At 37.2% G+C, this 139,324-nt stretch overlaps 2 protein-coding genes across 6 annotated transcripts; both read right to left on the bottom strand.

Annotated features, from left to right (window-relative positions):
* Positions 1–28,158: 28,158 nt before the first annotated feature.
* SNCAIP (synuclein alpha interacting protein) lies at positions 28,159–135,505 on the bottom strand. Of its 5 annotated transcripts, XM_087715842.1 has the most exons (13): positions 134,841–135,502; positions 120,520–120,556; positions 82,047–82,149; positions 69,896–69,968; positions 62,148–62,995; positions 57,674–57,853; positions 53,816–53,929; positions 49,109–49,234; positions 46,697–46,866; positions 40,174–40,266; positions 37,737–38,784; positions 35,549–35,619; positions 28,159–28,751 (listed from the first exon to the last, which is right to left on the bottom strand). In XM_087715842.1, exons 3-13 carry the CDS (start codon positions 82,101–82,103, stop codon positions 28,667–28,669), a joined length of 2,865 nt encoding a protein of 954 aa, XP_087571968.1. In that variant the 5' UTR covers positions 82,104–82,149; positions 120,520–120,556; positions 134,841–135,502; the 3' UTR covers positions 28,159–28,666. The 5 variants fall into 5 exon arrangements, with proteins under 5 accessions (XP_087571968.1, XP_013911462.2, XP_087571967.1 ...); XM_014055987.2 differs by lacking the exon at positions 120,520–120,556; XM_087715841.1 differs by lacking the exons at positions 120,520–120,556; positions 134,841–135,502 and adding an exon at positions 90,779–90,919.
* On the bottom strand, positions 88,039–91,452 carry LOC148045387 (uncharacterized). The gene is made up of 2 exons (XM_087715844.1): positions 89,753–91,452; positions 88,039–88,424 (listed from the first exon to the last, which is right to left on the bottom strand). Exon 1 carries the CDS (start codon positions 91,290–91,292, stop codon positions 90,306–90,308), a length of 987 nt encoding a protein of 328 aa, XP_087571970.1. The 5' UTR covers positions 91,293–91,452; the 3' UTR covers positions 88,039–88,424; positions 89,753–90,305.
* Positions 135,506–139,324: the final 3,819 nt, after the last annotated feature.

The following is a 139,324-nucleotide window of genomic DNA, read 5'->3' as shown; positions in this document are numbered from 1 at the left end:
GCTGAGTTCCTTCCTTTGACCTTTTTGCTGGAGGATTCTTTTATCCATTCCAGTGTTATAAAACAGAAGGTATTCCAGCTGCAAAAAAGACAGCTGCAGGATTGGGGAAGCAGGTTAGAATTACAGTTAGTAATTTTAAGGAACAACTGGTTGCTTTGCAAGTGGTCAAAATTATGACAACCCCCCCTCCTGGTTCTGAAGTTCCGACAACTGCACAAACTCCTGTGATCACAGGACTGCATTTCAGGTGCTTGGCAACTCTCTTATGGTTATGGCCAGATGTAACATTCCACAGTCACAGAATCTTGATTTTTTTTTTTGCCTGTTTGGTTGGTTTCCAATAAAAAAATGCTTAAAGGACTACCTGAATGTAGCTTAGCCAGGTAAATCCCATGAGAACTATTCATTTTTTAATCCAACATGTGCTTGAATTGCCCATTTCCATGGAGTTGTGGACTTAAATTGATCACGGGAGAATTTTAAAACCTAAATGACACAATCCAAATCACTGCTGCACCTGATTTTTTTGTAGGACAAAGTTCTTTAGAAACACTGCAGGAAATGTAGGGACAGGTAAGAAATAAGTATTTGATAACCTCAGGTACATCTTCTTAGTCTGCATAATACTAAGGTGCAATTATTGTTGTTGTGACCTGTTAGCGGCCAGGAGGAACATGGTCTAGTCCTGGAGTCTGGGGAAGGCTCTGATGAGGGCTCTGTGTCGGAGGCAAAGAGGGGGCCAGAGCCTTATGCCACTTATCAGCTGCCTTCAGAGGCAGACATCAGTGAGGCAGACAAACAACTGGAGCCTGGTCCCAGTGTGCCCATGCACAGAGTTGCCATATGAAGGGAACAGCTAAAGAACAAGGGTCGACTTGGGAGTAAGGCCACAGGTGGACGATGAATGGCGCCAGAGAAATAAAAGAGGAGCAAAAAGGGAGTGGAGTTTGCAGGAGACAATTAGTTCACTTAATTGGTTTGTGACTCTCCGAGACTCCTTGCCAAGTTTTGCAGATATCGGCCTGTCAGCTCTCCAAGCCAGATAAGGTCTGTGACTGTAAATCCTCCCTTGAAAGACTTTGCTGGATGTGAATGAGCAGAGTTAACAGTAAATTAATAAAAGGGTTTTTTGTTGGGACAAGGAGTTTGCTTCATGCTCTTGGGAAGCCTAGGTCAGAACAATTGTGCTAAATTTCATAAAAAGATAGGAATGTCTCCCTTTATCTTAGAGAAAAAAAGGGAGAATTTCATCTGAGGGGCTTTTTCAAGTTATAGTTCTGTCCCGGACTCAGGTTTCTTATATCTGATCATTGTCTTCATTCTTCTCCCGTTGTTGCAGCTCTTCCTCCTGCTATTATAACAAGTTATTGTTTCCACACATTATACCTTTTGATTCTTTATCATTTGTGTGCTTAGTAATGGTGTAGGTAGGGAAAGTTGAAGCAACTTGGAATACTTAATTCTTATTTGCTGAATTCTGCTTTTCTGGATATTTTGACTCTTTTTCCCTCACCTTCTCAGACGATATATTTGGTTTTTGCCAGCATAAAAATATGAGCAGCTTTTAGGAATAAATTATACATTCTCCTTGGCAACTGGTCTTTGGCAGTTCCAAACAATTAGAAATACTTTACGAAATGACTGCCGAGAGTAAAAAGTGTGGATTTTATGCATTTATGCAGTAGGGCCAAAAATATTTCTCAGCAGACTGAGCTGCAAGCCTTTTTCATTCAGTTACATTATTCTTATTTTCTAAAATGTTTGCAGAAATAGACCAAGCTTATTTTCTTTAGTGACCTGATTATACAGCAGAGGTGATATTCAGTAGGTTCTGACCAGTTCTGGAGAACCGGTAGACAAAATTTTGAGTAGTTTGGAAAACCGGTAAATACCACCTGTGTCTCTCCCAGCCCCTATCTATTCTCTGCCTCCCGAGTCCCAGCTGATGGGGAAGGAATGGGGATTTTGCAGTATCCTTCCCCTGCCATGCCCACCACGCCACACCCACAGAACCAGTAGTAAAAAAAAATTGAATCCCACCACTGTTATACAGGAATAGGCTGAGTGAATAATTTCTGTAATACACTGTTCCCATTATCACCAGTAAACTCAGCTTTCAGGATTTCATTGAAGATTTCAGGAGACACAGGTCTGCAGAGCCCTTTTCCAAAGTCCCAACTGGAAAAGTTTGGCCAGTTTTAAACCCCAAGTTCAAACATTGATCCCAAAGTTCTGTCATTTTTGGGTCACTAACCACTTCCTGCACTAAATGGCCATTGCTTGCCTGTAGCTACTGTGTTCCTGGAATAAAATGGAGGCACTCTTTTAGCAGGCCTGTTGGAGCACGGTGGCACTATTAAATTGTGGCATCAGGCAAAAACAAAAAAAAAGTTTGGTTTTTTTTTGCTGCCAGATTCAGCTAATTATTGATATAGATGGTTGTCCTTTAAAGGTTAAAGAAAATGGCACTTGATATGATTTTATCGTCAAAAGAACTGAACTTAAATTGCGAGGGCATTTTTGGAGTCCTAATAAATGTATCATCATCGTCATCATGCAAAAATGATACTACAACCAATTTGTAATGTATAGCTAATTTTCAGCATCAGACTTTCTGGGGATGAATTATAAGGGCTAAAAAATGTAGCTGGAGAACCCTGTACGTGCAGGCTATGGATCAGATCATCTGCTATATACTTTAGAAAATGTAATGGCTTTGCTTTGCTGGCTGAGGAATTCTGGGAGTTGAAGTCCACAAATCTTAAAGTTGCCAAGCTTGCAGACCCCTGAACTAAAGAAACCTAGCTCATTTCACTGAGTAAGCATCTCAGACAAGACTCTCCTTCGTTTTCACAAATATAAAGGAAAGTGGCAGTGGGAGGAGGGGTATTGCATCCAGGCTTCGAAGATTCTATTATTATAACCTTATTCTTCTCCTATTGGTATCATGATTTATCAATTATTGTAACTTATGATTAACAATTGTACTTGCTGTTTATAAGTACACTGTAAAATAATGCACCAGACAAATTCCTTGTGGGTCCAATCACACTTGATCAATAAAGAATTCCATTCCATTCCATTCCATTCCAATCCACTCCACTCCACTCCACTCCACTCCACTCCACTCCACTCCACTCCACTCCACTCTACTCTACTCATACTATTAGGCTGTATGACTTTGGTTTCCTAGTCTGGTCTATCTTGAAGGACTGACGGAAATAGGCAAAAGTACTCTTACACTTCAAAGCATTTTTGGGCTGATTCCCATATTAACTTTTTTTGTCCTTAGCAAATAGAAACAGCAACACACACACACACACACACCCTTAAGACCCAGACTCCACCCTTTTCTTATGGTAGACCAGTAGCTGAAGTAAATAGATTGAGAAAGAAGTCAGAAAACAAGTGTTAAAGAAAATAGAAGTTTTATGGCAGAATTCATAAATTGAGATTATAAGACTGCAGTTGGCCCATTGAAAACTAGAATATAGCACTTCCTAACGTTAGCTTAGAACTGTAGTTTTTAATGTAGAAGGGGAAATTACTAAATGCATAGTGAATAGTTATTACATGTATTCCATTAACTTAATTTAAATTAGTATTTAAATTAATGTGTCTTTATATATTTAATTTAAGTTCTATTAAATCAAAATTAATTGTGACCCTGGCTTTAGCCACTACTCAATCCCGGCCTCTCTCACTTCTTCAATTGCAGTTTTTCTGTTCCTAGACATTATTCAAAACCTAAATATTGCCATACCCCCCTCCCAATATTGTGTCTTTCTATTTTACTGGCTTGTGAGTAGGACCAGCATAGAAGATCAAGTGAAAGGAAAGCATACGTTAGCCAACAAATCAGATACATTTTAAATTACACCATATTTTCTGTAAAGCAGGAACTTAAAAATTTTAATCTACAAGTGAAGGCAATACCAGCCCTGAATTTTATTCACACTGCCCAGGGACCCAATTACCAGAATATGGATCAACCATTTTCTGGAGGGCAGAAATGGACCCAGCTTTCTGTTAATCCCCCCTTTACTGTCAAGGAACCTTGGGGTACGTTAATCTAATTCACTTCTAAAGAACACTTTCCCACAATTAAATTATCTTTCTGTGTTTCTGTCTATTTAGGACAGTGAATTTCATTTTATTTCAAGCTGATCCCAGTTGTTCACTGGCTAATTTTCAAAGGAAGAAAAAGCAAGAAATTCAATGTTTACCAAGCATAGCTTTATAATTTCTTGTACTAACAATGTTGAAAGGGTAAGGGAGTTATAATCTTTGCCCACCATGTAGAAGATGGTTAGTTTCAAAACATTGCAAAAATGCTTTAAAATGCTATTTTCATTTTCCTACGCTAGCTAGTTTCTCCCTTTAGAAAAAAGTCCATGACTTGATCTTTTAACTAATTTTCCAAAAAGTCGAGATATGAAGAGTTCACTCCCAAATCTTAAACAGCCCAGAGGGCAAATTGCCCTTTTAGGATTTTTTTTTTAAGTGGTGGGTTTTGAACCCCTTGCCAAATAATTCTCTGGTTGATTTGCTGTAAAATCTAAGAAAATACAGTGTGAAACCTAGCAAATCCTGCAACCAGGATTAAGAATAACAATAACTACTGGGTTTTGAACAAGCAATCCTCTATTTGATATGCAATTATCCTAGTCCCTTGTTACTTCAGAATTGCTATTACGAGGAGATTTAGAACCTATTAGAGTGCAACAAGGTAGAAAGAAAGAATTTTTCATTTTAAATGCAGTTGCTGTACATGTCTATATCTGCATGTTGGTGGTCTAATCTTAAATGTGTGTTTAAATGTATGTGGCAGTGGTGGGTTGCAGGCGGTACACCCTGGTACATGCATACCGGTGCTTGCCAGAAGCAGCAGCCACCGTACCAGAATGGTGCTTTGGAGGGCCCGCCTGCCCACCCGCCCTCGTTCCTTACTTGTATTTGAAGGAAACGGACCATACACGTGCAGCGTATGGTGTCTGCGCAATACTCTGCTGAGCAGCTGGAGCATCGCAGGCGGTGGGTGCACATGCATGCACATCGCACATGCCTGTGGTGCACGCCCAGCTCCCGTTGCAGTGTACCGGTTGCAACGGGAGCCGAAACCCACCACTGGTATGTGGATACATGCAAAAATATATATGTTCAAACAGAGGAAGGAAATGATTCACAATTGTTTTCCTGGAATGAAAAGGTGAAAAGGTCATTGCAACAGGAGAAAGTGGGATCCTGAAATATAGACTGAATATCCTGCAACGTGTTGTTACAGTAATCTCAGAATAGGATTTTCTTAAGCAGTTTAGAGCCAAATTGGTATATGGGCAAGTTAGGACTTTCTTAAATGTAATTGTGCCTTGTTTCACTTTCAGAAATCAGATCAGTTCCTATTTTCTTTTTATTACCACATAGTTGAGGCTGAATTTCCTCTTCACTACTTATTACTCTATATGTACTTATTTCTTTTTAATATGGAAAATTCATTGTTATCATTATCTAGCTCATTTTTGGTAACTCAGAAAGCTCTTGCCCAACACATATGAAATAAGAAATTGCAAGTGACTGGATGTAACTAACCCTATTTACTGCTGTTATAATTTTCCCTTTTAATTATTTAGAATCAAATAGAATATCTATTAATGACAGTCTGTCTTGTGTGAAATAGCAAATAATTTCTATAAATGCCTCCTATGATTAAATATTTTTTTAAATGGGACATTGTGAAACAGCGTAAGACTACTTGATGTAAATAACAATAATTTATTACAAGATTGTTTGTATCTTCCTGTTCTAATTTAATGGCAGAAATCCAGCCAGAGCTATTATTCCTGAATTTCCTTTGCCTGTGAAAACAGGATGTGACAACCCCCTAATATTATTAAGCAAACATTTTAGCTGCTTGTTACTGTAATATTGCGTGAATGGATTGAAATGCTCCAGCCAATTAGCCAATTTTAGTCAAAGGTTAGAGAACAAGTAACCAGGGACTACAGTAGCCAAGCGTGAAATAACACGTTCCAGTGCCAACAGCTTTGATTGCATCTGAAAGGAGAAGGGAAACAATGCAGTTTATGGAACAAAATCCTTTGTACGTGGTGTTGTTTTTCATCCTTCTCTATCAAGAGAGTGGGCTGCCTGCCTCAAAAGGTCTTCCAAGTGGAGATTACTGTAGTGAGGAAATCTTCTCTGAGCCTGAAAACTCAATCCACAGAAGCCTGCTTAGTTGAATTATCTGCCTCCCCTCAGGACCACCTAACCATCTGCCCTGCCTTGGTATGCCTATTGGTTTTTAAATAACATTTAAGCTCTGTGCACTTCACATATAAGGCAGTCTGGGAGAATAGACAGCCCGAAAAGCAGAATATAAATAATGATAATAAAGAGTGATAAATAAATGTTAAACAAGTGTAGATGTCATTAGCATGTTTTATGGACGCATCCAAACAGACAAAGCATTAAGGCAACACCTTTTAAATAGCAATTGTAGCTTTTCAGTTCATCAATCAAATTTGCTCTCATCATTGAAAGATGCACGGGTCAGGGTGCCCCTCCTCCCATGGTTGCACTGAATTAACCTAGCTCTGTGCAACAGAGTAGAAAGGCAGAGAGAGATTCTACTGTGGGGAAGCCAAATGGACTCTTCCTTGGCCTTCCTAGGGTGCAGGTAATTTTGTGGCTGGCTGGCAGAAGAGCTGATGCAATGTAGAAAGAAACAATCACTCACTAACTGAGAAATGCTGATCTTGTCTCATGTTAAGCATAATATTTTGTGTTAGGGGATTGAGTATATTGACTACCCCTGTGCTAATTTAGAATAATTGCTAATTGAGAAATAATTGAGGCATCGCAGGTATAAAGAAAGGCCTTTACTAGATGTTTCAGGGCATTGACTATTCATCTGTCTTTTTTCCTTTGAAGGGCTGTGGAAATGTAGAGATTTCATGTCTTATACTCTATACATGCTTGAGATGCATGAACTAGAAAACACACACACACACACACACACACACACACAGTGAAAATGCTCCATTGGTTGATTTATGAAACTAGAATTTATCCCGACAGCCCTAGCACTGGTAATATTAAGAGTTAGTTGTAGAGCCCGCTACCAACACTACAAATTCTGCAAGCACTTCTAGAAATGTGGGCGCATCTTAGTCTTATGCGGTAAAACGAATGTAGATCTCTATGGCCTTTTGAAATTAAAATATGGTTAACAGAAGCCTTTCAGACCATGGGGGTCCAGGAAAACACCTACCCTAATAACACTTTAATTTTAAGATGCAAGAAAGATATTCCTTTGATTTGTAACAGCAGCATAGAAGGCAATATTCCGCTATATGCATGCATTCACTCTTGTCTTGAGGGTGGATAATTGATTTCTCCTCCCTAGAGTGGAGTTGGGTGGGAGGTGGAAGCATAACCCAAACTTTTTCCTTGTCATGGATTAGTCCTATTATAATCTAGCAGAAATGCTTCTCAGCACAATATGGTCAAGAATAATCTGTGTGTATGGCACCCTTTCATGCAACGGGAAATATTAGCATCAACTGGGAGACTTCTGTTTTGCTGGTAAGTTATTGAATAGTGGAGCAGAATATCCTGTGAATTCTTTATTCCATAAATTGTGATGGAAACTACCCATAGCTTCTCCTCTCTTTCTGGCTACCAATGGCAGCAGAAGAGTAGGTAATCATATGGTGCTAAATCCACACGCCCCCTGCATTCTTTGAACACACCCAGGAAAACAGTGCATATAATCCTTTGGGGTATTTCAATGAAATAAGCCATATCTGAGGAATTTACCTTCTATGATATAATGAGAGGAATTTTTCAAGAACAAAATCAAGGACTTGATAATGAGGTTCTTCACAGTAGGGCTCTAGCATACACTTAAGTTTCTCGGGTATTTGTACAGCTTTTACAGCAAGAAGATTAGGTTAACATCATTATTTATATTTCTCTTATGTCTTTACAAATCTGAGCAGATATTCTTTCAAGATTCATTAAGTGTTGCTTTTCCCATCACTGAGTTATCTGCAGACTAAAGATTCTTGTCAAGATGCCATCAAACATTATTCTTGGTGAGTTGTAATTGCATGTGGGGATGCTCTTGGAAGAGTGGGAGAAGAAACACAGTCAAGGGAACAGTCAGATAAAAGACAATTTAGTCCTCAGCAGGAATATGGGCAGGGATTCTCTCTAGCATCTCGGGCAGTAGAGGGGAGCGGGGTGAGGAAGAAATGTATTTTAAGAGTTGCAAGATTCTGTTAATATAACCTAACAATAAAGTGGAATTAGACCCATTGGCCGTGTTTCTTGCCTGATGTACCCCAAAAGGTGATAACAGTCAAGGAATCAAAAGCAAAGGAAGGACTCTGCAGATAAGGCATTAAGTGGTAGATCCTATTTGTGTTAATTGCTGATATTTTATGAACAGTTAGGATACCATTAAGCCTGTCTCCTGAGGCTATATCAAGTGTGTGAAATATAAAGCTCTACCTCTATTTAAACAGTTGCATATTTCTTGATTACATCCTAGTAAATAATGAATAGTTGAAGTTTTGCTTCATGCTCACTTAATAATATTTTGTTTGGAAAACTGAGAAGGAAGTATTGACACCTGGGCCCTTGTATCTGCCTGGGACTTACTCCCTGAGTTTTGTTCAGAAAATTTAAAGGTTTATTATATAAATGAATTTTTCTAACCATGTAACCTTTCAAAATACAAGGTGAACATCCGATGGAAAATTGTTATGTGCAGTTCTGATTGTATGTTTGGTGTACCAAAATGCAAGCATGATTCTTACAATTGCCTCAGCAGCCCTTTTTAATCTGGTGGGAAATCTAGAACTATTTCCCCTTTCCTGCCCTTTGAAAGGGTGGATATGCAAATTTCATGGAAAAATCATAAGCATGCCTTTCAGTGCAACGTATGAGAGCTGGCACAAGACAAGCTAGCATTTTCTTGGCAGTTGATTACTTGCAAAGCCCGTAGGCATTTTAATTCTTATTTGACAATGTACTATCTTATTTCCTCTTTTCCACGGCATTGAGGAAATGTTTTTGTGCTTCGTCCAGCTCCTATTAAAGCTTCACCAAACACCCACTTGCTTTCTTGCTCAAGAAATATAAGGGGCTCATTTACCTTTTACAGAAACAAAAACTGAAATTATTGATTAGCTGTTTCCTCTAGGCGGTGTTGTTAAACTGCTTCACTTCCAAGCTGGAGAAACTGCACAAAGCAGAAAATCCCCCTGAAAATGTAAAAAGGTCAGTGGTGCATTTGATGACATGTGTGCTTATGAAGCCACATAATTCATCATTTGTTGTGACAGAGCATGCTCCTGAGGGGCTTTACATTTGCCAATAAATATACTATATGGTTGATTCTGTATGGAGATCTTTTTCGAGAGTTACCTTTTGTAATCATTATAGGAAACTTAGGTATGAGTAAAATAGATCAAATCCACCAGGACTCCCTGGACTAGAGAGTTAGAGGGTGACATCATGTCTTCCTCAAAGTCCAGGAGTTCATTAAAAATGTGTACTCTCAAAATATATCTTCTGCTTTTGGTCTGCAGCCAAATCTCCAATCCCAAGGAACTCAGTGAGGAGAGGATGCACCCTCTGAATTTCTCCTCAGAAACAAACCTAAGGTAAGAGAAAATGGATGCTTATTTTCTGGGGTCTTGTTTCCCTTCCTGGTTAGAGAAGCTAGCAGTTAGTTAGCAGTTGTATTTCTTCCAGAACTATTGCTATTATTTTCTAAGGATGTCCTAAAATAATAATCTATTGTATTGTAATCACAATTAGAGGTAAACTGGGTGTTAGGGTTCCATCCAAAATTAAATCAGAGTCTAAGGCAAAGTAAGTTCCAATTTATTAAGAGTCATGTTGGAACATCTGGGGAAACCCGAATCTGAGCTTCCTGGGGTTTCCCCAGCCAGTTAAAAATTCATGATCTTGTCCCCACACCCACAAGTCTATCACATGGTCCAATATTCCACTGCCATGCTGGCAGTTCCACCCATCCAGTTCCGGTCAGGTACAGAGGTGCAAAAACAAAAGATGACCTTGGCTTTCTAGAAAGGAATTTTATTTTGACCCCTGACATTAACCCGAATCTCCCTTAAAATATTTCACCAGATGCATGGGGTGCTGGGAGGGGTGCTAACTCCCATCACTGACCCAACCTGGGTCAGCGTAAAATATCAGCGAAGATGAAGATAGAGCCTTTGAGAATGGAAGCAGATGATGAGTTTCTTCTCTGCAAACCTTCCAAAGTTGCAAAGGAATCTGTGGAGGAGGAAAACTGGGGATTTATAGCGTCTGGAGATATGTGGTCACCGCTGGAGGGGGTTGAAAGGGCTATTTCAACACATGGCTTGAGAGGACAAAAGCAATCACCCAGTAGCTGACCAGATGATTGGAGCCTCCCAGACCAACTTGTGCAGCCGAACGTGAGTAACCCCCCCTCCTTCCCTAGCAAAGGCTCTGCAATGTACTGGAGTAGAGATTTTTACTCCTTACACACAGCGACAAGTGAAATGACCCATTACCCTGCAGCTGAGCTTCAGACAGATCCCCCATCAACATGGGGAATTCAATCCAGCCAGAAGAAAGGGGCCTGGGGCACATTTCCCCTTCCCAGGATGGTTGGCCTGCAGCCTGTGAATCAAGCACCACCAGGGTGGGCTTTCTTCCTGGGTCACGGATGGGCCCAATACCAATGGGCGCCTGCCCCTCCTTAGCAGATGGCACTATTTCAGATATCTTACCCTGGCCAGAGCCAGGGACTGGGGGCCCCACCGGTTCCAGTCCCCCAAGCAATGACTCAAGAGGCTTTTGCACAACCTCTGCCACTGGGTGTGGCTTAACAAATAGGCCTACCACCCCAAGCAGTCGGCCAATGTCCCACTCTGTTTCAACCACCAGCCCTGCCGGCTCCCATGCCCCCCCAGTTCTGGACAATGTTTGATGGGACCGCAGAGAAGTTGGCTTACTTCCTGAATCGAGTCTGGGCATACATTGATCAAGTTGGAGCACAATACCCTTCTGACAGAGAGTTGATTCAAGAAATAGCCAAGGGGATGAATGAAAGGGAGGCTGCACATTGGATAGCAGAGCTCCCTGACAAGGTGGCTCCTGAGCTAGAAGATGCAGCCGGGTTCATCCAACTGATGCACGCTCGATTTAGCGATGTGGCCCAACACGTGGAAGCAGAAGAACAGATCCATGGATTGTGACAGACTGGTCATCCCATGAAGGAGTGGATTGGTACACCACTGCAATCATACTGGACCACAATCTTAACCCAATCTTAACCCTCATTGAAAGCCTGCTGCAGAAAACACTGCTAAGAGACCTTTGGCCCACCTAACACAGCTGCTGCAAGCTGAGAAGCTTCCACCCCCCCCCCTGTCCCTCACGGGGGAACAATAAAATGCTACCAATGCAGTCAGCTTGGCTACAGAGCATCAGAATGTCTGGCTCAGGCCCCAGTTCCACAAGCGCACTCACCACCCATCAGCCCAATGAAGAAAAAGCCCTGAAAGCCACCAGAAAAGAGTCATCTGGTACAACAAACAAAGGAGATGGAGAGTCCTACCATTGGGAAAGCCCTTACCACCTCAGAGGAGAGGAGGAGGAGGAGGAAATTACCAAAGATGACCCAATGGTGATTGCACCTATCTGCCCCTTTACTATAAAATCCAAACTCCAAGTGCCAAAAATGGAGGTGGAAGGGGAAGTTGGGGCAATCGTGGACACCATCTGCACCTGATGCATCTGATGCTTAATAATCAAGTGTATTGTGGAGCAGCTAGGCATATGCACAAGACCCCTAACCTATCCCATTCGGTTTGAGCAGGTGGATGGAACACTAATTGGAGTGGGAGGGGGGGGGGTCAGCCATGCATATTACTGAGTTGGTAAAGTTAATGTTAGGCTGACACTATGAATTCCTCAGATTCATCGTAGCTCCAAAAATGCAGGAATCAATTATATTGATATAATATCAATTATATTGGACAAGTGGGAGCCTACAATAAAGTGGGAGGACGGAGTTAGGAAACTGATTATTGGCTCTGGCCCGTTACCACTGGTGGAGCCAAAAGGTCACCCAGGGACGATTGAACCCAATAGCCCAGACCGTCTAGAACCTGCAGCACCTGCAGCAGACACTAAACCCCCAGGGATTCAATAAGTACCAAAAGACTACTGGGACTTGGCGAAGGTGTTCAGTGAGGAAGATTGCAACTATCTTCTCCCTCACCAGCCCACAGATTGTGCAATAGAATTCAAACCTGGGGCTACCCTACCAAAGCCAAGAATGTACTCCATGACTCCCAAGGAGATGGTTGAATTGAGGAAGTACATCAACACCAATTTGAAGTGGGGCTTTATTGAACCAATGAAGTCAAAAGTAATGGCCCCAGTGCTCTTCAGAGAAAAGAAAGATGGCGGTGTTTATCTCTGTATTGATCTGTGAGCCTTGAATGCAATATGCATGAAGAACACATATCTCCTCCCCCACATGAAAAATATGCTGAACCATTTGGCTAAAGGCAAAGTTTTCACCAAACTGGACTTGAGAGAGGCGTATTACCACATACAAATCAGAGAGGGAGATGTATGGAAGACTGCTTTTAACTGCCCCCTTGGCAGCTTTCAATTCAAAGTCATACCATTTGGGCTACAAGGAGCACCTGCAGTCTTCATGCAGTACATAAATGAGGTGCAGTACATAAATGAGGTGTTACATGAGCACTTTTACCGTGGAGTACTCATTTATTTTGATGACATCTTGATCTTCTCTGAAACCCTGGAAGAACACGTGAAGGTGGTATGGCAAGTCCTGGAAAAACTTCTAGCTGCCAAGCTATATGCAAAGTTGTTGAAATTTGTGAATTCCACAAAACCTCACTAGATTACCTAGGCTATTGCATCTCCAACGAAGGGATAGAAATGGACCCAGGAAAAGTGAAAGCAGTGTTAGACTAGAAACTCCCAAGTACTCCCAGACAAGTACAGAGCTTTCTTGGATTTGCAAATTTCTACAGGCAGTTCATTGCCCTCCCATTGACTGAACTACTAAAAACAGAGCCTTCCTAACAAAGCCAAAAGCAAACCAACTCCTAAGTGGACAATTGACTGTCAAAAAGCCTTTGAGAAATTAAAATTGCTCTTTGCCCAAGAGCCGATACTGCAACACCCCGACCCAGAGCGACAATTCATAATCCATACGGATGCCAGTGATGTAGCGGTAGCAGCAGTGCTACTGCAAAATAATAAAGAAGGCCACTTTTTGCGGTGCGCTTACATCTCCAAAAAACTCGCCACTACTGAAAGGAGGTGGTCCTTGATCACTTGGAGACATTTCCTGGAAGGGGGCAGTGAGCTGTTTGAAGTCTGGACTGACCATAAAAATCTTGAAGCTCTCAAAGCCCATTGAAGACTATCTCCGAAACAAGTTTGCTGGGCCCAATACTTCCAAAGGTTACAATTTGAACTGAAACATATTACTGCAGGGAAGAACTTGTTAGTGGATGCCTTGTCAAGAAAACCGCAGTATGACAGTAAGAAGGAAGAAGTTGTTCACTTCATCCTTTCTTTCTCCCACCAAAAATCAGCCCAAGTCACCACCCGAAGCCAGGATAAACTGACAACAGCGATGAAATCAGTGCTCCCAGCAGACCTGTGGTTCAACAATAACAAGGACATCCTAACAATGAACGATGGCTTAGGGTGGAAGGGGTCCAAACTGTACATCCCCATGGGGTTGAGGCTGGAAGTTCTACAGTGAAGCCATGATGCGAAACTAGGAGGCCACTTTGGGTTCCTAAAAACACTCCACCTCACCAGGCATCAGTTTTGGTGGCCAAAGATGAAATCGGAAGATTACGTGAAAAGCTGTGCTACCTGTGCAACGATGAAAACACAATCAGGGAAGCCCCCTGGACTACTACAATGAGTGGCCAGCCCTAGTCGACCATGGGAAGAGATCAAAATAGACTTTATCGTCGAGCTCACAGACAGCAATGGAAATAGTATAATCTGGATGGTTATTGATTTGTTTTCCAAGCAGGCACATTTAAACCTTTAAGGCAGTTAAACCTTTCCCCATTCTACTAGTTTCCATACAGGAATCACTCTCCTGATATTATTCCTGAAGGTGTTGATTACTATAAAAAATTTAAGTAATTATCATGTCTACAAACTGTTCTCTCCGGCCCTGTTTCTCTGGATGTTATGTGCCTTCCTTGGTAGAAGGGGCTTGGAAGATTTGGTGACTCCTGTTAAAGGACCAGGTTGTAACTACGGAGGTCTTTGCACAGCTTCATGTTGTGCACCAGTTGCACCTGTTCTTGGATTGGCAAGCTCTGCTCACAGTCACTGGTCACCTCCTGATTGGATTACTTAATGTGGGCTGCCTTTGAAGAGTATCCAAAAACTTCAGATGGTGCAAAATACAGCAGGACTGACAGTTATTAGAACAGCACATATTACACCTCTGCAAAATGCATTGGTTGCCAGTCTGCTTCTGGGACCAATTCAAGGTGTTGCTTTTAACCTTTAAAGCTCTTCATGATGTGGGGCCAGTTTTATTTGAGGGCCTGCCTCTTCTCAATTACATCTGCCAATCCCATCAGATCTGGTAAGAGAGGCATGCTTCTGGGTCCCATCTGCCAGGGAACTATACTTTGTCCACCCAAAGAGGTGGGCCTTCTCCGTCATGGTGCCTGCCTTATAGAACATTCCCCTCCCAAAGTGAGGTCATTTCCATCCCTACTTATTTTCTGTCTATGTCATCAGACATTGGTGTCTCAGGAGACTGGTGAGATCTTGCAAATCTGGCTGACTCCCTTGCAAATCTAATCTCTTGTGTGTTTCATGTTTTTAAAAAGCGTTTTAATATGACAGGGTTTTTTTAACATTTATGGTTTTATTTTTTGTTGTATACTACCCAGGGTCACTTCTTATAATATGGGAGCCATATAAATTCAATAATCAATCAATCAATCAATCAATCAATCAATCAAGACTTCTGGAATAAATGGAATTTAATAGTGAAACAGAATGAAAAAGAAAGTTATCAATCATGTTCTCCATGTGTTGGATCCTAATTTGGATTGGTCACCTGCTTGGAAGCCTTTTCACAATACACACACAGACACAGACACAGACACAGACACAGACAGAGACACACACCTAAAACTATTGTGTCTGTTTGTAACCTTCAGTTGAGAAAATTTGGAAGACGTAGAGCAAAAATTATTGAACCAAGGAAACTCACATGGGCTAATTTACAGAATGTCGGATTCCACGACTTCCAAGGGAATGAAATTTGAAAAGATAGTGGCTGCTTCAGCATCACAGAACCTTCTGACTACACTTCCTAGAAAGTCATAGATTTCATGACACATGAGAAGATAATATCCTTTCCCTCTCTCTGATCCCTTCCCTCAATTGGCTGGCAGCAATTCTTTGTTTTCTATTGTAGTATCACCTGGTATTGCCCCATCAATATATCCATTTCTTTTCAACCACAGTTTAAATCTGTGCACCAAGATCTTATCATTTTGTATTTGGAAATCTCATAATACTTTAATCTGCTCATTGTTGACTATTTTTTCAACTATAAATTCTCATCAGATTCCATTACTGATGCATGATAATTTTTAAAGAAGTTGCAGTGAATTATATAGATAGATAAGTGTTGTGACTCAGCAGATGTCTGCTGTGACTCTTTTCGGGATACAAGATTCATTATGCAGCCGGGGCTTGTAGAGGCAGGTTTGGAGATAAAAGGACGGATGCTGCCACACCCTAGTCGCAGGAGTCAACATACGTTCCTTCGTGTGTTCTTTGTTTGGTACAACATTGCTTGATTATTAATCGTGATTTATGGAAGATATACTTGGATAAGTGCTTTCTGTTTCTTGTAACCCTGATTCAAGGCTACACTGGAGAAGTGCATTACTTGCAAGAGTTTTTGTTTTGCATTCTTGTCGGAGACTTGTATTTATGTTATTTTGGGGCTCGAAGCCAGTTTGAACTGTGAACTGATAAAGAAAAGTCCTTTTAAGTTTGTCTGCCTGTGTTTGTTAAGAGCCATGAAGGGGGGGGGGGCAGAACAGATAACTTAACTTTAACTTAATTTTTAATAGATTTATATGCCACTCAATCCCGTAGGACTCCGGGCGGCTTACAGATAAAGTTAATATAAAGAGTTAAAAATAAAGAACAATTTAAAAAGAAACAATTTTAAAACAAAACACCATACACTCAATCTGAGTGGGGCTGGACCTCATTCCTGAGTCAACAGCCCCAGGCCTGCCGGAATAGCCAGGTTTTACTGGCTTTTCGGAAGGCCGAGAGAGTGGGGAGGGTCTGGATCTCTACGGGTAGGTTGCTCCACAGGGTTGGAGCACCTACAGAGAAGGCCCTTCTCTGAGGAGCTGCCAGCCGGCATTGTCCGGTCGACGGCACCCGGAGAAGGCCCAGTCTGTGAGTTCTTATCGGCCGTTGGGAGGTATGTGGCAGGAGGCGGTCTCCCAGATATCCAGGTCCTAAGCCATGTAGGGCTTTAAAGGTGATGACCAGCACCTTGTATTGTGTGCGGAGACTGATCAGAAGCCAGTGCAGCTCACAGAGGATAGGTGTAGTATGGGTGTATCTAGGTACACCCATAATCACTCGGGCGGCTGCATTCTGGACTAACTGTAGTCTCCGAACACTTTTCAAGGGCAGCCCCATGTAAAGCGCATTACAGTAATCGAGCTTGGAGGTGACAAGGGCATGAGTCACCATTCGAAGTGCCTCCCAGTCCAGATAGGGCCGCAACTGGTGCACCAAGTGAACCTAGGCAAAGGCCCCCCTGGCCACAGCCGATAAATGATGTTCTAATGTCAGCTGTGAATCCAGGAGGACACCCAAGTTGCGGACCCTCTCTGAGAGGTGTAAAATTTCACCCCCCAGGCTAAGGGATGGAATATCTGGATTATCCTTGGGAGGCAGCATCAATAGCCACCCGGTTTTGTCTGGATTGAGTGCAAGCTTGTTTGCTCCCATCCAGACCCTGACAGCCTCCAGGCACTGGCCCATCATTTCTACCACTTCGCTGAGTTGGCACGGGGTGGACAGATACAGTTGAGTATTGTCCGCATATTGATGGTATTTGATCCCGTGCCGGCGTATGATCTCACCCAACGGCTTCATGTAGATGTTAAATAGGAGGGGGGACAGGACCGAGCCCTGTGGCACCCCATATTTAAGGGGCCTAGGGGTCGACCTCAGTCCTCCAACCAACACCGACTGCGACCTGTCTGAGAGGTAGGAGGAGAACCACCGTAGAATCGTGCCTCCCACTCCCACCTCCCTCAACCGTCGCAGAAGGATACCATGGTCGATGGTATCGAAGGCCGCTGAGAGGTCAAGAAGCACCAGGATAGAGGAATGTCCTCTATCCCTGGCCTTCCAGAGATCATCGATCAGCACGACCAAATCAGTTTCGGTGCTGTAACCAGGCCTGAAACCTGACTGAAAAGGGTCTAGATAATCTGTTTCATCCAAGGGCCATCGGAGTTGAAAGGCCACCACCTTCTCAACAACCTTCCCTACAAAAGGGAGGTTGGAGACTGGATGATAGTTGTTAAGGATAGCTGGGTCCAGAGAAGGCTTCTTAAGGAGGGGTCTCACCACCGCATCCTTCAGTGGGTGCAGGAAAGATCCCTCCCATAGAGAGGCATTGACAATCATCTGGAGCCAGCCTCGTGTTACCTCCCTGCTGGTTGAGACCAGCCAGGAGGGACATGGGTCCAGTAGGCAGGTGGAGGCACTCACCGCTCCCATGGCCTTGTCCACTTCCTCAGGAGTAACAAGTTGAAACTCGAAATCCGATCAAGGCCCTTCCCCGGCATTTCAGCAGGAACTGCCCAAGTGGAGTCCAGGTCCGTCCGAATCCGAGCGACTTTGTCCGACAGAAACTGAACAAATTCCTTGGCTCTACCCTGTAAGGGTTCACTCGCATCCCTCCCTTTCAAGAAGGAGCGAGTTATCCTAAACAGGGTGGCCGGGCGAGATTCTGCGGATGCAATAAGAGTGGAAAAATGAGCACATTTTGCTGCCCATATCGCCACTAAATAAGTCCTAATAAAGGCTCTTAGTAGTTAGATAGATGACATATATATATATATATATATATATATATATAGATAGATAGATAGATAGATAGATAGATAGATAGATAGATAGATAGATAGACAGACAGACATAGACATAGACATAGACATAGACATAGACATAGACATAGACATAGACATAGACATAGACATAGACATAGACATAGACATAAATATTTGTTTTTGTAGATTTTCAAGGGTGTAGGTATGCTGGTCTTGTTGCATTCGGGTCTTTTCCCGTGTAAGATTGAGATTGTCTTGGCAACCTTTCGGCAAGGTCTCACTTGCCATCTTCAGGCTGGTGCTTTCGGCTTTGTGTTTGTACAAAAGGCTCTTTGTTGTTGTTTGTAGTAATGAACAACATTACGGTTGATAGGCATGGAATATGGTCCATTGTTTCTTCTGCTTTTTTGCTTAATCTGAACTTTGTTAATCATTTGTTAATTTTTCAGTACTAAATCCACTTCTCCATTTCTGAGCTCCTTATCTATCCCTCCATTGTGACCTGGCTGGTCCTTTTCTATTTGTGGTCTTTTTTTCTCAAATCTTTACTCCATTCCTTTTGTGCAAGCTGATAGGCTTCTTCTGCTCTACTCCAAGAGGTTTCATTTTTCTTTTTTGTAATTGTTTGTAATTGTTCCTATATTATCTCCTATTTTAAGGAAGCTCTGTCTTGACCATTTTTTTCATTTGGTTCCTCCTGTAATGGAATGTTACTGGGGGTGAAAACTTACCTTTGCTACCGGTTCACATATGTGAGCACACGTGCCACCTCCACACATGTACAGGACCTTCCGCGCATGTGCAGAGTGTCAAAAACGGGACATGATGATGTCCGGGTAGGTGGGTGGAAACTCCCGCCACTGCTGCTACCAGTTTACCTGAATTGGATAGAACCGGTCAAATTTCACCCCTGAATATTACTTATAATTGTTCTGTTAACACCCATTTTTTCTGAACTCAAAGGAATGCATTCTCCCATATGCAGTCTCATTTTTGCTTAAACCAAGCAACTGCACAATAACAAAGTATTTGAAAGGGGCACCTCGTAAAGTACTTTGACACAATTGAAATGCCCTTGCTCAAACTGCTAAGGTGTGACATCCTTGAGAAAGCTTGATGAGATTTCTCTAATGGTTTTCCTTGGCTGTCCTTGGCACGTGCCCACACAGACATAGACACTAGCTGTGCACGGGCACACATTCACCCACTAATCATGGGCAGCCTTCAGATCAGAGTGGTAGAATCTTCTGGAAGAACAACTTTTGGAACAGGTATGCTTTCTACACTACTTGCTTTGCAAAATAGTACTTTGAGATTCTTTGCAGAAAGCTTTCACAAAATCATTTCCCCCTGAATTTCCTATTTCTACTTGCTCAACCATGTCTTCCCTGCTGTTTAGAATGACATAGCAGAGGAAAGAGGAAAAAAAACATTCTTGTATTATTTTCCTGATTATTTGCCACAAGAGAATAATACAAGAATGAAATAGCTGTTCATGTTTTGCTAGTTTTTCCAATCTATCCATTTAAAAAGCATGGCATCTGCAAAATTTCTAAAAGTGACAAAAAACATTTATTTTTTAAAGTTGCACCTGCTTTTTTTTAACTCCCTGGGATTTTGCTTAGGAAGAGAACCAGAGGGGAAAAATACTTTGGTATATTTACCATAGACTAAAATAATTTATAAAGAGTCGTATAAAACAAATGGCTTTGCTGTATGGAGAAATGAGTGATGTTCATTTTTACTGTTGATGCCATAAAACAGAACCCAGGCCTAATTTGGGTCCTGGAGTTATAGTCGTTTAATGGTAGAGTGCTTATCCTCAATTCCTGATGAAAAGCCATTACACAAAGAGGCTCCAGGCCAGACACAATTTCTTCTTATCAAGCTCTCTGATTTTACGACAGTACTTTTACTGCTAAATATTGTCAAGGAACTTTGCATAAACCCTTCATCAACCAGCTGCGGTATCACTGTTACAAGAAAAAAACAGGTTGGAACCACTTTATACGGTACAGGTAGTCCTCAACTTACGACCACAATTGAGCCCAAAGTGCTAAGTGAGGAATTTGTAAAGTGAGTTTTGCCCCATTGTTAAGTGAATCTGGTTCCCCCGTTGACTTTGCTTGTTAGAAGGGGATGACATGATACTGCAAGTATGAAATATGAAACACTTCTCAAGCATTGGAGTATAAATCACGTGAACCTGGTGATGCAGCAATGGTGATAAGTGTGAAAAACGGTCATAAATCCCTTTCTTCAGTGCCGATGTAACTTTGAACAGTCACTAAATGAACTGTTGTAAGTTGATGACTACCTGAATGTATTTTGGTACTTCCAAATCTAATCCTTCATATGCAAGGTTCACTTTTGGGATAAGATTTAGGTAGTTTAATTTTTTGTTTTGTTTCTAAAACAGTCACACTGGCCATTAATAACACATGGTGTTATTAAGCCCAAGCAGATGAAACACATTTATGACTTAGCATGATGTGATAAATCCAGTTTGTTTTGTTTAACACATTGATGGCTAATGTCAGAAATTAACCAAACAGCTTTAATGTTTCTTTCTTTTTATTATGGGATGCTGGGATACATCTACTGAGATGTGATTCCTATCTAGAAAGTTTACCTCTTTAAATTCACATAAAGAGATCAAATGAGATTTGTACCAGAGATGGTTTAGCTGAACAGGGGTGTCTGCTGGGGGGAAGGGAATGTCAAGAATGTTAAGTTGGCAGTTGTGACTCCATAATCAAAGTCCTGGGCCCTTTTTTTGGTTGTCATTACTGCCATCTTGACTTTCTTGATCTGCCACTTCCTCCCTGAAACAATCCTGTATCTGAGATTCTAACACAGAAATAGAATTGGTAATCACTGCTTTGGGATTTTTCTCCTAAAATGCAATTAGTCTCCTGACTAGAAATTGTGGCAGAAGAAGGATATGGATGAACTGTACGTGAGGCAATTGAATAAATCTAGTCAGCTTATACAGATAGTCATAGACCTATGACCACAACTGAGGCCCATATTTCTATTGCTAAGTGAGACACTTGTTAAATGAATGTTGCCCCATTTTATGACCTTTCTTGGTACAGCTGTTAAGTGAATCACTGCAGTAGTTAAGTTAGTAACACAATTGTTAAGTGAATCTGATTTCCTCACTGACATTTCTTGTCAAAAAGTCACATGAGCCCAGGACACTGCAACTCTCATAAATATGAATTAGTTGCCAAGAGTCCAATTTTGATCACATGACCATAGTGCTGCTGCAATGGTTGTAAGTCTGAAAAACTTCATAAGTCACTTTTTTCAATGCTGTTGTAACTTTGAACTAAATGGCCCAAAGGTGCTTTTTCAAGAGACAACTGGACTTTCTGTTTTTTTTTCTTTGAAGATGTTTTACTTCTCATCCAAGAAGCTTCTTCTTCTTAGATGACAAGCAAAAAGTCTTCAAAGAACAACCAGAAAGTCCAGTTGCCTCTTGAACAAAGCAGGGACTACCATGACCTGGATGACTGAGAATCTCAATAGACTGTCACTAAATGAATTGTTGTAAGTCGAGGACTTCCCGTACATCTTTTTACTTGGTTTTCTCATTACACTAAGCTATAATTTCATGAATTAGGTATTCTAAACACAAAGTATTAGCAATGTTCATATATTTTGCTAAGCCATACCTTACAGACTACAGCAACTTGGTACATAATTTATACTACATTATGAACAAACTATGTTACAATTTTTATGTGATGTATAGCCCAAGCCATAACGTTTGGGTTTGCATACCGCAAAGCTAAATCTTGTTGGGGTTCAACCTTTCCCTTATATATTTAATCACTCATAGAGGTGAAACAGTATTGTGAGAAGAAGGATTATATATATTTTATAATCCCACCCACAATTTGCTGCAACGGGCTTTATCTAAATTTTCCAGTTGTAACGTATTTCTATTTAGAAAATGTGATTTCTTTGCAACAGATAAGATGAACTGTTTGAAAGGCATTTGGATTCCACATAACATAACAAATTCACATTTGTTGCCCAATAAAATAATAATTGGACAAGCTCAGAAGACAGCATTGAAGCTTCCCAACAGAAGGGGGTTGATCAGCAAGCCCCCCTCCCACCATCTGCTTTGTTCATGTCAGCTGTAGTCTGGTTCTAATCTGGAAAACTGTTCAGAACAGATTCCACATATGTTAAGCATATCCAGTTTGGGGCCTATAAATATTCTGCCAGAATATAGGTTTTTCTCAACCTCTCATTACTGAAAAGAGCTGGAACTGAAGCAAAAAAAAAATTATTGATGATTCTTTATAGGGACATCCTTCTGTTATGATATATATCTATGTATGTACACGTGTTTGTGTCTTATCTTTCCCATCATGGCTGGGGGCAATTACTAGATATCATTTCAAGCTATATCTGTTTTTCTTTTTATATCAGGGCAGAAGCTCAATGGATACCAGATTCTTTGAAAAACTATCCATTTCCAGATTTTTTGAAGAGAGGAATGGAAGTTCTACTTCACTCTGCCCTCTCATTTTCTTGTGGTATTGGAGTTTGCCAATTCTGAAATGAGTTCAACTTTAGCTGATGCCAACCCACAATCATCTTTACTTCTGCCTACTACAAACAGTTGAGAACACCCTGAGCCAATCAATGGTCCTTCCAGCTGAAGGGAAATGCAAAATATGCCAATGAATCAGTGATTTGTTACTCTCTTCTGGAATGTTTTCTAACTACCCAACCTAACCTACAACCCTGGACTTTCCTGATGGCCTCCCATTTAGGTATTAACCTGGTACAACCCTGTTTAGCTTTTTTTCAAAATCAGCCCAGATTAGTTTTGAAGCTGCCAGTTGCAGTGAGAATGACTCAAGAATCAGACTTAATTTTAAAGAACCTTTTCTTAATTTGGCTTTGAGCTTTGTTGCAGAAGTTAGATGGAAAAAGAATAAGGGCTTGCTTTACAGGTGGTGGGGAGAAGTCTGCTACTTGGTTTTAGATATCCATTTTACTATACATTGCTGTATATGCCTCGATCTTTTTCAATTAAAGTGGTGTCTGGGGAATTCTGGGAGTTATAGTCCATCCATTTTAAAGTTGCCATGTTTGAAAAATTCTACTCTAAAGAAAATCGACTTTGCATTGACTTTTCAGCCATCAAAAGGATGGTACGTTATTAATGTCCATAAGGTTCATGATAAATTAACATTTTAGTTAGTGATTCAGAATCTTTAACATTGGAGATTTTACTGTTAAACAAAGTAGAATTATAAAAGCAAATAACTATTTTTATTCCAATAGAAGAGAAAATATGTAACTCAGGGTTGAATAGTGTAAAACTGTGTCCTTGGTATTTTCTGAGCTTAGTTTTCTTGCAGTTGTTTCATTACCCACTACGTAACACCATCAGTGTAAGTGAATGTAGGGTTGTCTCTCTGTTTATTTTTCTTATTTTTTATTTTTTTTACACTCTATCTTATATTATTATTTATTAAAATCTTTATATCTTTATATGCTCTTATTTACTATTTAGATATTTATTTATTCTTTATCATTTCTTTATCATTCTTTCAAGTCAACAGAATTTTAGGAAAAATTACATAAAGGGTCTTGTGGGGTTTGCTCAATATATTGAGCAATATACTCAATATAATGATAATGATAATGCTCCCCCCAAAAGAACCTATATGAATTCTAATGTGGGGGAATAAGTTAAAAAAGTAAAATCAGGGATGGGAATACCACAGAAATTCTGGTATCCTTACCAGAGAGATGGTGGGTAGCAGCTCAGAATTGTACTGAGTATTTCATTCTGAGCATTCTTTCTCATCTGTCCCAGAACAAAATGTATGCAGCTTACCCCTTGCTTTCGCACTGTACGCAAAATACAACAAGTCATTCCATTACACAGAAGGAAATACAGACCCTTCCTATAGCTGCTACTATTTGTTCAGCTGAGCTTCAAAAACATTGCAACAACAAAACAAACCTAGCTAGATTATTAGGAGAAAGCTGTAAATGGAGAAAGAAAAGAGAAAACCTTATATTAAACAATCAAAACAAAACAAAAATAAAGGAAGGAAAAAAAATAAGAAGGAAAAAATAAAACGACAAGAAAAATACCAGAAAAAAACTGCATTAAAACAATAATGGCCATACTGATAAAAATGATTAAAATACATCTAAGATTAGTGTTATTAATGTTATAAGTATTGATATTTAAAGAGAAGAAGCCATTTCAATCTATTCCTTGTTAAAGAACCAAGTTTTTAGCATTTCAGAAACTAATTAAAGGTTATGATGATAACCTGCTGACGATGTTACCTAGTCAGGAAACGAAACATCTCAGAAACTGAATTGAAACAAGCTTGGAAAGCAAACCACGGCCAAAAACTAATTAGAGGCCACTGATTCTGACACTGCCATTTCTGGGCTGCAGTTCATTCCATTGTCTGCACTATCAGGCACAAAACTTCATTAAAATACACCCTTGCAATGCTACAAGACACTGTATTGAATAATGTAATACTTTTCCTAGTTCCCCTAATGGGCACTTCGTATTGATGCTACATCATCCAAACAGCAAAGAATATGAGCACCACATCAGTGGATCACTAGTTAAATATGCTTTGAAACAGGCAGGGATATGAATATAGCAGCTCCTTAGACTAAAACCGTCTTTACCCAGGATTTTGCAGCAGCTGCTGAGCTTAGCCACACACTCCTGCAGAAGGAGCTCTCTAGCTTATATAGTTGTAGAAAGGTGTTACATTCATTCACACTACTGCACTCTCCAAAGATGGATGACTGTAATAAGCATCCTTTCTGTGGGGCTGCTTAACCAGTTTCAAATTCACTGTATTGCACTATTCTCTAACACACATTGATCTGCCTTGCACACAATAACATCATAAGAAACTCTGGAAAATGCTAGATTGAGATCAAGGCACACTACACCCACAGCATTCTCTTTGTGTATCAGACTAGTCCCTTGGTCATAAATAGAGACAAGTTTGGTCTGACATGACTTCTTCATTTCCAATCTTTTGGCTGCTGAGCATTTCTCTGTGTGTTTTCAACGATTATAGTGGGTGATTCTGAATGTTTCTGCCACTTTTAACATCTTGGTTGGTACATCATCTGGCCCAGGAAATTCATTTGAACTAATAATTGGGGGGGGGGGGGCGGAATTTATGTACTTTTATCAATCTTGAAACATGCTCCTTCTTTTTCCAATCCTTTAAGAGACTATGCAGAGATGAAAGGCACAAGTAATGTGTTAAGAAGTTCTGTCTTCATCCTATTACTTCAGATTACTACCCAAAAACAGAGAAGCCTATTCAACTTTTCTTTAAGTGCCAATGTCTCTCCTGAGTCTCTTACTACATTTGGGATGCTTTCCAGCCTCCCCTCTCTGAGGTTCAGCCTAAAGTACATTTCTACAAGCCTGAGCTACCAGTTTGTATTCCTTTGTTATGAAGGCGTTTTTATATACGGTACCTCCCTTTTGCTTTTCAGCTTGACAGTGAACTGAGTGTTTATAGCTCTTTTAAAGCTTTTCCCATTTTTCTTCATGTTAGGATTATTTACATGCAGGCTTTCAGCAATTTGTTTTTCATGCTCATCCAATCTTCTTGTTTATCTTTCAGGATTTTGACCCATGGTGCAATGCTAGCCTTTGATCTGGATGTATTAAACCTTCCTCAAATTCAATACATGTTCCAAACTTTTCCTGCCCCAGTTATTCTAAACCTCAGCATGACATGGTTGCTTTCCCCCATGGAGCCTGACAATTGCACTCCACAGATCAATTCCTCTGTTGGTCAGAGTTAGCTCCTGAAGAGCTGACCTCTTTCTTTTCTGTTTTTTGTACCTTAACAAATCTTTGTTATTAATTGAAAAGAAAAAAACAAAGAAACAAATAATACAAGAAACAAAAACATGCAGAACAAATACTCACAGAAACACATACTTACATAAATGTTCTACAATAAATATTTCAAAGAATAAAAATCACAATTCATTACAATTTTTCATAGCTAATCTATTTTGATAAGATATTGATTCATATGTTGCTGGAAATATCAGATCTATAGTCTATTGCAGTGTTTCTCAACCTTGGTAACTTGAAGATGTCCAGACTTCAACTCCCAGAATTCCCCAGCCAGCAGATGCTGGGTGGGGAATTCTGGAAGTTGAAGTGCGGACATCTTCAAGTTGCCAAGGTTGAGAAACACTGGTCTATTGGAAGTCCTAAATTTATATTCCCAATGCTGAACAATGCTTTTAGCTGTTAAGTAGGGTAACCACATAGATTTTCTTTGTTCAGATGTCAACTTGTGATGGGATAGGAATGAACTTCAAAAGAATGTAGACTTCTGAAAATATTGAATCTCAAAACTGAACTTTCCCAAATGGAACAATTCTTGGACTCTGTCGAAACATGTGTTTAAATAAAGCATTAATTTCATTGCAGTTCCAACAATATAACTATTTCTATATGCAGTGAAGTCCAATAAATATGAAATATTTGTTGTTGAAAAAGATGTAATCTTAGTTCTATTGAAGTTTTTGGTATTTTTCCAACATTTTAATAATTCTTGTGAAAAAATATGGAAAAACAAAGTGAAGGGAAAAATACATTTACATACTTTAAAAAATTTCTCAAAATGATTTTAGAAAAGTTAAAACAAACTCAGTGCATGTGGATCAGTCCAACTAATCTTTCATGCCACTTAAAGCAAGCCAGGATTAGATAGTATTTATCAGTAAGGGTGCCTAACAATATAACCAGTTAGAAAATCACAATTTAATGCCATGCCTGGATGCAATCAATCATTGAGTTTGGTCAATTTTTTTTTGGTTGAATATGTTACAGTATGTGAATAACCCATTATACTTATAGAAACTATAACAATTTATGGCTTAGTCTAGTAATTTAGCCAGATGTCATTTAGAAAATAAACCACAATTTGATGTACCCATGGCTTACAATATGTGACCTGAGTTAATTATTTAATCAAACTCAGTTTATGTTGAATGGCACTATCATTTTTCCTAGCCTTGTGCAAAATTCTCAGACATTGAATATGACAGAGTAACTGCAAGAACTAGAAATGACTATGATATCACTTGATCTTTCGGTAGTGAAATAATGCAAATGTTTTAAGTAAGTTTTAAGATGACCAATTTGGAGTATATATATGGCATTAGGCTAAACATTGTGGGACTATGAGTTCTAGTCTTGCCTTAGGTACAAGGCCAACTGGCAGTCTGACTAGTCATTGTCTCTCAGCTCTATGACAATGACAAATCACTTCTGAAAAACCTTGCCCAAAAAATTGAAGTCTTGTCCAGGCAGTTGCCAGGAGATAAGACTGAACTGAAAGAATACACAAAAGCCTTCCTATATAGATTATTTCTTTTAGACTGAATTACTTGCTTATAAAATCCATCCAAAGTTGTATTTAGATATTATAATGCAACATCAAGCTTAACTCCTTGTTAATACAGACTGCCTTGCTGTATTAATGTTTTAGGTAGGTGCTGCATGAACAATGGAACACAAGTTCATTTGACTTTGGGACAGAAGGTGTATCTACTCAAATAGATTCAATGTTGTTGTACTTGAGCTGTTATCTTACTTTATGGACTCTATATCTACTTTTCAATGAGCTGTCTGAATACTAGTGGAACAAATCCTCATTCTAATTTATATAGTTTTTGATGATGGTAAAGATGATGATGATCAGAGGCCAAAACTGCATCAAACAAAATGATGATCAGCGGTCAAAACATCAGCATCCCTATAAAAATGATTTAATATAAAAACATCCTAACCATAGTTTAACTATGATTATTTAAATAAAAGACACAAAGTGTTTAAAATGAATTGGATCACAAAGATAATTAAAAGAAATGAAGCAGAACACACATTTGATCATGTATGCACTTTGTTTTGGTTAATACTGGTTTATTTTCTTTTATACAAACATTCAGAAAGAGTGACAAAATATAGGGACCAAAAGAAGGGAGGGAACCATTGCCCTTGGCTCAGCATCAATCTGTACTTAGAGCCTTTCTTTCGTCTTCTTCCTTTTTTAAAACAGTCACAAGTAGGTTTTGAAAAAGAGAGATACAGACACGTTACATTATACCCATGCAACAGATAATGTAAAAAATGGAGGTCAGATGATTATTTGGAAGGATCCTTGCATCACTGGGTTTCCAATCATGGCTTTTTTCATCCCTGCCTTAAACAGAACACTTTACAAAAAGTGACATAGACACATACATGATTAATTTTTGTATATTGTCTAATGGCTACAAATTTAAGGCATCCTAAAAGTTTGTTATTTTGCTGGTGAAATTAGTATCTCATATGGGTGAGTTCCAAGAGGGAAGATTTCAGGCCATGTTTGGAGGAAGACTATGAGATCCAATGAAATGTTAAGTCAAAGGAACAATTCTTGAAGCTCTGGTTCTTCAAAACAGTTTTTGCTGTAAAAACTCTGAGGTTTTTCATTGTAGCTGTTATGCCTAGCGAGAAAAAAAGAGAAACATTTATGATCAAATAACCTGTAGTTAATCATAATCCAAAAGTAGCATTAGTCTTAGATTGGCACAGACATTTGGTAGACTATCAAATATGTAGATAAATTTTAATCTTATAGCTAGTAAATACCACAGAGATTATTTGTATTCCAATCTCCATCCATCCTGCTGTCAGAGACAATTACAGCATACCGTATGTGAATTCACTTGGACTATGGCAATTACCTTGTGGGAAAATCCAACTTTTATAAAAATTGATTTATTTCCACCAAAGCAATCTGGAATAAATATCTACAATTGGGAAATGAGAAATGATTTTAAATTCCAGTAAATCCCCCCCTCCACATACACATCATAATATGCAGAATGATAAACTATGTGGAGTTAACAGATCTTTCAATGCTGAACTAAATTTGAATATGAGAGGTTCTTCTATTATGCATGTGGATATTAAAAAGTATGCAAATAATAAGCAGAATTTTTCATAATAATTTTATTCTGCCTAAGTAGACACTAATTGTAAAAATATGCTGTTTATCCCCCAATGCATAGATCATTAAGATTATATTATTCAAATACAATCATAGTATTAAAAAACTGTATACTATACATATATTTGCAAAAATGGTTTTGCACTGTATAAATAGCTGTTAATTAAGAATTGAATTTGCATTTATAGAGGAACTATGGGGAATATGTAAGTAAAGAAAATTAAAACCTCTTCCATGATATATTTCAGAAATATTCAGTAACTTTACACAGTGCTCTGTACTTCTACGGTTTGCAATTTGGACAGAAAACTAGCTAGGTCAACTGTTTCACAGTAGGCAACTTTCAACACATGCTCCCTTCCTCATTGATAATAGAAAGAACAATCTTAAATAATAGCACCATCATAAAATCTGTAATGAACTTGTCACTTTCCATTTCGCTCTCCATATTTTCTAATTAAATATGAATACATTGGTGTGACAAAAAGTTGCCACAAGCAGCTTGCTGTTTTTTTTTAAACAATAGCACTGCTAACTGCACCATGCAGACAACTGAATTTCACCTCTGAAACTTATATATAGCATTTTCTTTGTTCTCAAAACCCAATCTAAACAATGCTTGTCAATTATCTCAATTAACTTTCCTTTTAACCGATTGCCTGATTATGTGGTCAGTTACTATTGTCTATAGCAGGGGACCACAACCCTGCTAGAGTTGTCCAGCTGCTATAGTTGTGAAGTTGCTAAAGCTGCTAAGGTTGAACACCCCTAGTCTATAGTTTGATGTGGTGGTTAAGGTGCTGGATTAGAAATTGGAAGCACGTGTGTGCTTGTCATCCCTTAGACACAGAAACCATTGCTCAATTGTTTTCTCTTAGCCCAACTGACTTTGCAAGATTTCTGTTCTGAGGAAAATAGGAAGAAACATTATGTAAACCTTCCTTGAATTGTACAAAAAGAAGATAAACAATAAACAAAAAGAAATAATATGATGCTGTTTGATTCACTGCAATTTTGTAAACATTGTAGTCACTACTGTTCAAATGAAGTTCATAAAGTCTTTCTGTTCAGTTTTTAGCCTCCATACAATTGCATCAAATTCATAAATGATTAGGTACAAAAGGCCCCAGGTAGCTTCAGGTTTTTGGGTTTGAAGATAATTTCCAAATGAAAACAAAGTATTAATAAATGAAATATCCCTATCATTTCTACAGAAATATGCCTAGGAGGACATGCAATATAGACGTTCCCTGATGGCTATGCTGCTATTTTATGGGAGTAATGCAAGAAATCCAGCATAGTAACACATCAGTTCTTGGGATAAATAAAAGCTGTGGTGAGGATTTTGGGGTGTGTGTGTGTGTGAGATCCATCACACAGAAACCATGGTTTAATCTTTTTATTCCATGTTCTGTGATTTTGATGGCAATTTTAAAGAAGAAGTTGTGGGTTATTTGTTTAAAACCTTATAGCTATTGTAAGTTTTGGATGCATACATAAACATGCATATTGTATAACCCCTCCTTGCAAATATGATAAATAGCATAATTGAAGCTAAAACCCATTGCAATCATTTTTAACTGACAACTTTGAAGGCTCACACTTTCAGGCCAGTCCATTCCATTGTTGAAAAAATGTTTATGAAAAATGTTGTATTCTAGGGTAGGTCATCTTGTTCTTTCTATTTCAATACATCGGGACTAATTCCAAGATTTTTACAGTCCTTTCTGGAATTTCATGCAAGCAAAGTATGTGTTTTAACAATGAACAATACAACTATTTATTAGATAAACTATGGTTTTTTGTGTGCCGATTATATATAAAGTGTTTTGTACATAGACCCCAAATTGGAAATTTAACCCAGAAATGCTTGAGTTGGATATAGCAAATCTGTTGTTTTGTCTTGTTTCTTACTACATTTTCAAATAGTAGGTTACTCAAGTAACTGACCAAGAAAAACACTTCATACTCAGCATGATTGCTTGTTCTATATTTAAAACAATTGTGTATTTTCTAAGCTAATCTTCACAATGATCTAAACTTGTCCAGTTAAGAAGGCATCCTTGCTCAAATGTTTTCTATCTCACAAATATTTTGTTTGCTGTAATTCCAAGCCACACCATAGACACACATATTACATTTGGGATAATGCTTGCAAGCACTTTTGGGATGGTAATATTAACTAAGAAAACCCTCTTTTTTATGGTCCTGCTTATATTGATTGCAGACAAAAGACCAAAAATAAAATTTTCTTCACACTTTTTTCTCCTTAAGATTTACCCTATTTTTAGGATAAGCCATTATTGGTAGTTATGAAACTGAGAGATGAATTAACACAACCTATGAATTTTATTTTGTTCACAGGATGTTCTACCGCAAAAGCAGTGGTGATACTATTTTTACCAACTCTCCCACTGCCAACTACCATGAGGTTCTGGAAAGTATCACGTTCTTAGGAGCACTTTTTGAAGTGTTTGAAGTCCCATACTATACTTTAGAAAACTATTTTCCTCTTTTTCTCCTGGAAGGACTTTCACTGGATCCAAATGCTTTCTGCAAACAGAAGCTACATTTCATTTATAGAATAGCAAGTTTCAGATTTAAGCCAATGTATAGTCAGTGTTTCTCATCAAATTATAAGCAATCGTTTGTGAAAATTCTGACCTAACTTGGTTCTTATGGCTCACATTAAATTCTAAAGAGATGGGAACAAGCTGCTCTCAGATGAAGTGAAAAATGAAAAAGTTGTTTCATATATTGGGAAAAGCAGAGACAGTCTTATCCTCTACTCTGCATATATACTGTATTTTTCAGAGTATAAGATGCACCAGAGTATAAGACACACCAAGGCTTTGAAGAGGCAAATTAAAAAAAAGTTTTTGCACTTTGCACACCTCCAAAAATGGCCTGTTTTTCGCAAATATGGGCCTGTTTTTTTTAAAGGGCATGAATAGCTTTTATGAAGCTTATAGAGTGCTCCTGGGGGGGTGGACCACCCCAAAATTCAGCAAACAATGGTCCATTTTCTGTCAAAAAAAATAGCATGCATAGCCTTTAGGAGGCTTATAGAGTGCTCCTGGGTGCTGGGGGGGGGGGGCAAAATTGAGCAGAAAACAGTCCATTTTTTGCTCATTTCTGCCCCTCCCAGCCCCGAAGGAGCACTCTGCAAGGCTCCTAAAGGCTATGCATGGCCATTTTGTTGAAGGAGGTGGGGTTTCGGGAGGCAAAATATGCTGTATTCAATGTATAAGATGCACCCAGATTTTCAGCCTCTTTTTTGAGGTGAAAAGGTATGTCTTATACTCCAAAAAATACGGTAATCTGTTTAATTACACCTTTAAAGGCAGTGGTGGGATCCTGCTGGTTTAACAATCAGTTCGGTGATCATGTGCTTTGCTCCATGCACAGTTTTAAGAATACTTACCTTTCGCATTACTGCTGGGGAGTAACACAGCTGAGGTGTGGCAATCCATTTTGCCGTGCAAATCAGCTGAGGAGATATAGGTCAGTATAGCACAGGGGCAGGCAGCCTAGCCCACCAGATTGTTGGAGTGAACTGGTTCACTCCCAGCTGATCATCGGAGCTACCACTTTATCCTAACTGGCCCTAACTGGTAGAATCCCACCAATGTTTAATGATGTATATTAAAAGATTGCTACTGTCTTCAATGGAAGTGGTGGTGAAGTAATGCAAAAATAACAGCTTCTGTAAAGATGCTATAGTTCACAGCAGCATTTATTTAAGCACAAAGTTAATATCGTGCCCGCTACAAATTGTAGCCATGTGTAGCCTTCCTTCTTTCCTACAAGTAATTCATACCAAGTTTGCTTGCTGATAATAATGTGTTCAGATTACTAATGGATATTGGTAATCTGAGCACAAATATCTAATGAAAAAAGGAGTATTCATTTCTAAAAATGACTAACTTTGAGGGCAACAAAGTTGTAGATTCATTATGATTCATTATGCAGTAAGTACAAAGGTAATAAAAGTAATATAATAGCTTTCATGAGAAATGTAATTAAAATACTCATCACAGATAAAACATGATAGGTAGGTAAATAGATATAGGTATCTATCCATCCATCCATCCATCCATCCATCCATCCATCCATCCATCCATCCATCCATTCATCCATCATCTATCTACCCTAAAGTTGCATATACTTTTTTTTCTCTAAAAAAGGCATATAGGATGTATGGAATTTAAAAAGCTATAATGCATTTCATAAATAAAGACATCTACCTCCAAATCTGTTACTAAAATTATTTAACTTTTAATGTTATTGCCATTCTTGTTTTACCATTGCCAACTTCTTTGTTACATTGGGTGATAAGCTGCTAAAATAACTGAGTTCCAAGAATATGAGCAACTATAAAATTGGTGCTGCATTGAACCTTATGGACAACTTTATAGCTCACATCTTTTCCAAACGAGTGGCCAGTAAAAAATGAAATTTTGAGTTCGATTCAGACCTGTAGTAAGTGGAATTTTAAAATGTAAGAGGAAGGGGGTTGTGGGAGCCTTTTTGTTGCTTTTATGGTAGCCTTAAAAAACTACTCCAAAAGATCTCTGGGGGAACATACCATATTTTTTGGACTATAAGACACACCAGTGTATAAGATGCACCAAGATTTCGAAGTGGTAAGTAAGAAAAGAAGTTTTTGCCTTCCTTCAGCTCCCTGCAGCACTCTGCAAGAAATGCCCCCATTTCTGCCTTGCCCCAACCCTGCTGAAGCTTACAGAGGGCTGCTGGGGGCTGAGGAAAGGCAAAAAAGCCTCTGTTTTTGTGAAAAATGACCCATTTTCACCCATTTTTCACAAAATGGGGGCATTTTTGCCTTGCCCCAGCCCTGCTGAAGCCTGCAGAGGGTTGCTGGGGACTGAGGGAAGGCAAAAAGCCCTCTTTTTGCAAAAAAGGGACAGTTTTTCAAAAAAATGGGATGCAGGGGGCGGGGCTTTGGGAGGCCAAAAATGGCTGTATTTGGTATATAAAATGCACCAACATTTCCAAGCTCTTTTAGGGGGGGAAGGAACATCTTATACTCTGAAAAATATGGTAGTTCTTGGAATAGAGGTAGGCATCTTGAAAAGGATGCCAATATATACACTCTGGCAGTACAGTCATCTAAATTTTCATCCTGGTACAATTCCTACAAAAACATATGTGCTTTTTTCTGCCCTTGGGGTACCAGTCAAGCAGAGATCATTCTCATAATCTCCTCCCCTGTCCCATTGATGATAAAATCAGGGTCAAATTAATGGTGGTAGAGGAACTCAAGGGCTCCGTCTTTGAACATCCAAATTCTTGCAGATATTTTTAACTGATAGTGGTTAAGTTGCTTGTTTTATTTTGTTGGCATTTAAAAATATGAAGGCATTTTTAAAGTTCCTAACTGTAGTCCTGGTTTTATTTTGAACTGATTTTCTTATATCTAGCATTCTTTTTATCATTTTTCTTATTTTGTCTTCTTGTATTGTACGCTATGCTACATTGTTATGACTTGTGATTACAACAATAAGCCTATTTATATAGTTACTACTCTGGAGAATTGAGAAACTTTCCAAAACCATGTGAGAGGAAGGGCTGATGGCTGCAAGGAGAAAAGATATTTGGCAAAAATTGTTTACCAGCAGAAAACGTTTCTTTGATTCTCTCTCCAAACAGAAGTAGTATTTCATTCATTCATTCATTCATTCATTCACAGAAATGCAAGTCTGGTTCCAACCAAATATATTTACATTTATGAAAAGAGAAAAACACTTTAATTTTGGCCTACTTAACATTATTTTTGCATTAGAAAATCAGAGTTCAAAGACAAGTTAGAAAGACATGAGCCAATAGAGCATGAGGCACACTTTCTCTGAATATAAGTGGAATGACTTGGCCTATGCATAAGAGGAAATTTAATTTCCATCCTCATCTGCTGTTTGACTTCTATTCAAGAGGCTACACAATGCCAAACTGAACTAAAGGGCATTTTTGAATTTATGAGTACTAGTGTTTTTTATGCACATTGTGCCATGGAACCATTAAGCTAGTTCAGCTATGAATACTAGCAATGGTTTTTAAGAGTTTATGATATATTTTTATCAGACCAATTTCGTTGTATTTAAGTACAATGACAATAAAGATTATACTTATACTTATCAGATCAAAATTTTCTTTTCTTTTACAGTTATCATTAATTGTTGCAGTAGCTCAAGTTGTGAACAGTTATAAGTTGTAGATGCAATGAGAAAATAATAAAAAGCAATAAAAATGTTTTCAGTCTACATCAGGACATACCATGCATTGTTATCGAGGTGGTCTTCAATCTGCATGCGAGTGGAAAAACTGATGTAGCTGGAACAAAGAGCCTAAGGAAGGGCAATGCATTTGTCAGTTGAAGGGCCATGCAGCAAGCTTCTCACATGCACAATATACAGACAGCTATTAAAAAGGTAAGCCTATCAACAAATGGCCTGAACATCTATATTATAATTTGGCATTGAAATAGGCATGCAGCTAGAGAGCCAGTTTGGTGTGGTGGTTAAGGCATCAGGCTAGGGAGCAGGAGATGGTGAGTTCCAGTCCCATCTTGGCTACAAAGTTAGCTGGGTGACTTTGGACTAGTCAATTTCTCTCAGCTCTAGGAAGGAGGTAATGGGAAAAAAATTGCCAAGAAAAGAGCAGGGACTTGTCCAGGTTGTTCCCCAAGAATTGGACATAATTGAATGGAAGAAAGAAAAAAAAAGCATGCAGAATCTTCAGTGTCTAACTAGAGTCGTAGATGGAAGGGAGAGCTGTATCTATTGCACCTTAGATCAGGATGTCCTTTTGGCACACACTTTCTTTATATCAATATAATATAATTATCAATATAATTCTTGCTTTTTCTTGGAATGGGACTGTAAAATGTGATCCACTCAGTTATTTTATCAAAGCTGCCTCCCAAATCTCCTGATCAGGAATATGCAGCTTCTGTTGGGTCAAATATTATTTGATCTGCATGCCAATGGATGGAGCTAATACCTCAAATGGACATGAGATTTTTGGAACATTGCTGTTTTAAATGGAGAAAAGGGTGCCTTAGGCACCAACCATTTTCCTACTTAAAATCAACCCTCTCTTCCACCTACCCCCCCCCCCCCCAATATATAGACTGAACAGTTTTCTTTTTTCCTATCATTTTCAGTGGATTGGGATTTGGGATCTGGGAAAGAATGCTGGCAAAATGAATCTACCCTATAGTATTGGCACCTCTGTCAGCACCTTAGACAAAACTTTTTTTTATACCACTATTTTCTTTCTTCCATAACTTTCATCTCTGTGGCAGAATTTTATTTGGAAGTGTTTCCCCTTTCTTTGGATCTCTAGAAGCAAATTATGTGCTCCACAAATCCCATAATCTGAGTGTTTTCTCTGGTAGTCATCATTCTTATAAATAAAGGTTGAAATTTAGCTTCCTAATTCTGATCCTTTTGCTTCACTTCTGGTGCAGCATTACCCAATGCTTTATACCTACCCTATTCTTGTCCATCACCTATCTCTTTGTAAGCCAATCACATTTCAGTTGCTTTACGCTCATACACAATGTTCAACATAAGTAAACTCTTTTAAATAATTCTATACAATAGCTAGTAATGTCTTAAGTAAGTCAGTGTGCTTCATAACTGGGATATGGTTTTTTTTTGCTCCCCTAGCATAAATGCTGAAATAGAAAGGTTTGCACTTGTATAGAACAGAAAATCATTCAAAGCTGGAACATGTCAGTCCATATGAATGTTTTAACACATTATAATAGCTGCCAAGCACAGCATTTAGGTAAGGGAAACAGAATGTAACACCATGCTTGGCTCCCCTGGTGCTTCATGTATTTATAGTTTAGATTTTTTTTTCACATGGCTGTATTCCTATTTCTGGTTTTAACAGCATTGCATGGATATGCCTCCCTAATAATATTTCTATAATGTATTCCAAATAAAATATTTATTCCTCTTATCCAATCATCTCTCTCCCTCTGCATATAAGAAATATAGAATATTTTATCTTTTGCTGAGAGGTTTGGATTTTAAGAACCATCTACATAAAAACTATTCGTAGTCTGAATTCATACCAAAGCAAAATGATGAGATATTCCTTTCATCTCTGACCTATATATAAAACAAAACACTCTGATATTTCTTCTGTGCACTAGAGAATGCAAGCTGGCTTTTACTGTCATCACTTCATCCAAGCAAATAAAAAAGTTTGCATTATGATCCATATTTTGAAAAAAGCTGAATAAGAAATCTTTGGGTTACACCCTTTCCAATTTTTCCTTGCCTCCTTCCAGATGTTACCACATCATCATTTACCTCCCCTAAGTTTCCCCAGTGATGAGCTGATATTAATTTAACCCTGCAATGCATATATCATTATTCTGGGCATTCATTTTTGGCATAAATTATTGATGAAAGCACAAGGATTCCCTCAACCTTTTATAATAACTCACTGGTTTATTTTTTCCTTTTGTAGAAGTTGCTGAATTTCCCTTGCTATCTGTGGCTTTTCTTCCTAATGAGGTAAAGGGTGATGAGGTCTTGATTAAACTGGAAGAGTGATAATTATTATTATTGTTCTGATTGCCACTCAGTGTCTCCATTATGGATCGAAATGTTCCAAATGGACGTTTCTGCTGGTCCCCAGTGTCAGCATTAGGTATTGGCCGTGGAAGAGATTTATTCTGCTCTTTGTCCTTCTCTCCATTTAAACCAATCTCTGTTTGCTCTAACTGTACCACGGGCTCCTCAAATGTCACCCTGAGTTTTGAATTCTGAGCAGTCCTGCGTTTTGAAGAGGGAGACTTGAGGGCACTCTTGGGACTCGTGGCTATTTTGGGAGCAATCGTGGTATCAGAATTGGCGTGATTGGGGTCTCCCCCAACCTGGCTTTGAGACACGGTTCCAGTCTGATAGTGGGATTCATTATCAGGATCACTGCTTTCGGAAGTGGGAGAAGGGCTGTGACCATCCACTGATTTTGAGGTTTTAATTCCAAAAGGAAACCGGCGTCCGGATGCCAAAGCATGTTTCTTAATCATGAGATGCAAATTCTCAGTGCTTTCAGTATTTTCCACTATAGGCCGTGGCCTGGGCTTATCAATTCTTTTCACAGGTGTGTTCTTTTGGTCTTCAGAATTATTTGAATCTGTGTCAGATTCACTGAGGGACCTCTGCATTAGATGCTTCAGTCTTGCTAATTTCAGTTCCTTTTTCTCCAACGGCACCTTCTTTGTATTCTTGGAAGCTTGAACATCCTGAAATTCTAAGGACAGTTTTTCCTGCATGCAGACATTCTCAGAGATTTCTTTCCCCAGCAACTGGCGCAGGATTTTGTCAGATTCCTCCTCTTTCAACTTCGGCCGAGTAGGGTGATGAGTTCCTGCACTTCCATGAATCTGAATCCCATCATGAGTGTTCAGTTTACTTTTTGATGGAGTCACATCATCTGTATCAGATTGTTTCCACTGAGGTTTGCCAGAAATGGGTGATGATGGTGAACTTCAGTGGACAAAGAAAAAAAAATAGTACAGAAGGTCAGAATCAAAATTATACAGACACAACATGGATGTTTCCATTACATTTTCCTCCCCTTTCCTATGCATCCCTATTGCCTTCTATTTTTGACCTCATCCACTTAGAATATATTATGGACTTGCACATTTATGCTACATTTAAGAATGTAAGTCTATTTGCAAGCTAGGATCTATTATTTCCAGTTTTTGCTAATCTCCTATAGAATAATTTTCTAATAAACATTTATATTAGATGTTCATAGCTTGTGAATTAAAATCTAATATTATACTTGATTATAATCAGCATAGTTTTGACTTCATGGGAATAGTAATAATATTATTAATATCAACCACAATACTAACATCATCACCAGCAAAGACAGCAATGACTATGCCTCAGAATTTACAATTCAGTTGATAGCCCTTATGTTAACACTGGAAAAGACATTGGGAAGGGGGAAAGGAGCAGGATATCTATAAATATTCTTCTCACCGTTATATTCAAATTTAATATGAGTAGAATAGCATGACTGATTTCCACTCCATTTTTACATATTTACAGAATGCTTCTGAACATTTTGAGGAAGTTTAGATGAAGACGTTAAAAAGTGATCTGAAGCAGCCGTCTCCATTTTGGCATGGAGTGCCTCCAGATGGGCAGATCAAGTATCAGGTCAGAATTCTTAGCAATGACCAGAATTCAGCTAGAATGTTAAAATTTACACTTTAGATGGTAACTACATTGGTATGCTGGAATCTGCAGTTGAAGTGTGTGTGTGTGTGGGTGGGAGTTAGGAAGCTGGCTAACCTACAATCCATGAAGGGTAAGAAGTGATGGTGAGCAGAACTTCCTAACCCTGAAGTGCTTATCTGGTTGTTCTATAGTGATTGCAGTTAGTCTGGTGAGGCTTTTGTAAATAGATGAATAGAAATAGACATACTGCTGTGGTTAATTAGTTTTCTGATTCGTTGCACCTGACATTAATCTCACCAGACTAACTGCATTCACTACAGAACCAAATAATGTGGATTTAGATTCAGTTTAGTAGCTTGGATCTTCTCAAAACTTTATGTATGCTACAGATACATGATACTGGAGAAATTACTATTGAGATTACAATTAATGTTGAGAAAGTCTTTTTCTCAAGTTTTCCTTTTCTATTATGAATTTCTGTAGAAGCAAAATAATCATAGTTTTGCATTTGACATATCAGAAACTCTTTCTTTTTCCTTCAATATGAATTTCTATTGTATATTTCTGTTATAGTTTTTAAGAACTCAGATTAAAATTTTAGTTGAAGCATAATTTAGTTGTGTAGTAATTATGAGAAATATCTATTCAGAAACTGAATCCCACTTTTATAAACCTAGTTACCTTGAAGATGTTGACTGTGATTTTCCATCTGCCCTCTGAGTTGCTAGAAGCTCCTGGAGTTGGTTCTGTAAACCCACACGCTCTACTGTCTGCCTGGAAGAAATATTACATTGTTACACTCTTTTTGTTCCTAAAAAAGCTGTCCATCAAGGTACTAAAGAAGGCACAATTGTTTTAGTAAACACCCCTTTAAAAAGGGCCCTGCTCATTTATAATTTAAGAGCTGCACTCAGAGAACATACATATACAAATGCCAACATACACAAAGGAGATCTCTGTTTTACAAATTGCTTCTAATCCTTGTGACAGCACTTTGATCATTTTATTGAACCCTCTGAAAGTTGCCTGCATTATATATATATATTATTTATTACTAGCAGTGATGTTGGTGTAAACCAGGGGTAGTCAACCTTTTTATACCTACCGCCTACTATTGTATCTCTGTTAGTAGTAAAATTTTCTAATTGCCCATCGGTTCCACAGTAATGGTGATTTTATGAAAACCTAATGAAAATGTTTTTAAATAATGCTATGATTTTTTTAAAAAAGTCAATTAAATTTTAAAAAAGGAAAGTGCTTCAGTATCAGACAAATTGAATTGAATTTGAATTGAATTTATTATATTTCTATGCCGCCCTTTTCCCCAAAGGGGACTCATAAAACCCCTACTGCCCACCATGAAAGCTGGTGGGCGGTAGGAACCAGGTTGACTACCACTGGTGTAAACTGTGAGATTAGAATTTTAAGGAAAAGATTGCCAGGGCTTTGGAATTCATAACTAGGAATTTACTGGTGTCTGACTAAACTGGAGTCACTGAAATTTGGCAATACTTTTCTTTAACACTTTTATCAATGACATGAGGAAAAAGTTAAATTTAAAAGTTACCCCCCCCCAATTTTATTTAGGCAGTATTTTTTTACTTGATAGATGGACAGGTAATCCTCAACTTACAACCACAGTTGACCCCAACATTTCTGTTGCTAAGTGAGATAGTTGTTAAGTGAGTTTTGTCCCATTTTGCAACCTTTCTTGCTGCAGTTGTTAAGCAAATTACTGCAGTTGTTCATCCAGTAACATGATTGTTAAACAAATCTGGACTCCCCACTGACTTTGCTACAAGGTCATAAAAAGTAATCAGATGTCCCTGGACACTGCAACTGTCACAAATATGAATCAGTTGCCAAGCATATGAATTTTGATCATGTGACCATGGGGATACTGCAACAGTCATAGGTGTGAAAAACAGTCATAACTCACTTTTTTCACTGCTGTTGTAACTTTGAATGGTCACTAAATGACTAAATGTAACTTGAGGACTACCTGTACACAGAATGGTGTAAATAATTCTTTACTTGCTTTTTAAAACTACAGACCATGTAAAATAGTTTATAGTGTAATGTAAAGTAATTTGGAAGGGTCATAGCTAACTCACCCCAGCCGATCAGACCTGGCCATTTTGCGGAGGAACAACTCACCACAGGATAACTCAAGAGAGGGTCAAGTGAATTGCAGCAAGCCTTGTCTTGCTTTGGTTTTGAACCATATCAAGTTAGAAGTCCTCAAAACTGGGGTGAACTGCAATTCTACTTGTGCCTCTCTTGAGTTACTCGCATTGAAATATCCCACGGTGAGTGGTCCTGTGGTGAGTTGGCCAGGGAAGTTAACTGGGATCCATTGGCTGGGGTGAGTAGGCTGCTGTGAATTGTCCCATTCTTATTTGGAATGTAAAAACTTCAGAAACTTTTGAAAGACTTGCATTTTTTTAAAAAATTGTGAAATGTATTTCTCCATTTCCCTCATGGTAGACAGTCATTTAGTAGAAAGCAAGTACACTTATTCGGCATTCATTTGGAATGATGTGACTCAACAAACACAAAATGAGGATGAACTTATATGCTTATAAGTCAAAACTAAAGAAACGAAAACAGTGTACTTTATACTAAATAAGTTTATAGAGTTGCCAGCAACACGGAAGCGATATCTAGGTTTTTCTGCTTCATACATTATTACCATTTCCATATTTAACATTAAGTGGTCAAGTATCATGTGCTAGATTATATATTTTATTTTAAAATATGACCCTTATTTTAGCTTTCATTAACAATATTTAAAAGAGATATTCAGAGATATCAGAAGAATAATTAGGAACACATAATTTTAATTTTGAAGGCAAGGATAATAATGATTCACATTTAGTGAAGATTGGATCTCATCTGAGAAAGCCAAACAGGTACCCAATTCTAATTAACTATATAACTATCTTGCAAGGTAGCATGACATTTAAATAAAATCCATTCACTGCTCATTTGCTTGGTGAAATGTCTATGGCAATGTGCCCAAACCTTTCCAGTCAGCCATAACAAAGGCCTGAGGATAAAGTTTGTATCAGAAACCAGCGCTGATTGATTAGACCATGTCATGTGACATCAAGACAGAATCTGCATTCTCCTCCCATATTTTTACAAATCTGAAAAAAACTCTGTTACTTTCATACTCAAATAGCAGATCAGTATCTTGGTATGTCTTAGACATTACTAAAAAAACAGGCACAAAATCAAGAAGAAACATCAATCTATTGGTTCTTTCCAATAAGATTTATGTTTAATAAAACAGCAAGCTTTCTATATAAATCCTTTAAAAAAAATCATTTTTCCAGTAAATGACAACTGTTTCAAGCATTAGAACTGATGCTATAATCCTTGAAAGTCTTTCTTTTGCTGTTAGCTATACAATACTTTGGAGAAGTGATCTCTTTTTCTGTATTTAAACAAAGATTTTACTGCCAGGGATTTAATTTTATTTTCCCTTTTTCCTACTGTTAAAAAGGACTAATTTTAAAAAATAATTGAATTACATAACATTATTTGTGTGTGTGTCTGTGTGTATGCCTATGAATTAGTCTTTTCTTTCTTTTTAAAGTAAACTATATATGGATTTTTCTCATAAATATGATTTTAGGTTTTAGACATTTCTTGAAAATCCATTCTAATGGGATATTTTAGGTAAATACTTTTAGAAAGATTTAGATTTAGTTATGTAAAAAATAAGTAAAATTAAAACACTAGCATTTTATTTATTTTATTGACATTGTTACTTATTTAGGTATAGTTATTGTCTTATGGGTCATGGTGGCTCAGTGGCTAAGATTCTGAGCTTGTCAATCAGAAGGTTGGCAGTTCAGCGATTTGAATCCCTAGCACTGCATAATGGAGTGAGCTCCCATTTCTTCTCCCAGCTTCAGCATTTAGTCATGCCGGCCACATGACCACGGAGACGTCTTTGGACAACACTGACTCCTCAGCTTAGAAACGGACATGAGCACCACCCCCTAGAGCTGGAAATGAGTAGCACACCTTTACCTTTTATTGTCTTATGATGCCATATTTCCAGAAGTTTAGAAAGGGATAATAGCAATAACACAACAATAATAAACACTACAAAATGGAACTTTGACTAACTCACTTATGCCATAGCTATATAAACAAATAAAATAGGCTTTAAATGGCTAGTTATGGTAAGCACACCCTTCAGCAACTCCTTTAAAACTCTCACCCCTTTCTCCCCTTTCTGTTCTTTCAAATTCTTTTTCAGAATGTTATAAACTCCATCCAACATATCTTATTCAATCTTTCCCTTTCTTTTGACCCATCTACTCTACATTTTTAACAACTTGTTACAAGAGCAAAAATTTGGGTACTTCATGCCTGGCATAAAACTATAGTGTATTTTTCAGGTTTTCTCATTATCACCTCTTTTACTCTTTCAATCAAAATCCTGCCTAACATCCTCCCAGGCACACTTAACAAACCCATCCCTTTGTAGTTATTACAGTCACTTTTGCTACAGGGGAACAATAAAAGCATTCTTCCAGTCATCAGACACAGATGCAGCCTTTGCACACATGTTAAGCAAGTTGCAAACCACATACATATTTCAACATTTCTACAGTTACACTATCTCTACCTGCAGCTTTACATCTGTCAACATTCTCACATTATGACTTCTCATTAACCTTTTCTTGACATTTATAACAGTTTTTTTTAATTATACTCTTCACCACATAACTCACATTCCCATACAAATCTCCAAAGCACTCCTTCCTCAGGCTGGTATCCCAAATAATTTCACCATTTCATTTTTAATTCCATTCACTTAGCTCAAGTCTTTTTGTTTAGTTCTTTTCACCCACTTCCAAAAATTGCTTTGCATTTTGAGGAAATATGGTGTCAGATTTTGGAGTTTCCATTCTCTTATTTCTTCATGTTAAGTGAGTAACAAGCAGCAGAAATGTTTGCAATTGTTACAGTAAGAAAAGAAAAGCTTTTTTACAGACTGTAAAACTATTTGGAGGAGATAAAGGTAGGTGACATGAAACCTCATTTCTAAAATTTAAACAAATTTGCAATCTGCTTAGAGACCTCCGGTTCCTGGTTAGACCAAAAATATTAAAATTACTGTCAAGAAATTGAGTTTTATTTGTTAATGTTTTAATTTAATTCATTTACTTTCCCCCCTCCCTCCTCCACTAGATTTTTTGCCATTTTTTGCAAGATAAATTGATTAATGTTCAATGATATCCTGTGAGGGGCTACAATCTGACATAATTTATACTATTATAAGTGTTAATTGGCGATCTGATCTCTGATGAAAAAGATGCAAATATAGTATTGATTTGTAAGGAAAGAATGACATATAATTTATGAGGAGGTATACCAGGTCAGAATCCTACTTTTACTACAAGGAGTGGGATTTTGATATACTTGGGAACAAGGAATAGTAATGAGCTTGAAGGCAGTTGGATCTTTGGCTTGATGTAACAGGACTCATATTTTCTTTAGGTAATCGCTCTACTGGAATACACAGAGACATATACGAAGTATCTTAAATTTATTGTGCTTCCTATAAATGGTTTGGAAATTGACAGCTTTCATCCATCACACATTTGGCTAGTGGGCTGCTACATTCTACACTATAGTACCTTTTCTCTCTCTCCTATAAAACCTTGCCTAATGTTTACCTTTGAAATAGAAAATTTCCAGAACAGCTATATTTTTCCTTCCCTCCGTTTAAAGCCATATGATACTGCCAGAGTGTGCATAAAAATGCAGCCACCTCCTCATTACTGCTTTCACTTTCAGAATGATTTGCTTAAAATGTGGAACAAAACTGACAGCACAAGTCCAGCTGTGGTATATTTAAGTGGATAATTTCCTGGCTCAAAGGACATAGATTATTAACTCGCTTCACAGTTGTAGAGCTTTTGAAAGGACAAATTTAAAGCTAGAAAGCATCCACATGATTTCAACCATATGTAGGCTGAATCTGTGGTACTTACAAATGGAAATGCTCATAGAGCATAGCAAAGGATCTGGAAATGGCAAAACATATTTTAAATGGTTTACCACTAGCCTAGTTTGTAGAACTAGAAACACAGAATATTTTCCCTTTCTTTCTCTTGCCTACCTATTTCCTTTTTGTGCTATTTGTACACTTACTATCTGTCAGCACTGGTTTGTAACACAAAGTTCCAAGATTATCTCTTTTTCAGGTTTCTGAATAATTTACAATTATTATTTCTGACTATTGTGGTACATAATCATGGCGCCATTGCACTGTGTCTTCATTTTGGCATCATTGTAATTTTTTTAGCATGCAGCTGACTTCAACTTGATTAAACAAAATCATATCTAACTAACTGGGCAGCATAGAAATTAAACAAACAAACAATCTAAAGAACTAGATTGACTGCTTCTCTGGAATCAACAGTGCTTTCTTCTTTTCCCGCAAGAAACTTTGTTGTCTATCAGTCCCAACCCTGAGTGTTAGTTGTGGCAGTCTCTTTAGTATGCTTAACAATCTTAGAGAACTACTTGTCAATAAAGCAGTAGAGCTATGTTTAGAAAGGCATTCTCCTTGTTTAATCAAGCAACTAGGATGAATCTGCTTTCCAATTCTTATCACTGAGCTAGTGCTGAATAGGAAAGTTTTGAATAAATTGCAGATTCTTAGGGAAAAATTATGAATAATTTAATAAGCATGTAAATGCTTTACATCCACATTTCTATATAGAGAGAGAGAGTGCAGTGGCATCATGAAAGAAATTGAGATTTGATGGTGGATAAAATTAGTTATGAAAAAAATAGAATTGAAAGTAAGAATTCTATGTTACAAGTGACATTTTATGTGTCTTTAGTCTCACATAGTCTAGGAAATTCAGGTTTATTTCAACATGTCTTGCTCACATAGCATTCCTGGAGAACCTTTTCACAGTTTACTCTTATGCAAGGAACATGTTTTCAGTATGTCCATCAGATGTCCCAAGGGGACATAAACATAAATAATAAGATATGCAATTAGCTAAGGACTCACTACCTGTTGACTGGTAGTACATCTTCAACTCAAAAGTATTACATAATCTACCACAAAGATATGCACGAACCATAAAGTAGCGTAAATTATATACAACATTAATAAAGCCCTGTTTTGAGAACAATTGGAATACCGCAATTAATTAATACTTACTCTTTTAGTTGTTTTGTTAACTTCACAACCTGGGATGCCAGTGACATACATGTCTCCACCACTACCAAGTAACGTGAACACATGGTGTATCCCTGCCGTTCAGCACTCTGAGAAGGTTTTTCTCCAACATGGTTTTGCATAGTTACATTTGCTCCATATTCCACCAGAGTCTAAAAAGATATAAATATTAAGAGCAGCTATTATGTTGAGTGGCACTGAGTTCAGTATGTATTAGAGAACTCTATGGCAGCCTTCCCAGTTTTATTCCCACCAGATATAATAGGTATACAACTTCAGGAATTAGCTAACAAAACCAACAGACATTCTGTCTGGGAATCATGGGAGTTGTAATTCCCCACAGAAGTTAATGAAACCAGCTTGGGGATGTCTAGCTTATCCAAACTATTACTGTAAGAAGAGATATGGGAGAGTGACACTTCTCACACTGCTAGTAAAAAGGAAAACAAAATAAGCACACATTTCACCATTTCAAAAACAAAGCACTGAGGGAAACGAGGCCAGCTCCCTTCAAACAGGGGGCCAAGTGGATTATTACGTAGAAAAAGAACAAAAATAAAGCACAAAGGCATTCAAACTGCTTTTTAAAAAAATGAGTAAAGTTAGTTTCTGAATATAGCTAATTGACGTTGCTGAAATTTTTTGGGTTATGGTCTTCTTTCGTCAATAAATATTAACTTTTTCTAAGTTCTTAGATTTTCGTGTGAGGTTCTAAGCGGTTTCAGTCCTGCTTGATTGGATGAAGCCAGACATGATGAATGCAGCAAGATTCAGGGGAAAGGAGCATAAAAGGAACTAGTATAAGCAGCATATTTTAGTTATTTGGTGAAAAAAGGATGAGATATAGCATTTGTGCTGAGAAGGTTACCATAATTTTTAGATGATCTTTAGAAGCTGAATGAACTAGGAGAATTAATGATTTGTTCCTTCAAGGTCTTTCATGTGTTCTTAACTTTAAAAAGCTTCAGAGAATGTGATGTAATACTTTGTAATACTTCAGAGAACGTCATGTCAATGATGGCCTTAAGCTTTTAATGTTAAATAGCTCACCAGGGATACAAAAGTTCCAATTTCATTTTCCGGTTGTTGTAATTTATTTAATAAATACAACCGACTGAGTTACTATATTGTAATTATTTTGTTAGCTGAAATACTATTGAACAATATACTATGTAGAGCACTAGCCAACCTGATAGTATTTGTTACTAGTGCAATAACTAATCCATAGAGTTAAAGGTGAATTCTTTGATCGAACTATTATTAATAAATAACCGCTACTATAAAATAAAAAGTTGACTGCCCTTTCCTTATTGGGAGTTTCAGAAGCTCCAGGATCATAGTAATGTTTAGCATTTACATAAACACAGCATCCATAGGAAATCAGATCATCAGACATAAGCATTCCACTTAAAAGATATTAGAGGTGAGAGAGAACTGCAGTAATTTAGTGTGTGTATATTTTTGCGACTTTCAATTTCCAAACATTAGGGGTGCTCAAATGTTTTGACATGCTTTGGGGATTGTAAAGATATTTTGGTTACTTTAATATAATTTAGATGTGCTTGGTAAGTAACTACCTAAATATCATAACTTTTAACATTTTGTTTCATTTTCAGTATGATAGATCACCTAGTTCCGTGCACACTTTTTAATGAAAAATATCTATTCCAGAATATCATTTAAAATTATGTACAGGTCAGTGATATGAACACTGTATAATGTTTTTTTCCTGAATTAGATGACCAATATTTTTTCTTCTTTTTTTGGGGGGGGGAGGGGGGGATGTAGCTCAACATCAGACAGTTGAAATCTTGCTTCATGATATCAACAGAAACTCAAAAGTTCCAACATAACATTCCAAGTGTTCTGAGCTAGAAACAATATATCTCCATTTTGTCCATATCTTATGCAAAATCCCATTTCTCCTGCAGGCCAAACATATTGCCTCATTCTGTTCTGAGTATACTAGAACAGTGTTCCTCAATCTCAACAACTTTAAGATATGTGGATTGCAAATCCTGGAAGTTGAAGCCTACATACCTTAAAGCATGGGTGTCAAACTTGCTGTGTCATGTGATGTTTCGTGATGGATTTCCCATTCGTGGGCATGGCCTGCACATGCCGTATCTGGCCCACAGGCCACCAGTTTGACACCCCTGCCTTCAAGTCAATATATCTTGCTGAGGTTGAAGAACACCATAGCATACATCCAATGTAATAGATCTAATGTTTCAAGTTAGCAATATTTCACAATGTTGTTATTTGTGCCTTTCCAAATGTTGCTGTCAATTGCTAGCATCCCTTACCATATTGGTTGGGACTCCTAGGATTTGTAACTCAGCAACATCTGGAGGCCACAAATTTGGCAAGTCTATTCCTGTTTTGATTATTTACCTGTATACACCCTAAGTATCCATGCTGAGCAGCAACATGAACTGCACTATTACCATCCTGATCAATTTCATCCAAAGAAATCCCTTGCTCTTGCATAAACTGAAGAAGCCATAGAAGTATTTTTTCCTATAGGGAAAAAGAGACATTTTATAAATTATGTAAATAACAAGATATGCACAGTAAATATTGATAATTAAAGTGGTGTGACATATACATGTATAAAATAGCACAATACGTTTAGCAGCTACTTGCACAACAGAATTTAACACCAATTGCATTTTAGTTCATAGAAAACCCATATTAGATGCTATTAAAATTCCACTGAGTATTAATACATTTTAAATACTCCTATCCTACAATTGGCAACTTTTCCATATGGGGAGTAAGCATTGTTGAACTGTGTATGAGCCAATATGCATATGGTTTTGTGATACTTCTAGGGTGATTCTTTAAAATATATGTGAAATCAAAACTGATATAGTTAAAATATCTATTTTTTTCTTTTCTTGGCATTAAATATTTGAACTAAATAGGAAAAAATTGTTGGCTATTTATCAATAAAAAATTAATGTTAAAAAAATGCAAGATAGCATTGTGAACATGTGTTATTGATTAGTTGTGGTTTCCTATCTATAGCATTCAAGTTCAGGCAAGATTGTTATTAGCACCTATCCATTGATGGCACATGTTGCTTCCCCAGTTATAACAAATAACGATTGGTCTATTTGTATAGCAATCCATGTTCTATAATGATGTGTTAAACTGATTAGTCTATTTATATTTGGCTATTTGGATTATTGTAATATCTCTTCAGCATTTTGATGTTATTTTTTTTAAATGAAAAGAGTAATTAAATGTTGGGAGTAATAGGATCAACTTTAATATGTCATGGGGCAGCATTATCAAGCTGTTTGGTGCCCTAAACTGAAATCAATCATTTTCACAGCAGAAAAGGATGGCGTTACAAGAATTTTTGAAGCTGAACTATTTCCCACTTAGAACCTCTTTATCTGCCAACACATTATGTCAGAGGCATTTTAGGCTTCTTTCTAACAGCCTTCCTATGATGTAGTGAGCAGCTGAATCTTTTAACTGTCAATGAATAAGTTTGATGTTCACATAGACACTTCCTATGTCTTGATCAATTTGGAAAACTACCGTTAAAAGCAGATATTTTCTTAATGGACTAAATATTCCTGAATCCCCAGCCCCTATCATCTCACAGTTGTATATTGCAATGTGGTCTACATGGGTTTACAGCTGCACGGTAGTTCTTGGGCCCCCTAGAGTGACCCATGTAACACTGCTGATTTGTGAGCTGTGCTGGTTGCCATTTTGCTGCTGGGTTTAATTCAAGGTGTTGATTATTACCTTTAAAGTCCTTTAAGGCATTTCCCCAAGCTACCTGAGGAACTGTCTCACCCCAATGGGATTGGCCTACTCCACCACTGCTGGCAGACGGGCCATGCTGCAGACCCCACTGGCCAAGGAATTCTGCTGGGAGGACTCCAGGAGAAAAGCCTTTTCTGCTATGGCTCCTGCTCTCCAGGATATCGTGCCCTTTGAGGTGAGGTCCACATCCATTTGCTTGGTCTTCTGTAGGGTCCTTAAAACCTGGTTCTGCCAGTTGGTATAGGTCCCCGTTGGGGGCATACCGGAGGTGGTTATTGAACTGAGGGGAAGTTTCTACTGCACTCTGAAGGCACTTTTCTCCTGCCCTTGCTACTTTTGATAATTTTAATCTTAATATTTTTTATCTTAATATTGAATGCTTTACCTTGCTGTTTTTAACTCTGCTATAAATCACCTAGAGATGCTTCTAAGTGAGATGGATGGAATATACATTTAATAAATGAATGAATGAATGAATGAATGCACAAATTCTGGTGACATTTATGTTTTAAATATTTAAACCCTATCTCGTATCTAAGTAGTATGCTGAAGCTCCACATTCCTAAAAAGACATGGCCAGGGACATAGCAAAAAAATAAATTTGATGTAAATCATATTTAATTAAAATTAATTTAAGTAAAGATAGTTATTATGATGATTCTATGTCTTCAAATTATAAAATGGCAAGGGGCCTTTTAGGCCAACCATGTTCTTATTGAAGGAATCCAATTTAAAATTCAAAAATTCTTCTTCCATTTCCCCCCACAATTTCCTTATGAGATGGGTTGGGTTGAGAGAGATTGTTTGCCCCAAAGTCAAACAGTGAGCCTCTGAAGGGTAGACATTCCTTCAAATATTTGTGAAAGGTAGTATATGTTTCTTTATTCATATTTCATTAAGATATATTCAGTTCTCTTAGTATCTTTAATATTTTCTACTTCTTATATTGTAACTATGTTTAGATTTAGAATTCCCCATGAGTTCTCAGCAGATTCAGCAATACAGAATTATAGTAAATAAATAAAATCATAGAAATCTATTTACGCATTGATCAAATTGATGAATTTGCTTCTAAATGCTACAATTAATTATATTTATAACCAGTTCTAGTAACCAGAATTTCTAGAAATCATCAGTGAAGCAGGCAAAATAAAGGCAGTGAACTGCAATAAACCTATACTTTTCCCCCAGATAAACTCTTTTAAAGCAATGGAAGAATGAGATTAGTAAAATTGTAATAAATAAAATAAAATAAAATAATTTGTAAGTGCTATTGAAGCAAAACAGTTGTTGCTGACATATAATAAAATATAGAAATAGAATGATATATGGTCAAAATATATTGCAGCAAACAAAGTCCTGGAAAAAACTTGGTAGAGCTGAAAGCTGATTTGGTTTGGATTATGAGAAGAGCAATATGAGTTAATCAATATAGTTTAGAATTGTTACACCAAAAATCTGTAATCAGTCAGACAACAGATTTTTGAAAAATATTCATTGGAACAAGTACTTAAGATTGTTCAGAAACCAAATGACTAAGATGGAATGCTTCTTACAGATTTGTATGTTGAAGAAAAGGTTTATGTAATCTAAAGTTAGTTTTTCTTCAGAGCTATACTTTTATGGTAGAAAATCTAGTTTTTAGTTAGTGACTATTTGTCAGTTTTCTACAATCATATATAACCTACATACACTGAGCTTTTTGAATTAATCACTCTTAACAAATTGAAGAAGACGTTGCCAGTGAAAAAGGTGCCAAAATGAGATCATAGGTTGGAGATGGGGGGATAGATTTGAGCAACTTCAGAGTAATTCCGAGGTTTGTAGAAGTATAAAAATATTTTAAAATACTAAAGATGAACTCCACATCCACCAAACAGGTCCCACTTGTACATTAAAATAAAACACAGGATTTATTTCCACTATTTAGACCAAATATGTGTTTGTTGAGCCAGTATGTTTGGCATACAGAGTTGGAAAATAAATAAAGCTCATTTTTGTTATTAACATTTTCCCCAGTCTAAAGATCCACATTACTGGGGAAGTGCACAATCTACATCTCCTTCTGATGTCACCATCTGGCAAAGATCCACCTGGCTCCTTTACGCTTTCTGAGAAATTTGGGGTTCAAGGATATTCCTTAATTCAGACCTTGAACTAAGGCAAGACAAGAGCTCCCCCCACAACCCCCCCAAAACATCCTGTACAAGCTTTGCAGGGCAACATTGACATCAAGGGGTCTATTCTTTAGTGTTACCCCCACTCTTTTTAAAAACCTTTCCTATCATAGGAAGTATTTACTCAAAAAACAGATATCATGTGTGCCAAGTGCTAGAGGAAATAATTGTGTATTGAATCCATTCAAAAACACTAGTTCCTTGTAAAAATATTTCCCTTGACCTGCAGCCAATTCTGATGTTTATATGGGTTATCTTTTGATTGAATAACTTTTGAGTATGTTAAAAAGTATCTTGCAATTCTTATAGGTTAGAATTGTTTTACATTTATTTCTGCAGTTAACAACACTTAAAAAGACTTTGCGTTTAGGCTTCACTTCAGGGTTGAAAGTAAATTTCAGTTCTCAAGATATTTGCCTTATTCAGCTCTTGGCTTGATTTGTCTGAGGATTCTAAGACATGACTCAGCTTGATTAGAAATTTCATTGCAAGCAAGAGCAAAGCTTTAAACAGAGCAGCTGACTTGCCTACAAGCAGCTCAAAGAGGTTAGAGTCGGTCTTCTATAGGCCTTGTGCTTGTCTCTTCTTTTAATGACTGTGGAACACAACTGATGGGTGTTTACACAACGGTTCTCTTGAACTTGGAAACCACTGGCTCCAGTTGTGCCAGTATCAACCTTCACACTTACCATAAAATGCAATTAAACAATGCACAGTTAGTCCCTGATGTATGGCCACAATTGAGCCCAGAATTTACATTGCTAAGTGAGAAATTTGTTCAGCGGGTTTTGCCCCTTTTTATGGCTTTTCTTGCTACATTTGTTACACAGTTGTTAAATTAGTAACACGGTTGTTGAGTGAATCTAGATTTCCCCATTGATTTTCCTTGTCAGAAGGTAGCAAAAGATGATCATATGACTCTGGGACATTGCAGCCGTCATAAATATGAGTCAGTTGTAAAGCATCTGAATGTAGATCACATGACCAGGGCGATGCTGCAATCATCATAAGAAAAAAATATCCCATTTTTGGTACAGATATTCCCATTTTTATTGATAAGCAGAATACATAATGCAGTGAGGACAGTCTGAATCAATTATTTTATATACATATGTATATGATATCTGTCTTTCTGTACCTGCCCATAGCATCCAGCATAATGGATAAGGCTTGGGTGATCCTTAGAGCAACTCAGTTCTGCAATAGCTTCTGTTTCACTCACCATCCATCGCACACACTCCAGCTGACCATTCTAAGAAAAAGAAAGAAAAGGAAGACTTTTTTTCACCCCAGTTCCGCTTATTTGTAGGCATACCATCATCACAACCACAAACACACACAAATAAATATCTGTCCTGATCGTTCACACGCCAGGCTGCTTTCTTATGTGCTTATTATCATAATGGCACTGACTGCAGACTTATTTACAATTTATGAGTCATTTCTGCTGTGCAAACATCATTTGCTTCTAAGTGGCCTAAGAATTAAAATAGTCTTGAATGCATCAGTGTTTCCTTGATGGCATGTTTGCAGGAATTCTTCTGTAAATATATATTTATTTCACGCAAACCCTTAGCAATCACTGCTGCTTTCCAGATGTTTAGGACTACAGTTCCCACATTTCCCAGACAGGATGGCTGCTACAGTTCTAACATTCTGGAAGCACCATCTTCTCCCAATTCATGATGTTAATATTAAAAATAATGTAAACATGAAATTGACATTGTTTAATAAAATGCAGATTTTGAGGGAGAAGAAGATAATAGATCATAGGATATTAATTGTTAATTCAAAGGGAACAATAGTTTTATCTGGTAAGGATTTCAGACCCAAAATATCTGCTCTTTTTTTACTTGACTTTTTTCCAATTTTTCTGATTTTGATTATAGGGTCTGTGGTTAGAAAAATCAAAGGGTTAGACAACTGTGTTTTTAATCTTGATATTCTAGTAATAATACCCACAACCAGGGTTAGATAATTCTCATTATATATTTATAGCATTTTCCCCCATACTTTTAATAACAGTCCAATGTTAGGTGACACTACTATATGATGCAAGGATATCCTGCAAGGATATCCTGCAGCAGGTTTATGAAAATAGGTTACTTTCTGAATAAAATGTAAAGCTTTTTTCAGTGTGATTGTATAAATAAGGATAAATAAGATGAAATAAGTACTTCTTATACATCTTTATTTCAATGTGCAACATTTAAAACTAAGACATCTTAGATATTAAAGCTTTCTTGCATTATCTCATGAAAATAAACATACTCTTTCAAAACCTAGCTGGCATATAAGAACAAAAAAGAGCTATATTCCTTTGTATGCTTATCTTGCAGCAAGTCTCACTGTAGTCCAAAGGATTTATTTCTTAGTAGACATGCATACTAATGCATTGAAAAATAACACATTTCTTTATAGCTGACAGCTATAAAATACAAGAAAAAATTACATTTTATAGTATTGCTGAGTACTTGTAAAATATAACAGCATACACAGAAGGACTATGTTAGAATGCAACTTCTGCAGCTGAAGAAGACTATGTCTGTTTTGTAAAGTATTGTAATGAAGACAGACAATAAAGCAATTAAACATGATATAATATATTTAAAGAACATTAAGATCCAATAAAAACATTAAAAATGCCCTTCCCCTCCCAAGAGCTATATGTATTGCAAAATGTAATTTTGGAGATTGGTTACTTGATAAGGGCTGAATCATAATGCAGCTGAGCTGCACAAACTAGAGGTATATGCTTATATCTCCCCACCACTGTCAAGTCTTATGCAAATATAAGGTCAAGAAATCATAAAGCCCATCTACTGGCAATTTAAGGAAAATATTAAATTGAAATCTTTTGGGTGGATCTCCCAATTGTACTCGGTAACATAGTTTATTCATCATTTTCATAGTCATTAAATGCAATTGTTTTAGAAGTGATTCAAAGACAGGATACCCATATCTTTCTAGATATTCTATTTAGTCATTTTGAGGCAGGAGCTTGTTTATTAGCCTTACTAATACATTATTTTAAGAATCCTATAATGCACAATTACAGTACTTGAAAATAATACTCTATTAAGTATACAGACCCCTCTCCAAATTAAGTGTGTATTAAACACTAGTATTTCTGCTTAGGTTTATCCATGAGTTCAATAAAACTAGTAAGCCCTCATGGTTTGTAAGCTAAGGCTGCATTCTTATGCAAGTTTATGTAGGAGTAAAATTCTTTGAACATAATATGAATTATTTATTTGAATAACCATACATTGTGGTTTTCAAATTAATTTTATATTTTCTGCTCGGTCCAGTGAGCACTGATGCTAAAGAGCAGCCAGAGAAGAGAAACACTCTATGGTAATAAAGACCACAGAGCAGCAAGTTGAAGGTTGCTTCTTCCTCATTGTGCACAAGTCATTTTCTTAACTGCTGGCCATTTGACAGTATATGTGCCTTTATAGTACAGTTCATATTGTTCTTGTTTTTAGTAAAAAGGTATTAGCAAAGGTTTCTCCTGTCAGCTTGTGTCTGACTCTAGGGGATGGTGCTCATCTCTGTTTCTTAGGTGAGGAAGCCAGCATTGTCCGAAGATGTTTTTGTAGTCATGCGGCTGTCATGATTATACAGAAGGGTGGACTTCAAAAATTTTAGCAAGGGGTTCTCTGCTTGATTGCTGGGTGGGCATGGCCATGGTGGGCATGGCCTAGCTGACATCCTGCCCCATGGTGTGGGGAGGGGTTTGCACCCTGGGCTCCAGAGGCTTTCTTTGAGTCTCCAGGAGGACAAAAACAGCCTCCCCAAGCTCTGGAGACCCTCTGGAGGTCAGAAACAGGCCTGTTTCCAGCCTTCAGAAGTTCTGGTAGGCCCATTTTCCACCCTCCCCAAGCCTATGCGCATGCCCTGCATTTACCTGCATCCAAAACAGGCTGTGTGGGGTCTCCTGGAAGAGGCGGGATGGGCCAGCCAGGAATGGGATTTGGGGTTTTCCAAACTGCACAGAATCTTAGTTAGAGGTTTTCCCTGCAAACCCAGCAGCCCACCCGATTACACACCATTTGCAGCACCTTCCTGTAATGCTCCGGTGCTTCCTTCCCACATATTTCCACTTTGAGGCAATAGGCAAAATGGTGCCTAGTTGTAGTTTTGTTTCTTGCATGTTATTGAAGAATGAAAGAGACTAGACTGACTTTCCATTAATTTATGGGTGCCTTTCCAAATACTGACCATAATCTAGAATAGCCCTATCTGGCACAGGACTAGATTATTTGTGGAACCACCTACCCAAGGGTATCTACTGGTCCCACCCATTCTAAAAGGCAGATTTTAGATTCCCTCCTTGAAATGTGGTTACCCAGAAGGTATGCCTTTTGTCTAGCTATGCTTATCCTTTGGAATGATCTTTCAATGATCTTTCTATTGTCATTTAGAAAGACTTTAAAACTTAGCTATTCACTCTGGAACTGCACTAAGATGAGTGAATTCCTAATCAGGAAAAGTATGAATGTGAGCCAGATCTGCTACCCATCAGTGTGAAGTCACAGCTGCCAGTTCTTTAGCTAACATTGCCCTTTATATCCATTAAGTTCTTCCCAAGAACCTAGGATGACATAATATATTGATGTAATATATATAGTATATGGATCTAAGCAATGTGTCTTTTTGAGATTGAGAAATGGAAATTTTATCAATGTACAGATATTCTAAGTACCATCCAAGACTTTACTAAGTGTCAATAATAATTTATGCCACAACATTTCAATTTCTATTTTCAGATCTTGAAACGTTGTGATATTTTCCAATTCTCCATACTTCTCTTTTTCAAAAAGCACAATTATACTTGGGGTATTATGAGTGAAGACTTTTATGTTCACACCAGTTTTTCATTTCATTCTTATGGTTCATTCAATAATATAGTCCATATTATTATGTCTAAGGAAATGTCTATTGACAAATGGGTACCATGTCTCTTAAATATCATCATAGAACTTTATATTACCTTTATTGCTAAGCCCGCTGGAGTTAGCTGTTCGCTGTTACGCTCATTCAGGCAGTCTTCACCCATCAGAGAAGTAAGATGCTGTAAGCACTCAGCATGTCCTCTCGATGCTGCAACATGTAAAAGATTGTTGCCACTTTCATCGTGGATTTTGTCCAGATTGTCTGCTGCAAGGTGTGGCTGTGCAAAAAGATAAAAACTGGAAGCGTTAATTCATTAATTCAGATAACATACAGATTAACAGAGTTGGAAATGATCTTGTAGAGATCATCTAGTCCAACCCATCCGCCCAAGCAGGAGACCCTACACCATTTCAAGGTCAGCTTTTTTAGCTGCTCCTAAATTTATTACTGTATATACTCAAGTATAAGCCTAGTTTTTCAGCCCACTTTTTGAGCTGAAAAAAGCCGCCTCGGCTTATACTCGAGTCAGTGAAAAATTTGCCCGAAATGGAGGAGAAAAAGGGGCGGGGCCATGCCGCTGGGTGACGCTCGTGAATGGCCCAGCGCCCCTGAGTTTCCCCTCCCTCTGTGTCAGTTTGCCGCGCAGCGTGCACCTCACCATCCCCCCTCCTCACGTTCTAATGTAATGCTGGGCTATCTTACGATTCCCCTTCCTCCCCCTCCTGCCGCTCTGCAACGATGTCCCACCTCCTCCTTGTTATGGCAAGCAGCCACATAGCGATGTCCCACCTCCTCTGGTACAGTGATCCAATGATAGGAATCACTGTGCCGTGTGTCATAGGAGGCGGGACATCATCATCACAGCGGGACATCAGCATCATGAGGTGAGTGAAGTATTTCATTGAATACACCGGTATTGTGTGATAATAATTTGTTATGCAGAGCAAATTTTTACAATGGCTACTGTATATTTAATGGGCACAGGCAGGCTGTATATGTTATTCAATGGGCAATGGCATTATTGGTATCTATTTTTATTTTTGAAATTTATCGGTAGCTGCTGCATTTCCCACCCTAGGCTTATACTCGAGTCAATAACTTTTCCAGTTTTTTGTGGTAAAATTAGGTGCCTCGGCTTATATTCGGGTCGGCCTATACTCGAGTATATACGGTAGGTTAAAAAATACAGATTATGTTTATTGGATGTTTTTATATTGATACAGGTGATCCTCAAGTTACGACTGTAACGGATCCTGTTAGAACTTGTGAAAGTCGTAAAATAGTTTGGTCGGTCATGTGAAAGGCCCGGTTTTATGACTTTTTGTGCAGCTCGCGTTAATGATCACCATGATCATTAAGGGAATGCCATGTTTGTTATGTGAACTGATTATTTTCTATGGGCGTGGTTTTGCCAAAAACTGGAAGTAAATGCTGTTTTTTGGCAAAACCATCATAAGCACAGTCATGTAACTATGGGGCATTGCAAATAGGTGTAAGTGTGACCCAGTTGCTGATCACTTGAATCACAGTCATGTGAGCATCGGGTGGGAGGGTGGATGCTCAACCCCTGAAACTTCAAATCTGAGTTTTAAGTAACCCCAGGTAGATCTGCCTGGACTAACCCTGTCAGTTGCTAAGTGAGCAGTGTAAGTTGAGAACTACCTGTATGTAATTGAACAATAACTAATTTGTGAAATTTAAATACATTTTTTTTAAATTTCTAGAAGTTATTAATGAGAGTCAGACCAAGAATGGATAATGTTAAATGACCAAAACCATGCTTTCGAAAATTTCTACTCCCACCCACCCTTCGTGTTCAAAAGCTGCAGGGTTGTGATATAATATTATAACTATATGAAGGAATAGGACCTTTAGGCCTTTTTCACTTTGAAAGCTTTTTTTTTTTAAAAAAAAGAAAAACGTATCTGTCCAAGATTTAATACATCATGTTTCTTAATGGGTTTTTTTCAATAAAAATCAGTAGGAAATTTATCCTGGGTTTGCTGAGTTTGGGCTGCCTGGTCCAGTAAGAATTTTAAGAACAATACATGGATTAGAAAACTGTTTTTGTAATATTTGGTATAATTGTCATTTTATTTATGTATACCTTATGTTTCAGAATGTGAGGGAAGCTGAACTGGTTTTCTGTGTTCTGGAATGGGTTTCCCTTAGACTTACCACCTCCTTGCTGACTTTTAAGACATTATTGAAAACCAAATTATTTCAGAGGGTACATTCTTGATGGAATGTATTGCACCATTTTAAATTCTTTTTGCATTTCCCCCATCACTGATATTCACTTAATTGCTACTTTATTATATAACTTGGAAGCTGCTTACAGTCAATTGACTACAGTGAGGTATAAGTTTAATAAATGAAAGAAATAATGCCCTAATTTTGCAGATTTAAATCTTCAAAAATACTCTAAGTTAGAAAAGACCAAATGGTGTATTCTTCATTTATAGCATTTTGTCCTCTCCACCCTAATCTTATTCTTTATTTGAAATAGATTTAAGAATTTATTGTACAAACAAAATTCGTAACCGCATCTGCATAATATCCTTTTTAGGAGCAACAAAATGACAACAAAGAAGACAGAACATTTTCGGATTCTCCATAACTCTTAATGATATAAGATATTATTTCTAATACTAGATGAAGCCTAACATTTATTACAACTACCAATTACTATTAACAATTTAATAAACATTCACCATAATCAAACTGATTCTGAACTTCAGTGTTTCCTAACTGGTTTCTCTCCATCATTTGGTTTTTTAAATAGCTGACCTATGGAAACATTCTAAAAAACCAGAAAGCTTTCACACATCTTTGTATTATTTCGAATGATTCTAATAAAGAAAGCTAATCAAACAGTGGGGGTTTTTTTCCAGATAGATCAATAGGGGTACAACTTTTTATTTATTTTTTTCTTACACATAGGTTCTTTGAACCCTGGCTTCAAAAATAATTAAAGGCTTTCTGTATTGATTTTTCCCTTTGTAGCAGACAATATCAGAAATATTTAGATCTGCATACATTGCTAGAGTGTTACAGTTTTTATAAGCTTTCATGTATATCAGAATAATTAACTGTTAAGGTAACAGTCATGTCTAAGTATCTAAAGAATCGATGGAATTAGCCTTAAATGAACAGTATAAAAAAAAGCATCATCAAAAGATTGGAAATAGTAAACTAGAGCTTGGGACACAATGTCCAATATCATGTGTCCACATATATCCATATATAACTCTTCAAACAAAAGACAGAAAATAATTGGAATGCCCTAGAGGATTTAAAAAACAGTGTTTCCGTCTAGGCTGGTGAGGCATAAGACTGAAAATTAATTGCATAATGCCACTCATTTTTTGAAGGCAGAGCTGGTCTAGGCAAGGATGAATATTGATCTACTGTAATACAATAGACCCTTGTTCCTAAGGGATTCCTTTAGAACAATATAACACTACATTGTGTGGTTTATTTTGTGTCTACTAGTTCATCAGATCAAGCAAAAATAAATGCACAAGCTCATTCCACTCTGTGATTGTAACATTTATCCTGCAGTTTTGCTAGTTGCATTAGAATTTAGTGACACCATTACTGTTTTAGGATTAACATCATCTTCAATTTTTCAGTAATAATATGACAGAAAACATTGGCTTATCTCAACAGGGAAAAGTCAGCAGTGAATTAAGGTATCACAACTGATCTTACTGCTAAGAGAGAGAAAAAGCCCACAAACACTAAATAGCTAAATAAATAAATGGAAAGAGAAAAGGCAAAAGGGAGAAAAATTAGGAAAATACAGATAACTGACAGGTTTAGGCTGTCAGTAAAATATACTGATATTGGACTAAGTCCCACTGAATTCCAGGGCTTCAGCTGAAGAGATAAGGTTAGGATCAGCCCTTAGTGACACTCAATACTTTTATTCAGACAACCTGTATCAAATAACACAGAGAAAAGAATAACTCACAGCTTTTACAATTGCAGTCTAATAAAGTAATAGCATCTATTGTTTTGTGCTGAATCTAATTGACAACTGTACTGTTTTTGAAATCATCATCTAGAGGAATCAAAGCAAAACCAGGTATAAAGTGAACAGTGCATATAAAACTTGTTTTCCCTACATCAACCTTATTTACTTGCGTACTGTTACTCTGGAAATGTCTGATCATAAAGCTGGGACTCTGTGGGTTAGAGGCCAATGGGGGCTTGTGTGTGAACTCCTGTTCATGAAAGCTGTTGCAATAAGCTGGGATAAGCACTCCTGAATAATAATTAGAACAAAACAGAAGACTCTCTGTTTCTATCGCTGGCCTCTAAATAGAAATTGAACTCAGTAACTAAACAACTGAAACTGTACCAATTTGAAAAACAGAGTTACATACAAATTACAAAGGTAGAATATATCTTTTGCTAAATAAACCACCTAAACATACCTTCACTGCAGGCTACAATCAATGTATATTTTGCAGATTACATTGCATACATCATTTGTATGCAATTAGGGAAAAATGTATATTTCTGGCTTTGTCTTGAGTGCCTTATGAATTATTTTGAAAACTTACCAGAAGTGAAATTTGTCCCTCTTTCACAATATTTAAGATGCTCTTAGTTTTTTTCACATCCTCATTCTTTTCTTCTGAATTTCCAGAACTGTTCCAATTCACACTGCTGCTCAGTTTGTCATGCTTGCTTTCGGTACTTTGCAGATGGAAAGTCCTCAATTGGCAGTGGGATACAGACTTCTCCATTTTTTCAGCCGAAGTTCTATTGAGGAAGCCCTTGCTGTGGGCTTCAGGTTCATGGACTGAACCACTTTTAATGAGTGGCTGTGGAAACTCATGTTCTTCCACTAATTGCTTATGCTGATCAGTGACAATGGAGTGTGCTTTTTTCAACTGAGAGCCTTTCACAGGGGACAGAACACAGAACTGCGTTGTTCCTGTTGGGGCCTTTTCAGTGTCCCCTACAGGGCCGGACTTGCTGCTAAGACCATTCAGTGTTGAATACACATTCAAAATCCTTTTCTCGGGAGCTGCCTTTGAAAAAGTGGCAAGCTGCTGGTTCGATTTAATATAAGGCACATCCAAAATTTCATCCATGTCCAAATCATAGTGCTCCAGCTCGCCGAGCAAAACTCCTGGTTCAACACATTTAGTTTTTAGACTGTCACCATTATCTGGAGTTTGATCATCATTCTGAGTCATGGATGGAGAATCATCGCCTTTCTTGTAGTCCACCTTTTGATTCTTTTGGTCATCACTCTCATTGTTTTCAGAGCTTTCTGGTTGGTGCTTAAGTGGTGAAACCCTCTTTACTGGTCTGAATTTGCTATACATGTCTGCAATGCCTGTTGGTTTTTGTGTGTTTCCAAGGAGTGTTGAAACTCCCGAGTTCCAGTTTGTGGTGGACACTAGAAGACACAAAGACAATTTAGAACAAATCCTCTTCCATCATTTTGTGGTTCATGCTTTATTATCCTGCAAACTTTGAACAAAAACTAGAATTGTTCTTAAGCAAAATACTATGGATAGGTTTCCTTAACTACCTTTATATCTTTATACATATATATTTGTAAGCAAGAATTAGATGTAAATTTGAAAGGAAGTAATAACGTTGATGCTTTAACTAATCTGGTTAAAGAATGGGATTTAGACTTGAATAAAACAGAAAACAAAAAAATGTACATTGTAACTTGAAGTACTCCGGATTTTATTCCTTTTTTTTAATGTAATGGTGATAGTTTGAAAGGAAATGAGGGATTCAATGTATATTGGGGCAAGTGATAGTGGAAGACTTCAAGGCGCTAGTCGTCACTTATAAAGCCCTTCATGGTATTGGACTTGGGTACTTGAGAGACCGCCTGCTGCCAATTACCTCCAATAGACCGATTAGATCCCACAGATTAGGCCTCCTCCGAATTCCATCCGCCGGCCAATGCCGACTGGCGACTACCCGGAGGAGAGCCTTCTCTGTGGCTGCTCCGACCCTCTGGAATGAGCTCTCCATGGAGATTCGAACCCTCACCACCCTCCAGGCCTTCCGCAAAGCCCTTAAAACCTGGCTATTCCGACAGGCCTGGGGCTAAAGAGCTGTTGCCCCCCGCCTCGAATGGTATGACTGCTGTGTGTTTTTAAATTATGTATTGTTATGTTCCGTCTTTTTTATTTCTTGTCTGTACCCCCCTCCCCTGATTTGAATTGTGAGCCGCCCTGAGTCCCCTTGGGGAAAAGGGCGGCATATAAATGTAATAAAATAAATAAATAAATAATAAGACATTGCCGTTTTTAAAAAAATAGCCATAGGATTAAATGTTAAAATCAGCAGGTACTATCACAGCAATATTTGCATTTAGTCTGAAAGTGGTATAGTTAGAAATGAAAATTGAGAATGTTGGGTATTTCATTTTATAAGTCACATTTAACATCCACGACTAGCATAGTAATGTTCCATTTGCAACTGTTTTGCACTCATGTTCAATCTCTGAGAACATAATTTTTGAAGAAGCAATTTGAATAAAATTGTTTGCAGAGCAAACAGTAAAAAACTACATATTTAAAACCAGAAACTGATTATACGTTACTATGGCTCCAAAAGCATTTACAATGATATAACTTGATAGTATTTATTACTCCATCAACAAAATGCAGCTTACGAGTTATCCTAGATCTCATTCATTTTAGACATTATTTGTATATTGTGTACAATCTTGAGTTCAAAGGGCAACACGTTTATGAAGGCTTTATTTACATGTGAAATTTTTTCCAAGTGATAGAGGGAATGGATACCACATGTTTCCCAGCTGTTCCTTTCTGACAAAAAAGCCTCTTAAGCTTTGCAAAAATGAATTCTGTCCAACATTGTTGAAAACACTTTTTTTGACATAAGGATCTAGGCAAGTAGATGTGACAAGCCATCAATACTTAGTTAGTTTGCACTTAACTCTTCATCACTTTTAAAGGTAAAATTAATATTTCATATTTTAGAATATTTGACTAATAAAAAAAACCTTCTGTGTTAGACAGTCTGTCAAATTTATATTGAGAATGACCATACTCCTAGGCAATGGTAAAAAAAACAACAACACCTTTCCATAATCATGAAATCAAAGAAGAAAATTCATCTTTTTCTTTTCTTTTTCCTGGACAAAATTTTTCCTGGAGATGAATTCTGAGGAACATATTTAGCTATTACTTCCAAACTGTGAGCTTTGACTTAGAGCATTGAAAAGGGCTGTGATTTTTCAAATATGGAATGGGACTTTTATGATTATCTAGTTTCATTGATTTTAGGCATGACTAACTCTAAAGTCTATACAATATATTCAATTATATTACTTTCTATATTTAGGCTTCCTTTCTTTTACTATCAAAAGGGTGTTGAATTCATTATACATAATTATCTTGTCTTATTTTCAGAACAAAGTTCTGAATCTGGCTATTCGGCAAGATGGTAACTTGCCTTAAAAAAGCAAATTGATACTTCTTATATACTGACACATTTGATAAATCATAAGGTTATGTAGACTAGGGTCTCATTTATAAGACAGATGAAATGTTATTCTCAGTCAGCAGGTAAATTTTCTATAGGTTTATTAAAAAAACAAATGATTGAATAAAAAATATAATAAAAAATAGACTAACAATTTATGCTAAAGCTAAAATTTCTACGAAATAACATACTGACAAGTCCTGTCAGCAACAATCAATGACAATTGAGGACTTAATTAATCTAGTAAACTTTCTGATTATGTAATATAAGAAAGAATGCTGAATGCTGCAACCCTGGGCTTTCTACTCTGGTTTCCAAAGTCGGGCCGGCTTAAGGGAGGTGAAGGTTTCTACCAGCCCACATTTCTCCAAAGGTTTCCTTATCTCGTTTTCTGGCATTCCCTGTGAAAGGTGGGCTAAGGGGGAGTCATTGTTACACACACACATGCATGCGTACATACATGCACATGCACATACACGCACACACACACACCATTCCAAGTATGGGGACTTTTATTTGCATCCGATCTGCAAGCAGCCAATTGTTCCTGGGGAGAAGGCCCTCTCCTTCGGTATGCTGCACTAAACCTGTTCCCAAGTGGGGAGAGGGGCAAGCAGGAATGGTGACAGGACTTGCTCCCAACATTGCCATTAAGCAGGGGTGTCAAACTAAAGGCCCGGAGGCCGGATCCGGCCCATGGGGTGCTTAGATCTGGCCCATGGAACCACCCTGGAAACAGCAAAGGAGTGGCCTACGGTGCCACTGTTAGCAAAAGCAGCAGAGGCAGGAGGCCATCACAGACAAAAACAGAGTTTGTGAGGGCTGTGGGCAGCCCTCCTGAGCTTCATTTTCACTGGCAGAAGGTTGCAAGAGGCTGTTGGAACCAAAAACGGAGCTCAGAAGCCTGTTTTCTCTGGCAGAGTACTCAGGCCTCCACAGACACCCCCGACACAAGTGAAGGTGAGCTGGCTATGGCCACCCTGGCCACATCCACCCTGGCCCCCTGAGGACAAACACAACCCTGATACGACCCTCAATGAAATCAAGTTTGGCACCCCTGCCCCTTCCCGCTTCCCACTTAAGAGTCCAGCCTGAAACAATGCTTCCTGCGTAGCCCACTTTTGCTGTCAAGAGTGAGTTGCTCTGCTACTGTCCCTGCTTGTCCCTCTCCCCAGTCAGGAGCTGCCAGGGTCCAGTGCAGCCTGCCAAAGGAACAATCTTTCTCCCCAAGCCAGGGCATGACTGACAGCTTGGCAGCTCAGATGCAGATAAAAGTCCCCAAGCTCGGAATTATGTGTATGCAGAACAGTGACTCCTGCTTAGCTTGCCTTTCATGGATGGAAGTGCTAGAAAGCAAGGTGGGGAAACTTTCAGAGGAAGAGTACAGGCGATGGGAACTTTTGCCTCCCTTAAGCCAGGCTGGCTTTGGAAACCAGAGTGTAAGCCCCAGGGTCCTGGGGTTGTCCCCATGGTGAATTGGCTAGGGCAAGTTGTCCTGCAGCGATTTGGTCACAATGAGGGAAGAGGCAAACCACTTCTGAAAAACCTCATCAAAAAAACTGCAGGCAGCAATCAGAAGTCAATAACTGACTTGAAGGTACAGTAAATAAAATAAACATGTATTCTCTAACTTTTCTTTCTGCCTACTGACTCTATGACAAAGAAAGCTTTACTTTATGAACATTTATTTATTGTACACCTCTTAAAAGAACCGAGGTGGTGCAGTGGTTAAATGCAGCACTGCAGGCTACTTCAGCTGACTGCAGTTCTGCAGTTCGGCTGTTCAAATCTCACCGGCTCAGGGTTGACTCAGCCTTCCATCCTTCCGAGGTGGGTAAAATGAGGACCCAGACTGTGGGGGAAATATGCTGACTCTGTAAACCGCTTAGAGAGTATATAAGTATATGCTGTATATAAGTCTGCTATTGCTATTGCTATTAAAAGACACAGGCGGCTTTTCAAAGTTAAAAAACCAATTGTATATCTTTATTTGTTTGGACTGCTAACATAAAGCTGATCCTTCCTCAGCCATAAATTTGACCACCTTGTCTATGAAAACTTTGCAAGTACAGGTGTTAGCCTTTCAAGAGGCAAAATCTAGAAGGAAAAAAACTAGTCTTTTGAGTTCTGGATCTGCAATTTCCTGCTGAACTCCTGCAAAGCAAATTATTATTATTTTGAAAAAAACCCTACCATTTATTTATAGATGTGTAAGTGTGTCTGTATGTATAAAATCTTTTCTTGAAGAAACTGAAAATAAGCATCTTTTGATCTTTCAATATACAAATTATGAACTAGAAATATAAAAGATGATCCTGATCTATAGCAAGAATAATTCTGGAGGGAGGGAGGATTATTCTATGAGTGTCCCTGAGAAGGATCACTACCTGATTTTTCCATGGGCTGAGAGCCTCAGTATCCCCTCTTTTGATGCCCTCAAATGTCCAGTTATAGTCTAATTGAAAGGTGCTGTGGCTGCATGGGAAGTAGACTAGGTGTATACAATTCTGCCTCTAGCCCCTTCATCTTTTTTTTCCTGGAGGGCAATCAGCCTGCACTTATAGTATAATAGAGCAGGTTAAACTTGCTGCTCATGGTGAGATACATTTACCATCTTGATGCACAATTATAGGCTAGTCAGAATGGAAACTAATGCCTTTGCACACAGGTGTGTGTGTCTCTCTCTCTGTGTGTGTGTGTGTGAGGGAGAGAGGGAGAGAGAAAGTGTATACATACTTCAATTATAGGAAGTATTACTGAAACTGTTTCAGTTTCTGCCATAATTGGCAAAAATGTTTCAGATGCTGATAAGGAGCAACTGCCTCCCATAACTTTGAAATATTCCCTCTTGGACTGGCATGAAAAGACTGGAAGTTTCTGCTTATATTTTAGTTTAATTGCAGTTTAGCATGATCAATCATCTTGCAAAACATGTTTTGAAGTTGGCTAGATAGTGAAGTCAGGGTGGTGTGGTGCTGGGAAGACCTGGGTTCAAGTCCAAGGAAGGTCACTGAATGATATGGGTCTGGTTTTTCTCTTGGTCCAACCTACCTCAAAGGATTGCTTTTGGAGGGTGAGGGGGGAATGTGAAGAGAAAGTGATGGGTTAAGATATTGAATGAAAGGCATGATATAAATTAAAAAGTAAAAGTGGTTTATGTGGAACAATGGAACAACTTGCCTTCAGAACACTGGACATTTTAAAGAGGATGTTGGATATCCATTTGTCTGAAATGGTGTAGGGTTTCTTGCCTAAGCAGAGGGTTGGACTAGAAGACCTCCAAGGTCCCTTCCAACTCTGTTATTCTATGTGTATATTTATGGGATTTTTTAAAAATTAAGACTCAAACTCCCTCTATTTTATTGGCCCTTGGGCTGAGAAGCATTTTGAGGTGGAAATGTTTCATGATTCCTTATAAAGAAGCAAACTGTGTAAAAGAAATTATCTTCTGAATGGATATTGTAAGTTTTCTGCAATATCATCATCCCAAGTAAATCCACTGGCTGATGTAGATTAAGACCTATTCATTGAAGGGTTATGGACAGTAATCTACCACTCTGATCATGTTGCTAAATCAAAGTTTTTGGACTTTCCAGACTAGGGCTGAAAGAAATTGACTGGCCCAAAGTTACCTAGTCAGTTTCCATCCCTAAGGGAGGGAAAGAACTTGGGTACCCCCCCCCCCGCTTCACTATACCACAGTGATTTTCACACACACATATGCACCAACTAAACATACACAGACAGATCCATACAACAAGCATTCACACTTTAAAAAGAAAAGGAAAGCAGTTGAAACTGATTTAATCATTATAGTTATATAAGGGTAGGGAGATCTCACAACAACTTGAGAAAAGAGGAAGATATTGGTTTTTGTTATTCCCTTGTGAGAGACTATAAAAGGGATGGGCAATTTAGTCATTAATGGCTGTGGCAAAAGAATTCAATAGAAGAATTCTGTAGTTACAATTGTTGGCAATTTTCTGCTACATGAAAGTTGATACAGAAATAAAATACTTGCAAAAGCCTAACGTAAACTGAAGCTTCAAATCACTACTATGGACTTTTCACATTCTAAAATATTAATGAAACCACCATTTGATTTATGCATAATTAGGTTTTCAAAGCACCATGCAGTTATGTTACCCTCATCCATACCATTTGCTTCATGTTGTAGGAAAGAAACAAAAGAGCTTAATCCGATTTACAAACTAAAAAACAACACTGAATGCACTTTTTTTGGGGGGGGGGAGGTCTCCAGCTGTTTCTCATCTCAGTGCCATGACTCTTCATTTAGTTTACACTATTAAACTCAAAAACTTTGCTTTCATCTTAACTGTTACAGCATGCTTCAGAGTAGATTCTATCTTGTAGCATTCTTGATAGAGTTTCAGAATTTGGCAAAACATTATGCTTCAAACTGGTTATGACCATCTGTGCAGTAAATGTATCCAACATTTTTTCATTGGCGCCTGCATCATTATGTCTTGTCACTAATGGTTTCTCGGGTTTTTCAGTAAATTGTTGCATATACTGTGGTTTGGAGTTGCTGAGATTAAACTCTGTGTTTTTCTGTCTAGCACCAAATCCTTTTATGGAACTTTTTGTTGGTGCCGTTGCTAATGATCTAACATCTTAAAAAAATAGAGGGGAAAAAACTGAGGTTAGGTTTGGGGTTGGATGGTAGCAACGAAGAAACCCATTGTTACGGAAAGCTGTCACACAAAATGAGCTGCAAGAAGACTGTTAGGATGAGGGGAAGGGGGGGAACCACCCTGCCCTATATCAACTGTAAAAGTAAAGTTTCCAAAAAGTAGAATACCTGTTCTGTCTTCATTCTGTGAATCACACTTCCTCCGTAATTCTGGGATGGTCTTGAAGGAAGTTACCGAGTACTGAAAAATAAGAATTAAGCATCACTTATTAATTGAAATCCAGTCATGCTGCAAGTAAAGAAACTGCTTCTTTTTAATGGAATAATATATTATCCAGAGGTTTATTATGCAGTGTATGCGTCCATTTTGCTGGTGGGCAAACATAGTTGGATGCAGCTCAAAGTTCTGCTTTTAGACATAGGGATTCATCTATCCGAAAGAAAGCAAGTCTGCATGAAATTCAACCACACCAGGTCAACTGACTATAATGTAGAAAAATTAATCCAGTGCATGTAAATTTCCCACAGCAGATTTCAAAACCAAACAAAGCAAAAGGAGTTACTCACATTTCCTAGATAAGCCCAATGTGATCAAAGAAATAAATGAGGGGAACATCCAAATGGCAAAATGTTTCCTGGCTTGTTTGCTTTTAAAAAAAAATAAAAAGTGAATCCATCTAAATTGCAGTGTAATTATCTAGTCTTTTAGGAATATCATATTAAACATCCAAGCAGGGATTGTGGCTGACATAATATGAGTAATGGATACATTGTAGAACTCTTAGATCATTGTTGCATTGATTATGGATTTTGATTTCTGTTTACATAGTTTGTGTTTTTAAAGTGGTGTGTCTTAGAAATAGAAAAAATACAGAAACATTCTCTGCTATGCTATGATCTTATACTGAAAAATAAACCAAGTTCTCAAGGATTAAGTATTAAAACAAAGATTTCTTTCTCTTTTGATACAGCCTGAGGTTCATGAAGTATCACTGGATTCACTTTTAAACAATAAAATACCTGATAAATTGCAGAATTCCTTTTGGGAAGTGTTTAGTTACTCATATAGTAAGGAAACATAGTAACTCATATAGTAACTAGCATTGTTAAACTAATCTTTGTACAAAACAAATCTTATACTATGCATATTGCAAAACGGGCAAAAAATACTGCTATAGTAGCTAACATACAACATATTAAATTTAGTCCAGTACAGAGGAAGGAAGGAAGGAAGGAAGGAAGGAAGGAAGGAAGGGAGGGAGGGAGGGAGGGAGGGAGGGAGGGAGGAAGGAAGGAAGGAAGGAAGGAAGGAAGGAAGGAAGGAAGGAAGGAAGGAAGAAAAGAAGGAAGGAAGGAAGGGACAATTCCATCTATATCAACTATATCTTACCCCAAAATATATTAAATTAATGGAGTGCAAACCAACCAAACAGTTTAAGCTTTTTTGAGATATAGAAGATCTGATATTGGCTGGTCCAATTAGTTAATACTAAAAAGTCTTCATTTTTGTGGCAATTAATTTCAGAACATAAGATATAGGTCCAATCCTTTTTATATAACCATATTCTTATGAATAGTTGGGAAATGCCGTACATCTGAATGGTTTTTATATAATGCATATGAGGAGAAACAGATATTAAGCTCTGTTTCTGTGATATCCTTCCTTTTTAAGCACCATTATGCACATAAACTGCATACCCACCTACTAGATTGGAATTGCAGCACTTGAAAAAGAGTCAATATTAGATAACAAACTCTTGGATGAGCTGAAATTTTTAGATGCCAAAATACATCTCAAAAATTGGATTTGGCTTATCTGCAGAAGGGCTGATCCACAAGTATATACTATAGTAATTTTTAAAAGTACCCATATTAATCATGTATAAGCCCTTCCATAGATAATCAGGCCCTCAAATTTTTAACCAAAATGCTATGAAAAGTGTGGCTCGGATTACCTGGCATATACATGATGTACCACAACAATCAGATTAATTTTATTCTTTTATCAGACAACAAAACTTAACATCACATACATTGCAGCTAAAAAAATTATTTCGGCTGTTCTGTAGCAATTTGTTAGTGTCCTAACAAATTAATGCAGAATTAGATCTGTTTTAACAAAGAATAAATATTATCTCCAGGATAAAGGACATTACATGTTATGTCATTAGAATTTGATGTACCATTTCAAATTGGTGGTTATATGCTATATTATTGAAATGTAATTTTGCTGTCCAACTGTTTTATTGTTCTGATCATTGATCAAATAATTTGTATGTTTATGTGTCAGGGGAATATAACCACAACACAGATACTTGAATTATAACATGAAAAATAATGTTCCTATTTATTAACTCTAATGGCATAGCCAGTGATGATTCAATTATTGCCAGACCCCACATATTCCTGGAAAAAAAATGTCTCAATTCTTACAGTATATAATCCTAACTTTCTTAAGAACAGTATACAAAAAGAAACACAAAACACACAACATACCACTCATATAGTTGTGGTATAAACGCCCCACACATTCATCTTGGGAAAATAGTCAAAGCTGACTTTGATAGAAAAAGACTTTATAGGTAAATAATCAAAAGTAAGATATAGATTAAATGTAGGCTGTTCACATACTGTGCTAAACTTTATTCACTATAAAGAGTTCCAAAAGAATTATCATGTGTTCTGATAATTCACCTTAACACATTCCATATTCTCATATCATCTAGATCAGTGTTTTTCAACTTTGCACAAAAAAGGTTGAAAAACACTGATCTAGATAGAGCCAAGGTGGCGCAGTGGTTAGAGTGCAGTACTGCAGGCCACTTCAGCTGACTGCTAACTGCAGTTCGGCGGTTCAAATCTCACCGGCTCAAAGGTTGACTCAGCCTTCCATCCTTCCGAGGTGGATAAAATGAGGACCCAGACTGTGGGGCCAATATGCTGACTCTGTAAACCGCTTAGAGAGGGCTGAAAGCCCTATGAAGCAGTATATAAGTCAAACTGTTATTGCTATTGCTATTGCTAGATCAGTGGTCTTTAAATATTTTCAGCCCATGGAAATTGTTGGTATAATAATCCCAGAAACCTTGATAAAAATAATGCTTTTCTAATGGCAGAAAATTGGTTATGTTCATGTGATTTGTTTGTTTGCTCTTAGACGCTCATGGAACCTCATCACGTTCTTGGGGAATTCCACAAAACAGTTTAAAAACCTTGATCTAAGGTTTTGCTGTGGTGAATGAATCAAAGGAAAAACTCCATATTTCATTTGTTCTAACTCCTTTTTTCATTCTTTTGTTCTCATCAAGTATTTCATGTTAGCTATCTGAATTTATATCTCCACTTTACTAAATTTTCCCATTTATTTTAACATTTTTCTCTCTCTATGTATATATCTGTAACTTTTGCAAGACTTTAAGCAAACTTTGGAGTAATTTGGGCAATTTGCACATTCTCCTGCACCTTTCTTCCTCACTGTAGGATGGATATACACTGAACTTGATAATCTCTAGGTCATGCAGTCATGTTTTCCATTGATTAACTCAGAACCATAAGCACTTTAACGGCTTATTCTACTGCAACATTAACAGTATACTAATATTTCATTTATTATTTTTAGTTTATTACATCACACTTGGATTAATTGTGGCTCCTTTTGTAATAGAGATGTTGTCTGAATAAATTCTCTGTCTACAAGTATTGTTGTTTTATCATCTGAAGAGTTTAGGTATAATTGTTCATATTCCTTTATCTGCCTCCTTTCTTTCATAATTATTCTTAGATATTACCACCCTAGACCTAAATTTTCCTGTGACATTTTTGAGATTTCTGAAAATATCTCTCCTATTTATTTTTTGTTCTATTCCACCTCTTTTGAATGTTTTGCTTGATATACCTCTCATAATCCTTGCTCAATGATACTGGGAGTCTGTTTTTAGTTTTCTTCACACTTCTTGCTGTCCTAAACTTGCATCCTCCAGTTTTTCTGGTGAACATGCTAGTTGTCTACAAAAGTTGGTCAATTTCCTTTTGGGGATTTTTTTTCTCTTTTGTTTTTTTATTGTGCCTTTTGTTTTGTCCAATAGCATTCACAGAGTACAGAATAACAGAGTTGGATAAGAACTTGGAGGTCTTCTAGTGTAACCCCTGGCTCAAGCACTCTATAGCAGGGCTGTCAAACTCGCAGCCCATGGTCCATATGTGTCATGTGCTGGCCACTCCCATGCCTGGTTTAGCAAAGGGGGAAAAAGTCACAATACATCATGTGATGACACCGTGATGATGTGAGTTTGACACCCCTGCTCTATACTATTCTGACAATTTGTGTGAATTAAATTTATTCTTAATTTCTGTCTTATGTTCTGTATTCCATGGGTTATAAACTTGCTGAAATCGCAACATTTTAATTTTCTATATTTAACCCTTTATTAGAAAACTGCTGTGATAACCTTGGAGAAAGTTTTAAAGACAGACCCCTAGCAATACATGAACTGAAGCTGGTTAAACGAAATAGTCAAGAAAAAAAATGCATGTTACTCTATCTTTCTTGATATAAGAAGGAGAGAAGAGGAAATATTGTTCAATTTTCAAGATTCTGTTATTATAGCCTATTTCAGTATATCTCAATTTCAATATTTCATGTAGAGTCCTGATCTGGCCTAGTTTGAAGGACTGAAATCCATATATTTGACACTTAATAAACCATGGTTGGTTTTAAAATTGGCTCTAGAAATGTCCTGGGTTGCACTTTCCAATCTACTATTTTGTATTATGTATTTGAATTGCTATTTCTATTTGATTCACAAGATGTTCATCTGGTGTTTTCCACATGAAGTGTCTATGTTTATGTTGTTCAAAGCAGATGTTGGCAATAAAGAAAGAAGTCCATTAATTCTATTAAGTGTCTTTTGCATCATTAGATTCATTTACTCTAACTCTTCTGTTAATTCTTTCTCAGACTTCTACATGCCAATAGATAAACAGATAGCAATGTCCTTTTGTAAATATTCCATCCCACTCTGTCCTTATACTTATAACCTAAAATGTTGGCATCATTTTGGAGAATAGAGCTTTGTAACTGGTTTTCATCATGACAGTTCTTTTATGAATGGATAAGTTTGACACAAGAAAGCAATTTGCAAAAATGCCCACAATATTTTCTCAACATCCAAGTGTTTCCAGCAGTCCAGAGAGTTTGGGGGTCATTGCACATGCACAAACAAACCTCAAATATAAGCACAGATATTCTATCAATATTATGAAGCAAACATCCGCATGTTCCTAAACAATAAGGTTTTTTTTAATCGATGTTTCCCAATTTTTTCAAATATGAAGGACCCTTTTCAACATTAAAAAACTGTAAGTCCCAACAATAGTTAATTGTACTTTAAATGCCTTGACTGAAATAAAACACTAACAAAAGACTTCAGAGATATTGTTAAATGAATATTTTGTTAATTTATTTAAAACATATAATTATAACAGAGTTCACATAGAATTAAAATATTATAGAAAGCCCCTTCTATAGAAAGTTATTTTCTCTGTTCAGAGGAGAAAACCTTCTGGCACCGTTAAAGGTGCAAAAGGCATTTCCCCCTTTCCATTCATGAACAGATTAGCAAACAGAATTTGAGACTATTGGGTTAAAGTGTAGCCTCAAAACAGCATAGCCTTTTAAAATGGATTAAAGAAGTTTCCATTTGTAGATTTTAATAACTGAAGAATATGTTAAATACTTGCTTAACTGAACTGATTGCTGATAATTTACTAGTAAAAAAAGCTACAAGAGAAAAGGACATCATGTTCTTATAGAAACTTTTGATTTGTTGAATGTAGGTAGTGTTGTGCATTGGAATAGAATTTATATACAGTATTCCACTGCAGTCAATTTTGTTAGGCCAAAACTTTTTCCCCCCTGTATATTGTTTTCCTTCTCATGGAAAGACAATCCATTTCATTTTAACTGCATTAAAATATATACAATTATCTGGAAAAAAATCTATTAAACATGTTATAAAATTTGATTGCAATTTTAATGATGTGTGGTTGATTGCATTAACAGATTTTATTCTGTTCTGATCTTGAATCTCTCTCCACCCTCCACCCATATGAAATTTAAAATATCAGCCATTTCTGTAAACAGAGTAACAGAATTTCAGATTAGAAAATCTATTAAGTAACCAAGAAACAACATTACTCACTTCTTTCCTAGGTAACTAACAACTTTTCACTTTTTTTCCATTTTTTAGCTTCTATCCAATTTCATAGGAAATGGCTAAAAACTATCTTGCGACAATTTAAAACATTGTTTTGCCCTATTTGCTTAATCTTATAATTGAGAAACACTATTTAAATGATTCCACACAATATGAAGGAAGTTAATTACAATCCCAGCAAATGCTGTATGGCTATTATATTTTTCTTTTTAACTTACTCAAAGAGCTTTGTTATTGTAGAGCAATTTTAAAATAAATTATACATAGGTGGTGGATTTTTAGTCTTTGTTTTCTATAGAATATGGACTGATTACTGATAGTTTACCAGTGAAAAAGCTACAAGAGAAAAAAACATCATGTCCTTATAAAAACTTTTGATTTGTTGAATGCAGGTAATGTTACACATTAGAATATAATTTATATACAGTATTCCACTATAATGAATTTTGTTAGGCCAAAACTTGTTTTCCTGTATATTATTTTCCTTGCTTCTACTGAATATACATTTGACTAGACTGTTTCGTTAACATCCAGTTATTTCTCAGCACAGAATTCAATTTAGTAGAAACAATACCAGAACAGCACCAGTATGATCCAGAAAACAAATAAAGAAATATCTTTTAAAAGTCCTTATGGGCAGTATGTATTTTTTTTAATCTGAGAGGCCTGGGAGTCTGATAGATTGGCACAGGATCTTAGCTATTTCTAGCATTGCATTCTTCTGGAGAGAGAGCTCTCTGATATTCTTGAGATATGTTGGAGCCATTCTCCCAGTTTAGGAATCTCAGGCCTAAGGAATCTACTGGGGTTACCTTGGCCTTTAGTTTCCACATCCTCTCATGTTCCCACTTCAGCCCTGGAACTTCTCCAGCTTCTCATATTCATTCTTCCTGATGTTGCTGCTTGGCACTGCTACATCTATCACTACCATTGTCTTCTGGTCTTTATCTACTACCACAATGTCTGGTTGACTGGCCAGTACTTGACTATACATCTGGATCTAGAAGTGTGTGGAATTTTCTATCTGGACGGGGGGGGGTGTCTAGCCCATACATTGTACAGATGTTCTTGTACCCAATGCCAGCTACCTGGTTGTACCATGCAGTTTATGATTTTCCTGCCTGCATCTTACACCCTGCCACTATGTGTTGGGTTGTCTCTGACGTCTCCTTGCACAATATGCATCTTTGATCCAGGGGTGGGTTCTGGCAGTTCGCTCGTGGGTGCGCCATGTGCATATGTGCTTGATGCACGCTGTGTGCACATGCGCAGTACAATAAAAATTGTTCCGCACATGTGCAGAAGCAAAAAAACAAGATGGTGCCACCCAGAGAACCAGTTTGGGGGTGTGGCAGGCCTGGGTTGCTGCTGATTCCAGTAGGAACTCACCACTGCTTTGATCTTAGACTAGGACAGTAGATCTTTGTTTATATGGATTCGGTTCTGAGGGCCTGTCCTTGTGCTGCTATGATGTGTCTCTATGCTGTTTTTTAACCCAATCCCTTACAGCTACTGGTAGGAATTTCCAGTGTCTGCCATCTCACCTATCTTTCAATAGTATATCCCATGCAGAGTCTTGTCTTGCCCTGGCATTCTCTGCTTAATCTTCCTCTCATGTCTGCTGCTGCCTCAGGTGTTCTCTTAGCTGCTATTCTTCAAATGTTACCTAACTTATGTACTCCTGAATGTTTGATTTCATCCAGGACTGTGACTTTGACACTCCCCAAACCTTTGGTGTCCTCCTTTGACCAACACACTATACCAGCAGAGTATCTGGTGACTGGAAGGGCATAGATGTTGATGGCATGGATCTTGTTCGTCCCATTGAGCTGGCTCTTCAGGGCCTTTCTTATCCTTTGTGGTACACTCAAGTAACATCCAAAATGTTGCTGTCTTGCTTCTCTCTTCATTGTATATGGTCTGTATGTCTACTATGTGGCACGCTTGTAGTCCCACCCATCAGTCTTGATTTCTTATTCTCTCTTGACTAATATCTGGCCACACATCTCCAGTCCAAATGACATCCCACTGTAGATCTGTCTTAACTGGATCAGAAATTCAATGTCTCATTCGTTCTTAGCATACAGATTGATATCATCCATATAGAAGAGGTGGCTAATGGTAATTCTACTCTTGAACTTATATCCATATCCAGTCCTGATTATCTAACTGACAGAACTTTCCATGTTATGGGAAGGCAGGCTAATGGCTGGTAGTTGGATGGAGCTGCTGCCTTGTCTTTCATGATCAAAACTGTTCTTCCTTGTGGTAGCCAGTCTCGGTAGGAGCTAGTTGCTAGAAGCTGATTTATCTGCACTGCTAAATATTAATGCAGTGCTATTAGTTTCTTTAGCTACTAGGTGTGAATCATTCCTGCACCAGGAGCTGTCCAGCCCTTCATTACAGGTAGTCCTTGACTTACAACAGTTCATTTAGTGACTGTTCAGAGTTACAACAGCCCAGAAAAAAGTGACTTACAACCATTTTTCATACTTATGACCATTGCAACACCCTCATGGTCATGTGATAAAAAATCAGATGCTTGCCCACTGACTCATATTTATGAAAGATGCATGTGATTCCCTTTTGCAACTTTCTAACAAGCAAAGTCAATGGGGAAGCCAGATTCACTTAACAACCATGTTATTAATTTAACAACTGGAGTGATTCTCTTAAAAGCTGTGGCAAGAAAGGTCATAAATGGGGCAAAGCTCACTTAACAAATGTCTCACTTAGCAACAGAAACTTGGGGCTCCATTGTGGTCATAAGTTGAGGGCTACCTGTATTTAGTCATTGTTGGATGTTTGCTACTGTGATGATAACTGGTTCCTGTTCTTAGAGGTTGTTGTGGTCTTCTCAGATCCTACAGCCACTTTGTACTGATGTTGTTTCTTGTTTTTCTCCTATATATTATTCCAGTACTGTTATGGTGGCTCTGATGTTACTGTATGATTGCCCTGCTGTTGTATGGTTCTTTGGAGAACAGGACATTTATTTCTTGGCCACTGTCTTTTTTAGTGTATCTTCTTAGTCTGGTAGCCAGGGCTGTGAGCCTTTGTTCTTCATGACTGTGTAGCCAAACATCTCCAGGATTATAGCATGCAATGATTTCAGTTATAGTGGTAGTAGGGACTGCCGTGAGGGCTCTCTTGGCATCTTTTGGTGTATTATATGATGGTACTTCTCCATGACCCTTGGTAACTGGTTTTGAGGGTTGACTGTAGGTAGTTTGTCCATCATCTTATGCCTCATATCAGCTACTGTGCTCTGTGATGGAGGAAGGTGTCAGTGATGTTCCAGCATCAAGTGTTGGCTGCATATTCAGATGTCTTTCCAGGTATTCTTGAGTCAGGGATTTAAGGTGTAGTCGGTTTTCCCCAGGTTGTGAAAGCATCTTCTTCACAATTTTGAAGCATTGGTAACTAGCTGTTTCTCAGTAAGTGTGAATGCAAATATTCTTTCCACCCCTAGTTCATTCATACCTTTCATATATCTTTTCATTAGGATTACTGTTGTAGTAGAATTCAATCAATTCCAGTTTCTCTTGCTCATCCATGTGCTGCATGCTTTATTCCAGTAGCCCACATTGTCAGATTTTTCTAGTTCCCCAATATGTGACATGGACCTTATTAATTTGGGCAATGTCCAAGCCAGCATGATTCTTCTACTTCATGTCACTCTCATTTTTTAGTTAAACAGGTGAAATGTTAGGAATTAGATCTGGTGAGTTTGATGTTTACGTCCTGTTTAAATATAGTAGTTTGCCCTGCCAGTGTTGGTGAGGATGTGGGTTTCTTCTTGGTAGTTTCTTGACCAGGGTATTACCTTGAAATACTCTAATCAATGAACTACCAAGGAGAAAACAATACCCCACCCTCACTGGCATTCTTGGGAAGACACAAGACTGCCTTATTTAATTGCATGTCATCAATGGTGTTTTACGCACTCATTATGAGACTGGGAAATTTGTATTACCTATTTCTAGAACTGACAGTAACATTCATTAGTGAGATGCTATAGGAAAAAAAGGTTGCTTTGTTTTATGCTTCCATAGGTTCTGGGATATGTTCCTTTATCCTACAGTGATAAACTGACAATTATTCTGAATACATTATACTATGAGCACTGGATAACTGTCTAATAAATTTGCAGTCCTTGCCTTAATTAAACATCGACATAAAGAAAGAAAAATTGTTCAGAATTTGTTCTACATTCAAGCAAATGAAAATTAAACAAAAGAGAACAATGGCACATAAAATCCAGAATAAAAATAGAAATTCTGAACAAATATGTCTAATACCCTCACATTGAGCATTTAACATTTATTTGATTTAAAATTGTTACTAGTATTCATAACATAAAATAATCTGTAGTCACAATCTCATTACGAACAATGAAATAAGATGCATCATTAGTTCTGTAAGATTTTGCAAAGTGTGTGCCTTGGAATGATAGCATTTTAATAATGGAATAAGAATTGATTACTGAATTTAGGTTTGCTAAATGTACTACAGGCTAAATGGATTCTTAATTCCTATTAAAGTGAATCACTGAGCTCTCAGAATTGCAAACTTTGGATGTTGCTGGAGGGGGTTGGAATAAGGAAATGAAACCACAGAATATATATGTTGTTTATTCAAGATACAGCTCCATATTTCCACATCTTGAATTTAGTTATAAAAACCCCTCCAATAGGATTGTCACATAACTGCTCTATTCAGTTTATTCTTTTTCCCAACAGTGAGTAGTCAGATATAGTAACTTAGGCAGTTTCACCACGAGGGCATAACATCCCACCCATACTTATGGATAATAAAAACATTCTTGGAATGGGCAGTTTTTGAAGAGTGCTTGGATTCTTTCGTATTTTAATCTGTTTATTGGCTGATGCCTCCTCAGAATTTGCCTGTACTCTAAATTAAGATAATAACTTTAAACTTTACTCAAGTGAATCAATAGAGCACTGTCTAGGCTCACTGCAAGTTTTAATCATATTTGAAGTAGATAATTAAATATTGGATTGTGTGTTTTGGAACATATATGGTCCAGCACATCAATATTACAACTGAATCTCTCTTTTTTTGCCTTAACTATAGCATAGCTTAAGAGAGTTATAGAATCTTGACATGTCATGGATCACGGCTTCAATTGTGACTCGTCACTTATATTCTGTTCTGATATAACGAATCAGGGCAGAATTTCAGGCTATCCTTAAAGAAGAATAACGTTGATGGATTAGGAGAAGCAAAGAGCTGATCGTATATTAAGACAGTTGCCTCAGAACCCTCAGAGCCAGGTGCCAGGCTCAATGGGCTTTTGCACCTAATGACTCCATCTGATCTATGAATTATTAACAATAAAGAAGAAGCAGCAGGTATTTCAAATTGTTTCTTTCTTCTGCTAAAGCTTAACCTGCAAATGTCTTCTGAATTATATGGTTCATGAGTAATACTTGTTGAACTGTAGCACAGCTCTTGCTAGTTGTAACATTAGCTCTTCCAGCAAAGTCCTGACTGATTTTGAAGAGCTCAAGAATAAGTATCACAGCACATATCAAACCATCTAAATTTAATAACCCGTGACTTTGTAGAAGTTGCTCAACCTCAATTCCATCAGCAGGACTTGGTTGATAAGAATTATTGTCTACTAACATAGGGAGGGTTGTGCTTCTTACATTGGAACAATGAGGGAAATTAATCATTACATGGACAGCTGGCTTGATGTAAGTCTCATCTCCTGGAGATGTGGAACATGCTGCAAGTTTTAAAATGTTTTAATTAAAAAAAATGAAATATAAATTTATATCCATGTCACCATATTTCCTTAAGAGGTGTGGGCTTCTCTTTGATAAAGTGCTCTAACAGCAACCTGACAGTTGTTTATTGATACTTCAATTTGGATTCCTGCATTGAATGATGCAGTGGACATAATGGTCTAAGTGACCTCTGGGTAGAGTAACAGTTTATTTTTTTAACCAAAGATCAAACCAAAAAAATTGAAGTTTTTCCAACATTTGTTATTTGATGAAATAGCTGGATTATTCAGGCCTGCATTTAAAGGAACAACAATTGCACAGAAATAAACAGAAAAATCTCATACTTACAGAAATATCATCACTAAAATCTATTTCATCCAAATCTAGGTACTCAGGAGGTTCCATTATTCTGCTCTGCACATTTTCATTGGATTAGCTGAATACTGAAGCTCTGTTTCAAAAGAGAAAAAGATAAAGATAAAATTGAAGCAATGTTCTTAAAAGTAGACATGATAGTTGAAGTTGCAACTGCTCAGTTTGCAAAAAAACTGTACACTGATCATGACGCTGGGTAAATGTTCTCAATAAGTTTTCAGCAGAGGTTTATCTATATTTTGAAATTCTGCTAGGCTCATGAAAATGGCCTATGTGCACGAGTATCACTGGGGAATTGTAGTTACCAGCATCAGCTGGAGAAGAGCTCCTTAGAGTTTCAGCCACCTCCCTTTTTAAAAGAAAACATATCTCAGATAAATTAGATATTGGACATATGAACTTAATTACATGTATTAATTATTAAAAAAGGAATAATCTCAAAGCTAAGTGGAAATAGTGGCTTTAGTTTTGTAACTTCCGTTTTTAGTGAGATCTCTAAATTCTATTATTTAATATCAATAAAGGCTTTTATTATTTGAAACAGCTGAGTTTCAGTGTAAATTTAAGAAGATCCTTTCAAATTTTAGGACCAGGAGTATTGAGCGAATGTCTGTGGAGATTCTCAGTCATCTAGGTCGTAGTTGTCTCAAAGGTGTTTTGTTCTTCAAAAGGCAACTGGACTGTTTTTTCCTTGGGGAAGAAGAAAACACTTTGTTTCTCACCCAAGAAGCTTTATCAGTTCATGAACTGTTTATGTTCAATTGTTCATCCACGAAGCTTCGTCAGTTCAGAACTAATGAAGCTTCTTGGATGAGAACCAAAATGTTTTCTTCTTCCTCCTCAAGAAAGAAACAATTTAGTTGCCTTTTGAAGAAAAAAGCACCATTGAGGAATATTGAGCATTCAAGGAAAGCTCAGAGTAATGAATCAGCTAAGGATTAAGAAGGTTATGCAATATATTTCATATGCCTTACTTCTGGCAGAAACACTCTATACTGGGTGGGGCTGCAGTAGGGATTTTTACTAGCTGCAGGGGGTGCTAAGATTTTATAAACAAAACCACCAAGAACATGCCTGAGTGTATGTATTCATTCGTTCATTCAGTAAATGGTGCTTTCTGAAGGTTGCTCTATGTTAAATGCGGAAAGCGTTCAGAAATTTTATTCTCAAGTCCCAGTAGAATTGTGAGCTGCCTCTTGCTGACTAGCTTGCAGGCCATGAATTATTCTTGATGGCTTTTATAGTTCTTTCTCAGCTGTGATTTCTGCCCAAGATTTCAGGAATAGATAAAATAGGCTGGTAGTCTTTGTAAGCCATGTTGTTTATTATCAGTTGTACGGAATTAATGTTAAAGTAACTCATATGCTGTGACAACAAATTAATCTGGCTATTCACAATACACAATATCTTTTTATATTCCAACCCAGAGAAAAATGTCTGGGGAAAATGATATTTGATTTATAAATACCGAAGAGCTTTACAGACCAAACAAATGTATAGTTTAAAGTAAACCAAGTAACACAAAAACATAATCAGATCCCAGAGAAGAAATAAATATTAATTTCATTGGGGAAATGCAGCCAGTGCAATTTAGATGTCATTTTTATACATTAACGATATATTGAAGGATCAGTATTTGCATACCAAGTAGAATATAATGATATTCTTCAAGCTTAAAGTCTTAAAGAAGAATAGCCTATAATCTCTTCTAACCTGCTTTTCTTGATTACAACAACCACAATTCAACAAAGTTAAGCACTTTTAATTCCCATTTATTTTAATTCCCACTAAGCACATATATCTTTTCCAATGAAGTTAGTGGGGTTGAATTTTGGTTAATTATGATTGAATAGGTCATGCCCTGGGTATTTTTTTCTAATCTCCATGGCTCTATTATTTATAAAAGTTCTAAAATGTAGAATGCAAGATTATCACTTTATGTATTTATTTATTAAAATGATCATTATACAAATATTAGAGTCCTAATATAAATATCTTGGACTCCTAATGGACAATTTTTTAAATATGAGCCAGCAAGCAGTATGCTGCAGCCAAAAAAGCCAACACAGCTGCATTAACAGAGGGATAGAATCAAGATCATGTGAAGTGCTAGTACCAATTTATAGTGTCTTGATAAGACCACACTTGGGATACTGCCTCCAGTTTTGGTCAGCATGATATAAAAAAGATGTTGAGACTTTAGAAAGAGTGCAGAGAAGAGCAACAAAGATGATTAGGGGACTAGAGGCTAAAACATATGAAGAATGGTTGCAGGAATTGGGAATGTCTCATTTTAATGAAAAGAAGGACTAGGGGTGACATGATAGCAGTGTTCCAATATCTAAGAGGCTGCTACAAAGAAGAGGCTCTACCTATTTTCCAAAGCACCTGAAGGCATGAAAAGAATGGATGGAAACTAATCAAGGAGTGAAACAACCTACAACTAAGGAGAAGTTTCCTGACAATGAGAACAATAAACCAGTGGAACAGCTTGCCTTCAGAAGTTGTGGGTGCCCAATCATTGGAGGTTTTCAAGAAGAGACTGGACAGCCCTTTGTTCAGAATGGTATAGGGTCTATGGCCTGAGTAAGGGGTTGGACTAGAAGACCTTCAAGGTCTCTTCCAACTCTGTTATTCTATTCTGTTATTTTGTTAAGACTCCTACTGGCTCAGAAAATAAGACTATACAATAAAATAGAACACAAAATAAATATGAAACAAATATGAAACCCCTCATGTGTTCTTCTATATAATTGCTACTTAGTTGGAAATAATTCTGAGGTTAAGACTTCTAAGCAATACTATGTAGCTAATGAGGACATAAAACATTATTAGGGAAGAAGGTGGAAACCTTATCATCTATAACACCAAGAGGTCCACTTTAAGCTTAAGATAAATAATTATGTCACCTTGAAAATTTTGCCTTAATAGTTTCCTGGTTAAAAAGTCTATAGGAACAACAAAAATTTACATATTAGCAACTGAATTTCAAATGGCCATGACTGGTCAGGAAAAATGGAAACATGGCAACTAATTCAATTAAAGTATGGCTCCTGGGTCAATGGTGGTGAATCTCTTCAATAATTTAATTTTACTTCTATTTTTGTATATTGACAAAATATTGCTATATTTAAAAAAATAAATTGTAAACTAATCCAAAATATTTTAATGGAAAGTATATAAACATTTTAAATTAAAAAATAATTAAGTAGGTGAATTCTATATTTAGAAGCAAAATGTGCAAAATAGCAATCCCCTAAGGTTGTTGCAAGAGTGTGCACTGTGCAGGATTCTAATCACATCGAGAAAAGGAAATGGGAGAGCTGAAAAATTTCCAAAAAAGGCAAGGAAAATGACTCAGAGGCTAAAGCTATTCCCCAGTAAATAATAATACTAATAATACTGAGCAATTGGGGCTTGTCTTGGAATCAAGGTAGAGACTTTTCATCAAGTGTAAAATCATGTAAGATGTAGAAAGTGTGGATAGGTATGTGTTTTTATCTGTGTCTCCCCTGTGAGAACTGGGGTCCATCTATTCAATTATACATGGGAAGATTTAAAACAAGTACAAAGAAATATTGCCTTATGAACAAACTTTTTACATTGTGTAATTAGGACAATGGCTCCTACTTTAGAATTTAGAAGTGGACAAATTCAGGGAAGACTGGGCTACCAGTTGCAACTAGTCTCAGTGGCTAATTTGTTAATATTCTAATTTTGAATGCCACTTCTTAGGGAGAAATAAAGGAGGAGGCATTGTTTGTCCTTCCTGAATGCTTCTATAGAGTTTCCACATGACAAAGAAGGCTGGATTAGAAGAGTCTTTTGCTTGATCAAAGGCCAACTTTTCCTATGTTCTAAGTCAGGGGTGCCAAACTTGCATTATCACAGCAGTGTCATGTGACACATTGGGATTTTTCCCTCCATTTGTTAAACTGGGTGTGGTCAGCACGTTAACAGATCCAGCCCATGGGCCACGAGTTTGACAGCTCTGTTCTAAGTGAAGATTTGTCACGTCTCTTTGATACTGTGCAAGTTTTTTTTTCCTTTCTTGTGTTTTGTCTTACACTCCCTTCCCATTAATTGTAAGCCGCCCTGAGTCCCCTCAGGGAAAAGGGCGGCCTATAAATGTCAATAAAACTAAACTAAACTAAATAAAAAGGATTAAAGTGAAGCCACAGGGCTAATGAGAGTGTTAAAGAATGTTTCCTACTGACTGATGCATTCCCATCCAACAGTACATATACTATCTGCACTGTGTAGCTAGAAGAGCTAGCTGGAGAACTCTGGGAGTTGAAGTTCACAAGTCTTAAAGTTGCCAAGTTTGGGAACCACTGGTTTAGGGGATGTCTGTATCAGTGATCTTATGTTTATAAGGGCTTCAGGTGTCAGTGTATCAATAGAGGGTCTTGTGATGGGTCTTGTGACACCTGACCCATCCCAAGATCCTCACTTGACATGCCCACAACTGAAGCCCTTATAAACAGAAGAACACTGACATTGACATCCCCTAAACTCTGTTGAAGATGTTACCTAGCTTGGCAATGAAATGTTCAGAAAGCAACTGATAAGCTTGGAGAATGAACCCTCACTGATTATGTTATCTAGTTTGGGTAATAAAACATCTGTAAGAAAACAATCCGAGTCAGAGAGCACCAAGGACTCCATGTTTCAACTCTGAACTACAAGCATTCTACTTTATTAGTCTGAACAGTCTTCCATTTAAAAAAAAGATACAGAACAATCTTCTTTAGAAGACTTTATCTAATTGTTCTGTTTTCTCTTAAAATCCCCATTATGCCAGCATGATGGATTTTTTTGCCCTTACCAACCTTAGAAAGACATTTTTCTCTTATTATGCATATTGTTAGCACATTTTGAACTAAGCTCCTTTTCACTCTGGAAATGGAAGGAGCAGAAACCATGATTATTATACAGTCTTCCCAGATGCTGCTGTATTTCTCTGGTTTTAAATCAAGTGAGTGAAAATGGAATTTCAGCATTTGCAGCTTTTCAGTATTGGCAAGTCTGCTTAGGCTCTATAGGCTTGAACTCAATTTGCTGGCAAGCCCTTTGTTTCAGGCTGAACAATTAAGATTTAATTGGATCAGTTAAGCTAGCTATAAAACCAACTTTTCTGAGCCTGTAAAGGCAGAAATAAATTGACAAAAAAAAGGTCTGATATAGACATATGAATGCAACCCAGATGACTGAATTCAGACATAACACTAAAGCATCATTAAGCTTCTAATCTTTTCCTTGTGGGCTTGTTAGAAAGAGAAGGGTGAGGGTGGTATATTGGACACTAAACCATAGTTTAGCATTGCAGATGAACTGAATCAAGATAAAGAATGTATGTATAATCCCTGTAACGTTGATCCTTTTTTCAAAAAGAAAAACAATTGCAGGGATTAGGGCAAATGAACATTCTTTTAAGATATGTTAAAACATGTCAGTTGTATGTCAATATGTACAGGCTTTCCACCCAGAGATTATGGAAATGAATTACATAAAGAATTATTCAACAACTTAGAGAAAATTGGGACATTAAGAGCCAAGGTGGCGCAGTGGTTAGAGTGCAGTACTGCAGGCTATTTCAGATGACTGCTAGCTGCAGTTCAAATCTCATCGGCTAAAGTTCATTCAACCTTCCATCCTTCCGAGGTGGGTAAAATGGGGACCCAGATTGTTGGGGGCAATATACTGACTCTGTAAACCACTTAGAAAGGGCTTTAAAAGCACTATGAAGCAGTATATAAATCTAAGTGCTACTGCTATTATACTATTAATTTAAAATTACTGTAATGTAGAAAGTGTTTTGGGACACTCACAAGTTAAGGCTGGTTTTGGTTTTGACATCATGAACTTGCTGCTAGGCAACAGGCAGTATGTTCAAAGGTTAAACAATCATGGGTACACATAGAGAAGAACCAATGTAAATCTCAATCATGTTTTTAATTTCCATTTTTTTACTCAATTATAATGCAAGAAAAATAGAGATATAGGAAATTTTAATTTCATAGCATCAGTATTTTGAACCATATCAGATAAAGATGTGGAAGAAGAATCAACTGAATAAACAAAGCTGCATTTCAGTAATAACAGTACATGTTTTGTGTTCAGAAGTTTAATTCCAATTTCAAGGCACTTTTCATGTAAGATCAAAAGTGATTTTGTTTTTATATATGCACAATTAATTTACAAAGAAATGCATAGTTCATCATTGTGGTGATTTCTCTTGGAGTATCTTAAATATATAGATGTCCAGCATGAGTACTCATATACATTCTGAATGCAGTACATCCATTCTTTCAAAACAGTCTCCAAACTAGTTGCATTTTTTGTGAAAACCTGTGTTCCGTATGACAAACACAATAGTTATTCCCATGCAAGTTCATTATAAATATTTATTGAATACCTAGAGTTAAACTCAGATATGTATGATGAAGCATCACCAAAATTAGAAAGGTACCTCTATTATGTATTATTTAGTGAAAAATTATTTGAAAAGCAAAATGCAGTCCATTATTTTTAATTATTTGTATTTTTATCTGCATTTGTGATTTAAAAATATATTTTGAATTAAAAAAATTAAAAAACAAAATATTAAATATTTCTTTTATACAAACAACAATGCTATCTACAATATTTACCCCTGCAAACACTTTTACAGATTTTTGATCAATTCTAATGTACTTTATAGCATAAAAAATTAATAAGATAGTAGGTTCTCTGCTACCCTAGAAAAGATTACCGTAGTACCAGCTCATAGAAAATAAATAATCTTATTATGTTATGCAAGTTAAGAGAATTGGTTAAAATACTACAACAGTTGATAATTTTTTTGATAACTTAAAACATACTTATATATTTCTTGTGACCTTTTGTTTGGTTTTAATAAAGGCATTGTCTAGGTATGTAAGTAAACAGGCAGGCAGACCGACAGACACACAGATATTCATTTAGGATTTCAGAAAGTGTCATATTAGTTTTTAAGGATCAATGAAACCAAATACTTTAGCCAGAAGTCATATTTTATACAAGAAGTGTGCCTTGTTTCAGATTCGAAAATGTAATGGACATGATCCTGCTAATTTTTGAAACAATCACAATATGCAGATTACCCAGTAGCAGCAACCTATCTGACAAATGTAAATACCAAGGAAAGCAAGGAAGTGCATCTCTAAGTCTGAATTAAATGCCAGATACCAAGTGATAATTTAGTTGCAAAAATGTTACACAATGGTATTTGTAACTTCCATCAATTAACACATGCCCAAAGTGATATTATTGAGCTATGCTAATTATTAACCGGCACTGAGCAGACAGTACCTACTTTACATTTCTTTAATTAATTCCCCTTTCTCACTTAGCCATTAGTTCCAGGGGTCCACATATAGCTTCTTCATTCTTTTTCTGAAAGAAACCTCCTGTAAAGTCATAACGAGTCAAGAATGTAGGCATTCTTGAATGAGACGACCAAGGATTGGCCAACTCTTTCTTTCTACTGTGCGGCAACTATGCAGTTGTGGTTCTACATGTGAACTGTTTCTGACATAGTGACTATTTTTCAACTGAGTCTGCACCTACATTTAGTCATTTCCTCCTGGTAACTTAACACTACTATAAGTCAATATTTTGAGGGGTTGCAAGAAAATCATTCTAAAACAATAGCTTACAAAAAGTACAGTCTTTGGTTAATTGCGGCTGCCATCCAAATGTCATAAATCAGCTTCATCTTCCAGTCTGTTTCTGGGTTCAGTTCAAAGTGCTGGTATTAAGTTGAACAATTTCAAAAAAAAACACAACAAAAAAAAAAACCAGAGCTCAGATGCTGGAAATCTGTGGCCTCTTCCCAGACTTTCAACCTTTTGACATGTTAAAATACCCGTATTCTTGAATGTTTTTAGAGCAGTAAGGCTATGGGTGTTTTCTCTTTTGCTCTTCTCTGCTGTTTTTTAAAATATAATTACTGCTTTGTAACAAATATTGTAAGCAGTTTTGTATTTTTTTAAAGAGAAAAACAATACATAGTTTTAAATAAATAAAAATAAACATTGCTGCTAAAGCCAATAATTTTCCCATATAAAAATTCTTCTCACTGTAGTTTTCAGAAGCCATGGGAGAACAGGGGAAGAATGATAATCAGTAGATACAAACAAATTCTTGATCCCCTTCTCACATAATCTTTCCTGTAAAGATACTCTTTAAAAAAAACCCAAATTGTGGTTCCTAGGCATATGGAGAAACATCTACGGAAGAAGATACAGTCGATAAAGAAACTGTTTTAGTCTCAACCTTAAAACAGAAACACTTCACTTTTACTATTACTTTGTAGTTAATCAACATGAGGAAATAAGGGCTGACAGCTGAATATCCTGAAGATAGAATTGTCATCACAGGTGGCGCAAAGTATTTAAATTTAAAATTCTTCAGGTACCTAATTAGGATCAAATTAGAAATCCAAAGTGAAATAATAACTGGTATTAATAACAGAAGAAATTTACATGCTCTGAGAACTTCAGTTTCACTAGCATCATGCCCAACCCATATGCATCCACATGCTGCTTTCTTATATTCACAAAGAAGTTGTATTATTCGGAATCCAACAAACAGCATAGTTAGAAGTGGAAGAAGATCAATAGCCACCAGAAATAATTTTCCATAGAAAAACTCTACTTGGTAATTTTTATATTCAGTCTTACATTTAGTATAGATGAAACTGCCCGTTGATTCATTTTTCATATACCTGTCATTATTTTTCCCCATGTAAAGTGAAAATGGGCAACAAAATGCAAAAGCGGCAATCCAAAGTACACCAACTATAAACAAGTGACATCTGCAACACTCTGTAGTTGTAGCTTCATCTGGATGATGCACCAGGCGACACAATTTCCCACTGTAGAACACAACAATGTATAAGGTGAACCATATAGCAAGAGTAGTAGTAAAATTCGTGAAGAACGCAAGAACTTTGCACCTATTTGAATCCAACATGATGCCAGATGCATAAACAATCTTCAAAACATTCACCACCAGGTTATATAGAAGATGGACAAGCGCAAGGTTGACTATAAGTATCAGTGGGATTCGTGATTTATCATGGATGCATCTCTTTGTCAAGTAAATCAGCAATGGATTTCCAATCACGCTGCATGCGATGAAAATAGAGCAGACAACAATCTCCAGTGTCCTAATGCAGGGTTCCATTTTTTCCATTCAGTAGGTCTGTCCAGAATTTTTATGATATCTATCGCTTTTCAGCTTCAATAAGACTGGTAAAATTTCTTATCAAACTCATTTTTGCCCCCTTTGGCGAATTTTCAAAATGCATACAGAGCCAAGAAACTTCACATACAATAGTCAGTCTCTTCGCAGAATGCAAAAATGAAAAACAAAACCAAGCCAATGTTTTTTAAGTGAATGTACTTAAGTGACCTTTCATCATCATCACATGTGGTGCTATCATTATATACGCTCACAAGGGTATCCTATAATGAAAGGTTACAGGAATATAGAAACAACTTGGAAGCCTGCTTCTCTAAAAATACTTCAGCCACACAAGTCTTTACTGAACAACATGCTCTATAACTGAGAAGAAAGGAAGAAAATAAATGGAAAGATTGGGGTCAAGGGAACAGAAAAGGATGTGGTTTGCTGGCAGCCTGGAATATTAAACCTTAGTATGCTATTCTACATTTTCTTTCATTTTCTTCCATCTTTCTTCCACTTGTAGTGATAAAATATGAAGGCCTGGGACTGCTAGAAGATGGACAGACTAGGGAGCAAAGAGGTAGAAATAACATTTATTCCTTTCCCATGGATTTTATCAATGAAGTTTTCTTCTGGTAGGCTGAGATTCACATTTCATTGCAGATTCATCTATTTTGCTATAAAGTAGGGATAGACATAATGTTGATCAAGGGGTTAATTGGAGGTCCATAAATCTTGGGGATGGGTAAATAGATTTCAGAAGGTCTATGAATATGGCTAGAAAAAATAATTACAATTTTATTTCCACTATTCTCTAACTCAAATTTAGGTGGGTTTTTTTCATTGAGTAATAGAAGCAACAAAATAATTTATGGTCTCTAGACCATAAATTCAATAAATCTCCCTATCTGTAATTATTGTATCCTTAAAAGGGGTGTTGCCTTGTTTGTTGTTGATTTGATGAATTACCAAAGAAACTCATATTTTCATATTCCATTTTCTCTATTTTTATAACTGTATTTGAGCATAATTGGTTTTCTCTGAAATAGAAGCTATATTTATGTATTTTATTTTATGCATTTAAATACTTTTTTGAGATGGTACCTACAGCTTAAATGCATAAAATAAAATAAAAACATATACTTAGCAGTGAATTATGGACTTCAGATTTAATCAAAGTCAAAATATACATGATCCCATCATTTTCTGAAAAACACAGTGTAATGATCATAGTATAAATGGCACTGGAATGTCAAGATTGCCTTCCAAATATACTGGGACTGTTATTTGATAAGCCATGATTACAACATTTAAACCAGTCTAATAATTACAGACTTCTCTTGGCAAAAACTTTTGATATTCTAATATTAGATACTAAAGCTAAATTCGCAAAATATTTTCTCTGAGGGGTTTCCAACATTGAAGATTTTTTTTTGTAAACTGCAATAGGAATAATAAAGAGTCAACTGAGAGTTTTGACAATGATTGTGCACTACTCTGAAATCTTCAATTCAGTTTAAAAGCAGTAATAATTCTTTATCAAAAGATAAGACTGTCATGACAGTTAATTGATAACTTTAATAATATCGTTTGTTTTATATGGAGAACTAGGTCTATTTATTTATGCCTTGCATTAGCTGAACTGAATGAGGTGTACTTGGAGTTAATATATAGTTCTAAAAATTGTGTTCTTTATAGTAATTTTGCAGGTAAGGCAGGGGGACTTAAACCCAAATCAAATAATGCACTCCATTCTCAACTTTCCCAATAATCCAAGTTGTGTCTGGGATGGATCTTTAGGAAAGGAAAAGACTAGAAACAAGCCTCTTTCTCTGCTCAAATAAAAGCTTGAAGCAATCACTCCAAGCCTTTTTAGCATTCCCTACAAATTGCCTTTTCATGTGTAAAAATATATTTCAGGTAATTATTTGAGGAAGAGATGAAATATTTAGGACTCCATGAGCTGACCATGGACCTTGTGAGCAGAAAGTGGTGATTTTTCCCCCCATCATAGCCTATGAAGTACTCTGAGGATACAAAATGTTTTAAGATGGAAAAAGCCAGTTATGATTTTTAGGATTTTAGGATTAAATTAAATTGAGTTCACAAAAACATATAGGCAGAAAACCACCATACTTCATAGATTTTCAAAAATCGATGAAGTAGTTTTGTGGCTATATGTGTTTGTGAACTCAATCAATCAATTTATAATGAATGATTGTCCTTTTCCTGATAGACAATAAAGAATTATTGTCCCTTGCCTATTGTCCTTTGCTTCACATGGCATCTGCATTTGTCAGTGACAGAGACAAATGTGTCTTAAAATATCGGATCCATTAAAGCCAATAGAAATATATATTGTAGTTTTGGACGGAAGCCTTGCTGTATCCAGTAAGAACATATCATCTGCTTTTTAATTTGAGAGGCCTTCATATAATTATATATTACAGGTGAAGGAGTCTTTCTCCTCTTTTATATATAAATAAAATTGTTCTAAAAAAGGCTCTAAACTAGGAAAAGCCCTTCAATTAGGTAAAGTACAGTTGAGCAGCAATCTAGATTTGGAAAGGAAAAGGTGATTTAAAGCCAACAAGGGCAGACATGTTCCCTCTGTTTGTATCTCCTTAAATCAAAGCATAGGAAAAAGCAACTTCTTTAGGAATTGCTGATGAGGCAACATGTTACCTCTGCATACTCCAAATTATTTTTTTCTTTTCGAATTCTGATTATGGCACAGCCCTCATCTACTGTAAATAAATTGCTCTTATCCAATCAACACCAATATGAAAAGGCAACAAATAACTTATTCTGGCTTAAACTAGAGTACCTAAACATACAATACAATTTTTTCCCAACTTGGTATTTTCTAGTTGCACTGGAAAAAAGGCTATGTTGGGAATTCTCAGAATTATAGTCTCAGTGTACTTAGAGGCACTACTCAGGGAAGATTGGGATAGCTTGTTTTATTTTGATCTTTAATGTGATTAACGTCTCAAACAAATCTTAATTTCCAGCAGGAAAAAAAATATATAAAAGCTGTGTAGAAGGAAACATAATTTGTTCCTCTCTTATATATTCATTTGGCTTGGAAAGGGACTGAAAATAAAGGGTTTGCTTCTGTACTGTAAAGCCCTCTGGAACAAAAAGGACATAAAACTCAGTGTGATCTGCAGATAGATACTCCCACTGTAAGAGGATGAGGCAAGAATTATATGCATTAAGTGGAATGAAAACCGGGAAGATTTTCATTTCAAAATTTTAAACTCACCTGAGATTATGAACAATTATGCAAATTCAGTTAAAAAATGAGACAGATTCCCAGATACATGAATGTTAAATATATTCAAAGCTTTGAGGAAGGGTTTGTTATGTGAGTTCAGCAATAAGATCTAGAGGTTGGTTTGACCATTATGACATTAAGTTACTAATCTGAGATATAAAGATATTGCACAAATATCTACTTTCAGTTTACTTGGGGTGGGGAAGGGAATATATATTCCTTCTGAAGACTTAAAACAGGCCTCTATGAAACAGTGGCAATTTCTATCTTCTGCATTAAAAAAAACACCAGCCCTTATCATATCAAAACAGCTTGTTTGTTTTTCCTAATAAATCAGATTCATATGGTGACATGGGAAGTTCATTTTGGAACTCTTTAGGTGTCCCAGATGGAAGAAATTGTGGTTGTCTGGTCAGGTAGGCAGGCTGTCCAAACTGGCTACCAGTTTCAGTTTCACCTGAAGCCAGGCAAGATGTGTGACAATAATCTGAAATGCTGAAATTAATGCTAGCTGGTGAGACCTTAATATTGGGGGAGGCTATAATTGCCTCAATTCTTTAGAAGCAGTGACATGTGATTCTGCTGAGTATCAACCAATTCGTTCACTGAGTAAAATTAGAAAGCTTTATGCTTGCTACCTAAAACAGACATTGCAAGAATGAATGAAGAAGGGAGAATGAGCAAGTGAGTTTTAAATATATGAAGTCATTGAGCGCACAATCCCTAAGATACATTTAACCTGCAAGAGGAGAGAACAACTACTCATTAGGCTGTTATGAGCAATGCCTCCTTGGGCAGCCATTATGTGATGGCTTTACCAGCTGCCTTGGTGAAGGTGGAGCAACAAATCCCTGCCCAATGCTGGTCTATGTTGTGAGGTAAAGGAGAAAATTGTAGTACCATGGCCTCTGGTCCCTATGCAGAAGAAGGTTGCTGATCCCAGGTTGAGATGCTTAAAGAGCTCTTCATTGTTTCTAAAACCTTTCCATTCCAAAGGCATAAAAATACATTTTTAAGCTCTACAACTCTTTGTTGCCAGACCTTTTAGTTCAGTTTCTTTATAGTTTCTCAGATGGGTTATAAGTTATAAGTCATGGACAAACAGGACAAATTAAATTTATGAGCAGCATTTCAAGCACCTAAATGTGTATCAGCCCTAAGATTAAAAACTGGTTCTTTGAAGAATATGATTGTTAATATTTAATTACTAGTTAAAATGCCATTATTCCCCCATAGGGTTACTTCCTTTTACTGTATCCTGTTGGACCAATTTCAGTTCTCATACAGCATTTTCAAGTAATGTTTATAGAAGTCTCATTATGTGCCTTCCTTCAGATGTTCTGCAATTTTTAGAATATATCTAGGCCAGTAAAATCATCAGAGAAAGGCTTTTAAGCATGGCAGTTTGATCTCAAAGCACACTAGAGATTGAACAGGAAGCCCTATATGGCAACTGGTTAGTTGGGTTATGTCACTTACTTCCAACAAATATTATTCTCTGGGGCCAGGTTTGACATCCTTTCCTGTGTATGGGGTTAATAAAGTCCCTAACAGCCTGCTAAACTTGCTCTTGCAGCTTTACTGCAGTTGAATCCACCATTCATATATTATTATATTTTTCCTTTTATAATGACAGCTGAAGAAACCTAAATTTTCTTTTGTTATTTCATCTCCCAGGTTGGTCTATTTAATTTTATACTAATTTCCTATTATCAGAAAGAAGAAAGAATTTTTTTGCTCCACACAGTGTTGCAAAATGTTATGTTGCGTGGCATCTGTCAATATTTTCAAAGAAATGATTTGAATTTTACTAATATGTGCCTATTGGTGTAACTTTTGGATTTCTGTTATTTAAAGATTATTTTACCTTTGGGGAAAGTTGGTTGCTTTTAATCTTTTATTGAAATAGATTCTTTTAGCATTTATTTAAAATATACACTTTTTTCACCTAGCATTTTTTTCTTTAAGAGTAGGGCTAGGGTTTTTGGATCAACTGAATATTGATCCATTGGATGGTTCTTTCTTTCTCTAATTCTAGGACCAAGAGCCATCCAATAAAGTGGATTGAAAGGAGTCTTAAATCAGATGAGAAAAAGCATTTCATTATCCACTACATAATTAGCTGTGGAATTACTACAAGATGTAATAATAACTGCTATCCTGCTAAGTTTTTTTTAAAAAAAAGGGTTGTGTACATTGTTGGATGACAGGTCTATCAAGGGCTAGTCATGCAGGATGCATCCAAATATGAGCTACAATGGAACCAAGAGAGATGATTATGTCTCCACCTCTTTTTTGAAAACACCCCAGAGATATTTGGTGGGCCTCTGTGAAAACAAAATGCTAGACTATGACTGGCTTTGTCCTGATGGCTTGTGGCTATGTTTTTATGTTCCTATTTTCTATGCTATTTTTTCTACTGAAGCTTATAATATATAAATCTGCTAGTAGAATTTATTCAAAATAAGCTGCTTTATTTAAACATATTCATATTTCTCAGACTTAAACCATTCAAATTTATCAAGGAGCTCACTATTCAAGAAGCATATTTTTTCTTAACAAAATTTGGGCAATTAATTAACTCTGGTCTAAGGTCAAATGCTTTTCAGTGTAAAGCTACTACTTGGCCACAAATTAAATGAAAATGGTACATTTAAAAATCCAAATCTTCCAACCATCATTGAAGAAAATTTTGATCTGCACTTTTTAGAATCTGTTTTGGTTTTTTTGGGTCAAAATCTATGTTGTCTTAAAAGTCTATTTGTTCAAATTTTACATTTGCATTCCTTATATTCACGCTTTATGGAAAACATTTCAAAAACAAAACTGAGAAACGTAGGGTTTTTTTTGGTACAACCCTTTGCTAGAAAGATGGTCTATTAACAGTATCATGCTATAAATTCACATATCCAAACAAAGTGACAATCTGACATATCAAGACACTACTTTGACAGTAATAAGCTAGATAAGGGATTGTATTATAGTCTCAGGAGCACTGATTATTTCTACCTGCTAGAACTTCTGTTGCTCATTTTTCCTCTGTCTAAATGAACTAAAATAACATTGTTTCTATTAGATGTCATGTACATAGTCTGGCTTTTCTCTCATTGACTGAGCATCTTTGTAGCACCAGCTTTTCTTTTTCCCCTTTCATTTTTCCTCTTCTTGTTAACACAGTGTGCCAAGAAAAACAAATGTTACAGGATAAATTATGTGTTCAGTCATCTTACATAAAATTTAAATGGGAGGGTTAGATGCATTTTCAAAGCCCATACATGAATTAGAAGCAACACTTTTTTTCTAAGAAAAACAAAAGACTAGCAGCTGGGCCACTGAGTAAAACAATGTGATTGATTTCAGTAGAAGGGTGAATTCTGGGACTGAGATTACCTTATCCCTTATCATGTTTATTCAGAAGTCTCCCTAAGTTCAAAAGTTCATAGCTGCCTATAGAGACCTGGTACATTTGAAGCAAGCCAGAATAAAAGCATTGTTTAAAACTAGCGCTATCAAAATGTATTGTACAATTAATAACTGATCACACTCCATTATATGAATGTGGAGGTCACTGAGAATGACAGATAATCAGAAACTTTCAGTAAAGTCTGCAATTTGATCACCACATTTTAACATTCATTCAGAGAAAAGTTATATGGCCTGCTTGCAGTTTGCGGGTCTTTTTATACATAACAAGGGCCTTTTCCTTTAAAGACTAAGCAGATTACTTTCTACAGATTTACATGTCTGTCCAGGCATAAAGCCCACAAGGCTCTATTTCTTTAAATAGTTGCATCACCATACTGCAAAACCAAATTGGATCCAACCAATTTCATTAAAAAGACATAATGGGAAAAATCAGAACATTAAATGTATTTTTAAAAAAACCTGGATGAAAACAATGCACGCAAAGTACATTTCAAATGTATCATCGTAGATTTCAGAGTTTGTAAATTCCAAAATGAACATGGAGATTCTCAGTCACCCAGGTTATGGTTGTCTCTTTCTTTCATGGTTGCAAAAAGTTCAGTTGCCTCTTGAAATAGCACCTTTGGGATAAATTCCAAAATGTTCACTGTAACAGCCCCCAAACAGGGTTTGAAAAGCACTGCTACATCACATTCCATGAAAGCTAGCGAAATAAGCTAATTTGCTCCATTTGTACTAGACTTTCTTTTGGGGTTTCACATGACCAAATTCTCATAAGGGGATTCACACATACACATACACTGTTTATGAAAGCAAACCAATCAATGTTAAAAACTGCAGTAGAAAAACAACTTGGCAGAATAAAAACTTTCCCACAAAGGGTTAAGTAAAACAAGTGTACCTTTAGACTCTGTATAAAATCAGCCAAGGAGGAGTTCCTCAATACCCAAAGTTCTTCAGTGGGAAAAGATATTTAACAGCAACAGAATCAAAAGGGTACAAGCTGTATTCCAGAGTTTGATCAGAGACGAATCATGACTGAAAGAGTCATGAGTCAGTGCAAAATAACAGGAATCAGGAACTTCTCAAAGAGTGGTTAGGAAACCAATTGAAATTTGTCCTCTGGCAAAAGGTCAACCTTTAAAAGCTGCTCTTTGTTGATAATAGTGGTGGTTCAGAGAATATAAGTAAAATATATTAACGATCCCCAAAGGGAACACGGACTATGACAGGTATTATTAAACATCTTGGCAGGATAAAATAATGCTATTGAAACAAAGAATAAGATTATATGCAAAAGGAATTGACTAACCTGATATTGCCCGCAAAGCAATAATAAAAATGCATCGGTAGATTACATTAAATCACAGTTTTTGATTTGCTGAGGAAATCAGAATCTGTGATATCAATTTTGTGAATATATGCCTGAGGGCAATCAGAAATACCTAGGGTATAGAAAAAGAATTCTGTGAGCCAACTGTGAATGAAGAATTGATAATCACTTAAAACCAAACCAACCACAGGTTCTATATCTGATGTATTAATTCAGGGAATATATTCAAGAAGGGATATAAAAGTGAAACTCAAAAAATTAGAATATCTTGCAAAAGTTCATTTATTTCAGTAATACAACTTAAAAGGTGAAACTAATATATGAGATAAGACTCATTACATGCAAAGCAAGATACGGTAGTCCAAGCCGTAATTTGTCATAATTGTGATGATTATAGCGTACAGCTCATGAAAACCCCAAATCCACCATCTCAGAAAATTAGAATATTACATGCAATCAATAAAACAAGGATTGTACATAGAACAATATCGGACCTCTGAAAAGTATAAGTATGGATATGTTCTCAGTACTTGGTTTGGGCCCCTTTTGCAGCAATTACTGCCTCAATGCGGCGTAGCATGGAAGCTATCAGCCAGTGGCATTGCTGGGGTGTTATGGAAGACCAGGATGCTTCAATAGCGGCCTTCAGCTCTTCTGCATTGTTCAGTCTCATGTCTCTCATCTTTCTCTTGGCAATGCCCCATAGATTCTCTATGGGGTTCAAGTCAGGCGAGTTTGCTGGCCAATCAAGCACAGTAATCCTACAGTCATTGAACCAGGTTTTGGTGCTTTTGGCAGTGTGGGCAGCTGGAAAATGAAGTCAGCATCCCCATAAATCTCGTCTGCAGAAGGAAGCATGAAGTGCTCCAAAATCTCCTGGTAGACGGCTGCATTGACCCTGGTCTTAATGAAGCACAGTGATACAAAGTGCTGTTGCTCAGCGGTCCAAGGTCCTCTTTTCTGATGAGAGCAACTTTTGCCAAAAGCACCAAAAACTGATTCAATGACCGTGGGATTACTGTGCTTGATTGGCCTCTCCATTCTTCCTCCATACTCTGGGTCCTTGGTTTCCAAATGAGATGCAAAAGTTGCTCAGAAAATTATTGGGCAGAAAATTGGGCATTGCCAAGAGAAAGATGAGAGACATGAGACTGAATAATGCAGAAGAGCTGAAGGCCGCTATTGAAGCATCCTGGTCTTCCATAACACCTCAGCAATGCCACAGGCTGATATCTTCCATGCCATGCCGCATTGAGGCAGTAATTGCTGCAAAAGGGGCCCAAACCAAGTACTGAGTACATATGCATGCTTATACTATTCAGAGGTCCGATATTGTTCTATGTACAATCCTTGTTTTATTGATTGCATGTAATATTCTAATTTTCTGAGATGGTGGATTTGGGGTTTTCATGAGCTGTACGCCATAATCATCACAATTATGACAAATCACGGCTTGAACTATCTTGCTTTGCATGTAATGAGTCTTATCTCATATATTAGTTTCACCTTTTAAGTTGCATTACTGAAATAAATGAACTTTTGCATGATATTCTAATTTTTTGAGTTTCACCTGTATTTCTTGAAATGAAAAGGTGCTATGCAAAACTGTTCTTCAAAGAAATTTAAAACCTAGTAAAAAAACATGGATTCAATTAATGTACCTCAAATCCTCCTTGTGGTACAAACTGTGGAACGATGCTGACAAATCATATACAAACTGTTAAATGCACATTCCACACATTTATCATTAAGAATGTTTTTACTGACCATCAAGTTCAGCTATGCTATTTTAAAAATCTGGTCAGGGATTTTAACATTTATCAGTCAGAGTTTTTATTGCAATTAAGACATACCAAAAAGAAGGGACTGCAATATGCCCCCTTTTCTTGTATTAAACAAAGATAAACTACATTTAGATATGCAGATCTCTTCTGTATTGTAAAAATGGAAAGGGCATTAATACAGATTTCTGGAACCTTTGCATATTAAAGACATTTTAGTTTTCATGTAAAAACAAAAATATTCAATTTTGGAATCTAGCTTTATTTTGATGGAACACAACTTGAAATGTTTTGACGGGCTTGAATTTGTTGAAACAGTAACTTGACACATTTCAAGTGTTTTTGCCACTGAAAACTAAGGAAGTTTGGGATCAGCTTCTGGTCTATTGTTTTTCACTCCAGTGCCCTAATAGTATGTGGACATGAAGCTTATGTTGAGTGATATCAAACTCCAGAAAATTTGGGTGAGGCGATGATTTATAAAACATTAAAATACATCCCCATATAAACAGAGTACAAAGCTATATTCTGCTAAGATTCTTCTATTTTTTTTAAAGTCTTCCATCCCTTCTCAACAGAGAAAACATAATATGTTTTCAGTTTAAATAAAGTTTCTGGAACATGTAGCCCTCAAATAAAAGTCAGGGAGCAGCTAGTTTCTTTAACAATTTTTATTTTTGCGCTAAAACAAAGATCTCCTTGAACAATTTTTCCATGTTGGCATTCCACTTACTTAGATCAAGTAAGTTTTAATATGTTTAATATTTTTAAGACATCATTTTTTTCCCTTTGCAATCAAGCTGCTTGGTATAAACTCAACAAAAAAGCAGTAGTATACTTTTATTAAGGAATGTGATGACTCAGTGGATTTTATTAAGGAATGCTGAGCTTGTTGATCAGGTCAGCAGTTTGAATCCCTAGCACCACATAACAGAGTGAGCTCCCATTACTTGTCCCAGCTTCTGTTAACCTAGCAGCTCAAAAGCATGTAAACATGCAAGTAGAAAAATGGGAACTACCTTTGTTGAGAAGGTAACAGTGTTGTGTGCCTTTGGCATTTAGTCATTCTGGCCACGTGACCAAGGAGACGTCTTTGGATAGCGCTGGCTCTTCAACTTTGAAATGGAGAGGAGCACCGCTCCATAGAGTCGGAAACGACTAGCACATATGTGCAAGGGGAACCATTACCTTTATCTATACTTTTATTTTTTGCTTACATGTTGTGATTGCTCTGGCTTATCACTGATTCAAGTCAAGAACTCCTGTTATGGTTTGTTCTGAATCTTCTGACTTAGAAACTGAAGAGGCAGACGAGAAAAATTTTGACAGCCTTAGCAGCTATCAGTTGGGGCATCATTAAGGTAATGAAAGGCCATATTCTAGCATAGCACCTGCTCTGAGAACATTCTGCAGCTATAAAGGGCAATCAGCACATCTTCATAAGGGGAGAGGGAAGCAGCCTCCAGGCTCTTGCCTTTCCATTGAAAACAACTCTCTGCACCTGCATATCCTGTTATTCTTGCTCTTTGCCCTGCACTCAGTCCCTGGGCTTGATATTGAGATCAAGTCAGGAAATTCTCTGGTGCTAAAACCCAGGATGGTTATGGACAAAGTTTGTCTATCCATGTGTGTCTTTCTCCTGCTAAGTGATCACTGATGTTTTAAGTTTCAAGGCAAGTCTCATGTTCTCCAGCTAATTAACCTCAGTTGCTCTCAGTAAGTTTATTGCATGGCAATAAAGCTTTTTACACTAATATTGGCTTGTTTTCTGTTTTGCATCAGCTGGCACAAGTTTAAAACATTAAGCTCCCCCTCCAGGCCATGCATCCTCCTTCCAAACCATGCTGTTCTGAAATAATTCAATGGGTCCTTGGTGCTGTCTGAACTGTACAAATTCTCTTCTATTGAAATGATTCAGTGGGTTTCAAGAAGTAAAAGATCCAAGCTAGAAGTAGTTTCAAGAATCATCTGGCCCAGAATACTCTATCTGGAGTTTTTCAAAGCATATTCAGTTGAGAGAATTTACTTCCAGAAACCATTCCACCTCTCTCCTCTCCTCTCACTCCTCTCCTCTCACAGTGACAAAGCCTAAAGCAGAGCCATCATACTTCAGAAAGGAGACGGAATTTTGCAGTCGCTGATTGCAAATGCAATACAGCCCAGTGATTTTGCAGCTCACCTGTAATTTTCTAATAGGGAAGCTTGCTAAAAATAGAAATAACTTAGCTAGCAGGTTGTTGACATGAAGCGTATTACTACCTGACAAATATGCAACTATAAACTATCATTTCTTTTGTCTGACTATGCACTTAACAGCACATGATTGGTTCTTGCCAGTATACTGATTAGGCTAGAAACAATGTTAAAAAAACAAAAACAAAAAAGCCCTAGTCCAATCACAAATCACCAGCTTAAGCACAACGCTTAGAACAACTGGATTTTTTAAGGAAAACTATTCAAAATAGTGGGTTTTTTTATTTCAAAACAAAGCTTTTAAAATATGCAATTTGTTTTATACTTTGAATATGTGAAATAGTCACAATGAGGTTAAAAAAATTACATTTCCCTAGTGTTGCTAGGAAATCATCTATGAAGCATTGCAATTAACTCATACATTATAAATTACAGGTTCATTGATTCCAGTTACCAAAGAACTAGACTAGCTGATTTAACAATCTTATAATGCATACCCTCAGCATGAGTTTCTTTATATATTCTCATGACCAGAATCCAGTCATATATTGAATCTCTATCAGCCATTTCTAATGTATTTGAAAAGTCTATTGTCCATTTTTTAAATGTGTTTCTGAAACGGATTCATCATTATATATTATATTAAATGTAACAATCTCACCAGCCAATTCAGCCTTACCAGAATGAACTACGATAGTTTAATGGCTCTCTTGCTGCATTGCCAGTCGAGGCTCTAATACTAGGTGCCAGAAATTGGTACTCTTGGAGAATCATGCAATCAGTATTCACCCTCATAACATTTACTTTTATTGTTACATCTTTGAAATTTGGCACCTTACTTAACTTGATGCTCTGGACAACCTCCTTGATTAAATCTGTCTAACATTTTCTTGACAATATTGTTCTCTGTATCTCAGCATTCAAGCAATTCTGCTTTGGTCATTATACAAAGAGTAAAAATCACATCCAGGATAGAATAGTATGAAACATGCTTAGTATGTACATAAAGTTATAGAAATCTGCTTTTACCTTCTCTTTGTGCAGACTGCATTTCATTTCTTATTCCTTCTATAAAATAATGAATAAATATTGTAGCATTATGTCAGGCTTTGCATTTTTGCCAAGAACCATGTTTTCCTAGTACAAATGAAGGCAGATCACAGATGTCCAGCTGTTAAATTCATCATACTACAGGGAGTGAAAACTCTACACCATAAATTATTAAAACAAATAGTTATAACGACATTTATTTTCTCTTCCATATTTATGGTTACACTGTTATTTCCTAAAATTTTAGAAGAGATTGAATATCAAGAAGCACTATTTCTAACTCTTTATTATATGTCCATGCTTGTATTAGAATTGCACAAGATTAACATAAAATCCATATATCTATTATATACCATGGTACTTTTTAACAGGATCAGATTATGAATCTAAAATATATCTCTTTACCCTTCACAGATTAAAAGAAATCCTTGGACATATCAAGGAAATCAAGATTTTGTCAATAATAGCATCTGGGTAGATTATCTATTAGTCTGCAATCCACTGCACAGCATCTCTAATTTTTCCATGTGTGAGTTTATTACCATGGACCCGCGATGCACATTGTTTAGCTTTTCTAACTTCTACAATCCAAGCAGAAAGTTTCTCTCTCCATGCCTGCTACTTTCTTCCACTCTGAGCAACAAGCAAATGAAGGTTATTCTGATCAGATTAATCCTATGTTTTTTTTCCTTTCAGATCCAAAGCAGGCAAAGGTTCTTCAGATCTTGGATAAACACTCTTGCTGTTTTAACAGGATGGCTAAACCAGATAGAGAGCATCCTTGCTTGCTTTGGATCTGATGACGGCACACAATTTCTTTCTCTTTCAAATGCCCACAATCCACATTTAGATTTGTTCTCCTACTCATGCCATCTGTTGCACATCCCATTATTCCCAGTTTGAAGGTACTGGGAATAGTAATGGAAAGCAGGCTAGGCATTTATACAAATAATAAAATGTCAACTATTTTGTTAAAATCAACTACAGATAAACAAATGATCCAGTTTATCTCTAGGAGAAATGATCCATGTAGTTCATCTGTGAGAAAGACTAGGATTACTAAGAAAAAAAACTATGATTACTAAAAGCAAACACAAACATATTTAGAAGTGCTAGAAAAATGGAGTTCAATAAATGGGACATATCGATGTATTCAAGCAAAGAGAGAAGAGATCCTAAGAATCTAAAAGGAAATATTTTTCAGACTTTCAATTTACAGGAAAGAGGAAAAGAAAGCAAGGTGATAGAGTACTAGTGTGCCCCAGAAGCTTTAGTTGCAATGTTTTGTATTACAGCCTTTGAATGTTGTGCTTTAAATCCACCCACTTGTCCCTCCTCCCCATAGGGTCAATCAGTTATGAATATTTCAGTCCTGCCTTCTCCTGATAATATTACTAGCCATACATCTTGTTACCCCAAAATGCACAACAACACACTGTGGCTTCCATCACCCCTAAAATATTGCCTACCTCTGAGCAAAAAATTCAGTCTTCCCTGACTGAATGCCTATAACTCCAAGCATTTCGCCTAATGATAAATTTAAAGCCATTGCTTGCCTTGAGATGAAATACATACAGATTATCCTTGATTTATGGCCGCAACTGAGCCCAAAATTTCTATTGCTAAGTGAGACAACTATTAAGTGATTTTGCCCCATTTTACAACTTCATTGTTGTTAAATGAATCACTGCAATTGTTAAATTAGTAACACAGTTGTTAAGTAACTTTGCTTGTCAGAAAGTTGCAAAAGGTGATTACATGACCCCAGGACACTGCAAGCATCATAAATACAGGCCAGTTGCCAAATATCCAAATTTTGATCACATGACCATGGGGACATCGCAATGTCGTAAGTGCGAAAAATGGTCATAAGCTGTGGTGGGATTGAAATAATTTAACAACTGGCTCTCTGCCCTAGTGACCAGCTGGGTGGGCGGGGCTCGATGGTCATGTCACTGGGTGGGTGTGGCCAACTCAATGGTCACTCACGTTGATATAATAAGGGTTAACCGGAGAGGCAGTTTCTATATGCAGGGCAATAAAGATTAGGCTAGAAACAACACCAGAATGTTTTCTTCCTGCCTTCCTTATGGGATTAGCCCTGTAAAGCAGAAACAAAGAAAATGAGATTTCTTCCAACAACCGGTTCTCCGAACTGCCCAGAAAGTTAACAACCAGTTCTCCCAAATAGGTGCAAACTGGCTGAATCTCACCACTGGTCATAACTAATTTTTTCTGTGCCAGTTGTAACTATGACTGGTGACTAAATGAATGGTCATAAGTCAAGGACTACCTGTATCCTTATCGGAGCAGGATCTTTTCCTGTGCAAAAAAAAAAATGCTTCAGAAGAGGATTCAAGCCTTTGAAGAAAAAGAAAAGTTCTTCTATTCTTTTTGATTTCCTGATTATTATTGTTGACTATCCCCAACCCCCCAACATAATTGCATTTACATTGCTACAAATGCTGTATGTTAAATGCAAAGAAACATTTCATATGACTTCTACTTTGGCTCTTAATTCAAAGGCTCAGCACACTGGATAGTTTCAACATAATCCTGTTTCGCTTCCAAATAAACAAGAACATCACAGAAAATGCTTGATTTTGTATATAAGTAGCTCAATAGTTTGAACTTTCTGTATCTTTGAAACTCAGCAAAAGACCTGGCAAGTGCCTGAGTGCAAGTGTAAATCCAACTCAGCTGGAAATAACTACATAATCTTGGTTGCTAATGGCATCGGCTGTGATTCAGGTTCCCTGACATACCAGTCTTTGTTCATGTCATTTTCAATATCTTATGCCAACAGCTACGCTTAAATAGAACAAAGATGTATCCGTTCAGCAGATGGCAGAATACGTACTTTATTTTTGGTTGGATGCACAGAAATAACCACGTGAAGGATGTGTACAATGAGACATACCGAGCAATTTTATCCGCATTCTAAAATCTAATTTGTTGGCACAGATCCATCTCTTTCTTTATATGATTCTTCTCCGGTACATCTTTATAGAGTTTTCTTAAATGGACCCCTTGACACACATGCTCACTCTCTTTCTTCAAAGCAATAATCTCTCTGAAAACATCAGATCATAACATTCTGTATTAACTCAAGGTATCACGATAAAATACCATGAGACAGTCCATATGATTATAGGTGTTAAAAGTTTGATATGAATGGAATCTCCCCATAGAATTAAAACAATGAGAATAGGAAAAATTCAAGGTTAGAGAAAAGTCATAATAGAATTTTTGTACTCTTGCAATATATTTAAGATTACTTCATCATTACAGAAAAAATAGAGTATCACTTTATAAGAGCACATCACACAATTCTTGATTTTTCATGACAAAATAAACTTGTTGAGAATCATTTTACTTTTAGTTGATTTCCTGAAAATTATAAGAACAAAGTAAACAAAACATAGATTAACATGATAGAAGAATCAGAAGATAAACCTAATCCAATTTAGTTAAATCCAATGAAAATAATCCCAAACTCTGGAGGTTTCATGAAAACACTACCCAAAAGAACAGTGTAATAGCTCCCAATGATTCAAGCAAGTAAGCCACCTATATCTTTCCACAAGTGTAACCAAAATCTTAGATTGAATATAAAACATTTAATTGCATATAATTGAAAATAAGATGTGAACTTTGTCCAATATGTGTGTGTGTATTTGTGTGTATGTGTGTGTGTGTGTGTGTGTGTGCGTATATGAATATGTATATATAATATACATTAAGGAAATCTTGTAGTCCAAGCCACTGTATATCTTTGTGTATATGTTCAAATATAGGAATACAATAGGCAAAAATACCCTTAGATATTGACATAAATCTATCACTGTTGAAGAAAACTAAGTGATAAGACTAATTAATACATGCAATTTTAAATATCTGAATCCCTTTGGTGATGCAATCCTGCTATAACAAAAAGTGGGCTGGCACAATCATTTAAGGATGATTAAGAATATATAACCAGCATTTTTTCTGCAACAGTGGACAACAAGAAGTTTCCAAGAAACTCCCAATGGATGGAGATAGTAATTACCTGTAACCTGTGTCTGGTAATAAACAATGAATGCAATATAGAGGCTTCATTTAAAGGCAGAATGCTGTCAATAATCTGCATTGCATCTCCAAACTAGTTTTGTGCTAATGTATCTTAAGATAAAATAAATTTTTTTAACAAAGTTTCTCCTCTCTATGTAGTAGCACAACTTGCATTTCAGTTATAATGAAGGCATTAAAAAGGAAGCAGCGACATAAATACTAAAATAAATAAGACAATTGGGCTTGTCTTCCTCCTCCTTCCTTTTAAATTTCACTTTCTTCTAGGTATTCAAAGGGCATATATGGCTCTCCAGCTCTCCTTTTTACTTTCACAACACACTTGAAATAAACAAGACTGGAAGCAAGACTGCCATTGGGAGCTCCACACCAGCTCTCTGTTTAACACAGAAGAGTAAAATCTGTTCCGTCCAATATGCTAACCATTAAATCAGAATAGCTTTCAATATACAAAATTGAACATTGGTTATTATACTACCCTGTTTCCCTGAAAATATGACCTCCCCAGATAATAAGAGCAATCAGGCTTTTAAGCACATGTGCTAAAATAAGCCCTCCCCCTGAAAATAACCCCTCCCAAAAAATATTGCAACACAGCAGCAGCGATGAGGTGACCATGCTCACCGCCTCCTGCACCTCAAAAATAATAAGACCTCCCCAAAAATATGGCCAAGAGCTTATTTCGGGGTCAAAAGAAAATAAGACCCTGTCTTAATGTCAGGGAAACACAGTACTTGACAATAAAGTATTATACATTAAAGCATCATAAAATGCATGTGTATCTATCTTTTATGACAAAAAAGGCAAGCCATGTTTATTTAAAAGGTTTTTTTTTACAACTGTTCATTTAATATAATTACATGTCCAGGTGGCACAGATTCTTTTCCCAGGATATAATTTGAGGAAGTTAGTATTTACCAAAAGTTTAACCTATTCATGTTAAAGAAAGTAATCATATGTTCCTCATAATAAGTTAAGATCTCTCAATACCACCCAAAGGCCAGAGTTAAGTAATCGTAATAAGAAGTTGGGTTACTTCCCATGTTGTTGACACCTCATGAATAAACAATACAGTATCTCCCTGTTCAAGTTACTGTGGTTTTCATTTTGAATTCATTATGCATTGTATAGAATTCCAGTTCCTATTCCTTTGCTGTTTGGTGGAAGTTACAGTTGGGAACCCATGGCTCTTATAGAAACATTTCACACAATTAAAACAGGAAGTCATAAAAACTAAAGATCATTGTCTTTTGCCAGGCAAAGATGGAACAGCAGATTTGAACTGCCCATCACAGAATAGGGGGTATGGCTTCATGTGCTGCCTGCATCCCATGGACGGCGCTTCACTTGTTTGTGTGGCTCAACTTCTGACATGCCACGGACCGGGGTTTGGGGACCCCTGTACTATAGGATTGTGTGACTTGATGTCTTGTGGATGTGTGACATTACATGATCTAGCACCCACCAGCAGTCAGTAGAATTATAGGAGTTGTAGTACAAAACGTGAAGAAAGCAATTTACAAAAGGCTAAAGTGGACAACTACATACAGATGTGGAAGCTGAAAGGAACACTTTCCAGAAGCAAAAGATGTAATTTTCAATGGGCAGAAACAAAGAGGAGCACATAGACAAAAAGCTCAGGGTGTCAAGTTAGACTTAGCTAGAAGCTGTATTATAGTCTGCATAAACTCATTGCAATCTGATACAGGTGGGTTGGATTAACAATTCTGCTGCTTTTATATCTGCATAAAAAGCATGTATTCTAAAACATTGGGGGGGGGGTGTTTTTTGTTTTGCTTGCGTATCCAATGTCTTGGAACTTCTCTCCCCACATAGTGAAGTAGAAAAAACATGAGAACATAAAGAAAATACTTCCCTCTACTCAAACTTTTTTATTTGTTTCAACCATTCATTGGTAGTAGAATGCTTATTTTCACCAGATTGAGTTTACATATTCATATAATGTTCTTTTGTTCTCTGAGCAACAACTAATTGGTCAAGTTGTCTGGAAAATAGATTGTCTACATTTTTAAAGGAAAACTTGTTGCACCAAACGAGAGGGAGAGAGGGAAAGAGGGAGAGAAAGAGAGAGGGAGAGGAGAGGGAGAGGAAGAGAGAGAGGAATATATATGACGTCTGAACTTCAGATCTAGAGCAACTGAAGTTACAAAAGACTGGCTGCTAATGCTGTTGAAATTTACTTAACAGACTTGTGGTATGTTGCTGCCAATTCAAACAGAAACATTTAAAAATCAGAGAACTCAGACAGGACAAGTCATTAGATCTATGTGCATCTAAATTCAAAGCTAGCTCTGACTTTAAAAGAGACAAGGTGCTGAGTGTCTCTACACTTTAGCCAGAGAATGAACTAGTAGTTCTGGCATTCACTCCCCTGGCTTCAAATTACTCTGTTTAGTCAAATCTGAAATATGAATGAAAAATGCAATTAACAAGAAATACTACAGCTATTAGTCACATTGCAATAGAAGAAAACAAATGAATTGGTTTGTCCTTTCTAACTTAGGGTTAAGTGAAAGGTCAACACAATATTTGTTTTCCTGCCTTCTCATTAATTCATTTAATGTGACTTGATTTGTTAGTTTATTTGATTATTTGCTGAGCTTCCTATTGAAGACTATGTTCATAAACTTTGTGCCCTTCTTTACTTAAAATTATATTTGCTCAAAATTCAACAGTTGACATTTATCTTATTGAGCAGCATATAATCTCTCCCATGAAAACTATTGAGACTAAAGCTGATAAACTTTTTAACAAATTTATAAAACCATTCCATACAGATGACTTAAAATTATTTAAAGTTATGTACAATAATTGAAATGAGAGAGATTATTCTTTTAAATATGGGCATTTGTACTGATTTTATAGCCCATTTTCTTTTCTCTTGGCACCTCAGAATAGTAGAAGGCTTCAGTTTATGCTCAGATCTGTACATATAGAGAGGTACATTTTCAAAGTCAATTGCATTCAGCTAAATTTGAAAGAGCTCTTGAAATATGTTGTACTCATAATGGCTATTTTGATTAAAATACAGTTCCTGTACTCTCAGGAAGATGATGTTATGTATGATCTTGCTATACTCGTAACTTTCTAGTGTTACAATAAATCTCAGTTTGATTAGTGAAATAATTCATGGGCTCAAGGATGTAGGCAAGACTCTATTTCAAGTAGAAATATACACAAGGACACCTCCTATACACTTTCACACTACCTGAATCTATAATAAGTGATCCTTGCTGGAAGCTCTTTGTTATATGTTTTATGTTTCCTTACCAAGTTTGACTCTCCTGACCACAATGTAACTGATAATAGGAATCATTTTGGTTAGAAGATTTTCCAGTTTACGTGAAAGGAATCTCAATATTCATTTATTGCTATCAGATGCGAAAACATTAATCATTACCATTGTAGTAATATAGTTAATACTTACATGTGAATATTGATAAAAATTATTGGGAACAATTTAATCCTAGTTCATAATATTTTTCTGATTAGGAAAACTTTCTTTAACATATTGAAAAACAATTCTATGTATAACACACTGATAATTTAATAACAATTCTAAACCACAAATCCTTACTGAAGTCATACTGAAAATGCAAAAACAAAACAAAACAAAACATGAGTTTGAAAAATATGTACTTTAAATAGACCATTTTAAATTGGACCATTTACAGCAATAATCCTGAATATATTGGCTAGGAAATAGGCTGAACACTCAAATGTAATTATGCTGTAGGATTTACAAAAATAAGTTTATTACAATGCATATGAATTAAATTGTATTCACAGGGTCTCTTGTCCACAAAGACAAGCAAAACATACCACTATTCAGATAAAGACAACCATATAAATAATTTAAATAACTTAATACAATATCCCCAATTATCACTTGGTGGAGAAAGAAGAACACTTCCAATATGGAACAAATCCTCTTCCAAAATTGTTAATTAGAGCTATTATCAAATATGAAACTGGTGTGAGCAGCCACATCCCCTCTAATAAATTGTTTGATCAGTCTATTTTATGTATGGCAACTATCTGTCCAATTTTCTGTCTGGCAATGAATATATAATGAGTTCCTACAGACCTGTCATCAGTTAATTAGTACATGGATGCCAAATATGTAATATGATGGTGATTAACTAGCTTACTATGATGTAACTGCTAGTGCACCATCAATGGATATTGTGTTTTCCTGAAAATAAGACAGGGTCTTATTTTCTTTTGGCCCACAAAATATAGCTTGGACCTTATTATCAGGGGAGGGCTTATTGTTTTGGGTTGCTGGGAGGCTGCTCTCTTGCGTGTGGGCTCCCGAAGAGCCAGGCACAATCTCAGTGTTGAACAGCTGTGTTGTGCTGCCGCAGCAACAACACAACAGCCATGAGGTGACCACCCTCATGAGCAGCCCACCTGGCAAACCCCCTTTCCAGCCGGGCACAGCACCATTCACTGACCTAGGGGTATCGCCAAGCCACAGGAGCACCTGTTCACCGCCCTCTGGCTCACGCGGCTCGGTGCCTTCGGAATGTCCCTAAGTCAGTGAATGGGGCTCTGCATGGCTGGAAAGGGGGGTTGCATGAGCAGCTTTTCCGCTCCCCGCTCATGTGACTCCCAGGCTCATGATGCCCTTGCCTAAGTCTCTGTGCAGAGCCAGGGCATCTCTGCTGCTGCTGCCGCCCGTTGCATTGCTTTTTCTGTGGCTTCCAAAGCACGGAGGTAGGATGCTGAGTCTTCCGGCAGTTGCCGCTCTGGGAGTACACTCTATGGTTGTGAACTATAGTTTCAAGATTGGGATAAGATAACGGATCTTTTTTCCTCTCACTTTCCCAAGTAATTTGCTAGTCAACACAGGGAATTTGGAAACAGGACCCTGAAGAAATACATCAGGTATGAGTGTGAGAAATACTAAATTACTGGCTACCTATTACAGGATATGTAGACAAGGAGAAAGTCAAGAGATAAGTACCCTGTTTTCCCAAAAATAAACCTCCCCGGATAATAAGACCAGTTGAGCTTTTGCGCCCGAGGGTTTATTTTAGCATGGGATAAAATAAGCCCTCCCCAAAAAATAAGCCCTCCCCCAAAAATTGCAACACAGCAGCAGCCATGAGGTGACCATGCTTGCCGCCTCCTGCAATTCAAAAATAATAAGACCTCCCAAAAATAAGGCTAAGTGCTTATTTCGGGGGTCAAAAGAAAATAAGACCCTGTCTTATTTTCAGGGAAATATGGTAGATCTTGCCACATAATTTAATTTTTGAACATCTTACAAAGCCTCTGGTTAATTCATTTTCTATATAGGCAATAGCATAAAAGAACCTGTAAAAAAAATATGTTGAAGTCTAAAAGCAACATTGAAAGAAAATTAACGTTGCACATGTGAGAAAGAATATACATTATGAATGTATATTTTTGGCTGCCTGCACATCATTTTCCACTGTACTTGTAATTGTTGCATTGGAAGAAAAATTCTAAGTGTTAAAAGAAACTCACAGTGAGACTTAACAGTCTGATACATACAATATATATATGAAATGGCCACAATCCAATGATGTGATGTCTATGCATGCAAGCAATAAACTTTCGGATTTTACCAGCTGTTCTTCTTTAAAAATTTCCTGTGATGGTCTGAAAAACTTTGTAAATCTGGTGAATTGAAAAATAGCAAGAGGAAGGAGGGCTTTATAGATGCTGAAGTAAAAATATCAAAATAAAGTAAAAATATTAAATAACAAACTTTAAAAATAGATAGGCTTGACAATTATCACCCTTTGATAGGCTTGACAATGATCACATGATATTTTATCTATATCCAACTCACATACTCATATACACTAATGCTTCAACTATACATAATCATCTGTTTTTAATAATGCCAAACCATTTTATGGTGAAGAAATATCCAACATAGTGAACATAGCATCACTCTACACAAGTACTCATATCGTTCAATTATCTTTAGTAAAAATTTAGACCCAACTCTGAACCAGAAACATATGAATGCAGTTATTACAAACCTGAAACTCAAAGCATAGGAAAACTATGTAACCTATTCATTTGGGGTTAATAATTCAAGAGTGTTGACATAATAGGCTAACAGAAATCAAATCTTGAATATTGCTGAAAGCTAAAAAAAGATAATTTCATTGGGAGATAACACCTGTTTAACTCCTTTTGTTCTTAGCTAATTTGTTACTTCCTACTTCCTATTAAACCATCCTGTAATAGAACAAGCTACTATTTTTCAGATTTTTATGCCTTTACCTTTAAAGAGTTCCTGATGTTGTTGCTAGAAATTACTATAGATGTTCTTAATCTATCATTACCGCTTGTATAAACAAGAGAGAAACTGGCTGTGCCTCCTCTTGAGGCAAAAAGTAGCTTGTAAAAAATAAATAAAATAAAACAATTCAAAAATTAAATGCACGAAACAAAATGCTTCTGGAACAAATGCCATGATGCACAAAGAGTATTATCAGAATTGTTGATGTATATAAATTGTATCCCTTATTGGATATTGTACAAGTGCATTCCCCCTCCCTCTCTCTCCACACACACACACACACACACACACACAAACACACACACCATTTTATTTGCTGCCTTTGAGAAACAATAACCCATCAGCTACAGCATCTGGAGCAGTTACTGACTAAATATTGTCACTTATTTTCAAATTTCTATCTTGAAATCTGATCAAAATTTATTTGTGCATCTATGTATATTGATTCTGAATAAAAATTACACTATTTAAATCCTTTAAATCTAAATCATACTTTTCTGTGTATGTCTTAGTGCCTAGGTTGGAATATTGTGCAATCATGTTCTCTCTAGTGGGAAATATTAGTCTGAAATCAGACAGCAATAAAAAGGACTACCCACAGATAAGGCAGAGATTTTTACATTTTCAAGAAGGATTCTTGAATATCCAGGGAAAAATATATCTTGCAAATAAAAAAGGATATGTATATTGGACCAAGATGCCTTTAAAAAAACTGCCAATAAAATATGTAATCTAAAGCTATTTCTCTGGAGCTGAACACTAAAAAAGAATGAAAAGCCTGCAGTGATAAAAGCATGCTAATTTTCATGCTGTTTTCAACAAAGAATTTCCAAATAACACCAGCAAGAGAGGGGGAAAGCACATGCCTGCCATACAATACTAAAGGCAACTGCCAAGTCACAGATAACAATCATATTGAAAGCTAACTGTCCACTTTACTAGTATGCAGCTTCAAATTCTCCACTATAGCTTTCAGATAAGAATGTAATTTCTGCACTCTAGCTTCTACAGTCAGGTTGGGGATTAGCTGTGCCTTTTGGTATGCAGACTGCCTCAAATGTGTCTTCATTATACTTTTCTGAGAACATCAGAAGGAACTGGGGCACAGTGCAAAGCAATTGGTATCATCTTTCTTGTCCCCATAAAATACAATACAATAGCAGAGTTGGAAGGGACCTTGGAGGTCTTCTAGTCCAACCCCCTGCCTAGGCAGGAAACCCTATACCATTTCAGACAAATGGCTATCCAACATCTTCTTAAAGACTTCCAGTGTTGGGGCATTCACAACTTCTGGAGGCAAGCTGTTCCACTGATTAATTGTTCTAACTGTCAGGAAATTTCTCCTTAGTTCTAAGTTGCTTCTCTCCTTGGTTAGTTTCCACCCATTGCTTCTTGTTCTGCCCTCAGGGGCTTTGGAGAGTAGTTTGACTCCTTCTTCTTTGTGGCAACCCCTGAGATATTGGAATACTGCTATCATGTCTCCCCTAGTCCTTCTTTTCATTAAACTAGACATACCCAGTTCCTGCAACCGTTCCTCATATGTTTTAGCCTCCAGTCCCCTAATCATCTTTGTTGCTCTTCTCTTTCTAAAGTCTCCACATCTTTTTTACATCGTGGTGACCAAAACTGAATGCAGTAATCCAAGTGTGGCCATACCAAGGCATTATAAAGTGGTATTAACATTTCATGTGATCTTGATTCTATCCCTCTGTTTATGAAGCCTAGAACTGTGTTGGCTTTTTTGGCAGCTGCTGCACACTGCTGGCTCATATTTAAATGTTGTCCACTAGGATTCCAAGATCTCTCTCACAGTTAATACTATTGAGCAAGGTGCCACATATACTGTACCTGTGCATTTTGTTTTTCTTGCCTAAATGTAGAATCTTACTTTTTTCACCATTGAATTTCATTTTGTTAGATAGTGCCCAATGTTCAAGTTTGTTCAGATCCTTCTGTATCTTAAGCCTATCTTCTGGAGTGTTTGGCTATTCCTGTCAGCTTGGTGTCATCTGCAAATTTGATGAGTTCCCCATTTATCCTCTCATCCAGATCATTGATGTAGATGTTGAAGAGTACTGGGCCTAAAACAGAGCCTTGGGGTACTCCACTGCATACCTCCCTCCATGTAGATGCAGTTCCATTGAGGACTACACATTGAGTGTGGTTGGTCAGCCAGTTACGAATCCATCTGGTGGTGATGCTGTCTAACCCACATTTTTCTACTTTATCTAGTAGTAGGTTATGGTCTACCTTATCAAATGCCTTACTGAAGTCGAAGAAAACTATATCGACCGCATTCCTCTGGTCCACTAATTTTGTCACTTTGTCAAAGAATGCAATAAGATTAGTTTGGCATGATCTGTTTTTGACAAACTCATGTTGGCTTTTGGCTATTACTTTGTTTACTTCTAGGTGTTCGCTAATTCGTTGCTTGATTATCTTTTCCAGAATCTTCCTTGGTATTGAGGCCAGGCTGATAGGTCTATAGTTTCCTGAATCTATTTTTTTTCTTTTTTTGATGATGGGAACCACATCAGCTCTTTTCCAGTCCTCTGGCAGTTCCCCGGTGCTCCAAAAGCCTCATAAGCCTTCCTAAAGTTAAGCAAAATAGGTGGTTGCAATTCATTTTGCTCATAAGGATGCCCAGTTGACCATTATAATGATAAACCTAAAGTTGGTAGGTAGGCACCAGAGGGGACACAGTGAGGAGCATCCATTCAACTTTGTCTTCTGCTAGATGGGTGGTTTTTTACTTAAGCATGCCCCCTTCTGCTCCAACACCCAAGACTTAAATTTTTGATTTGGGGGCTATAATGCTTTCAGACTTGCAGGATTCTGTTATGTAATCTTTAAAAAAATTAGAATTAATTTATCAGGTCATGTTTTCTGTTTGGTCTATCTCATAGGATTGATAGATCAATGAGGCTAATGATTCCTCATGTAAAATCAATTTTAGTCAAATCTTAGTTAGAAAAATCTTATGAATACCTCTATGGAGATTAGCCTTACTCCAGATACAAAGAGGAACTGAACATTTATTGGGGAATTACATTCTTAGATAAGGGACCAATTTGGATACGATTATTATATTAGTCTTCCAGAATCAGAAAGTTCTATAGAAAAAGAATAGAATGGAACAAGGAACTATAGAACCTGAAGATCATCTTCCTTTCTTACTTTGAAATAGATAAGATTCTATGAAATAAGTTTAATATAAGATAGTATGATCTGCATTTCCAAGTATTCTTTAAAAGATAAGTCCCATATATAGCTTTCTACATTAATTAAAAAATGTAACTAAAGCGCTAGATTTGAAACTTTTGATACTTCAGGCACTTTTATTCCTTCTACAGTTTCATTTTCAGACCTAGGTTTAATTCACAAAAATCTGGAACTGAGAAGGCACACGAGGAATGATTGTAGGGTAAGCACATCAGAGCAGGGGTGAAATGCTACCATTTCTGACTGGTTCGCTAAAACCAGTAGCAAAAAAAATGCTAAGGTTCGCCTGAACTGGTAGTAAAAAAAAGCTTTGAAAAGTGAAAAAAAGGTTCCCCGACCCTCAGCTGTGCTGTGCGATCATCAGAACCTATTTTTTTTCACCTTTTAAAGCATTTTTTTACAACTAGTTCCAGTGAATAAATAGTAAAAAATCCTTTTAAAAATGAAAAAAAGTTCAGATGATCATGTGGCACAGCCGATTATCAGGGAACCCTTTTTTCTCACTTTTTAAAGCATTTTTACTACCTGTTCAGGCGAACCTGAACGAGGTATATGGTTTTCTATAATTTCTACAACACTATCCTGATTAATGGTGAACTGCAAATTCAACTACTTTTAGAACAAATTTCACTGTCCAGAAGCACCTTTGCCTTTACTGCATCACATATTGTTTATCATTGCAGTGTATCGGCTTAATTGGCTACTTAAACAGGCCAGTGACCTTATGCAGTTACTTGTTACCTTGGACTGCTGGTTTATATTGTAATTCTTTCAGATTCACTGGATTTAGTTTTTCTGGCAGTTTCAATAAACAAGCAGCATAAGTGTTGAGTCCAGTGTCCTTTTTCTTGATCAGTAGAAAAAACACAACAGCCATCTCCTAGTCCTATATTTTCCATTTGTTTAATACTGATTATAATAAATGATTATAATACAAAAATGATTATAATGCATAAATGATTCTTCTCTTCTCTCATATAGAAAAGTACCAATATTGTATAGAGAGAAGATTTCTGCTGGCGGAGACCAAAGTCCTACCTATCCTAGCATTCCTTCCCAATAATGGTCACTAGATCCACATTGGAAATAGGATGTGAGCACAACAAATCCTTCCTCTCATGTTGCCTGTCACTCTGGCAACAAATAAATTCACTCCATGAAGTGGACTATTCTACCTATTGACATTTAAATGATCAAAGCAATTGATCAATATGCAGTTAAAATGACAGAATATCATGATTGGTTTTATCAAAATTATATGAATAATCAGAAAAATTAGAATCATATTCTGCCTATCATTTTTTTCTGGAATAGATTATCCGGCTAAGTGTTCTTAGTATCACATTGCAGCTAGAAGACAACATGTAGTGGAGTAATCAACACACAAACCCTATTTGCAATTGGATAACTATTACCCATTCACATCTTTTCTGAAAATGGGAGAATAAAATCTATATAATACATGGAACATTCTGTAGGAACAAAAATAATATATTCAGGAACAATTGAATCCCTCAGCTAATGAAGAATATAACAGCATTTGGATACAATATGACATTCATGCCAATTCCATTATCTTTCTACCAGCAATTCTTTAAAACCAGGAATAAAAACAATTAAGTAAATTAGTGCTGGGCTGCATTGTCCAAAAAACCCTGCCAACATCAAAGGATGTACTGTTTTGCAAAATAAAACAATGTTGCAGAATCAAGTATAAGTATGTAATGACACGCAGGAGAGATAAAAGAAAACCTTTCTCCTATCAGTTTGGAATATTCACAGTATCTCAACTTGGTATTGGGAGAGGTTATATAATCCATTCTGGAGTACTTTAAAATCTTTGAAATAGAAATACTGAGGTTGAACTGGAAAATATTAGAGCCTAGGTGGTGCAGTGGTTAGAGTGCAGTACTGCAGGCCACTTCAACTGACTGCTAGCTGCAGTTCGGCAGTTCAAATCTCACCGGTTCAAGATTGACTCAGCCTTCCATCCTTCCGAGGTGGGTGAAATGAGGACCCGGACTGTGGGGGCAATATGCTGACTCTGTAAACCGCTTTGAGAGGGCTGAAAGCCCTATGAAGCGGTATATAAGTCTAACTGCTATTGCTAAATAGTGCTAGGGACACTTTGAAAATGATTTGAAAAAAGTGCTCTGCAAACTCAACTACTTAAAGCAGCATTATCAATTTTCAAAATTACATGGAAGCCCCCCCAAAGAGTATGTCTGCTTTAATAATCAATGCAGAGATTATCATGCAGTCTGAATGGAGAATAATACTATTAAATATCTCTCTGAATGAATCTTTCAATGAATTTCATACCATTAAGGGTGAAAGCTGTTTCTATGACATACAGCTGAAATAATGTTTACAGAGAAAAATTAACTACAAAACAACTTAATCAAAAAGTCATCAATTTACCACTGAATTATATTGCGGGACGGGGACCCAGACTGCTGCAGCATTTAATATATTGGACTAGGACTAAAGAGACTCATGTGCAGATTCGTTTTCAGAAATAAAAGCTCACTTGGTGACTGGCTTAGTTATTATCTCTCAGTTCAGCCTACCTCACAGAACTGTTGTGAGAAGAAGATGCAGTGGTACCTACACAATGGGAAAATAATATATTAAGGGGGAAAAAATAAGCAGGATAACAAATATTTTAACAATTTATCCCATATGCAAAACTTGTATCATTCTGAATGAACCGTGGAATTGAGTTTAATAACATTTGATAATGACCGTTTGGTCCTAAAGTTTCCAAATCCTATTTTATTCTCATATTTCAGATTTCAAAATGGTTCAGCTTTTTCTCAGGAAGAACAAGAACATCAATCAGAAGTTGAAATAAGCATCACCACAAAAGTCAGATTTCATTCCCATGTCAAAAGCAATATATAATTCCCAGATAGCAATAATACCAATATATTATTACAATAGACTTCAAAAAATCTTTACTATTTTTAGAATTTTTTGAAACAGTATAAAATGTATTTAATGGCATTTAAATGCCCAACTAATTCATTCATGTTTCATTTGTAAAATAGTATAGTCCGTATTGTTTAAAACATTCAGGCAGCCCTGAATGCAATCAGAAATACCACACTTGGATGCATGTAATAGAGGATACAATTAGTAAGCTTACAATTATTTTTTCATTGTTTGAAATTAAAAACTGTCAAGAGCAATATAAAAATTGTCATCGTAGACTTCACACTAAGTAGTATTCCAAACAATGTGCTAATATTATCACCAAAACTGTGTTTCCACGGACCACAAGAATATCTGAAGTAAATCCAAGATAGCTAAGTACAAATTGATTGGCTTTTAACAATTTTAGCCATGTGTTTTCAGAAATGTGGCACTGTATGCAAATCAAATTGCAATACTGTAGTTGAGCTGAATGATTTACTAGCAAATGTTTTACTATTGCATTCTCTGTTAAATAAGACTTTTTAAAAACCAGAAATTAGTAAAATAGCTTGTATTTAAGTGTATCCAGCAGTGTTAATAATTTAGAGTGACAACTCTTTCCCATTTGAATGGAAAAGTAAGCAAGATAAGAATGATCTGAAAATATTATCCTATCTCACACTCTTCAAGACTTCTTCTGTTAGGTAAATGTAATGGTCATTAAATAAGCCAATGGAAAAATTCTATTGCTGGCTTTGTTGTTGCCTGATTGGTTTTTGATAGTGATCACATTTGAAGTGATCTTGTTCAAAACTGTTTTATTTTCTCACAATGACCCTGGATCAACATTAAGAAATAATTAGATTTGTACCAAAAATCGACCCACTTATCAGTTCTTTGCTAAAATCAAGGGTAATAAAAAGAGAGAACCACTGAATCTCATTGCAGAAATATTTACTCCATCAATGCTGCCAGGCCTCTAGTCAGCATGTACTACTGTAGCTTTTGTAGTACAGTGTTATCTCAGCACTCATCTTTCATTGGTTCTGGGAGACATGACAAGTACTAATAGCAATAGCAGTTAAACTTATATACCACTTCATAGGGCTTTCAACCCTCTCTAAGCGGTTTACAGAGTCAGCATATCGCCCCCACAGTCTGGATCCTCATTTCACCCACCTCGGAAGGATGGAAGGCTGAATCAACCTTGAGCCGGTGAGATTAGAACCGCTGAACTGCAGATAACAGTCAGCTGAAGTGGCCTGCAGTACTGCACCCTAACCACTGCGCCACCTTGGCTCTTGCTAAAAATGACAAGCGCCAAACAAACCATGTGATTTACCAGGTGTGGGCCCTTTGTTTTTGCTGGGAAGGACTTTTTGTCTGTCCCTTTTCCTATGTCAATGACCTTCTTAGCATGGCAGACTTTCTCTCCACCTTCTGAGGCTGTTGCCCCTCTTCCTTTTGCAGCAACCCTTCCAGCAAGGCTGACTTCTTGTCCATTCTCCATGGCCATCCCCCTTTTCCTATCACAGCGCATTGAGTACCAAACAAACAATGAGTAGTAGGACAACATTTTCACGTCAAAATGTGTTGAGTACCAAATTCAATGAGTTTTGAAGAAATTGAGTATCAAGGTACCTCTATACAGCTTGTCTACCATCCTTACTCTTCCACTCCTTTTAAATATGACTACTTTGATTTTAAAAAAATTCCAGTCCTCTCTTCCACAATTTTTTTACAGTCTGAGAGAAAAACTATGTTTGCAAACTTGCGCCAGAGTTATAACAAACTGAATTATTTCAGACTCCTTTCCATTACAATGTGGTACACGGCAGGGCTGCTCACCTTCATCCTTGCTATTTAATTTGATTCTTAAATCTCTGGCCATCATGAGAAGGCACTCTTTAGATATTTAGCAGAACTGTGTTATTTCTGTATGCTGATGATATTTTGGCAATTTTGGATCAATATTCTCCTTTCCCAATTTTATTAAGATTGTACAGTATTTTGGAAAGTATTTGGGTTATAAGAAAAATTGAGATGAATCTAGTTTGCTTGTCCTGGGTTCTAATTAATCAATACAGTTATGTAAAGAGACAGTGAGACAGTTTGGTCTAGTAGTTAAGACACTGAGCTTGAAACTAGGAGGCTGTGGACTCTTGTCTTGCCTTAGGCATGAAAGTCAGCTGGGTGACTTTGGACTCATCACCTTCTTTCCATTCACATCAGCTTTGGGTGACAAGCAGGTCAGTCAATTCCTATTGCAACCAATCAGTTGATTGGGAGGGTGGGGGAAGCAGACCCTGCACTTGTGGGAAAAGCTAGTAAGGAGAATAAGGTTTTGTAAAGAGATGGGATTTGTGATTTCTACTGATTATATTAAATATCTGGTGCTACCCAAAGGTATTTCTAAATACATGCAATAAATATGTTGAAATAGATGTTAATAGAGGGCTTAAAATTTATTTACGTCTGTTAATGTTATTAAAGTTAATGTTATTAAAATGAACATTGTCCCTTATTTGATTTATGTTCTTAGAGGCATTCCTATAATCTAATCTAATAAATATTTCATTTTGATTGATTATAGGAGATTTATTTGGGAAAATGGACCAAGATTCTTTTGAGGAAGGTGGTCTTTGTCTACAAAGATATTGTTGGACTACCGGTAATGTTTTACCAGCTGCCTGTTGGTGGAATAAAAATACAATGGATTGTCCTTTATGGCCTAAGTTGGAAAGTTATTGTCTATTTCCTTTGTGATCATGGCATGGGACAACATATAGCAGAAAAGGTATTTCATTTCTAGGAGTCTGAGAAGTGAGAAATCTTTGGACCACAATGGGACATAAATGGAATTTTGATAATATGATTCAGTAACATCCAACATTTCGGAAAAAAATTAAATTGAAAATTGGTGGTAAATCATTTCATTGGAAAGTTTGAGCAGAAGCTCGGGTTATCACTTCACTCCAACTACTATGTAATGACTATTTCAAGGAGTTTTCCCAATTTCAAATGGAATTTGGTCTTCCTAATTCACAACTGTGGCAGTATCTTTAGCTAAAGCATGCTGCAACAGATCAATAAGCATCATGTGCTTTGACCACCTCAAAGGCAACTCTGCTTTCTTGCCTGATGGAAGCATTACCTAAATAAAACCTATCACCTATTTCTATCAAAAACTCAATAACAGTTTTAAAATGGACATTTCTGGGATAATTTAAACATGGACTAAAAAAGTAGAATTTCTGAGAAAGTCATAACAATGGCTTATGGTCTTTGCTTAGAAAAGGCAACATTTTCTACTAATCAAAGAATGTATCAATATGTGTTACTAGGGCAGAGATTCTGCGATATTATATAATAATAGTTTATATTGTTCATGTATAGAGCCAGCTTGATCTAGTGGTTATGTTGCCAGGATAGAAAGTGGGAGACCATGAATTCTAGTCTTTCCTTGACCATGAAAGCCAACTCAGCTCACAGAGTGCAATTGTGTGGAAAATAGGAGGAGGAAGGTGTGCTGGATACGTTCACCACCTTATTTGTACAAATAATAAAGGTGAGATATAAATAAATATAACAGTAATGAATTAATTGATAAACCAGTGAATATTGATAAGTATTAAAATATATATTTGTTTTCTTTTCCATCTTTGTAAATTTGTACTTTATAATTTCTTTTTTGAAGATTAAATAAGGTTTTGTTACAAATATATAATTTAAAAATTGGAAATTGATTTTCAAAGAACAAAGATATCATGTTTGGAAGAAATAGAGAACTTTACAGATTTGCCTATTTTCAGTTTGTCATTCCTTCAAATTATTATTTGTGCCAGTGAAGTAAAATATTTTATAATGATCATATTTACATTATCTCTGCCAATAAACAATACCAGTTATTATAAGCATGCATCATTAGTTGTACATATCCTGCCACATGTGATTATATGTGGAAGAACTTAAAACATCTGGATGTAGCTGAATTGAACAGTAATTTCTATAGCAGAATTGCTACAATACAGTTATCCACTTTTTTCTCATTAGGGTCAATGGGACTGAAATAAGCTTAACAATACTATTGGTTTTCATTTTTATAAAAAAATAATTGAAACACATGTATGTCATTTTATTATTTCATATAAAATATAACTGCAAAAGTTGTAATATTCAACTCTTTTAAAACATTATTAAAATGACTAATAAACGTTTTAAACATGACTTCAAAAAGCTATTCTCTAACCAACTATGATTAAAACAAGACAAAAATTTTTAAAAACCTACCAAAAACATATATTATCCCCTATCAAATACCCCCCTCCCCCTGTAACTTCCCAAGCAGTTATTTTTTATATTTTTGTCTTTATGTCTGTTATTGGGTGGGCATTAATTTTCTTCTGGGAACAATTGGTCATGGAAGATAAACTGCAAGCACAGTCATGGATGACTGGATAACTATCCTTCTTAATGAAACAGAAGAAGAGTTTTGTGCAAGAAGAGAGGCCAAATGCCACATGTTATAAAATGATATAAATTTATTCAAGCTTAGGGTATATCTAGACAAACTTCCTTTCATGCAACCTGCTACAAGTATTTGTAAAGAAGTTGTACAAATAATGTATGCAGCTCTTTGAATCCATTTCCTGATGTTTTTTAATGTAAAAAAAATCTGTATGTCATTAAACACAGCAGTTTTCAAAGCATTAACACTTTTTTCCCTTCTGGCTGTTCTTCATTTATACACACAGACATGTCTCATAAAATTATTATATTATACCAGTGCTTAACTACTTGGATTCTCAAGGTCTTCCCACCCTCCTTTTTGGCTTTCTTTTTAACAAACTGAATCTATTTTTTTTTTTTTTGTATTTTGAGGCTGTATATGTACAATTATAGGATTTTCTGGAAGAAGGCCAAAGCTTATCACTGTGGAGGAAAAAATGATATATAAAGTGAAGGTCAACAATGAATTTAAATTAAATATGATCATATTGAGCTGAATAAGCCAGTACAAGGAAATTCAAATATTTCTTAGGTGTATATTCCAGACCCACTACTCTTATTTCAGTTAATGTTTAATTGTTTGCAACTATGGATGGAATCATCTCTTACAGTAATCTACATCTTTTTTTCTCTTCTTTATCAAACTTTTTTTCTGATGCTATCAAGTCAATATTTAAGGTCAGGATTGTTAAGAATTTAGCTGCAGCTATTTTTTTGATGAGAGAAATCCTAGTAGGCCTTTCTATCCCTCAAATAATTGCTTCTGAGTTTTGCATTTTCATATCAAATGTTACAATATATGCACATGTTATGTGACATGAAAGGTATAAGAAATATGAGGCCATTGCTTAATAAGCATAAAAACAAACCTCTAAGAGGTAAACTGTTTGTTATTCAGTCTTCCCAAAGCTTTGACGAGGCTCAGTCATTAACAACTGAATTCAAATTAATGGACATCTGGCTACATAGCCCAACTTCAATAAAAATATAAAAGGGAAAATCTGATTTCAGCTAAATGTGAGTGCTTAGCTAACTAATCAACAGGTAGCGACTAAGTAACAGATAGAAAACCTCAGTATTTCTCCAGGGAAATTTACCCTAGTATGATTTCAAGGGATTTCCCAATGTTGGATGATATCAAAACTTAAAACAAAATATTGTACACAATTGGCACATTTTTTACATGCTACTGAAAGACAATCATGCCAGTGCGCCCTTGTAGATTATATATAAAAGTTCCTGCCAAATTTTCTCCTCATGAAAAAGAAAAAGATGGAATCTTGACTTGGGCAACCATATTCACTTGGGGAAAAGTATGTACATGTTTTCAAGGCAGAACAACTGCAAATCATACTTTTGCATGTTAGCTGCTTCCACTGTGCTGAAAAACAAGCTTTAAAAATTAACAATGCAACTTGAATATTTATACAAGTGCCAAAAAAGGGATATTTGAGTAAATAAAAGACATACTGATCACATGTAAACTGGCAAACAGTTGTGATGATGTTTTGGTTGATCTTGCTATGTATTATTGTATATTGTATATACTAAATACACCATATCTAATACATGAAGAAATATACTTCATTAATCAAGGAAGCAATATAAATACGGATATTAAGGAATCATAGGTACCTATTGAATAATTTTTTGTGAAGCATTTGTAACTTAGATTCTTCCTGCCTCCTGTTGACAATTTAATCATCCAGAATTTTTGCCATTCCAATTTTGAACCTGTGGAAGTTTGTTAAACATTTTTGTGTGTAATGATGGATCCAGCTACAGACTAAGGATGCAAAAGAATCACAGTCATGAAAACAAGCAAGGATATGCAGGCTCACAGCACTAACATGTGAAGAAATAGAAAATGCTATAGAGAAGCATTGATTGGCTTCTTTGATATTTCCAGAGATGCAATGCATTATGGCATCCATAGAGATACTACTACCTAAGTAGTGGGGCAAACGAAAAATTGGCCTGTACAATATGACCTATTATAACAACTTTTCAGTGAGGGACTGAGATTGTGGATATTATTGGCTTACTTGTGGCTTAGCACACTATGTGAAACCAGCCACTAGAGTTAGTAAACAATGGTTTATGCCATTGGCATGATGGACAAAAATGTCTTCTGACAATGTTATATGTAATTATGTAGAAGAGCTGTAAGGCAAGAATAGCAGACCTCTAGCCCTTAGTTGCAAAAATATGGGCTGTAAAAGCTGCCTATTACTGTTTTCCCCATCACCATTTGGCTGATGGAAAACAGAAGAAATGTGTAAGGAAAATTTGTTAAATATTTACCATACAATTACTTATTTTGGTTATCATCTTTCTTCCAAAAACCCAGGGTTACTTTTATAGTTATCTATAAGAGATAAAATTAAGATATAAACCTAATGCTCCTATTCAGTAAATTGAAGCCTCACTGGATGATAAGGCACACTGAATGACTGCATTTGCCCCAACCCTGGTCTATCCACAATTTTGGAAATATCGAGATGAAATCCTGAAGTGATTTATCTCAGTCAGATTTTTTTACATCTCAAAAATCCTGGCATTTTAACTGAGCTATGCAGATATCCACTGCAAGCATGTCAGTTAGATAGGGCTACAAAAGTACCACAGCTAATAAATAGCAGCAAAGAGAGTTTTCTCAGTTACTTTGCTATCATCTGGATTTTTGCATCCTGGGTAGACTTAAATTACTAACCAAGCTGCAAAACTGAGTAGGCCTTTGTATCATGAACTCCTCTATTTAAGCCAAACTGTTACACTACAGACCAAATCAGGGAATGTTACAAAAAAAGCTATATGGGTTAGGATTGCATGATTTAAGTTATAATTCAAAAGAATAATCTGCATGAATATATAATCTTGATTACTTGAGAATAATTATATTTCTTTGGCTCAAGCTGATTATCAGCTTAGAGTACTCCCCCTTTTTTGCTATATTATGAAACAAATTAATGAGATCAAATGGAAATCATTCAAAGTTCTTAAGGAACCCAACTGTGAAAATGTTCAGAAATATGTAACATTTTCTAAGTCAATGTTCTTAGATAGAGGTCTGGCAACACTCCCCCCCACTCACCCCCATTTATCCTTTTACACTACAAAATCAAGAAAGATTCAGGAGATTAGTAGATATTATTCTTCATTAGGTGAACATCAGTTCTGGATAGATTTGTGGGAAGTATTCATGTGTTATTTGTAAAATAGCACAGAGGAATCATTGAACAATTTCACTTTTTGCTTTCCTTAAATCTGGAGGCAGGAAAGAATGTCAAGGTCACAACTGGTTCAGTCTCATACTGAGGATTCAAAGTTGGATAGGATAAAACCCACCAAGCATAGAAAGCTTACAATTTGTTGGTTCAGAGCCAAAGATAAAGCCTGTTTTCGATGTCCTCTTTAAAAGAACTTACTTGGGAACAGAGCTCTAACTCATAAGAGTGTTTTTCAGAAGGATACTATATCAGAATTGGGTACTGGATATACTCAATCGTTTGATAAGACCTTGATTCTAAGCCTCATTGTTTCCATTATGCTGGAAATAATGTCCTATTAGGTTCTGATAATATGTCTACATTTATCCTTGATGTTGATTTACTGTCACTTAACTCTCGGATTGACATTGGATTTTGTTTTTGGAACTGCTTGCTATTTACTTCTTGCTTGAACCTTGGACTGGATGCCAACTTTGTTGCTGACTATGATAACTCAGACCAGGTTGCTAGTCATCCATATCCTTGCCAGAACAAAACATAAAGATAAAATGATTAACACTGTAGAATGAAATTTCTTGTTGGAAAAACAGAACGGTTTCTGATTTTGCAGAGTCAAGTAAATATCAACAGGCCTATGGATCTAATAAATCCTGTGAAGACACTTACAGGCATTTTGGAGTTGGGTGGCCTAGAAATTAGATAGGTAGGTAGCTAGAAAGACACAACACAAATATTACGTAAAGGTTCCCCTCACACATATGTGCTAGTCATTCCTGACTCTAGCGAGTGGTGCTCATCTCCGTTTCTAAGCCGAAGAGCCAACGCTGTCCAAAGAAGTCTTCATGGTCATGAAGCATGACTAAATGGCAAAGGTGCATGGAATGCTGTTACTTTCCCATCAAAGGTGGTTCCTATTTTTCTATTTGCATTTTTATATGCTTTTGAACTGCTAGGTTGGCAGAAACTGGGACAAGTAACGGGAGTTCACTCCATTACGCAGCACTAGGGATTTGAATCACCGAATTGCCAACCTTTCTGATCAAGAAGCTCAGTGTCTTAACAACTGAACCACCACATCCCTGTACAAATATTAGCTACAAGCAAATTTTGGCTGTCATTTGATTTCACATATAAAAATGCATGAAGGAGAATCAGGATTGAGAATAGACTTTTTCCCCCCAGTTAAGGTCCAGGGAGATTTTTCTTTTTTTCTCCCTGCAGCACAGACTTTTTGTAGAAAGACTGCTTCTCCCATAATGATTCCTAGATTACCCAATGACATCGGTGGTTATCCCCAAAAATACTGCATGAGAGGCTTCTTTGCAAAGAACATCCTCTACCCTCTAATCAACCTGACAACGTTTTCCCATTAGACTGGAAATCTGTCAAAACAAATACTTTCTGCTCATCCTAAATTGGGACCAGTGCTTTGAAATTGTTTATAAATTATTTGGAATCAAGAGGTCATGCTTACTGATGACACTTAATTATTTAGAAAACCTAACACAAAATAGAACAGCAAAAAGTGCTAAGAGAATCCGTCAAAACAGCCGGACTGAAATGAAAATGGCAAATATAGTTCAACAAAGGAATGTGTAAAATTATTTCTATAGGAGCAGAAAAAAAATAGCAATAGCAATAGACTTATATATAGCTTCACAGTGCTTTACAGCCGTCTCTAAGTGGTTTACAGAGTCAGCATATTGCCCCCAACAATCTGGGTTCTCATTTTACTGATTTCAGAAGGACGAAAGGCTGAATCAACCTTGAACCAGTGAGACTTGAACTGCCCAACTGCTGGCAGCCGGCAGTCAGCAGAAGCAGCCTGCAGTACTGCATTCTAACCACTGCACCACCACAGCTCTTCTTAACATCACAGACATAGGTTGTGGTGGTTGACTTTTTTAAAACCTTGCTCTAATGCCATGATGGCGAACCTATGGCACGCATGCCAGAGGTGACATGCAGAGCCCTCTCTGTGGGCATGCATGCTGCCGCCAGCTGCTTGTCTGGTTTCTGGTGTGCAACTGGTCTTCGTGGGTGCTGGACCTCTGGAAAATGCCCTGAAAATAGCCTGAAAAATGAAATGGAAAACAGGCAGATTTGGGGCAATTTTCAGGGCACTTTTTGGGCCATTTTCAGGCCATTTTCCATGCCCGAAAAAATGCTAAAAAACAGGCATGGCATGCCAGCCAGCATGGGTTTCTGGTGCTCAGACCACCTGGCCAGTACACATGTGTGTGCTAGAAATCTGAAGACCAGTTGGCTGGCACACACATGCATCCGGCCAGCTGGTCTTCAGGTTTTTGGTGCTCTAACATGCGCACATGCGCATTTGAACACACCAAGTTTGGGCACTTGGTGCCGAAAAGTTTTGCCATCATTGATCTAGTGTAAAGATACAATAAAAAGGTAAGAACAATGCTGAGGTTGATTGGGGCAAAAAATAAAAAATAAAGCTGCTTTTATAAATATGTGCTATGATCTTTCTTGGAATGCTGTGTGCAGTTATGACCATTGCACAAAAAATGGAAAAATGTAGGAATGGAACAGAAAAATAAGGATAGGATTATTTCCCTCTTACAATACAATGCAAGAATGAGAGGTTATTCAATTATGCTGAATAATGAGAGGTACATGATAAACAAATGGAAATCCTTTCTCACCCCGCGTTCAGGTAAATTGAAATTTGCTACTGCAAGATTATGAGAATCGTAATTTATTTCTGAAGTGAACTTTCTCTCAAAAGAGCCTAGAGCAGAATAAAAATATAAAATCAGTCACCCTTAAATTTAAAAAGCTGTATTTATCACAGGAAATCAAACATGCTAGGTCTTGGACTAGTGTATGGGTGAATAATTAGGTTTTCAGTTGTTCCTTTGAAAAAAGACAGCATTTCAATCTGCTGAAGCTCCGATCAGGATGATGCCAGAGATGCAGTGATGGCATCCACTTTGCAAACTTTAAAAGGAGAATAGGCAAATTCATGAAATATAGTAATAGAAATAGTACTTATATACCACTTCACAGTGATTTATAGCCCTCTCTAAGCAAAGAGTCAGCATATTGCCCCCGACAATTTGGGTCCTATAAAGTTACTACAAGTTAGTAATTATGAAGGCTATAAATTAGTGTACTTTCTGATTGTTCAATCCCTTTAATTAATCTTATTCTTGAAGGTTGGGAGAAAAGAGAATGAAAGGGATGTGAATCCCTTCTGGAATTTGGATGAAAAATCCTTCAAAATTTAAGTGTTTGAAAGTTTCTTTCTTCTTTCCCTTTCAAAACATTCCTATGACAGCTCTCCATCTTTATTTCTTTTGAGGGTATACTTGACAGTACAGAATAACAGAGTTGGAAGAAATCTTGAAGGTTTTCTAGTTCAACCTCCTGCTCAAGTAGGAAACCCTATACCATTTCAGACAAAGGTTGTCCAATCTCTTCTTAAAAACCTCCAGTGATGGAGCACCCCAGCTTCTGAAGTCAAGCCATTTGTTTACCATACACCATTGCATAGTGAGATTATTATCCTCTTAAAGCAGGGGTGTAAAACTGAAGGCCCATGGGCTAGATCTGGCCTGCAGGGTGCTTAGATCTGGCCTGCAGGGAAACAGGAAACAGTGAAGGACCAGCCTATGGTGCCTCTGCCAGTGAAAATGGAGCTGTGGGCGGCCCTCCCAAGCTCCGTTTTCACTGGCGGAGGGTTACAGGAGGTGGTCGCAGCCAAAAATGGAGCTCAGGAGCCTGTTTTCACTGGCAGAGTCTCAGGCCATCACTGGCGCCCTCGACACTAGTGACGTCGAGCTGCCCACACCCATTCCAGCCCCCCAAGTCAAACACAATCCTGATGTAGCCCTCAATGAAATAGAGTTTGACACCCCTGTCTTAAAGGAAGTATCAACAGGACAGAGAACCCCTGTATTCTTCCCCCAGTGGATTACATTTAACCTTCAAAAATAAACCATCCTGTCCTTCCCATCAGTGCTCCCACATTTTTTTAATGCTTGTAAAGATAAAGAGAAAAGGTGGATGCCTTTTTTCTGTGTGCAAATAATACTCTCACAAAAGCAGAGAAAAAGAAGCAGCTCAACTTTATTACAGTATGCGTTACTTTCAATATCAGAGACAGTATGCCTCTCCTCTATACACCACTTGTTCTTGAATACTGGAAGGATATTGTAGCCTTCATAACCTGTTTGCAGACTTCTACTTGCTAACTGTATAGAAGTTAAATGCTGAATTGCAGGCCACTGGCCTTATGTTCCAAGTTGAACATAATGATGAAAAATGTACTGAATGGCAACTAATCTGCTGTAATTGGCCTTGAGCCCATCTCCAAAGTAAAGTGCTTTTCACACCCAATTTCTCTTCCACGTGAAATATGGCATAAAGGTATCCTCCTGATTCTAGAATCAACCACCAGCAACTGAATGTTTAAAGTATTTTACTACAATACTTGCATGAGCAAACGGCAATATTAATCTCTAGGACTTATTCCTTAAATTCCTTATCATGTATTTGACAGAGATCTAAAAAAGTAGTTCTTACACCAAATAGAACTTACATCATAAATGCAAAAGACAAAGTGTTTGTAGAGCATTGTAGGACAACAGAGTTTTCCTCCAAAGTCTTTTTTAAAAAAACCAGAAGACTGGACCCAATCCATCTCCAATTCCTTTTAAATTTTGTTACATGCAATTTGAATATCTGTCATTTAAAATATTTCCAGCATAAGGCATACCTGGCTCACAAGTAAGCAATTTGCACTGACATCATAATTTATTTAGAAGAGTCACTGAAATTAAGATAATGGTGACCTTTCAGAGATCTGATATGGATATGGTTAAAATAGTAATACATCCACTGATTTCTAGATTAAATTTCACTAAAAAATACACTACAGTGTACTAGTTCTAGTTTTTTTTAATCCTTTAGAAGCCTGAACACTCATGTTCTTTGATGGATACCTGTCAACTGCAACTTGATTAGATCCTTGTTCACTGTAAGAGCAAGATCAGGAAGCATAAGCTAACAGCAGGGCAATGACATCCTGCTCACCAGTTTTTCTATGCAAGCATAACATGCAACAGGAAAAACCAATTACATCTGAGAGTTTTGCTCAAAGTAACATTGAGAATTGTCAACAATGATTATTTCTGAGGACCATTTCTTCATTGCACGGATTTCAGCAAAGAATGCTAGCATTTCCTGTGGAAACTTTTTTTTGGGGGGGGCAGTAACATCCCACCAATTTCGCTCTTTTTTAAAAAAAATGTTTTTAACAACATAGATACACTGTGAGCATTCTGACAATAACCACAATGAAATGTTTGCACAGTTCACCACCTCCCTGACTTGTTTCAGAAAGCACCAGGAGACAAGAAAACTAAAAAAGAAAAAAAAAAGTGTGGGGATTTACATATCATCAGAGGCAAGAAGCCAGAGAGTCTCTTAGCCATCCATAAAAGCAGCTCGCAAATCTCCGAATCGAATTATAAATAGGAGTTTCAGGTCTGTTGCCTTTTTAAAAAAATTCTCATTGATCTCGTCCGCTCGCTCGCATGCTTTTCTCTCTCCCTTTCTCATCCTCGGTACTGTACTACTACTATACATTGCTGGTTTCTAGACGTTGTTTGATAGCCGCCCATTCAAAGTACGGTAGTCCAAGACACCTTCTGTTCCCCCTTTTCCAGTGGATAAGATGTGGTCTTTCCCTAGTTGGCTATGGGAACATCTCTCCCTCTCTCACACTCCGTCTCTCTCTGTCGCGCACACACACATTTAAGAGGTTTCCCTGCTACTACAGGCAGCGTTCGTCACATTTTGTTACCCGGGGGCTCCCGCTTGGCAAAAAACTGCTCCTTGAACAGAAAGCTGGAGGGAAAAAGGGGGCGAAAAAAGGTAGGCTACAAAAGAGGAAGCCGAACAGCGCAGAGAGACGCGAGCAACAAGAGGGACCAGGCGGCTGCTTGGGAGCTGTTGCTGCCGGCGTGTAGCTTCCCGATCAAAGAGCCCCGCAGCTGCGGCGTTACTATAGAGACACCGCCGCCAAACCTTAGGGCAACCCGCGAGACCGGGGCAGACCGAGTCCCAGGCGAGGCGCCTTCTCCGCCTCTTTCCCTCCCGCTCTAAAACCGTCAAGAGCGGAGAGTCCCCGCAGCAAACTTGTGGCAGCCGCCCGAGCTCCCTCCCCGCGCCTTCTCGCCTCCCCTCAGGTGGAACTTGCTTGCACTCACCCTCTCTCAAGGCTCTCGGCTCCTGGGGACCTCTCGCCGCGGCGGCTCGACAAGCTCCGGCTTCCTCCTGCTGCTGTTGCTGTTGCTGCTGCTGCTGCCGCTGCTGCCGTCTGGCTCCAGCAGAACGCGGCACGGGAGGGCTTGGGGACGCGGAGCGCCGGCTTCTCGGCTGCTTGCGTCACAATAAAGCCGAGGCCATTCCCCACGCCGGGAATTCGGGGGGCTGCCGAGAAAGGAGGGAGGGGGGCTGCCACGTGACTTCAAAGGGAGGCCCTGAGGGAGAAGAAGGAAGAGCGGGCGGAGAGGTGACGGCCAGCGGTCGAGCGAAGGCAGCTCTCCCAAAGCTGAAGGCTGAACGGCTGGAGCTTCCCCACCCACCTAGCTCCTGATGTTGAAATAGCCCCTTCACGCCCTCTCCTCCTCCGGCCGCTCCTCACCGACCACGCGTCCCCGTCTCCCCGACTGTACTCGTTCGCCTCAGTCTCACTTCTTTTTCACTCTTCTCCACCCTGCCGCTCATTCCCACCGCCACCCTCTTTTCACAGGTCCTGTGGCGCCTCTGCTCTCTCCTTTCCCGTTCTTCCCTTCTATCTTTCCTCGCCTTCCCTTTGGCGAACGTTCCTTGGCTCTCCTGCCAGCCTCGCTGCCGTCTCCCGCCTTCATTTCTCGCCCAGTCCCAGTTCTTCCCGACCCATTTTGCCTCTCCTCGTCCCTTTTCTTTCTCTGGGGCTTCTCTTCCTCATCCTCTCTGACTTTATTCCTGCACGTTTGTATGTATGTGTGTGTGTGCGTGCGCGCGCGCGGGGGGGTATACTTTCCTAGGCGTTTTTCTTCTTCAAAACATTCTCCTGCTTTTCAATGTTGCTTCTGTTTCGAAGCAACAACCAACTATTCCGAACAATGAGTAGCCTTGGCATTTCTGAGCATCGAAAGGGTTAATAAACTTTTGTGCGGAACAAAATGTGTTGTCTGGGCCAGTTCAGAGGATAAATAAAAAGGAGTTTATTTTCAGGCTCAATTAAGAGGACAGGAGAATGGTACTGTCTTGTTTGTCTCTAAATAAATATTGCCTTTTTTGTTTATTAATACAATTTATCTGGAACATCTCTTCTTGCTTTAATGTAGTCATTTAAGGCAAAGATGACCAAATAAACGCATGCAGATAAATCATCTCTCTTGGTTATAGTAAATAATAAACTAACTTTGTTTGTGTTCAGACGATAACTTGGAAATGATCCTGGTAAGTGTGCTGTACTTGATTGTGAAAATGCTTGCTATTAAGGCCCATGTGATCTGAACAGATGAGGGAAGTAAACTCCTTGAAAGAAGAAGGAGTAAAAGAAGGAAAGACAATGGGTGATAAAATGGGTTGAAGAAATTGTAAGATTGTCCTTGAAAAAGCTACAAGTTTTTTGGTTTTATTTTGCCAAAGGCATTTAGTCACCAGGAATTAGCTGGTGTCAGATCTGTTTCAACTAACTACAAGAGCAAAAGGTGGAACCACCTCCCCTCTTTTTTTCTTGAATCTGCATGAGTTCAGTTCTAAGCATAGCCCAGTTAATGGGGCGAAAATAAAATATAGATCATAGGAATGGTAGTTGTGTCACCTTAATATTGCTGAGCAAGTATCCAGCAGCCTCAGCCAGAATGATCAATAGTGAAGGAGGCTAAGGGCTGCAGCCCAGGAGTATCTGATGGGGCTGGTTTTTCATCCCAGATGAGCTCATGCTGACTTATTTTGCTGTGGTCTGTATGGTGTTTCCAGATAAGTGTTAAGTTTTTGCAAAATGTAGGGAGTCAGTAGGAAACAGACCATTTGTTAGTCTTGAAGAAAAAGAGGATACACACCTTTCACACACACACACACACACACACACACACAGAGAGAGAGAGAGAGAGAGAGAGAGAGAGAGAGAGAGAGAGAGAGAGAGAGAGAGAGAGAGAGAGAGAGAAATATGCCAATGGGACTCATAGATGAAAATAACATCAAAAAACAAGAAGTGTATGTTATTCCATGCATCAGTTCCCATGTTCCTTAGCTCTAACAGCAGGAATAGAAGAAATCAGCAGGCAAGAGAAACAGGCAGTTCAATTATAAGGGGCGCTTAAATTCCCAGAGAGGGTTAGGACTCCAGTTCTGTTGACATTAGATGTAGAATAAAAAATGAGTAAAGCCTCTGAGCGTTATGTATGCTATGTATGCTATGCATGCTATGTATTAAAGTATCTAAATCGGTCTAAAGATTGTAATTTGTCAGTTCCCTCTGGTATAAAGTATATACTGTACATGCACATTGTATTGTTCCGTCTATTATGAGACAATAGAAAATGTAAGTAATTTTCCTGTTCTTGGCTCCATTTGGTTCTCAAAGAAAATAACCCATCCACTTCACAAAATAGAAGAAAAACCATGATAAAGAAAAGAGAGAATTCTTACAAGTTTACTTTGGATTAATAAATTACACGGCACTTTGGAAAAATAATGGATTTTGGAAAAGGACAAAGCATGAAAACAATCCATACAGTAAAACATCATCCCTCTCACCACAGTGTAAAATGATCCCTCTCCAATGTAAAAATATATATAAAGGTCCATTTGGCAGGGTCTAAGCAGTGGGCCTTTTCTACTGTGAGGCATAAATACTGTGGCATCTTCTCCTCCCTGAGGTGTGGCCGGGCCTCACTGCTGCTGAGTTTTTGGAGGTCACTCAAGACTTGGATAAGACAGCAGGAACCCCAGGGGTTATGTGAACTAGTGAGGTGCCTCCACTTTATTTAACATCCCTTCTTCTATTATTCAATGTTTTAGTTTGGTTTTTATGCTTTATTTATTATTTATTAACTCTCTTAGCTTTCTTGTGTGCTGCCCAGAGTCGCTTGTTTACGAGATTGTCCCAAAGGTGCTTTTTCAAGAGGCAACTGGACTTTCTGGTTTTTCTTTGACAACCATTTCGTTTCTCTTCCAAGAAGCTTCTTCAGCTCTGACTGGATGGTGGGGACTGGAAGGATTTATACTCCTTGCAGACAGATGGTCATTTGCATTATTTTAACGCAGGGCTGTCAAACTCCTGGGGCGGATGCGTCCTGTGCTGACCGCGCCTATGCCTGGTTTAGTGAAGTGGGGAAAAGTCCAGATACGTCACATGTTGACATTGTGACAATGCGAGTTTGACATACCTGTTTTAGTGAGTTGTTAAGGCCGCCTGGAGGTTTATCTGTATCATCAGGGTCACCTGAGTGGTTGTTTGTGAGATGGATGGCTATATAAATTGGTTTAATAAATAAATAAAAAAGAAACCATAACAGGAATGCAAATCGACTGGAAACCGGAGGCATTCCTATTAGGTATAACGATGACTAAATATAAAAAAGGGACCTTATATTTAATCTTACATATTATTATAGCATCTAGGATTGCATTCGCCCAGAGATGGAAGAATAAGACGACACCAAATGAAGATGAAATAATAAAAAAGATTCTAGACTGCGCTGAGATGGACAAGTTAACTAAAGAAGTTCAAGGAAAGGAAGAGACAGTATTATTCAGTATAGGGAAAAATGGTACAGGTGGTTGGAGGAAAGAAACAAAAATTTATGTTAATAACCTAAGAAAGGTAAAAGTTACAAACCAAGGAAAAATGCTACACAAGCAGAAGAAGGACAAAGTTTGCTTGATGTATATAGCCAAAAAATAGATAGATTAGTAAAAGAGAATGAAATAAGAGGGTTTAAAATGATGATATTCAATGGAAGTGTATTAGAAGGGAAAATAGTGTATATAAAAATGTACTGATTCAAAACTGCTATAAGAAGGAACATGATGTTCCAGTGTGTTGTATAAATGTCGTCTATGTCTTTATTATTGTGCTTATGTGTTTAAAATAAAAAAAATAAATTAAATAAAACATAAATAAAAAGGAAGAAACAGCAACAGCTCAAGGACCATTACCCTTCAAAAACCCAGCCAAATAAAGATTTCCCAGATTGCCAGCAACAAAAGGCACATATGTACTCTTGGTGGCAAGGTGTCCAAATATATTGGGGCTATCATAGAAGTCTGTCTTTAGAAGGATGGAATGTGACCACACTCTCTTGAGATCATCTGGCAGGATGGGTCAATATAAGGCAGGGGTCCCCAACCTCTGGTCCATAGCTCACTAGTGGGCCATGGCCTGTTTGTAACCGGGCCACGGGTCAGTGCACATGCATGCATATACAGCTTGACTCATGCGAGCAGCAGTCCAACTGCGTGTGCATGCGTGGCTACGCTGACCCACCACTCACGTAAGTTGAGCTGCAAGTGTACCAGTCCACCACTCATGTGGCCCAGTTTCCCTCTCCCTCTCAGCTGCACCACCAAGCTGCAAAGTTTGGTGACAGCTGATGTAAGGAACTGTGGTGGTGCAGTGGTTAGAATGCAGTATTGCATGCTAACTGCCCTCAGCCTGGAGTTCGATTATGACTGACTCAGGGTTGACTCAGCC

Source organism: Thamnophis sirtalis, unplaced genomic scaffold, assembly GCF_051295495.1.
Source record: "Thamnophis sirtalis isolate CommonGarterSnake01/CBP01778 unplaced genomic scaffold, rThaSir2_p1.2 scaffold_5, whole genome shotgun sequence".
Lineage (NCBI taxonomy): Eukaryota > Metazoa > Chordata > Lepidosauria > Squamata > Natricidae > Thamnophis > Thamnophis sirtalis.
This window is presented reverse-complemented; position numbering and strand designations above follow the sequence as displayed.

What these genes read in the sequence shown, in the direction of transcription:
- SNCAIP (XM_087715842.1), bottom strand. Translation starts at nt 82,103, where the DNA reads ATGGAACCTCCTGAGTACCTAGATTTGGATGAAATAGATTTTAGTGAT. An exon ending in ATTTTAGTGATGATATTTCT is followed by an intron (nt 69,969 to 82,046) that starts GTAAGTATGAGA and finishes CTTATTTTTCAG; the next exon opens with TACTCGGTAACTTCCTTCAA. An exon ending in GATACTTAGGGTGTATACAG is followed by an intron (nt 46,867 to 49,108) that starts GTAAATAATCAA and finishes ATATCTTTTTAG; the next exon opens with ACTCTGGTGGAATATGGAGC.
- LOC148045387 (XM_087715844.1), bottom strand. Translation starts at nt 91,292, where the DNA reads ATGGAAAAAATGGAACCCTGCATTAGGACACTGGAGATTGTTGTCTGC.